The 132627-nt window shown below is 40.4% G+C and overlaps 6 protein-coding genes across 12 annotated transcripts; 3 read left to right on the forward strand and 3 right to left on the reverse strand.

The window, feature by feature from the left end:
- Window positions 1-8248: 8248 nt before the first annotated feature.
- On the reverse strand, window positions 8249-35135 carry LOC134227126 (exportin-5). The gene is made up of 7 exons (XM_062708410.1): window positions 34957-35135; window positions 34482-34722; window positions 31367-33831; window positions 31000-31203; window positions 30587-30944; window positions 9387-9555; window positions 8249-9317 (listed from the first exon to the last, which is right to left on the reverse strand). The coding sequence occupies exons 2-7, from the start codon at window positions 34598-34600 to the stop codon at window positions 8958-8960; spliced, it is 3675 nt and encodes a 1224-aa protein (XP_062564394.1). The 5' UTR covers window positions 34601-34722; window positions 34957-35135; the 3' UTR covers window positions 8249-8957.
- Window positions 35136-40064: 4929 nt separating this feature from the next.
- LOC134227131 (U6 small nuclear RNA (adenine-(43)-N(6))-methyltransferase) lies at window positions 40065-41721 on the forward strand. The gene is made up of 3 exons (XM_062708415.1): window positions 40065-40187; window positions 40260-40371; window positions 40447-41721. The coding sequence occupies exons 2-3, from the start codon at window positions 40267-40269 to the stop codon at window positions 41713-41715; spliced, it is 1374 nt and encodes a 457-aa protein (XP_062564399.1). The 5' UTR covers window positions 40065-40187; window positions 40260-40266; the 3' UTR covers window positions 41716-41721.
- LOC134227133 (nucleoporin Nup37) lies at window positions 41706-43007 on the reverse strand. The gene is made up of 2 exons (XM_062708422.1): window positions 42737-43007; window positions 41706-42593 (listed from the first exon to the last, which is right to left on the reverse strand). Exons 1-2 carry the CDS (start codon window positions 42884-42886, stop codon window positions 41778-41780), a joined length of 966 nt encoding a protein of 321 aa, XP_062564406.1. The 5' UTR covers window positions 42887-43007; the 3' UTR covers window positions 41706-41777.
- Window positions 43008-43128: 121 nt separating this feature from the next.
- On the forward strand, window positions 43129-85611 carry LOC134227132 (MAP kinase-activated protein kinase 2). Of its 6 annotated transcripts, none has more exons than XM_062708416.1 (8): window positions 43142-43301; window positions 51837-52277; window positions 64931-65070; window positions 77476-77540; window positions 78322-78604; window positions 84045-84255; window positions 84327-84470; window positions 84544-85611. In XM_062708416.1, the coding sequence occupies exons 2-8, from the start codon at window positions 52071-52073 to the stop codon at window positions 84625-84627; spliced, it is 1134 nt and encodes a 377-aa protein (XP_062564400.1). In that variant the 5' UTR covers window positions 43142-43301; window positions 51837-52070; the 3' UTR covers window positions 84628-85611. The 6 variants fall into 6 exon arrangements, with proteins under 6 accessions (XP_062564405.1, XP_062564400.1, XP_062564404.1 ...); XM_062708420.1 differs by having other exon boundaries at window positions 43143-43301; window positions 84327-84455; XM_062708418.1 differs by having other exon boundaries at window positions 43163-43301; window positions 51813-52277.
- A 20606-nt stretch (window positions 85612-106217) lies between these two features.
- On the forward strand, window positions 106218-107749 carry LOC134224174 (N(4)-(Beta-N-acetylglucosaminyl)-L-asparaginase-like). Its single transcript, XM_062703460.1, has 3 exons — window positions 106218-106572; window positions 106645-107027; window positions 107091-107749. Exons 1-3 carry the CDS (start codon window positions 106443-106445, stop codon window positions 107670-107672), a joined length of 1095 nt encoding a protein of 364 aa, XP_062559444.1. The 5' UTR covers window positions 106218-106442; the 3' UTR covers window positions 107673-107749.
- An 8551-nt stretch (window positions 107750-116300) lies between these two features.
- On the reverse strand, window positions 116301-124062 carry LOC134227134 (E3 ubiquitin-protein ligase RMND5A). Of its 2 annotated transcripts, XM_062708424.1 has the most exons (5): window positions 123736-124062; window positions 123287-123591; window positions 122354-123177; window positions 122140-122294; window positions 116301-117767 (listed from the first exon to the last, which is right to left on the reverse strand). In XM_062708424.1, exons 2-5 carry the CDS (start codon window positions 123420-123422, stop codon window positions 117686-117688), a joined length of 1197 nt encoding a protein of 398 aa, XP_062564408.1. In that variant the 5' UTR covers window positions 123423-123591; window positions 123736-124062; the 3' UTR covers window positions 116301-117685. The 2 variants fall into 2 exon arrangements, with proteins under 2 accessions (XP_062564408.1, XP_062564409.1); XM_062708425.1 differs by having other exon boundaries at window positions 116301-117749; window positions 123287-124062.
- Between the last annotated feature and the right edge of the window lie 8565 nt (window positions 124063-132627).

Genomic DNA, 132627 nt, shown 5'->3' on the forward strand with positions numbered 1-132627 from the left:
ACAACTTAGTTGTATGAGAAAGGCAAAAAAAACCTAAATAAAGATAAAAAAAACAAAAAAAAAAGAAAAACCCTAAAACTGAGGATATCCTACAGCAAATATACGCATGAATTGATGTTAAACGTTTTCCGTTCTTCTTGTTCGAACAAAATATCACAAGTCAGTATGAAAGCCGCTTGGTGCGGTTTGGCTGAACCCCGACCATTTAATCACTGTTTGTTTTTATCATTCAAGCAATACACGCGCAATTTGAATTTGCCAATAAAGCCTTATTCCATTAACCAGAATAAAGTGTAGTTGAACATGTTCGGCTTTGATTAGTTTTCTATTTTCTATATTTCTATTTCTATTTGGTGGTGGCTGGCCCAATTATTACTTCCGGTCTTTTACTATACTTAGTATAGTAATAGTCAAGCATTCGTTCTACATAATACTAATATGGGGGTAAGCGTGGTCAATTGTTATAGAATTTAAAAAGAAAACGAATGCTAAGACCAAGTGCCACTGGATGACTCCAAACGGGCCAGTATAATGTGGGGTAGTCAGGGTTTAACTAAATTAGCTAATAGTATAACTTATTTTGCCACGCACCAATTTCAGTATAATTTGTTTCTACGAATCAAATTCCTAGAAGTTAGGATTTCAGCATTACTTAGCGCAAGAGAGGGTTTAAACTCTGCGTTAAACTGCATTTTATTCGCCGATTCGGGGCGTTATCATGAGTGATCAGCACTCATGGAACACATTGTTTAACGCGAATGTCAGCCGGGTTCGATCAAAAGTGTAAGATTTAGTGTAATTAGTTTAATTATTTTTATTTTTTAGGCATCAAACGTTAGGAGCATGTTTTTCAGCGTCGCACAGCCCAGGAGAGGGTGTAAGCTCACAACGGTATAGTGTAGGCCGTCCTCGATTGGGGTCCTGTGGGTCGCATGTAGTGGCTGTGCTCGGGGCAGTTATGTGTTGAAAGCGGTTTCGGGGCAGTTAGGATTGAGTTTTAATATAAACAGATGTAGGATTGAACAAAGTTATAACCTTCAAGTCAAGGTTCATATTGTGGAGACTATTGACAGCCAAAGCGTTGAGGATAAGCTTTTAGTTAGGAACTGAATTAATTTATCCGATTTGGAATCCTAGATTGAATAGTAGGTATATATGGACAATAATAGAAACTATATACAGTTATCGTTTTATTAAGTATTGAGGATATGTTTTTGGTTAAGTTGAGTATCAGATGGGCATGTGTGATATCCATTAATAAGACAGAATTATTAGAACTGTATTTTTGTCTTTGTAGTAAGATTAATTACTTACTAATGTTTTGCGGGCCGGCGAGTGAAAGCGGCCCAATTCTTTTATCTACCTCTTTCCAGACGACCAGTGATGAAGAAAATCTTATAGTTCCGGTATCAGCAGTGGTATTCATATTCATAACAACCACCGTCAATACAGGAAGTCTGTGTTCACAACGTGATTACTTCAAGGACAATCCCAACATCTTCTGTGAATTGCAGATAAGTATTGCGTTTATATTTTAATTGCACTGAGCTCGTTCTAATCTGATCGATGAATGAATTTACTTGTCACAAATCAATATCTTTAGTAAATTTAAATATTCCCGTAGATTAGAAAAGCAAGTGCATATATTTCTATTTTATGGCAACATATCACAACGAAACGGACCCTTCGGAGCCTTAAGTAAGATCTCGGTCCGGTTGCATCTAAGGAGATCTTAGTGCAGTGCACACCGGACGTGTTGCCCAGTAGACGTATCGCTCAGCGGTATTTAAATACAACGCAGATAGGCTATGGTCAGAGGGTGCGTTGATATTACAAGATTACAAGATTCTATATTTCTATTTCTATTTTTTCTATATCCATATATATAAAACTCAATGTTTGTATGTATGTTCCAGCACAGGGAATCAATTTTTCTGAAATGCGCTTGCGAAACAAGCGACAAAAGGGAACCAACGACAAAGCTTTGTTTTTGTCGGAGATAATAATGACAAAGATCCGAAAAATTTTGTCAGCAACAAAAAAGAAGACAATCTTGTTGTTAAGTTTTCATCCCGTTATTTTGCATTTTTTGTAGAGCAAATTTCGATTCTATGCTATCATAGTTTCTGCTTTTATGGAAATATTCGAGAATCGAACAATGATTACAAAATTAGCATCGTATTCTCGGAAATATCAGAGCATGCAAGGCAAATGATTCTTGTCATATTGTGTTCGGGTTCTGATAAAGGTTTGTCGTTAAGGTGATTATACAATCAAGCCATGTGGTGAATTTTGAATTCACCACACGGTTTTCTACTCCTATTATCAAAAGTTCAAATCTAGCGTAATAATTCTCGTACAATGCTGAAATTAAAGTCGATTGTTTATCATAAGTTAGCAAACGATCTACGATTGTTTCATCCCCGTGAGCAATGTGGTTCTCTCAATTCGTGCTCTTGAAAAATCACTATAAAAAGCACGTGGTTTCCAAGATGGCCGATTTCTGGCTTTGTTGTATAACCACCTTAAGTGTGTTTGTCAGTAACAAACTCTGTTGACGACAAAGGGTATATTGTTAGGCGGTGCTCGAATATTGATTCCCTGTTCCAGCATAACTTCTGAACCCATTGACCGATTTCAACCAAATTTGGATCACACATTCTTCATCTTAAGGAGACGACGATAGGGGGGTTAGGGATGCTATTTGAAAAAAAGGGGGAGAGTGTGGGGGAGGGGTATCGCTAAGTTATTGATAAACTCAGTGTACCTTTTGAACCCCTTGGCCGATTTCTACCAAATTTGGAACACACATTCTTTATCTTTAGGAGATGACGATAGGGGGGTTAGGGATGTTTTTTTTTTGGAAAAAGGGGGAGGGTGTGGAGGGAGGGGTATTGCTAAGTTTTTGATCAACTCAGTATACCTTTTGAACCCCTTGACCGTTTTCTACCAAATTTGGAACCAGGGACAGAAAAAGTCAGTTCAACTACACTCAAACAGCTGACATCCAACACACAATCAAGTTGCTAGTCCTTCCCGAATTTGAATGTGCGAATGAATAGGACGGCATGTGCACGAACAGCAGCAAGCGTCGACCCTCGGTATCAGCGTTGTTTTGTGCGGTGTCAAAATGAATCTTCAGCTTGGCACATTGATATTCAATTTGAAATCTCAAAATATGAATATCATTTCATACTGCGGTGCATGGATTCAACAATTTGAAGTCAGATTCCTAAAATATATGCATTTGTTTAGTATATAATGTGAAATAATCATCTCTTGTCAGTGCAAATAAACTAAAATTCAAAATATTCATTGCAGCCCCGGTAGATATTCAGTTTTTACGTTCGATTATCAATCGGCTATTGAGGATCAGGCGGCAAATTTGTTATGGAAGTTTGACAGCATGCTGTGAGATGTTCGTTCCTGCATTGCCGAGCGTCTGATCAAAACAAACACGAATCAATGACGAAGCTGCCTACTGAGCATCGATGCAACTGATAGTAAAACGAAGATTTCCGTCCTTGTTTGGAACACACATTTTTTATCTTTAGGAGATGACGATAGGGGGGTTAGGGATGCTCTTTGGAAAAGATGGAGGGTGTGGGGGGAGGTGTATTGCTAAGTTATTGATGAACTCAGTGTACCTTTTCAACCCCTTGGCCGATTTCTACCAAATTTGGAACACACATTTTTTATCTTTAGGAGATGACGATAGGGGGGTTAGGGATGCTTTTTGGAAAAAGGGGGAGGGGTATCGCTAAGTTTTTGATCAAATCAGTGTACCTTTTGAACCCCTTGGCCGATTTCTACCAAATTTGGAACACACATTCTTTATCTTTAGGAGATGACGATAGGGGGGTTAGGGATGCTTTTTGGAAAAAGAGGGAGGGTGTGGGGGGAGGGGTATTGCTAAGCTATTGATCAACTCAGTGTACCTTTTGAACCCCTTGGCCGATTTCTACCAAATTTGGAACACACATTCTTTATCTTTAGGAGATGGCGATAGGGGGGTTAGGGATGCTTCATGGAAAAAGGGGGAGGGGTATCGCTAAGTTATTGATCAACTCAGTGTACCTTTTGAACCCCTTGGCCGATTTCTACCAAATTTGGAACACACATTTTTTTATCTTTAGGAGATGACGATAGGGGGGTTGGGGATGCTTTTTGGAAAAAGAGGGAGGGTGTGGGGGGAGGTGTATTGCTAAGTTATTGATCAACTCAGTGTACCTTTTGAACCCCTTGGCCGATTTCTACCAAATTTGGAATACACATTCTTTATCTTTAGGAGATGACGATAGGGGGGTTAGGGATGCTTTTTGGGAAAAAGGGGAGGGGTATTGCTAAGTTTTTGATCAAATCAGTGTACCTTTTGAACCCCTTGGCCGATTTATACCAAATTTGGAACACACATTCTTTATCTTTAGGAGATGACGATAGGGGGGTTGGGGATGCTTTTTGGAAAAAGAGGGAGGGTGTGGGGGGAGGGGTATTGCTAAGCTATTGATCAACTCAGTGTACCTTTTGAAACCCTTGGCCGATTTCTACCAAATTTGGAACACACATTCTTTATCTTTAGGAGATGACGATAGGGGGGTTAGGGATGCTTCATGGAAAAAGGGGGAGGGTGTGGGGGGAGGGGTGTCGCTAAGTTATTGATCAACTCAGTATACCTTTTGAACCCCTTGGCCGATTTCTACCAAATTTGGAACACACATTTTTTTATCTTTAGGAGATGACGATAGGGGGGTTGGGGATGCTTTTTGGAAAAAGAGGGAGGGTGTGGGGGAGGGGTATTGCTAAGTTATTGATCAACTCAGTGTACCTTTTGAACCCCTTGGCCGATTTATACCAAATTTGGAACACACATTCTTTATCTTTAGGAGATGACGATAGGGGGTTTAGAGATGCTCTTTGGAAAAGGGGGAAGGGGTGGGGGGATGGGTATTGCTAAGTTATTGATCAACTCAGTGTACCTTTTGAACCCCTTGGCCGATTTCTACCAAATTTGGAACACACATTCTTTATCTTTAGGAGATGACGATAGGGGGTTGGGAATGCTTTATGGAAAAAGGGGGAGGGTGTGGGGGGAGGGATGTCGCTAAGTTATTGGTCAACTCAATGTATCTTTTGAACCCCTTGGCCGATTTCTACCAAATTTGTATCAAATATTGTATGTCCTAAGGAACCAACTTTAGTGCATGAGGGTAGGTCATTTTAAAAGGGGATGGTGTGAGAAAGGGATATTGTTAAGTTATCGATCAATTCAGCATAACTTTTGAACCCATTTACCGATGTCCACCAAATTTGGAACCCATATTTTCTGTTTAAGGAAGACTATATCAGACTGGATAGGAGTGTCATAGCTGAATGAGAGAGAGTGTATATTTATTAAACGAACAGTTTACTATACCTTTTTACCGCATGGGTCAATTCAAACCAAATTTGTAAACACGTATTCTCTGCTCAAAACTATTATAGAGAGGCTGGGAGAAACTTTTGGAATGCGTGAGGTAATTGGGGTTGGATATTGTTTGGAAAACGACCTAATTTAAAATCCCTCCTATTTCGTACATTCGAGGTTCTTTCACATTGTACAGTGATCCAAAAACAAATTTCCCGAATTTCTCAAAAATAGCAAATCCTCGAACATAACACTTTCCCGGTAATAACATTTCCCCAAAAATGACTTCAACGAAAATGATATTTCCCAAAAATGATTCTTACCGATACACATATTCCAGAATATGGCATTTCCCTGAAAATGACATATCCCTGAATGAAGCAGGCCATTAACATAACACTATTTGGCTTAAGGTCATTCGACATGAAGGGCATTTGGAATAATTATGAACAGCATCAGAAAAATCTTTCGTAGAAAGCATGCATTTGCTGGGTATATAACAATGCTCGGGATAAAGCATCGGTGAATGTTTTTCCTTCTTTAGCAATTGGCGTTTGCCCGGAATAAGCCTATTCAAGCCAACGATCCCTTTTTCAAGATCAGTCAATGTTTCCAAAAGCCTTCTTATAATCAAATGATGAAGTATCAATAAGTTAACACAATTACTCTGTTGACCAATTGGTTTTATCTTTTTATGATTGTAAAAAAACTGAAAACCATACTGGCAATTCCGAGCAAGGCGGGGTACCGTGGAGGTACCATATTCTGCGCATTTAAGAAAATTTTGAAATAAAATTGTTGATATCGAGGAACCATAATGATTTATGAATACCTTTATGTAGTAGTTGTGTAACTATAAATAACGGAAGACTATGAATAATTAAAATATTGATTAAATTGACTAAGAACTTATATTATTAATCGATTTGTGGATTGCCATATGGTTCCTAATTCTGCGCACATATTTTGAAATATTCCATATTCTGCGCACAATGTTCCTAATTCTGCGCACAATAATAAACACTCAGTTTGAGCTTTTTTTGTTTCATGAAATGGTTTTGAACATTTATACAAATATTTCATTACTTTTGCACGTTTTTAGTAATATGTATGTTTCCTGAAGTCTATCTGACTACAACGTTTTATCGTTCTTGTACGCTAAGTATACGAAAAAACGTCTACTCCAAAACGAACTTTATTATAAGATCTGGCAAATTAGACCCAAACCCAGTTGACTCAGCTGTGATGAATTGAGATGATGCCTGTGTGTGCGTGTATGTGTGTATGATGTATGTGCACAAAGGTCTTATCATTTTTCAAGTCAATTATCCGATTGCTCGCCGTCGCCACAAGTTGCTTTTTCCGTTTTTCCGTTAGATAACTTTTTCAGATCGGTTATTGTGTTCATGCCAATAGTCAAGTCACTGTTTTGTTTTGTTTACTAAAGTTCGCCATTGATGAAAAGGCCATTTTTGATTCTGATCAAATGCGATATTTATATGGAATGGAAATAAATGTAATCCAACGCGAATAATAAGACCAGTCTTACATAAATGCTAATTTTGCCCAAAGTGCTATTTCCTCAAATGTTGAAATGCCAGTCCAACCTAGGAAATCTCCGAATGGGGAATTATGTCGATTTTTCAGGGAAAATTATACGTGCTAGTCACGTGATATACACATTAGATAAGATACCTCGAAGTTTAAAAAAATGCTCAGTGGAGATGTGGTGCGCAAGGCCAAGTAGCAGATATCCCTTGTCTCTTTCCGGATAATCTATCTTCGCATTTTTTGCTTTTCTTGTTTTATTCCAGCATTTTGAAATATATTTCTTTGTCAAAACAGTTGCTACGTTCAATTTGGGTTGACAAGCATGCTTATTGTACCTATGCATTCCGCGCGCACAATTAGGAACAGAAAGTAAATTTTGTGCCATATTCTGCGCAACATAAAATGCTTTCTATAAGATAGAGATTACACTCTGAAAGCCGATTTTCATCATATTAAAGCAACAAATGATCTGCTTTTGCACTTCGCTTTAAAAAAATGAGTCCAAATCTTTTTTTTTGCTCAAATTTGAGAAAAAATTGTTTATGTGCGTTTTAGCGCTGCTGCTAATGGAGGCCATTTTTTGACATTTTCGATTTTACCGATTTTGTTTTTCTTCATATTCCCGTTATCAACGCTAATTTATTGCTTTATTATCTGCCCATGACAACAATAAATTCCCAACTTTTTGATGACATGTAAGTAAATATAATAATAACAGTAAAGAAAATTTAAAAAATGTTTTAGTGTCAAAGTGCGCAGAATTAGGAGCCGCGCAGAATAAGGCACGCTCACGGTAATTGTGTATAATATTTATTCCTTTTTATGTGTAGTCCCATTCTCCCACGGGAGAGAGTACTTTAAAGTCATAATTGTATACTTTATAGTCAAATAAGCATACTTCAAATTTTTTTTTGTGTGTAAACTTTTTTAGCAGTGCAGAGAAAACAATGGATAACCAACCGTCTAAGACGAATTAAGTACTCTCCATTTAATTCCACCAATTATTTTCGATATCTTTGCAGATACGTATTTCGACCACAACTGTGTGGTCGACTCGACAAGTCGAGTCAAGTACGAGACACTGAAGACGACCACACAGTTGTGGTCGAAATACGTATCTGCAAAGATATCGAAAATAATTGGTGGAATTAAATAAAGAGTACTTAATTCGTCTTAGACGGTTGAATACATTCCTCTAAAAGAGCTTAATATATTTTTCTGAAAATGGATAACCGTTGATTTAGGCATCAACGGTCAAGTGATATCTTCTTACAAAACAAACAAAATTAAACATTTGATAATAATAAGTCGATTATTATTAAATTTTTAATCCGACAGTTCATGAATTTCTACATTTTGAAAATGATTTCCCGGTCTTCAGATGCGCCATTCATTTTATGTCTTGTTCCAGGGGTACCTTAACTGTATCCGGCTTTCAAAAAATCAGTGGTCTGACCTTCAATGCCCATCTCAAAAGTGATGCCCGCGCATTTATCTCAGTTTTCGCACTCACACTAGTACATGCACATTCAAGTCTAACCCATAGGACCATTCCACGCGTTTGCTGTACAACACATTAAAGGTAGTGTAATGCTTATTGATAATTTGATTCGCGATTAACGTACAGGAGGGCTAGGGAGCGCTTTTCCTGGTTCTTTCAACCAGCTAGCTAAGCTTAACAAATGGAACAAAAATCTAATAAATACTAACTAAACATTAAAATTTAGGAAAATGCTTGCCTAATGGAAACCATACAATGGGGCGCTTCATATGACTAATTATTAACAAAACAGGGCAACTGATTGATGGGAGGAAAGGACCCGCTCTCTACCCTTGCACGGGCAGTTGATTAAATGCAGGGATGAAGTGATGACTAACAATTACCTTTTAAGCATTAAAATGTAAACAACAGTGCTGTGCCTATTTGATAGGTTTTAGTGTAGTGTTTGAGGGTTAGTAATTAAAGGTTGCTCAGTGGGAAAGAAGTTCAGCTTCCGTCGCACTAACTTCGACTGGCGAAAAGATGTGCTAAGCCTGTGTCCTGTGCACCATCAGTTACGTTATTGTACGAGCTACGCCCAGTTGGTGCTACAATCGGCGGCAGGTTCAAAATTCGAACCTCTTTCTTGCCCTGCTGGCCTACGCTTCGTCCAGCAATATGCGAGGTGATTTTCTTGAACAGATCCTTTTTGGCTTTGTCGATCTTGTTACCCTTGGTGCTTGCCGACAGGGAGATTTTCTCGTCGAGCTTCTGGATATCGGCCGCACTGATGTTAGGAATCTGCTGCATAACTTCCAGGATGTTGGGAAACTTAGGCCGTAGGATTTCGTACGCTGTCACGCCAAGGGTGTTGAGAGCGGCCTGGCATTAGAGAAAGGCATTACTAATGAATAACATTGAGTGAACAGTTAGGGGAGAGCCAATAGTTACCTGATTTGCCTCGTGCTGGCCATGAAGTTGAAGTCCTTGCAGTACTGCAATTATGATGTTCGATGCCAACGTGTCGGTGATTAGTTGTTCCGAAGCGAGAAACCGAATAATAGGGCCGCTCAAATATACTGCCTTCAAGCTACAGTTGCTGTCGTTCCAAGTGATGATACTGCACGCAAAATAAATGGAAAAAGAAGCAGGTTTTTCACGATTATTGTCGATTCAATTTTACATTACAAAAGCTTGACAAGAACAGTTTTAATTAACAATGCATAATATTGGCTCGATTGGTTGCGTCCCCGCTTTCCGCATCTTGTTTTAAATCAACCGTACTTTTTTTTTTACATTTTTGCTTTTAGCGACTTTAAGTTATCGTCAATCACGTGACTCAATACGTTAGCATAAAGTCTGAAAGATGCCGAAAGACTTTGCTGAAGGAGGTACGTAGCTGGAACGTCTACAAAAAATGTTATAGCTCTTTCAAAGTTGATTGTTTAAACCACATGCAAGAAATCAGTGTTTCTGCCAGCACTACCGGATAGCATATATGGATGTTGAAGGGCATAACCCTTTTTCCTTCTTGTCAGGATTTGTAAAATGATTCCGAATAACTCGCATTAGCTCCAAAGATCAATAATTTTGAAAGAAAAACACTTTCAGTGGTCCATGTAGTTTGGCAGAATAAACGATTTTTTGACGTAAACTACGTCTAAGGGGAAGACCAAGGGGAGGGTCGCTGAGCACAATTCAAATAATGTTCGTTCAAATATTTGTGCCATGGTGTGCCACAACGTGCCACGTTTTGTGCTTGAAAAATTACTGGTAAAATGTTTGGCAGCACTGTTCTAGTATAAACAATAAACTTCTGTCAAACGAAACAAAATAGACGAAGATCAAATTTTCACCAGTTACCCGGAATGAAAGCGGTGAAAATATTAATTTCTTTCGAAAAACGCTTCAAAATTGTGTCTTGGATATTAGTTTACCTTGTCATGAACTGTAGTGTCGCAAAAGATTAAGCAAGCGCCTCGTCGCACCGTCTGAACGGACCCATTTTTTTACAAAACATCCCGGCTGCTGGTGCTGGTTGCATTCGGCAACGGCTGGCATAATCCTCACACTTTGTTTCTGTATTGTAACTCCACTTCCATCGCTAGTGAAACTCGGCAAATGGGCTAACTTCTCTGTTCATTCATTTTTAAATATGGTACATAGAAGTAAAACTTGACAAGAGATTCCAGAGAAAGGAGAAGATAAATAAGATGCAAATCGCTTTCCACTTGAGCATACGGTGGCTAGTGATTTTTGTTGTCTTTGCACTTGAACCATTCAACAACAAACCCCCAAAACGATCTTTCCTTCATGGTAGGCAAAGACTTTCTCGTTACCCCATCGAATCCTCAGACCCATGCAAACTTAAACCACCAACAAGTAGATCCTTATTCATAGTTTCTGTGTTTCGATATCTGGTTTTAATTTACGTAAGTTAGTCTAAATAAATTGACACTTGCATCCCTGTTTGCTTAAAAACAAACGATTCGCAATAAAATAACAAAGCTGTCCAGTCCAGAAACAAAAATATTTTATCAACGGTGTTTACTTTGCATGTTTGGGAAAAGCGGGAAAAGAATGACAACAGTTGGCAAGGTTGCCGATTTCTGACATTCTGCAAATGTCAATGTCTAAAGTGTGCCAAAGTGTGTCACAAACTGTGAATTGATTGTTCATTGTTAGCGAACAGTGTTCCAATGCATGGTAAAAAAGTGTGCTAGGCACATTGTGCCCAGCGTCCCACCCCTTGGGGAAGACTCAGATACAGGGTGTAAATCCGAAATTTCCAAATTCGAGACCGTCACGAAATTAGGATAGATTTCAAACGCTAATAGCGTCTTTATCTTTCGATGGATTTTCGACATTTGCTTATCAATCGATTCAGAAACTCTCCAGCAATTTGCCAATTCTATTGATACTATTGATTATCAATGTTAAACTATTGAAAATGTTGTTTCTTTGCAAACCGGGTGCAAAATTCAATTCCGTTTATAAATCCCCAACACGGACATCAGATTGCAGTAAGGTACGGGCCTTCTGATCCACTGCTTCGTTTTCCCTGTGTATAAAAAGCCCCGTGTTTCGCGTGCGCGCGTCATTTTCATTCTGGATGTCACGGCGAGCGGACCATGGCGTCCAGAAGCGGTCCCAGTGACAACGGCTGTCTCAGCGGTGTGGTGGTGCGGATGAATTTTTTTCGGTCGGTGGTGGTGGCGGTCGTGGAAGCAGCAGCACATCATTTTCATCCGTGTCCCATCTTCGGCGGATCTGGCAATCGACGGCGGTCGCGCAGCCCAGTGGCTGCTGATAAGGCACATAAGTGGCAATTGATCGGTTCTTTTCAGGGCCATCATTATATTTGGGAGGAAGGTTAAGTTGAAATAATTTTCCTAAAGTGCAACCGTTAGGAACTGGAAAATTCTTCGTTGAAATTTTCTAGCGTAATTCGGAGTTGTATGATTTTAGTGATTGAGAATGTTAATATTAGATGAACTTTCTTCTTAGAACAAAGCATAATTGTTTGGCATCGGTAGCGGAATCATAGCATTAGTGCCGGTCCGAGCATAGGCTGTCATCGGAAGATTGCTACAGCAATTTATTCACTAATGTGGCGTTTGCAACGATTTGGATGTTGTCGGCACAACATGAAATTGCGAGACTAATTTTGTATTTTTCCTGTTGATTGAAAAAGAAATCGGTTCCGAGATGAACTTTATTCAAAGCGCAACGCTAACGTCGGTAGTTGAATCCCAAGCAAGTATCGGAAGGAGACCATGCAAACAATTGATTCGCATTATGACTGAAAAAAATTGTATGGCGTCAGTATTGATATTTGCTACAGATTTTTTGACGTAAACTTCGTCTAAGGGGAAGACTCAGATACAGGGTTTAAAACGGAAATTTCCAAATTCGAGACTGTCACAAAAATTAGGATAGATTTCAAACGCTAGTAGCGTCTTTATCTTTCGATGGATTTTCGACATTTGCTTATCAATCGATTCGAAACCCTTCAGCAATTTGCCAATTCTATTGATACTATTGATTATCATTGAATGCTTATTTTTTTCTACAACAAAAGTAAATTTGAAAAGTATCACCGGCGCGTGTTTACTCCCAATCTACATGTTGCCACATTTACAGTTACATCAAACAACAGAAAACCGAAATACGCCGCTCCAAAGTTACGAGGTGACAATGCTAGAAAGAGACAAAAGATGGGAAAAATAACACGGTGTGTAGTGCCTCTCCGAGTTACCTTAAGGGAAGATCCTTTAATTACGTAACGTAAAAATTGGGCATTTTTAACCTCCCTCCTCCCTATGTCACACTTTTGGTATGAAGCATCTAAAATTATGTATGGGTCGTCACACTTCGCCCAACCAACCACCCCTCTAAGCGTTACGTAATTTGTGGACGCTCCCAAGATGTTAGTACTGTCAGTAGTACGTTAGTACTTCATATCAAATATCATATCATATCAAAGAATATTGTGGCCAAATTTCATAAAATTTGGTCAACAAAAACCCCCCTGACAATAATAGAACAAAACCTGCCAAAGCCGTCATTCCTCCTACATCATACAAGAAAATTTAAACTGAGCCCTGCTAATGTTAATGACGACGACCGCGCGACCCACACCATCGCCGGGATAAAATTTCCGGTAGGAGCTCCGCCGATGCCGAAGGTGGTACCACGCGCGCGCGGAAGAGCTGCTTTCTTGTAATCAATAAAGTTGAACCTGTAGCCACGCCCCTTTGGGGGGTGTGTGACGGTTACACAATATTTGCAGTCATACCGGATAACAAAGAGGCGGGACTAATGAGCCATCTTTATTGATTATAAGAAAACTGCTCTCCCGCGCGCGCGTGGCCCATTCCAGTTCGAGACAGCAGCACGTACGGACGTGTTCTTTGTTCGCGCATTTTGACGTTAACTACGTCTAAGGGGAAGCCTCGGATACAGGGTGCAAAATGAAAATTTCCAAATTGGGGACCGTCACGAAATCATGTAAGATATTAAAAGGTAATGGCGACTTTATCTTTCGACGGATTTTCGAGATTTTGTTATTAATAGATTCGGATACTTTCCACCAATTTGTTAATTGTATTAAAACTATTCATTATCAACGGCAAACTATTGAAAATGTTATTTCTTTCCAAACCGGGTGAAAAATCAAAAAATCAATCCCGTTCATAAATCCCCAACACGGACATCAGATTGCAGTAAGGTACGGGCCTTTTGATCCACTGCTTCGTTTTTCCTGTGTATAAAAGCCTCGTGTTTCGCGTGCGCGCGTCATTTTCATTCTGGATTTCATGGAAAGCGGACCAAGGCGTTCAGATGCGGTCCTAGCGACAACGGCTGTGGTGGTGCGGATGAAATTTTTCGCTCGATAGTGGTGGTGGTCGTGGCAACAGCAGTACATCTTTACATCCGTGTTACAAGCAGCATTTTTGGATCTGGCAATTAACGGCGTGCGTAGAGCCCAATCATCAGATGGCTGTCGCGCAGTCCAGTAGTTGTTGTTGGTGAGGCACATAATTGGGAATGAATCGGATCTTTTCAGAACCACCATTATGTTTGGGAGGAAGGTTAATTTGAAATAATTTGTCTATAGTGCAAACGCTAGGAACTAGAAAATTTTTCAGTGAAATATTCTAGCGTGATTCTGAGCTCAATTATATGATGTTTGTCTAGCACTAAATACTCTTCTTGCTGTGGATTTAATTTTGAACAATGATTCAGTGATTGATAAGTGATTGAGAAAGTTGATATAAGACGAAGTTTATTCATAGAACAAAGCATAATTGTTTGGTATCGGTAGCGGAATCATAGCATTACTGCCGGTCCGAGCGCGCGTCGGAAGAAGAAGCTGCAAATATGTATTCGCATGGAAGGAAATAAAACCTTAAACAAGTAGCAGGCTTCTTACTAGGATTATAATCTTGATGGGAAATATCACTTGACTGTTACTGCTATCCACGCGAATAATTATCGGCAGCGTCTTTTTATAACGCGCGCTTGTGATTCTGCTACCGATGGAAAACAATCTGCCATCACCAAGCAATTGAGTTTTACTTTGAACAAAATTCATCTCGCCTCAAGTTGTGACTTAAGAGCTACTTTCTCTGATGGTAGCCAATCGTTAGTACTCCAGACAAGAAAATTTAATCTGAGCGCGAACGACCGCATGGACCGCACCATCGATGAGAATAAAATTTCCGGTAGCAGCTCCGCCGAAGCCGATGGTGGGACTACGATCTGCTTTTCGCGACATCTCGAACGAAATGGCTCGCGCGCGCGGAAAAGCTGCTTTCTTGTAATCAATAAAGTTAAACCTGTAGTCACGCCCCTTTAGTAAGTGTGTGACGGGTACACAATATTTGCAGTCATACCGGACAACAAAGAGGCGGGACTAATGAGCCATCTTCATTGATTATAAGAAAACTGCTTTCTCCCGCGCGTGTGGCATTTCATTTGAAATATCGCGGAGAGCGGTCCCAGCATCGGTAGAGATGTCGCAAATTAATCGATTACTTCGATTAATTGATTACTTGTTGTGATAATCGATTAATTTTTAAATCGATTACTTCCCAACGATTAATCGGTTCAATAATCGACAAGAATCGAGAGTAATCGATTAGTTACTAATCGATTAATCGAGGTTTTATGACATCGCAAATTTTATTCCAAATACATATGGGATATTGGAAAAAATCGGTTCTTCTCAGGGCCTCCATTCTATACAAAGGAAGATTAAGGCGAGACGAATCTTTTTCAAAGTGCAAATTAACCGCTTGGAGACGCCATAAAGTTGCCTGTCGTCCGTAGCAGAATCACGAGCGCGCGTCGAAGAGAGATGCTATAAATATGTATTCGCATGGATGGCTTCAGTGGCAGTCAAGTTTAATTCTTTCAAGATTCTTATTTGGTTTTGTTATTCCAGCCTATGGCGTGGGTCGTGTGATCGTGATTCGAAATATGCATTATTGGGAAAATCGATTCTTCTCATGGACACCATTTTAAACATAGGAAGATTGAGGCGAGACGAATTTGTTCAAAGTACGACGTCGTAGCAGAATTACGTTGCCGTTCGTAGCAGAATAACGAGCGCGTATTGTAGAGCTGCTGCAAATATGTATTCTTGCACTGGCACTAGATTCTTCATTTCACTAAACTGTTTTACGTAGTTTACGTCGGGCGGTCGTGTCTTGTACACAACCCTTATGATTTTTTTCATATGGTTTGAGCAAACAATCTTCGCAGTGTTATAACTTTTTTCGTGGACGTACCAGCAACGTACAATCTTCAGCAAAGTTTTCGGCATCTTTTGGGTTATACTTTAACGCAATGTGCCACTTGGTTTACGATGAACTAGAAGTCAAAATGCAAAAATATACATTTTTCCCATATTAATTTACAAACAAACTTTGAACACGATGCGGAAAGCGAGAAAACAACCAATCGGTCCCAAATTCTGCACAGTTGTTCGAGAAACCATTGATTTGAAAAAAATGACCATGACGCCCCACTGTACCACAACACACACAGGGCCTAACGACCCCTCCCCAGGGCCACTGCGAGTTAGGGGGCCTGCCTAGGACGTGGTGGGCGAGCACGAGCACTGATAAACCTCTATAAAAAGCTGCATGAGTCCGTAAGTAGGCCCTATCAAAGCGACCGTGCGCCGCTCAAAGCACACAAGCTCAGCATTAGTGCCAACCGGCACATCAGGATTAATTCCAGTGAGATCCTGATTATGGTATACTGGTCACGGCAAACGACATTGGACATTCTCGGCTTATGGATAGGATTAGGTGTATATGGGCTGACAGTCGAGCTATTATGTTTCCTGAGTAAAAAAGGGTGACACCTTTTAGAAATGGCATGCAGAATAATGGTTCGACTGCCTCCGTCCCGGTGAACAACCTGGCAGGCCTCCGGTAACGTTTAAAACCTGTCACCTTTACCGGTTAGTAGGTTTGCGATTTACGCCGATGCGGCTCTGAACACGATGCTATAAGGCACCGGAGTCAACCCTTGCATGGACCTCACTGCTTACATAGCACAAGAGGCGACTATCTTCAACAGGTAGAGATAACTGCCCGAATAGGGGGCCCTTTTAACCCTTCCGTTACCAACCTCCCTTTTGAAAACGAGGAACAGAAGAAGAAAGAAAAAAACGTCGATCTCCTCGGGAGAGGGTCAACGGCAACGCCTTGATCATCGAAGCAAGCGATAGGACGACGTATGCAGCAATCCTAAGGAAAGTGAGAGAAAAACCGGAGCTCAAGGACTTGGGTGAGAAAGAAGTGAGGACTAGGCGTACCCAGAAGGGAAAATTGTTGTTCGAGTAGAAGAAAGATCCTACGATCAAAAGCTCGGCCTTTCGGGAGCTTGTTGGCAATTCCATGGACACTGCAAACGTAAGAGACGAGATTACGTCGGAAGACGAACTGAGGGAGGCAACAGTCTCGCAATGTATGCTGACGCAGATGACGATCCGGCTGAGGAAAGCGTACGGTGGTGCACTAGCAGCGATACGATTACCAGCAGTCGCTGCCAACAAAATAGTGGAGGTGGGCAAGGCGGAAGTCAGATGGTCGGTGTGCCCGTTGAGACTCACTCTGCGGGTCCCCAAAGGGATGGAGCGATGCTTCAAATGCATGGCGTTTGGACACAAGGCGCGAAACTGCAAAGGTCCGGACAGATCCAGTCTATGTAGAAAATGTGGCGAAGAAGGACACATTGCTAGGGACTGTACGAAGCAACCAAGATGCCTGCTCTGCAAACCGGAGGACGGAAACGACCATATGACGGGTGCCTTCATATGCTCTGCCTACAAGAAGGCGATGGCGGGATTAATGGCGATCATCCAGTTAAATCACAATCATTGCGACACCGCACTGCAACTGTTATGGCAGTCGACAACAGAAGCAATGTGCTACGTGGCAATTATTGCTGAGCCTTATCGAATCCTTTCAAATAACGGCAACTGGGTGGCGGATTCATTGGGGATTGCGGCTATCCAAGTGATGGGCGAATTCCCTATTCAAGATATGGTAGACAGTTCTAGCGAAGGTTTTGTTGTCGCCAAAATCAACGGAATCTTCGTGTGTAGCTGCTACGCACCCCTAAGGTGGACTTTAGAGCAGCATAACTGGATGCTGGATGCACTCACGGAGAAGGTGATCGGCCAAAAACCCGTAATCATCGGTGGCGACTTCAATTCTTGGGCAGCGGAATGGGGAAGCAGGGAGTCCATCATTGACGTGACGTTTTGTAGAACGTCGCTGGTGAGAAACATGAGCTGGAGAGTTTGTGAGGACTACACTCATAGCGATCACCAAGCGATTAGGTATAGTGTTGGAACTCGGCTATCGACGACTCGGAGAGGGATAAGGACTATCGGGCGAAGATGGAAGACGAAAGTGACAAGGAACCATTCATCGAACCACTTCGAGTTGACAGCGGCGCAACAAATCTGGAAGCAGATGAAATGACGGAAACGTTAGCGAGAGCTTGCGATGCGTCCATGCCAAGGAAACTGGAGCCGACGCCCAAATTACTGGTGGAACGTATCTCTTGCCAAACTTCGTGCTGCCTGTATCAGGGCCTGGAGACGTTTTCAGTGGGCAAAATCTGAAACGGTAAGAGAAGAGCGTAATATAGTTTTCCGGGAAGCTAGAGCGGCTTTCAAACGGGAGATCAAAGTTAGCAAATCCAACTGCTTCAAGCAGTTGTGCCAAGAAGCTGACGCTGATCCTTGGTACAATGCTTATCGTGTCGTAATAACGAAGATCAGGGGTCCAGTGACGCCAGCGGAGATATGTCCGGACAAGCTGAAGATCATCGTGGACGGTCTTTTCCTGCAGCATGATTCTACAATGTGGCCGCCTACACTGTACGAAGATGAAGACCGAGTCACCATTTCAGGTATGCAAGTCTCCAACGACGAGCTGTCATCAGTGGCGAAAGGTCTGAAGATGAAGAAAGCTCCGGGTCAGGATGGAATTCCAAACGTGGCTCTAAAAACTGGGATACTGGCGTTTCCAGATTTGTTCAGGATGGTGCTGCAGAAATGCCTAGTAGATGGCTACTTTCCGAATATGTGGAAGATTCAGAAACTGGTGTTACTGCCGACACCAGGAAAAACGTTGGGGAGTCCAGCTTCGTATAGGCCCATATGCCTGCTGGATACAAATGGGAAGCTTCTGGAAAGGATTATCCTTAATAGGCTGACGCAGTTCACGAAGGGCGAGATCGGCTTGTCGGAGAAGCAGTTTGGATTCCGAAAAGGCAGATCGACGGTGGATGCAATTAAGACGGTCGTTGATCGGTGTCAATCGGTTCTGCGCCGTAGTAACAATTGACATTAAAAAACGCATTCAACAGTGCCTGCCGGGAGGCCATCGCCATGGAATGCGGGTTCCTGACTATTTGTGTAGAATCCTTAAGAGCTACTTCGAAAACCGAATTCTGGTCTACGATACGAATTCAGGGCAGAAGTCGATTAGGGATACGGCGGGTGCTTCGCAAGGCTCCATGCTTGGCCCAATACTGTGGAACGTTATGTACAACGGAGTGCTAAAGCTGAAGTTGCCCAAAGGCGTGAAGATCTGCGGATTCGCGGATGATGTCGTTCTAACGATAACCCGAGAGTCGCTGGAAGAGGTAGAAATGCTGGTGGTGGAGACGACCGACGCAGATGAATGGAGACAAGCTGCAGCTTGCTCACCACAAAACAGAAGTGATGCTGGTCAGCAACTGCCGAATCATACAGCGAATGCAGATTATCGAGAGCACGACATACCGTCTGTGCGGGCTTTGAGACATCTAGGAGTGATGATCGACGACCGTTTAAATTTCAACACCCATGTCGACTATTCCTGCGAGAAGGCGGTTTGTTGTGTAGGGGTTATCACGCCTATCTAGAGTGAGTCCCTCCAAGACACATGGATTCTTTTTCGCAAATTTCATATCAATTTGTCAATTTCGAAACATGTGCTGTGCATATGCACAGCCAAAATATTTAACAAAAAAAATACTTCAGGTTGTTCTGCCGAGAAGCTGACATTGATCCTTTGGGCAATGCTCATCGATTCGTAACAGCGAAGATCATCGTGTACGGTCTCATTCCGCGCATGGTTCTACAACTTGGCCGCCTACACCGTGTGAAGATGAAGACAGACTAACCTTCACAGGTATGCACATCTCTAATGACGAGCTATCATCAGTGGCGAAAGGTTTGAAGATGGCTCTGAAAACCGCGATACTGGCGTCTCCGGATTTTTTTTTTCAGAATAGCGCTGCATAAATACCTACACTATGTGAACTCGAAGGAGAGGAGGAGATCGGCAGGCTGAAAAACAACAAAGCCACTGGAGTTGACCAACTACCAGGAGAGCTGTTGGTGAGGCACTGGCTAGAGCGCTGTGCCAAAGATGGCACCACTACCAGTGCAGAGGGTGACACTGTTTCTGCGACCCTTCACATACACGGGTGTAGAGTATTTCGGTCCGACTATAGTCACAGTCGGTCGGCGCAGCTAAAAGCGGTGACCAGGGCAGTTCATTTAGAGGTTGTTAGAAGTCTTTTTACGACATCCTGTCTAATGGCAATTCGAAGGTTTGAGTGTCGACGAGGGAGTTCACTAGTTTTTGTCGGAAAATGGCACTAACTTCGTTGGAGCGAGTAAGGAGTTGGAGAAGATTGAGGAAGAGTGCAGTGAAAATTTTACGAACGCGAGAACGAGGTGGAATTTCAATCCTCCCGCAGCCCCACACAGGGGGGAGTGTGGGAAAGATTGGTCCGGTCGGTGAACGAGTACGAGTTACAAGACGGTCGTTCACTGTCGAATGAGGTTCTGGAGCAGAGTGTAAAATAATCGAAATTTTTTGGTGAAGTAAATTTTTCTTCATTTGTCAGTTCATTTTCGACACATTCATAGTCGGCTCTGGACAGTCAATATTCAGTTGAATATTAGTCATTGAATATTTATGCACATTTTACAAATTGATAAATTATCTGAAATCTGAACATGTTTCAAATGAGTAAAGTGATTTATCACACAGGACTGAATCCGATTTTCATCCGAGAGGCACTTTCAACGGTAAATATCAACATAAACAATGCTAATTATCAGAAAAATATATATAGCTCTTTTAGTGGAATGTATTCAACCGTTGTAACAAGCCCCACGTTACAATCAACATGTAACAATTAACAAATTAAAATAATGCACGTTCCCTCCGGGTGCCTTGAGAGAGACGGCTTGGTGGTGCCCACTACGGGAAATGACGAGGTTTCATATGAGATTTTGGTCCATCAGTCAAATCCCGCAAATATACTTTTATTGCGTATTGCGCATTTTGTCTACAGCAAACAGTTTGCTGTATTCATAGCTGAGCCTTTGTACAGGATTCTTATCCTATTTGGGCACCCCGAATCAATTAATGCCATTTGGCATCAACGATTCGATGTCTGTGTCTGGAACAAACTTGGGACAAATCACAACTAAACATTTTATTACCTATTTTCAGGCTTCTCTTTGGAGTCCAGACACAGAACCAACAAAATAAAAAGACACAATATAGCACAAACGATATAGACTCGATCGAATATTTACAACTATTTGAACTTAATAAACCCAACCGTAACACAACCTTATCCAACAGCACAGAATTTTTCATGAATCGAAGAACCGATTCATGAAAAATTCTTAAGTCAGCTAGTGACGAAAAATCTGACTAGAGGACTAACAGACTGGAAACTTAACCTAAGCCACAAATCTCAAAAAACTAAATCTATTCTAAACCTCAATAACGGTAGCGAATCCTACCAAAAGTTGTCTGAACGCCAACGAGTCTTGGCAAATTGTCCTATAATCAGATTCTTTACTACACTAAACTAACTCTGTTGATCCTACATTTAAATGGATTGCAAATGATTCTCGCGAAAAATCAAATGAATCACACACGAACCAACCGAATCGAGCCTTGCTTCACTGTGGGCGACAGTGTAACAAATTTATGTTATACAAACATAAAGATACTCAAACAACATGAAACAAATAACAAATTAAAATAATGCACGTTCTCTCCTGGTGCCCTGAGAGAGACGGCTAGGTGGTGCCCACTACGGGAAATGACGAGGTTTCATATGAGATTTTGGTCCATCAGCCAAATCCCGCAAATATATTTTTATTGCGTATTGCGCATTTTGTCTACAGCAAACAGTTTGCTGTATTCATAGCTGAGCCTTTGTACAGGATTCTTATCCTATTTGGGCACCCCGAATCAATTAATGCCATTTGGCATCAACGATTCGATGTCTGTGTCTGGAACAAACTTGGGACAAATCACAACTAAACATTTTATTGCCTATTTTTAGGCTTCTCTTTGGAGTCCAGACACAGAACCAACAAAATAAAAAGACACAATATAGCACAAACGATATAGACTCGATCGAATATTTACAACTATTCGAACTTAATAAACCCAACCGTAACACAACCTTATCCAACAGCACAGAATTTTTCATGAATCGAAGAACCGATTCATGAAAAATTCTTAAGTCAGCTAGTGACGAAAAATCTGACTAGAGGACTAACAGACTGGAAACTTAACCTAAGCCACAAATCTCAAAAAACTAAATCTATTCTAAACCTCAATAACGGTAGCGAATCCTACCAAAAGTTGTCTGAACGCCAACGAGTCTTGGCAAATTGTCCTATAATCAGATTCTTTACTACACTAAACTAACTCTGTTGATCCTACATTTAAATGGATTGCAAATGATTCTCGCGAAAAATCAAATGAATCACACACGAACCAACCGAATCGAGCCTTGCTTCACTGTGGGCGACAGTGTAACAAATTTATGTTATACAAACATAAAGATACTCAAACAACGTAAAACAAATAACAAATTAAAATAATGCACGTTCTCTCCTGGTGCCCTGAGAGAGACGGCTATTTGGTGGTGCCCACTACGGGAAATGTCGAGGTTTCATATGAGATTTTGGTCCATCAGTCCTATCCCGCATGTATATTTTTATTGCGTATTGCGCTTTTTGTTTACAGCAATTAGTTTGCTGTATTCATAGCTGAGCCTTGGTACAGGATTCTTATCCTATTTGGGCACCTCGAATCAATTAATGCAATTAGGCATCAACGATTCGATGTCTGTGTCTGGAACAAACTTGGGAGAAATCACAACTAAACATTTTATTGCCTACTTTCAGGCTTTCATCTTGGGTCCAGACACTGAATCAACAAATAAAACATACACAAAATAGCACAAATGATACCGACTCGATCGAATATTTACAACTATTCGAACAACATAAAACTAACCGTAACACCGTCTAAGACGAATTAAGTACTTAACCTGAGATAGAAGACGGAAAATCTTTCTACGTTTGAGGGCCCTTCACCAAAGTTACGGGAGGGGCTGTTGCGTTTATCTTTGGTTTATAGCCTGTGTCGGGAATGAGATCCTGTCGGAAATACCATCCGTAACACTAACTGAAACAGATTTGACGACCGTAACGAATGATTTGTCTATCGGCTTTATCGGTCAGGCCACAAGGCCACTTGAAAATCACCTAATCAAGTAACGGAAAACCAAATCGACCACGTTCTAATCGACGGTAAATTCTTCTCCGACATCACGAACGTACGCACTTACCGCAGTGCAAATATTGAATCCGACCACTACCTCATTGCAGTATGTCTGCGCTCAAAACTCTCGACGGTGTACAACACGCGTCGGAGTCGTCCGCCGCGGCTATGCATTGGGCGGCTACAAGATGGTAGACTAGCCCAAGATTACTGGAAACTGGAAATGGCACTTCCAACGGAAGAGCAGCTAGGCGCAGCGTCTTTTGAAGATGGCTGGAGAGATATTCGATCCGCCATTGGAAGCACCGCAACCGCTGCACTAGGCACGGTGGCTCCGGATCAGAGAAACGACTGGTATGACGGCGAATGTGAGCAGTTAGTTGAGGAGAAGAATGCAGCAGAATGGGCGAGATTGCTGCAACACCGCACGAGGGCGACAGGCGCGGAACAGACAAAACTTGATTATCCGGCGCCAGCAGGAAGATCGAGACCGTGAAGAGACGGAGGAACTGTACCGCGCTAATAACGCACGAAAGTTCTATGAGAAGTTGAACCGTTCACGTAAGGGCCACGTGCCACAGCCCGATATGTGTAAGGACATAAACGGGAATCTTCTTACAAACAAGCGTGAGGTGATCCAAAGGTGGCGGCAGCACTACGAAGTGCACATGAAGGGCGATATGGCAGACAACGGTGGTGGTATGGAAATGAATCTAGGAGCACTCGCGCAGGACATGCGACTTCCGGTTCCGAATCTCCAGGAAATCCAGGAGGAGATCGACCGGCTGAAAAACAACAAAGCCCCTGGAGTTGATCAACTAGTAGGAGAGCTGTTTAAACACGGTGGTGAGGCACTGGCTAGAGCGTTGCACTGGGTGATTACCAAGGTTTGGGAGGACGAGGTTCTGCCGCAGGAGTGGATGGAAGGTGTCGTGTGTCCCATCTACAAAAAGGGCGATAAGCTGGATTGTAGCAACTACCGCGCAATCACTTAGCTGAACGCCGCCTACAAGGTACTCTCCCAAATTTTATGCCGCCGACTAACACCAATTGCAAGAGAGTTCGTGGGGCAGTACCAGGCGGGATTTATGGGTGAACGCTCTACTACAGACCAGCTGTTCGCCATACGTCAGGTATTGAAGAAATGCCGCGAATACAACGTGCCCACACATCATCTATTTATCGACTTCAAAGCCGCATATAATACAATCGATCGGGACCAGCTATGACAGCAAATGCACGAAAACGGATTTCCGGATAAGCTGATACGGTTGATCAAGGCGACGATCTTGGCGACGATGGATCATGTGATGTGCGTAGTTCGAGTTTCAGGGGCATTCTCGAGTCCCTTTGAAACGCGCAGGGGGTTACGGCAAGGTGGTGGTCTTTCGTGTCTGCTATTCAACATCGCTTTGGAGGAAGTAATACGAAGGGCAGAGATTTTCACGAAGTCCGTTCGGTCATTTGGTTTCGCCGACGACATTGATATTATGGCACTTAGCTTTGAGAGGATGGAAGAAGCGCACATCAGACTGAAAAGCGAAGCTAAACGGATTAGACTAGTCATCAACACGTTGGAGACGAAGTAGATGATAGGAAGAGGCTCAAGAAAGGACAACGTAAGCCGACCACCACGAGTTTGTATTTTTGGTGACGAAATCGAGGTGGTTGAAGAATTCGTGTACTTGGGCTCACTGGTGACCTCCGATAACGATACCAGCAGAGAAATTCGGAGACGCATCTTGGCAGGAAATCGTACGTACTTTGGACGCAAAACGCTCCGATCTACTAAACTGACTATCTACAAAACGCTTATTAGACCGGTAGTTCTATACGGACACGAGAACTGGACGATGGAGGACCAACGCGCACTGGGAGTTTCCGAAAGGAAAATGCTGCGTAGTATCTATGGCGGTCGGTATGTGGAGGAATGGACCATGAGTTGCGTGAGCTGTTGGAAGAACAATCCATCGTTCACACCGCGAAAATAGGAACACTGCGGTGGGCCGGGCACGTAGCTAGAATTTGGACCAGTAATCCGGTAAAAAATGTTCTCGACAACGATCCGACGGGATTCGAATGCGAGAGGAATCACATTAGCAGAGACCGCCGAAGCACTAGATTTGGTACCACTCAATGACGGTTCCATAACCTTCACTAGTGGCCATCGTGAATCTGCAGTCGACGTATCACTAGCAAGCTCTGGTATCGTAAATCGGCTGCTCTGGCGTGTCGGTGACGACCCACTCGGAAGCGACCATCATCCAATCACAATATCACTCCAGGAACAAATACCAGAAACCACACGTCGCCCACGATGGCTGTATGAGCAAGCAGATTGGGCATCTTTCCAGACTATTATAGATGAAAGTCTTAACACAACCGAACAAAGCAGTATTTCCGATTTCATACAGACTATTCGACAAGCAGCAACCACAACGATTCCGATCACCAGTCCAAAACCAGGGCGCAGGGCCCTGGTATGGTGGTCACCGGTAACCAAACAAGCAACTAAAGCTAGGAGAAAAGCCCTACGTGCAGCAAAGCGTCTACCTGCTGATCACCCTAACAAAAGAAATGCAGTCGATTTATACAAACTAAAACGAAACGAATGCCGACAAATTATACGGGATGCTAAAGATCGCAGCTGGGAGAATTTCCTAGATGGAATAAACAGCAATCAATCGACGACAGAGCTATGGGGAAGGGTTAATGCTCTCAGTGGGAAACGTAAAGCTCGCGGTATGGCAATCCACCTTGAAGGTGTACTCACCCACGACCCTGCCATCATAGCTGATGAGCTTGGTCTGTACTTCTCATCTCTCTCATCCTTCGATACATATAGCGATGTTTTCATCCATCGGAAAAATGCCACCATAGATGATTTGGACAAAATGCTCATCCCGACCGATACAACGTGCCTGCCAATTAACGAACCGTTTCGTTTAAATGAGCTAGAAATGGCGCTATCCAGGTGCAAAGGCAAATCTGCCGGACCAGACGAAATAGGCTACCCAACCCTGAAGCATCTCACTCCCAATGGAAAGGCGACTCTATTACGACTGTTAAACAAGGAATGGTCCGACAATTCCCTACCACAAAACTGGAACCACAGCCTTGTAATCCCTATCCCGAAACATGGACTGTCTTCAAGAACACCTAAAAGCTTTCGACCGATATCATTGACATGCTGCATCAGCAAAGTTATGGAGAGAATGGTAAATCGTCGGCTCATCCACTTTCTCGAATCTAATGGGTATCTCGACCACAGGCAGCACGCCTTTCGCTCCGGCCACGGAACGGGTACGTATTTTGCAACTCTTAGTCAAGTTCTTCATGATGCCAAATCCGAGGATCAACACATCGAGCTTGCTACATTGGACCTGGCGAAAGCTTACAATCGAGCTTGGACACCCGGTGTTATACAGCAGCTCAGGAAATGGGGTCTATCAGGACACATTCTCCACTTCCTACGAAACTTCCTCCGTAAAAGAACCTTCCAAGTTTGTGTTGGCAACCACCGCTCGAAATGTTTTGCTGAGGATACTGGGGTCCCACAGGGCTCTGTCATTGCCGTCACGATCTTTCTGGTGGCAATTAATGGAATCTTCGTTAACCTTCCGAAAGAAATATACATCTTCGTATATGCAGATGACATCATGCTCATAGCTGTGGGTTCAACTGAGAAAGCTTTGCGGCGCAAGCTCCAAGCCGCTGTGAACGCTGTTGCCAAATGGGCAAACGAAGAAGGTTTCGATATCGCCACCGATAAAAGTGCTATAATGCACATTTGCAGTTCATCTCATCGTCCCATGCGTTCAACGGTATGCGTCAATAGACAAACAATCCCTTTGAAAAAATCGATTCGAGTACTGGGTGTCTATCTGGATCGCCGTCTTACATTCCAAGATCATTTCAAGCAAGTAAAACAAAATTGTAAACCATGTTTGAATCTCTTACGCACCTTATCAAAACGTCATCAAATGAGCAACCGCGATGTACGGTTACGAGTATCCGAAGCAATCATCAATAGCAGATTACTCTACGGTATTGAACTAACCTGTCTATCAACTGACGCTTTGACAACAGCACTCGCACCCGTATATCATCAAGCAATTAGGATTATCTCCGGCCTGTTGCCTTCGACACCTTCTGATGCTACATGCGTAGAAAGTGGGAGGTTGCCCTTCAAGCTACTCATCGTTGATACCATCTGCAAACGAGCTACTAGCTTTATCGAGAAAACGGAACCATGTAGGGGTGGAGTTTTTCTCCTTGATGAGGCGAATCGACTCCTCGAAAATCATGCCAACAAGGTGCTCCCCCCGGTGGCTGAAATTCATTGGAATGGAACCAGAAGTTGGAATTCGCCAAAACTGAACTTCGACATGTCAATCAAAAACCAATTTCGAGCAGGAACGAAATCTCATGCGCTATCTAAGTGTGTTGTAGAACTACTTGGTACCAAGTTCCGCAATTTTACGCTTCGATACACAGATGGTTCCAAATCTGGCGACAAGGTAGGGATAGGAGTCACCGATGCAGTAACAAGTCATTTCTTCCGTCTCCCAGAGGCATGCTCAATTTTCTCGGCAGAAGTTGCTGCAATCCTCTTTGCTTGCACTACACCATCACCAAATCCGATTGTCGTACTGACAGACTCCGCCAGCGCCATTTCAGCGCTATCTTCCGACGTAGCACGCCACCCGTGGATTCAGGAGATCCAACTACAAGCACCTTCTGATACCGTCTTCCTTTGGATACCAGGGCACTGTGGGATTCGCGGCAATGAAGAAGCCGACCATCTAGCAGCTTTTGGTAGACGTTCAAATCTACTAACCAAGGATGTCCCCAGCCAGGATTTGAAAAAATGGATATCAGTCACTATTAGAAATTCATGGTCACTAAATTGGCATAATCAGCAATCCCATTTTCTACGGAAAATCAAAAATGATATCTCTCGCTGGGAAGACCCAAAGAAACACTCCGAGCAAAAAATCATCTCCAGGCTGAGAACTGGGCATACAAAAATTTCCCATAACATGGGGTCCACAGGACCTTTTCGCAAAATCTGTCCCACTTGCTGCACGCAAAATTCGGTTGAACATTTCATTATCAACTGTCCACAATATGAAGCGGCACGAGTCCTCCACGATATACCAAGTAGCATACGGACCGCACTCAACAACGATCCTGATAATATAGCCCGGCTGATAAATTTCCTGAAATATACTGGATTATACCAGAGCATCTAATCAAAGTTTTCACCATGTGCAGAAGTTTATAGGCAACGAGAGAAGACAACGCCCAACAAGGACCCACGTGAACTCACCTCGATCATCTCATGACCATTTCTATTGTTATTTGAATTTCATTATAGTTAATATTGTAAACTCTTACTTGCTAGTATTGCCCAGGGGGGATTAAAATGCCCTCTTCTTTCTCCACAGAGAAGAACCAGTCCAGGGCTGAAATTCTCTTGAATAAAGGAAAAAAAAAAATAGTTCGTGTAGATGGTCGAACAGCTCAAGCCGAGTTTCTTCTATTTGAGATGCGGTTTCCCATAATTCTGCCTGGGGACACTTGATAACATCACGAATGATCGAGCATTATCATCGGCAGTTGACAATCGGCAAAGATTAGAGTTGAGGTGTTGAAGGTAATGCGAAACTGCGTATGGTGTAAGGTGTACAAATGCCATCCAGCCGTGCCAAAGATGGCACCACTACCAGGGCAGAGGGTGACACCGTTCCTGGTGTGACACCGGGTGTGGAGTATTTCGGTCCGATTACAGTCACAGTCGGTCGGCGCAGCGAAAAGCGGTGGGTGGTTTTGTTCACTTGTTTGTTTCACGACCAAGGCAGTTCATTTAGAGGTTGTTAGAAGTCTTTCTACGACATCCTATCTAATGGCAATTCGAAGGTTTGTGTGTCGACGAGGGAGTCCACTAGAGTTTTCTCGGACAATGGCACTAACTTCGTTGGAGCGAGTAAGGAGTTGGAGAAGATTGAGGAAGAGTGCAGTGAAAATTTCACGAACGCGAGAACGAGGTGGACTTTCAATCCTCCCGCAGCCCCACACATGGGGGAGTGTGGGAAAGATTGGTCCGGTCGGTGAACGAGTACGAGTTACAAGACGGTCGTTCACTGTCGGATGAGGTTCTGGAGACCGTGTTGGCTGAAGCAGAAGGAATTATGAATTCAAGACCTTTGACATTCGAAGTGTCGAAGGAATACATGGACTCAGAGCATTAACTCCGAACCATTTTCTGCTTGGATATCCATCGTGCGAAAGAGACGGAAGGCTACCCCAAGGGAACGAAGCTGTAGCGTTGCGAAACCAATACGAGAGGTCTCAAGTGCTTGCTGATAAGCTGTGGAAACGCTGGGTGAAAGAGTATTTGCCAACGATAAACTTAAGAGCAAATGGAGAGAAGAGCAAAGTTTAGTACACGTAGGTTCTCTGGTGTATATGGCAGATAAGGCGAATAGAAGAAGCTGGGTCCGGGGAATAATGGAAGATCCGGGGAATGATGGTAGAGTCCGTCAAATTGTAGTTCGAGCCGGCGGAAAGTTGTACAGGCGAGCAGTAGCAAAAATTGCAGTGCCTGGATAGGAGACGGAACATCTTTCTACGTTAGGACCCTTCGCCAGAGTTACGGGAGGGGCTGTTGCGTTTATCTTTGGTTTATAGCCTGTGTCGGGAAAGGGATCCTGTCGGAAATACCATTCGTAACCCTATTCGTAACTGAAACAGATTTGACGACCGTGAATGTGTAATGAATGATTTATCGGCTTTATCGGTCAGTTCTACTCAAAGTATGAGGGAGTAGATACCTAATCGAAAGATAATTGAAAATCAACAGATTGAAAGTCGTTCGCTAGGGCGCGAACAAGTATGAAACGATAGAGTGTGAAAAGGAGCCATGACGTCCATCTATTGAACAGCACAACAATCGAAGCGTGAATCTTCTTGCCTAACGTCCTGGTTGTGGACGGCTTGATTAGTGGTATGGAAACCACCGCGCTTCACGCTTCGATTGTTGTGCTGTTCAATAGATGGTCTTCATGCCTCCCTTTCGTACTCCATCGCTTCAAACTAGTTCGCGCCCTAGCAAACGACTTTCAATATGTTGATTTTCAATTAGGGGGAAAGACGGCTTTGGCAGGTTTTATTCTATTATTGGCAGGGGGGTTTTTGTCGACCAAATTTTATGAAATTTGGCCACAATATTCTTTGATATGCAAAGAATGTTCAGGCCAAATTTGAGCCTTGTCAGTCATAAAAAACCCCCCTGCCAATAATAGAACAAAACCTGCCAAAGCCGTCATTCCCCCTACTTAACTTTCGATTATCTACTCCCTCATACTTTGAGTAGAACTGCTCTATAAAGCCGATAGACAAATCATTCATATTCGTAACTGTATGATAATTTATATAATGGACACGCTACCAAGCTGAACATAATATCAATCTTATTATCAATGCTTATGACTCCCTTCCCCATTTACCCACAACACTCACCTCAGAACGGTCATCACGATCGGCGTACACGTGTACTGATTGCGGAGCAGCTTTCCACCCAAATCGCTGATTACATCCGACGTCATGGCAGTTTGAGCCGCTCTTGTTAGTGCCTGCGGTGGGCCATCCATGCTCTGATCATCTTGATCCATGGATGCTTCACTGGTCGCGTTGGGTGTCATAGGATCAACCGTGCTGCCCACCAATGCCACCTTCAGCACATCGATGTATTCCCGGGTTAGCGTTCGGTTTAGCATGTCTTCAAGCACCTCTTGAGTGTCGTTGACATCCTCCCCCAGCTCGCCCGACTCGTACAGCGCTGTGATGTACTGCCAGCGAGCCGTCAGTCTTGAAAGCACTGCATAAGAAATTGTTGTTAATTTTGTCGATTCGGTAAAGAAGAATAAACTCACTGAATGGTGCGATATGGGCAAATATCGGCAGTAGGACCGTTTCATGGAAAACTGGAGCGCACGAATAGACAAACGGTTTGAAGAAAACCCGTATGATTGTTCGCAAACGAAAGTCCGGGACGTTTTCCAACGATGCAAAAATGCTACCAATAAGAGCTTCCGCAATGCCAGGCAGGGCGTAAAGATCTCGTCCAAGCGAAGGTCCTAAAAATATGCATGGTATAACAGTCAAACCCTTGTTATTGTTTTGGGAATAATTTTTGCAAAATAGATTTAGCCAATCATTTGATTTTCATTTAACTACCAACAGAGCAATTGGCAGATTTATGGATTACCTTTGCTGCAAAATCGGATTGTATTAACCTACCTGCCGATCCCATCATGTGATAGCAATGCTCGAATATCAACGAGAGAAATATCTGCATGCGGTCGAATGCCGTCGAGGGTTTCTTCGCCGTCGGATCTAGCGGATCCTGGTGGACCAAGGTGACACCGAGAAGTTGTTTCTTTTCATGCTCTTGCATTCCGTTGGCACCTTTGAAGTGAGGATTTATCGCAGCTAGCGCGTCCGGCTTCCATATTTCGTTGAGTACTCGCATCAAGGCGAGAATGTGTGGCAACAGAGGAACCACATGCGATGTGGCCGGGTTTCTACAAATAGGATTCCCGGATTCAGTCAGGGCAACTACAAAACCTCCACGAGAGCATCGATCCGGATCGTCCGGCCAAGAACAGCGTTTGATGATTCCCAAGATGAGATTGAGGGCGTAAACAATTTGACCACGGCTAACGTTGCACGGATCTTGTACACCGGAGTTTGGTTCAACGGGGAGCTTGTTCAATCCCACAAAGTCGATGAAGGTGTGGGCGTTTTTAACTACAGGAGCCATGTGCAACCAGAGATTAACTCCTTCACGTGTAATTTCCGTGACAAAGTTGCTTTGGCGTTCATAGTCACAAAAGTGGTTGGAGATTAAGAGTAGAGCTTCCAGGAGAGTGATTTGTTCTACGTTGCTGAGTAGTTCTGGCTGGCGGATGAGATTTTGAACGCTGGTGTTTATCTGATCGAAGATCGGAAGAAGTAGGAGAGGATATTTGTGGGCGATCTTGACCATGAGAGACGCCGCATGTCGACGGAGGTTCTTAACGGCAATAGATTGATTGATGCGCGTTGCTCCTGGCAGTTGAAATACTAGTGCCGCGAATATCTTGTCCAGAACTCTGGGGAGCAGTTGAACTCCAGACATGGCTACACAATTAGCGGCGGTGATCTGACACGAAGACATGCTAAGAAACACGAAAAGCGATGAAATGCAGGAAAGCAGAATTGAGAAGATTAACGGGTCAGATGATTCCACCTTCAAACATTCTTCTAACAATCGGAGTCCTGATGCAACTGAGGGTCGTTCAGTGACCATTAAGATACGGGAAAGAACACTATCCAACACGCCAACTAATGCATCCCATTCCATGTACACTGGATCGATGATGCTGCAGGTAGTGTTGACTTCGGTAAATGCCTTCTGTAGTCTTGCGTTGAGCCACTGCTCGCAGTAAGAGAATGTTACAAGTGGGGCCATTAACGTGCCTTGTCTGAATATTTCAAGGAAGTCTGTTCGGCATCGGGCAAAGAAAATCAGCCATTCCTCTTCGTCGTCATAGTCAAGGCTGATGAAGGTCTCGGGATTCATGGTGATCTCCGTCGGGCGAGATGAAGGGTAGCCAATTTTGATGACTTTCGGTCCGAATACTTCGATTAACTTAGGAATGTATTCCATCACCAGAGGTTCACGAGATATTTGTTCATGTTTCAGTAACCCTGCCCAAATCAGGGAGGCATAATGGGACAAAGTAAAACTTGAATGTCGGGAGAATATGAACACCGTCTCTAGGAATGTTGCTAGGCTTGGCCTTGAAATTTGACAGTCCTCTTTACCCCAGAAAATGCCCAGCTGAGTAGCCAGACCCATCAAAACCTGGGCAAGCTTTTTCAGAAAAAGATAATAGGATTCTGTTCCCATCCTCTCGGTTTGCAGCGCTGCTCTGTAGTAATGTCCAACGGGGACTTCGTCAAACAAAATCAGCAACGGCTTACGATCTTTGACCTGCCCTTTACGATTCACTACATGGAGTAAACAATCCGCTGCTGGTTGTTGGAATTCCTCGTCAATCAGTAGTACGCATAGAATTTGCAATAGTCTTCCATTGGCCGCCATGATATGCTGAATCGAAATCCACTCGACGAAACCGGTGAGCGTCAACAAAGCGACCTGAACCACGCGGCTATGTCCTAAGGCCTTGTGTTTGTCTCCAATGACGGTTGCGTTCCGGAACTCCCCTACGTGCAGTTCGATCAGCCTCAAGAAGAAATCAAATATTTCTGCCATATTCGATGTTAATGCTTGGTAGATGTCCTTACGACGCTGGTTACTTTCGATTGTCTGTAGGAGAGCTACATCTTCCACTAATCGCAGAAATACCAAAAGTACCAACTCCGTTTGAGCGGCTCCTTTCGAGCACGCTTCACTAAGTTCTGCCAACAACGTGGTCCACTGCTGGGGCCATTCACGCTTCACCATTTCCACGATGATCCTTGCAAGCCCATCCTTGATGTGGGAAACACTCTGATCTTGTGCTTCCGCCACACCATCACACAGAAGTCGCATCGCATTCTCTTTGATGAATATTTTCTCCTGTTGTGAAATGCTATTCCAGTTGAACTTAACCGTGTGCTCCATCAGTTGCAGACCGAAGTGGCGAACCGTAGCCGGATAGTTGCCTGTGACCAAGAATAATCCTGCCTGTGCGCATAGTGGTGATACCTCTTTGAATCTGTGATAAAGAAAGGATAATCATTAGGCTTGTTCACTGTTAGAAAAATGTATTCAAACTAGATTATAGTATGGTTTAAGAGATCGTATATGTAACGTTGCTTGCAATTCCCCAAAAGAAAGATTATCGTATCATACCATTGAGGGGCATTTCTTATCTCAGCGGTAAAATGCGCAGTTACAAATAAAATTACAAATAAGAATTATTAGATTTATTTTTTCTGGTTCTGACATCAAGATACACTTTTTCAAGTGATACAGATTGTAATCTGATTAAGGGCCGATTTCTTCACCTCCGCTTAACTCTTAAGCGGTGCTTACCCATACGCTTAAACCTGGTTTAAGCCCTAAGCGGAGGTGAAGAAATCGACCCTAAGGGCCAATTTCTTCACCTCCGCTTAGTGCTTAAACCAGGTTTAAACGTATGGGTAAGCACCGCTTAAGAGTTAAGCGGAGGTGAAGAAAACGGCCCTAAATCATGCATCAGTGAAACATACCCATGAGATATAAGTGCTGTCCAATGAGAGCTTGAAGTAGCTCGAAGTTTCTGCCTGTCCTGCTCGTACCTATTTGTTGACAAAAAAGAACAAGCAGGACGGAAACTACTTCGAGCTGCTCATTGGACAGCACTTTATTGTTTAAAGCACAAACCTTTCGCAAGCCACATATGCGTCCATTCGAGCCTGTTGGGATGCAGCCGGATCCATGGTAATTTTAACCGCTCGAGCTAACTCATTGGCCAACCCTACAACTTCACCAGCCGTCTCCATTTGATTTTAAAACTTCTGGATTACAATGAACTTCCGAAATCAGAATGATCCGTCCGATGATGCTTTTGATGCTCCGCGATCGAATCTGCTGGTCCTCGTGCCGAACGTCAAATGTACGTCAACTACAATAACAAAACAGGTTATCAAATCGGGATGCAATTATTATCAATCAACAATGCAGCAATCCAGATTCAATAATCTCACGGAACGGTGCAAGAAAACCAAACAGTGCAGAAGGCCGGGAGTTTCCGTCATATTTGCACGACTGATGCATTTATGTTTTTCCACATTGACGTTGCGTGTGAGAAAGCCGAGCGCGGACGTCTCATTTGCCGGACGGAATTGTCACATCTTACCTGACTTTCTGTGGTTTGCTAATGATGCTTCATTTCCACTAGGTTTCAGGAATTGTTTTGCTTATATTTTACGAAGGAATAGGTGCCGAAAAGTATCCTAATTTTCAAATTTAATTTTCTTTGTATAACCACAAAAAAATTCGATCAGTTCCTTTCGTTCGCAAACTCGCAGTAAAGCGAACAAACGCGAAAAATAAAACATCAAATAGGTACAGCGCCATCTCTTTCAAGTTCCGTGAAGCTTACGCTGCCGCATCGACCCTACACGCAATACTGGAATACTCATTAGGAGAATTTTTTAATCTTTTGAGAATATTGCGTCTATACGTCAAATTATGCGTACTTTTAGATATTGGCGGGGGAGTATAATTCTTTACGCTTTTCATGGATCGCAAATAGAATTTGAAAATGCGTAAAAAGAACTCCACACTCAACCAAGAAAACTAGAGATAATCATAAAAATATCTTATGTTTTTTTGCTATAAGAATTACTTATACACTTTATACGATTTTCTTATGAACTGTGAGTTATTAGACCGAGAATGAATTTCATAAGTTTGTCTTATGACAATTTTAAGTTGCTTTGTGAGCCCATGGAGATAATCATAAGGCAATCTTATGAACATCAATAATTCTTACATATGAGGGTCATAATATGTTCAAAACTATTTTTATATAAATCGTGCGTCACGAACTTCAAAGAGAAGGAAATACAAAACAGATTACCGCAAGTCATTGCCCTACATATTATTTTATTTATCTCTATTTAATATCTTCATGTTATTCCCTATATAATGTCAAATTTAATGTACCATACGCCAGATTCGATCAATTTATGTTCCGTCGGGATGGCAGCAACACACCAGTATAGGAAGGCTCGAGAGTCAGAGGCTGGAAATGTTGAATGGTGAATGCGGTGATTATGGCCTGTTACCTTGTGCCAACATGTTCTGTAACCTATTAATAATGATATTAGAAGTTAACAACAGGATATGATTCCTTAACAAGAGGAAATATTTACTTACGTTTCTGATCCTCCAAATTCAACCGACTTCCAAAAATTGTCGAACTGGAGAACATGACGATATTTTAAGTTGTGATCAGAACTATATAGTTCGAACTACAGATTTCTTCACAGACTGCCATGTTGGCCATCATTTCATAAGATTTGTCTTATGAGTTTTTCACATCAAGAATAGCGATGAAGATCATAAGACACCTCTAATGTTTTACTTTGAACTACTATGAACTTCATAAGATACTACAATGAGTTTTAACGAGTCAACTAATTTTCATAAGAGGTTCAATGAAAATGAAATTCGATTATTTTTTCACGCTTCATAAGATGAGGCTTATGATGTTCTTGAGATAGTTTAGTTGAGTGCATGACAAGTAAAGAAAATTATGGTGCTCGCAACTCCATAGTTGCAATCATTGTCAGTATGGGGAATACAATTAAGTATTGTCAGATTTCCTGGATATGATACACTGCGCGGCGTTTGTAATGTTCCCAAATGGGTACTTGCACAAAACTTCACGCGGCGAATGAGTGTCGAAAGGTACGGCCGCGCCAAACGATACACCGCAATGTTATTCACCCATAAAAATCAAGTAAACGGGGTGCAGAAAGCGCGGCGGTACCTTTCATGAAGGGTTCGCCGCGTGCAATTTTGAGAAAATCAGGCAATAAAGTGGACACGGACAGTTTGGTGTATCAAGCAGCAGGTATGTATAATCACAGATAACAGATATTGAGGCTGGCATCCGAAACGTGTGTAAACATCGGCAACCGTTAATTCAAATGTATTTTAAATTGGGACCGCGTTTAGCAATCGATTGGAGATGGCGAAAGGATCATTGTTATTGAAAACGCAGCCCGAATGCGGCTGTCAAATCCATTGGCTGCGTTCGACGGTTGTTAATCAGCTGCGTCAGTATGTACTGCCGCAATCAGTTGAGTAGATGGCACTAGTGGGCCAACGTATATCAATTCAAAAGTTTACACAGGATTTTCAATAAAATTTGTTCTAGCTTAAATATCTGTTATCTGTGGTATAATATTTTTAATGCTTCCGAACATATTAAATATTAGGAATCTCAGGTTTATTTACTATGTCTTCTTCTTCTTTTTGTGTGTGGAAACCGAGGAGACTCAACAAATCAAAGTAACATTTCATAACGTCGGAAGCAACATTTTTCACTCCAATAAAAACTTGTTCGAATTAGCTGATTTTAATGGTTATGAACTTCCTAACGTGCAACAAAACCGATTTCTCCTTGGATTTCTCATAATACGGGATCATTCACATGGATAATTACGGGTTCAATTCACTGTAGCAGATATAAGAAAAGTTGCGAACATAAATCGCCAAATAAATAATTATGGTTACGACCATTTGAAGTTGCATCGCAGTGTTTACTTTTTCGGTTCGCAGTGACTGGAATGACTGGATCGCGGTGACATTAGGACGAACGTAAATAAAGCGAGCTGTCTTCTCTCTCTCAGATGACTTCATCATTTTTTTGGCTTTTTTGGCATTTTTGCGGCTAATCAACAAAAATCATGTCTGTTTTGTTTGTTTTCCCTAAATTGGACTTCTATTTTCAAGAACAAAGCCGATTCACTTCGATTCTGATGAATAATCTGCATTTGAAACATGAGTAGCAACGTCTTGAGCAGACTACAAGAAATCAGTAGTAAACTCTTGTTTTATTCATACCGAATCAGTTGTTTTTAGTATGTTCGAAATGTGTAGTGTAGTAAAGTCTCTTTTATTCATACGAACATGTCCCACAAGTGACGTTTACTACTGAAAATGTAGTAAAAAGTAGTTTATTCATACGACCTAATGGCCAATATAATGGCCTCCCTAAGAGCAAGATTACCGGTGGTGAGTTTAAGTCGTTTGGCAGCGCAGTATCATTACTTGACACTTTACCGGTCGCTACTAAACGCGCTGCTATAGCAGTAGCGCGACTGACAGGTGACCAAATTTGGTAGCGCGATAAGAGCGCTGCTATTTGATGAACTGTCAACTGTCAAACGTCACCGGTACGGAATACAGCAACCAAATTGAGAGCGGAAAATAGTGACCGATACGGAAACGAGTGACGAAACTAAAATAGCAGACAGACGTTCAAGTTCGACTCACTAACTTGTGTAAAAAAACATGACCGTCGGATTGCCAAGTAGCAATAAGCGAAGAGATGGCGCCACATGTCAAAACGGCAAACGTTATTTGCTGTTTTGTTTTGATTTTTGATTTCGTCAAAATCTTTTAGTTTCTTGATCGGATCTGCTCGATGGGACTCTTAATAAAAATGTATGAATCACACACAAACGCGCTGTTGAAAAATAAATCGAAAAATGTTCAGCACGCCAGAGATGATAGGGGAAATGTTCCGATCTCCAGCTATTTCCATCTCATCGCTAAACAAAGAAATACGGCACCAAATTCGTCGCATCTTTTTGTCAACATGCGTGCTAACTGCTGAAAAAAATCACAAAAATAATAAACACACCAAATTTCTTACCATTGCTTTGTTTTTGATGGGATGGAAATAGGAGCTATGAGATGAAGTGGCGAACCGTTCCCCTATTTGTTACTCAGAATGAGTTATTTCATTTTTGATTTTTAGATTCTTTTCCTTGTCCTACTTGACTGGACTATTCGTTGGTTTTGCAACGAAAAAATCTACGATTTTCGGTCCAGGCACATGTTTTTGAATCACAACGGAAAAAAAACACGCATGGGAAAGGATCTAAAAGAACCAATGCGAATGTTCCGAAATAGCTTACACGCAGCTTCACAATTCCTTTACTATATCGTGGCATGAATTGCAAGTAAAGTAATTCGCTTTAGCTACATTGTAAAAGTCGATTGTATAGTCGTTCAGATAAAAATGATTTTTGCGGCCGTGTGGGAAGATCTTTGTTGAGTGTTTCTGTTTTGCTTCCATGCTTTGGTGGGTGGCAAATTCGGGTGATGTAGGAGGGTCAGACAGAGTATAGAAGGCGATATGACAAAACGTCAGTTTTCATGTAGCAATAAGTTGTATAGGCGGCGCTAGCGTGCTATGCAATTCCAACGTATTTAGATTTAAAAATTTACACAGGAAAATCGAATTCAAATGTATGAGCTTAAACGTCTGTCTGCGCTAAAATGAAAGCGCTGCGCGGGTGATTAAAATGCTCGCGACCGATAAGTATGCTCTTAGAGCACTCTTTATCAAGTGATAAAGCTCGTAGTATGAACAGGCTATTATACCGCATGTTCCCTTTACTCACCCCTGGCGTCCTATACTACCACAAGGGGTTTGACAATAGCCACCATGTCCATGGACGGTAGCTTATTACCGTCCGTTGTTATTGTACGAAAATAAACATTATGTGTTTTGTTTACTATTTGTTTTGGTTAAATCTGAAAATTGTTTTCGAAATAATTTGCAAGATTTCCATCTTTGACCATGGGAATTATGTTATTTGATGATAAAATATAATAAACTAACGAATTGGAGTGAATCGATAGGTGAAATCAAACGCTACACGAAATCATATTTCATAACTTGTTCTCCCGCTCCGAATCAAACAAAAGATATTATTATTGTTTATAATGTGATGAGCATCACAGTTGAAATGGTCCGGGGATGCAATTCGAACAACATTCAATAGTGAAATTGAAATAAAATAAATGGTGTGCAGAAAGATGTTTTAGGATTATATTTACATGCCCATAATAGCTGGTATTATTTTTGAATAATTTGAAAATATGTAGCCAACAATAGTTTGGATAAAATGTAGTTGCTTGTAAACGCACGATTCGGGAGAAGTACTTTTCAAAATGTATGCTGGACATATTCATGAAGATGTTCGCTACGCTGAAAAGCATGTCTTGCCACGGGGTTGCCTTTACTGCCACATCCAGGCTATTGACATCCTATTGTTTAGCCCATCGCCAGATCGTAGCCAGGATGTCCCGGGCTATATTTTTTTTCATACTGCGTTTCAATGATGACAGCGGGCTATGTCTATTGATGATGATGACACCGTGCTTGTCACCGGCTCGGCCACATCAGTCAAATTGATCGCAACTCCGACAATAGTTTTTTTTTGTTCTATTTTTTTGTTTTCATTTTTTGAATCCGCGCTTCCACGCTGCCGGGACAAAACAAAAATTAAAAGAACAGCACATCAAATTTATTGATAGTGATTGGAGATCAACAACCAAGACAAACAGCATGCCTGGCGAGATGGACCGTGAGCGGTCTTAGCCGTCACAAGTGACAAAACAAAGAAAAAAAAAAAACAGCATGTCTATGAATAAGTTCATGCATCCGCGGAATATCTATCGGCAAAAACCGGACTTCCAAATCCTCGTTAAACAATATCCGGAGTTGTCCTCAGTAGCGACCGTCGTAAGTATCTACCTACAAATTATAAACCCAAAATCTGCCGAAACGATGCGCTAACGTTTTTATTTTTCAAACCAGGAATTGAATGGCAAACTTAAACTTGATTATAAAGATAAGAAAGCCTTACAATTACTCACAAGTTGTTTGTTGAAGCGGGATTTCGGTTTGCAAGTGGACCTTCCTCCAGATAAACTAATTCCAGTATTGCCCCTTCGGCTGAACTACATCCTTTGGCTGGAGGATATGGAAAACGCATTGGGATGGAAAAGCCAAACGATTGTTAAGGGATTGGATATTGGCTGTGGTGCTTCATGCATCTATCCACTGTTGGGTGTTGTCCATTCCAAGCACCGTTGGAGAATGGTCGGACTGGAACTGATGGAAGACAGCGTACAATGGGCTGGTAGGAACGTGGAAAAAAATGGCCTAAAGGACAACATCGAAGTGGTTCAGCAGAAATCGAATGATGGAAGTATCCTAAAACACTTTATGAGTGGAAGGGAGAGTTTTGATTTCTGCATGTGTAATCCTCCGTTTTTCAACGATGATGCAGTATCACATGAAAATCGCACATCTAGAAGAAAGGAACCATCCAATGCGGCTACTGGCAGCGATAAAGAATTGCGAACAGAAGGAGGTGAGCTTTGCTTCTTAGAACAAATAATCGACGAAAGTTTGGAATTGAAAGAGCGAATCACGGTTTACACATCGATGATTGGACATAAGAAAAATTTTGAAGAGATTATCCGGGTTATGAAAAGACGGTCTATAAGCAACGTAACTACAACTCGGTTCTGCCAGGGGAATACCACGCGGTGGGCTGTGGCTTGGAGTTTTTCCAGCGCTGCAATATTGTCGAATGTACCTGATCGTTTCGAACAAGAAACTGCAAGTCGTAAAGTTATTGGTAAACCTCTTGAAGGACGATTTTTGGCACTGGATGATGTTGAAACCGTTATCGAAGCTGAAACTAAATTATTAGCTGTACTGGAATCACTCGAGGTTCAGATGAATCCACTGGAAGGGAACACGGATCGTATGTGGGAGCTAGTGGCACAGGAAAATACCTGGTCACATCAACGTCGGAGGCGAAGGGAAGCACAGAGGAAGCTAAGCCCTGGAAGTGAAAACAGGAACAATGTAGTGCGAGAGCTGGAAGGGACTCCCAGTAAGAGATTAAAAGCTGAACAACAGCAATGCGAGCCGGTACTGAAAGCTGTGCTGTGCTTAAAAACTAAAGAAGACGGGTACTACTTAGGCTTAAGCTATTTGAGTGGCATTGCTGGAAAAGATGCACTCAATCAAATTTTACAGTTTGTAAAAAATAACATTCGATCTTTGCGTTGATTTCAATGGTTGTTTTTTTTTATGTATTCCTATATTGTTTACATTGAAAGTATTTTAATAATTTATAAAGAAATCTTCCAGAAACATAATTTCCTATCCTGTCCAGCCACTACATAAGGCAGTTGGTAATGCCAACAGAGTCCTCCATAAAGTAACAGCTTGGATTCTATTTGCGGAACCTGTGACTTGGAATGAAACACTTTCAATGTTGTCCGTGGTCTTCCCACACTAGCCACAATTGTTTCAGAATGCGGTGCAAACTTTACAATGTGACCACAATCTTCATGGATCCTCTTGTTTTCAACCGGTCGGCTTGGTTTCTTCAGATCCCAGAATATCAACTCTCCACCAGCAATAGCGACTACAAATGCTGAGTTATTCAAACTCCAATCGGCATAGTTGAGTGGGTTTTTGTTACATTCCACCGATAGAATCGCCAATTTAGATTCCACATTGTACAAGTGGACGATACCACTCTTCTCGGCAATCAATACCTTCCCAGGTTCATCTGGATGCCACTTGGCCGAAACGACTGCCGAGCCGAAGAAAAACGTGGGTCCCTTCGCGTAGCCTTCCTTCATCTTCCACATGATGCACATGTGGTCATCGCCGCACGAGGCTAGATATTCACCATCCGGATCCCAGCTGATCTGGTTTATATAGCTGCGATGACCCTGCAGCATTTGCACCGTGTTGTTATCCTCCAGGTCGCTGTTGAATATGCGAAGATTGAAATCGGCTCCGGCCGTGCAGAGAATTACCACTTTCGGAAGCACGGCCAGTGATGTTTCTGGAGCAAAAGCTACCGCATGACAACGGCTCTCGTGGTGTATTTCCTTGTATTGATTCCATTCAAAACATTCAGATTCATTTTCCTCCTACAAATATAAAAAAGATGCAATGATTTAGCTTGAAAAGCGTGGAATAATTGATCTGAATACACTGCAGAAAACGAAATTAAACTTGTTCATTTTTTCAGTCTGAGGTGTTCAAATCACTTGCTCCAATAAACCAACATTACCGGAAAGCGAACGGCACCCAAAATAAGTTTGTCGGCCAGAGCGACGCAGAGAAGATTTTGAGACCATTCATAGCTGGACAGCTCGAACGCTACAATCTTATCCGGGAATGATATTGAATGCGTTGGAGGTGAACTGTTGGTTGGATCCATCTCTTCCGGTAAACACTTGGACTTCCAGCAAAAGTTAACGGCTTCGCGCGTTGAGAAACTTTTAACCAAAATCAGCTGCTCATGATGCGGGCCGCGATCAGCGACCGACGAGCGAAACGTCAAACTTTAAGCCTCATCGGCCAAACTAAGTTTTATTTTGTCGGAGTTTGTAACATCCCTAATTATTTTTCTCGATTCTTTTTTGCACTGATGACATTCGTCATTCCGCAGCCAGATTCATCATCATCACCCCGCAGTCAGAGTTTGGAGTTCTCGCGTCTTGCGTGTGTTCGCTGGTGCGTTGTTCGTGTGTCGTCCATCGTTTTTGAATAAATTTTCTGAAATTTTGTTTGACAAAACCTTGTAGTTTTTCGGATTTAAGGCCCTCTTTATGATCAAAATTTTATTCAGAAAGGTTTGTTGAAAAAGAAGTTATAAATTATTTGCAAATTTGTGATGTTTCGAAGGAAAAACAAGCCCATTTATCGAAGTGATATTTGCTACCTGTGAAGAGTGATATTTTTTCCCTAATGGGATGACGAAACACCATCGTCAGTGTAGTGTTTGCAGAAGATTCAAAATATCCGAAGAAAGGATAGGCTACGCGTGATATCTCAAGCAAGAACAACAAACGTTTGCCCGGTGTAAATCCTGTAAGAACGTGCTTCAGGTTAGCCTGTGCAGTGTGCAGACAAACAATCGAAATTTTGTTTTCCGGCGTTACGTCTATAGGGTGGTGACACCAGATAGGTATTTTTGTGCATCATTATGGAATATTGTCCAGTTGATCAAAATTCTAGTTTTTTCCATTGCTAGACATTCCAGAATTAACCAATCTCCGGGGAGAGGGGACCTATTTTTGTTTCAAAGCAAAAACAGCTGTATGTACGTTTGTTATACAATTTACAAATAGGCGAAGACAAATTCGCGTTTTGGTCGAGATTAGAGATCACAAAAAAGGATGGGTTTGCACCTGAGGATCTCAGCGGGATATTTCAAGGACATTGTTTTGATGACACCGCTGAGTAGAATAGTGGGCGATGTGGCGCATCAATCAACTGAAAGAGAATATATGCAGAAACTGAATTGTTTATATATTGTGATAGGCAAGAACAATGTTGGCCAAATCACTTTTTTTTATTGACTATTAAGGAGACTTTCAGTCCTAGTCTGGCTCGTCTTCGCACGCCAAATCACTTCTAGAACTGGATGGATTTGCCTTAAATTATTGATCTTTGCATTCCACAATTATTTCTTATATCTCTTCCAACGATGGTTCCAATAATTTAGTCTTTAATACAAAAGCTAAATTGCAAATTATTTAAGGCATATTTTTAATAAAAAAAAATTTATTTTATAAAATTATATTTTTCCATGTTCGTTGTTTAAATTCTGCTAAATATGGATTTAAAGCGATAATCAGAATAACTCAAACGTGGCGCAGAATTGCCAATCCGAAGATGGCGAGTTCAATTCTCGGTCCGGTGTAGGATGCTTTCGGGTTGTAAACTTTTTCGACACCCTGGGGTGTATCCATTGTACTTGCAGCAAGATTCGCCACACAAGATACATACTCATGCAATGGCGGGCATAGAAAAGCTTTCAATTAATAACTGAGGAAATACTTATTGTAATTGTAATTTGTATTACTAATAGAATAGTAAGTTGAAATGCAGTTGGAATGTAGAGCAATTGAAGAAGAAGAAGGGGAAGGCGGTGACACTTCCAACGGAAGAGAAGCTAGGCGCAGCTTCACTCGGAGATGGCTGGGAGATATTCACTGAGGTCGTTTTTTACGCGTATTCGAGTCGCTATTGGTAGCACCACAACCTAGACAAAATGTTCTCGGATCAGATAGACGACTGGTATTGCATTGGTATTGCGATATTGCAGCAAAATCACACGAGGGCGAATGAGTCACGGTATAAACATGTGCGAAACAGATAAAATTTGATTTCCCGAGAAAAAAAAGTGCCAGAGCAACCGTGTCAATAATACACGAAAGTTCTATGAGAAGTTGAACGTTTCATGTAAGGGCCAACACAACTATTATATCGTTGACTTAAAAGTTGCATTATGCTGCATATAATACAATCGATCGAGACCAGCTATCGGCGACGAAGGATCGGGTGATGTGCGTCGTTCGAGTTTTATGGTCGGTCATATTGGAGTTGCAACGCAGCTCCATAACGCAGAATCATCGAAGCAACCATTGCTCGAATGTCAGGAAATGTTTAATCAGCGTTAATAAAATTACTTCCTATCATACCACAGCTGAAGACAGACGTGTTTTCATTATACCGGTACGATGAACTTCCTTTGGGGTGCTCAGCATACGAATCAAGACCGGTGAAGTTTGAAGATATTTTTTACTGAATACACTAGATTCTTTTTTTACACGATTTACCTTTTCTCAATCTTCCTAAATGTTTAACGTATAATAATTATCATGTGATTTTTCTATGATTTATTTTGGATTTTTTGAAACATGTTGCAAAGATTTTGGTGGTAAATTGAAGTCACACGATTAAAAATTCGAACGAAAAAAATCGTGTAAAAACAGAATCCTATGTAATCATGTTGCAGGAAAATGGGGAAGTCGTTTGCGAAGCTCAACGGTACCAATTACGTTAACCGGAGTTTCCCTATGAAGCTGCTTCTAGTCAAGGGAGAATCTTGAACTGCCGTGAAATATAATAAGCAAGGAATGTAAAACAACAACATTGTCCTCTCTTGTAAATATTGGGACAAACTCAACTCGCAATAAGCGTTTGTCCCAAACTGCAACAGAATAGGACAATGATCGCCTGCCTCTTACTTACTTACTTACGGATCCTGTACACCTCCGGTGGTGCAAAGGGCCGACTTGAAAGATCTCCATCCTGAGCGTTGCCCGGCTATCGCTTTAACCTGTTGCCAGGTTAGATTTCGGTCGACTTCTTTTATTTCTTTATTGAGGCTTCGCCGCCATGAGCCTCTGGGTCTGTCTCTGCTGCGATGTCCCGCTGGGTTCCAGTCTAATGCTTGTTTACAGATTTCGTTTCCGCCCCTACGTAGAGTGTGGCCGACCCAGCCCCACTTCCGATCCCGAATTTCTGTTGCTATCGGCCTCTGGTGACAACGACGATGGAGCTCACTGTTTGAGATCCAGTTGTGAGGCCACCAGGCCCGAATTATATAACGCAGGCATCTGTTAATGAACACCTGCAGCCGTTGAGTGTTCTCCACTGATACACACCATGTTTCGCTAGCGTATAACAGCACAGATTTCACGTTAGAGTTGAAAATTCGTATTTTGGTGCGTTCACTTATCTGCCTGTTTTTCCAGATATTTCTTAAACTCGCAAAGGCAGCCCTTGCTTTCTTGATCCGTGCGCCTATGTCGATATTGGTACCGCCGTCCGACGCCATTTGGCTACCAAGATATTGGAAGCTTTCAACATTCTCCACTGGTTGCCCGGCTACTGTGAAACTGGAAGGAGTCACCGTGTTTACATCCAACGATTTGGTTTTGTTGACGTTGATGACTAAACCTGCCGAGGAGGAGCGCTCGGCAAGGTCGTTGAGTTTACTCTGCATGTCAGAGCGCCGTTGTGCGAGGAGTGCAACGCCATCCGCCAATTCGAAGTCGTTTAGGTGCTCCATGGTTATAGGCTGCCATAACAGCCCGCGGTTTGGTTCACGGTCAATCGCACCTACCAGAATCTCATCGATTACGATGAGGAATAGTAACGGTGATAGAATACATCCTTGCCTCACACCAGCTACGACCCGGATAGGGTCGGACAGGACCCCATTGTGCAGCACTCTACACGAAAAGGCCTCGTACTGTGCTTCGATGAGGCCGATGATTTTCTCAGGAACTCCCTTGCGTCTCAGGGCGCCCCACATATTCTCGTGATTGAGACGGTCGAAAGTTTTTTCGTAGTCAATGAATACCAAGTAAAGGGACTCTTGGAATTCGTTGACCTGCTCCAGAATGATGCGGAGCGTGACAATATGGTCCACACAGGATCTTCCGCCTCGCACAGGATCGCCTGCCTCGCATTTTGAAAAGTACCGTGCACGCACCCAACTTTGCGCAGCTCCTAACTTTGCGCATTTTGCGGTTATTTTTGTAATAGAATGCGTTTAAATTGAATTTCGAAATATAATTATAACTTGTCAGCACAATATACATGTTATCATAACAGTGCATGCATTTTTTCGCTGTAGTCGGTTTCCGATGATATTTTTGGTTAAATAAGTATCAGTTATCATAATTTAGAGATAAACTTAACCTTCTGTTGACATGATTTGTGTTTTACTTCTGAAATATACAAGTTATCGCAGTTTGAAAAGTTCACAACAAATACCCTCCATGTTTGTTGCAAATAAAATGGAACGCAACAATGTCTTTATCCTCTGCAGATGAGGACAAAGAGTTATCACTATTCTCTTTTGTCGCTTGTTTTTTGCATTTTTCAGCGACATATGCATTCCTTGATAATAAGTTAACCGGAAACCGCTGCCTGGAATACAAAGGGTGAATAAGTGCTGGCGACCATTGAATTGGCTGTGGAACACAATCAGTTAGTATACATTAGCAAAGCCAAATCTGCTGCCAAAGCTTTAGAAAGCTTTGGAAAATTCCACGTCAAGAAGATACTCACCACGAAGGTATCTGCGATGCGCAAGATTGTTCGATTACATTTGGACATGAATAGGAACATAAAAAACCCACATTTCAGTTCTTTTTTTCGAGAAGCTGAACGATCTGCAGCACAAAAACGTACTCGGTGACCAGTGACTGCAGTACCATGGTAGCCATTTTGCTGAGCAGCCTACCTGAGGAATACGAGACCCCTGTTATAGCTCTAGCTGGAGGCCAAGGCGGAGGAAGATCTGACGCTAAACTTGGTGAAAGGAAAGCTGATTGATGAGTGGCAGAAACGGGTGAATTTTGATAAAGATGGACGACGAATCGGAGACCGCAGGTGCTTATTTTGCAAGAAACCCGGTCATATGAAGATAAATTGCAAAAAAATTCAAGGCCTGGAAAGCAGTTAAAAAACAATCCAAGTTAACAAAGCAACAGAAAGTCAACAGTGTGGTGAAAAATAACGACGAGCTGGGGAACTGGACGTTCTGCACCGGAGCAACGTGTCACATCTCTAATCGACGGGAGTTTTTTGACCACCTGGATGAGACGGTTCTGGAAGCGGTTTGGGTTGCCAACGGCATAAAGACGCATTCAAAAGGCCGCAAAACTGGTCAAATGGTAGCGCTGGATGGTGCTGACAACCGCCGGGTGATTATACGATTCAGTATGTCCCTGAAAACCATTGGAGAGTGGAGACATTTCCTGTCGTTTGTTGGCGACAACAGCAAATATACGATCGTTTACATTCTGCGGAACAAATCCTAAGCACTGGAGATGTTGGAAGAGTACGTGAAGATGACGAAAACCCAGCGGACCTTAATCAATTCCAACGACACATGGGACCTAATTGACCTTCCCGAAAAAAGGCGTACTGTTGGGTGTAAATGGGTTTTCAAGATGAAATGGACCAGAACGGCGAAATAATCCGGTACAAGGCGCGGTTGGTAGCTCAAGGTTTTGCGTTCGCAAATTGGGCTGAAGACAAGGCTGAAGATCGCGAATAGCGGATTCGTGTTCAAGTACAACGGCGGAACAATGTATTGGGCGTAAGCAGACGTGTGTCTCACTCTCCACAGCTGAGGCAGAGTTTGTCGCGCTTTCGGAAGCTTCACAGGAAGCACTCTGGCTGCAGCGGTTACTGAAAGATCTAGGAGAAGTAGAGCCGACCATTACCACGCATGTAGGCAGTCAAAGGTGCCTCAAAATGCTGGATTCGGAGAAGTTCAGCAATCGGATCAAACATATTGTGACAAAAATCCATTTCGCCAATAAAATGAAGCAGACTGAAGCCATCAATTATCTGTATAGTCCGACCAAAGAGATGCTGGCCGACGTGCTGACTATAAACTACTCCCTCGAGTTCGTCTTGGGAAACTACGGATGCAGTGTGGACTAGAAGAGCAACGTTGAGGAGAAATATTGGAGGTTCAACGCAGCTCCTAATCGCAAATGCATCGAACCAACCATTGCTCGAATGCCAGTTAATGTTTAATTAGCCTTTATAAAATTATTTCCTATCAAACCACAGCTGAAGATAGATAGTTTTTATTATATCGGTGCAATTAACTTCCTTTGGGAAGCCAAAAGGTTACGAGTCCCTTTGAAACGCGTAGACGGTTACGGCAAGGCGATAAGTCTTTCATGTCAGCTTTGGAGGGGGACAATTGTTGACACAAATAATCGTGAAAAACGATGTCCGTTCAGTTATTTGGTTTCACCGACGGCATTGGTATTATAGCCAGGGTTCGTATTTATCATTTCGATGAGAATAAATCAAGCGATTTTGGGTCAAAAGTGAGTCTTCGTTTATAGTTAGTGGCGAAAAACATCTTTCACTCACACCACTTTGCTCTACAACGATCCGGAAAGATAAACGAAAATCACGCCTACTTGATGAAATTCTTTTTTCGTTGCATCATTACTCACTTTTCTCACTACTCACTTCTCGCAAGAATTTACGTGTGCAATTGTAATTTTTTTACCGGAACGGGATTCGAACCTAGAACATCAACAGAAATAACGGTGATGCAATTGGTGATGACACGAAAAGGATGATAGAAGTGAAAAAACGAGCAAATCAACTTTTCGGGGCACTGGGAAAAATGATTATCTCTCTTCAAACCTTTTGTTTCTACGTGAGTAAGCATTCTCTGCTCGTGAGAATAAGTGAGAATCACGATTCCTGATTGTGGCACGTAACTTTGAGAAGATGGAGGAAGCCTATATCAAACTGAAGAGCGAAGCTAACCAGTTTGGACTAGTCATCAACACGTCGAAGACGAAGTACATGATGGGAAGAGGTTCATGAGAAGCCACGAGCTTGTATCGGTGGTGATGGAATCGATGTGGTCAAAGAATTCGAGTGCTTGGACTTACTAATGACTGCCGAAAATGACACCAACAGACAAATCGGGGGCTACTTTGGACATTTTAAAACTAGAATTATAACGAAAATTACTATAAAATTGTCATTATCACCAATCGGGTGACTTGTTGATAGTTGGATGGCAAATTGGCAACTTTCTGTTTCAAATTTTGTATTTTTTCCGTTTAATTTTTTCAAAAAATCAAAGATCCAAAGTAGCCCCCGGAGTCAAAAGAAGCCCCGCACTACGGTACTTTGGACTCTGCAAGGCGAAAAGAGTTCCCCGTCGTACCAAGCTAATTAGACCGGTAGTCCTCTACGGACACGAGATCTGATGCTCGTGGAGGACCAACGTGCACTTGGTGTTTTCGAATGGAAAGTACTGCGTACTGCGAAAGTTGTATTAACTATTGTGGGGTGTAGATTGCGGACGGTACGTGGAGAAGGCGAATGAACCACGAGTTGCATCAGCTGTTTGGAAAATCATCAATCGTTCACACCGCGAAAATCGGACGACTATGATGGGCCGGGTACGTAGCCAGAATGTCGGATAGTAATCAGGTGACAATGGTTCTAGACAACGATTCGGCACAACGGCACCAGCAGGCGAGGTGCGCGGTGAGCAAGGTGGATCGATCAGGTGCAGAAGACGGTGAACTGACCACTCGTGTCATTCTCTGGGGGCGATTCAAATATGACGTCCACTACTTTTTGGGATTTCTAGACCCCCTCCCCCCCCCCTCTGTCACGCTTTTTTGTATATCTAGTACATGTACTGTAACAAAATCTTAGACCCGCTCCCCCCCTAAAACCTGTGACATCATTTTTGAACGACCCCCTGCTGGAAAAATCTACCTCGGCCAGAAATTCCACCCATGATCACTTGGCCCGTCTACATCGAATATATACCGCTAATAGAACTCGTATTTGGATTTCCTGGTTCTTGCCAGTCCTATCACAGCGTTTACTTACGCTCAATTATACGAACTTTTTAGCAAAGTTGTTTTAAAAACATCGCTTAAAAGTCCTCCTCACAGCAAATTTGACCTCTGACATCAGTTATTGGCAAACTACTAATAAATAATCGAAACCAAATCACTAAATGATTGAAAGCATTCTTGGTGCCATCTTTGGTGAAAAGCTCTTTTTTTTAGAAAACACGCTTGAAATTGTTTCCTCAATTTCATCAATCCTACTTGCATTTTTCATGCGCGTTATTTATACATTCAAAACTAAAAGCACTATCTACCATCGACATCGACTTAACTTGAATGTTTGGGATAACTATAACTGGAATTCCATGAGAACCTTTGAGAAAAAGCTGTTGGTTCTCATTCAATAAATAAAATGATATAGAGCATGTATATGTGGACCCCACTCTTAGTCTGCATTTTTTAACTTTAATAACTCATTGGTAATGCAAACAGTGACGAAGTTTTCCATAACCTGCTAATAACAATTATTACTTGCTGCCGCTGCACTAATACCTATCGCACGCACACCCGAATAGAACAGATAATAAGCCGAAAGATAGCAACGCGCTCACCTCAGCCGAACATTGACTGCTAGTCCCATTCGTGAATGTTTCATTCGTCAGTGAATGATGAGTGACAACAACACTATACCTACGTACATATAAATAGGTTTGCTTTATTGAACGAATCAGCCTAGGGTTGTGATGATTGAAAACATGATGCTTCGTCCAATGTAGTGTTAGACTGCAAAGCCCGGATAAACCATCTGGCCAAGATACGTGTACGTCTCAGTTGAAGTGAACGTGTTATGTAATTTTGTTCCTCGCCAATGGTTCCGATACCAACATGTGGCCTTGCATGAGTGTTTGCTGATAAAAACGATCGCGTCACGCGCGATTGTGCGTTGTGTCTTGTGCCATTTGATGTCAGTCACATTTTTAGAAGGGCTCCATGCTTTCTTTTCTATAGGCTGTGTCGTGTAAGCTCCAGAAAAGTCAACCTCGGGTGGTGAAGTGTTGAAAGCAAGAAAACAGAAAATCTAGTGTTTCGTATTTGTGAATGGAATAACCAGGTAACAAGAAAGCCGACAAAACGGATCAAAGCAAAAGCAGTCGTGTAAACAACGACAACAGAGCTAGCAGCAGTAACAGTGAAACAGTCTGCGGAGGTGGTGGCGGAGCTCGTAAACGAAAGTTATCCGCCATGTACAAAATGCCCGAAATTAAACCGATACCCATGCAACCTCTGCAGCAGCTACCCCAGGGTGGAGGAGGCTCCAATGGGCGCCAGCCAAAGTCTACTCCCATTACGGACGACTACGAGATTTCGAACACTGTACTGGGGTTGGGAATCAATGGAAAGGTTGTGCAGTGTACCGCGAAAAAGACGAGCAACAAATATGCCTTGAAGGTAAGTCAGCCAGTGTGCATTTGTATATTGTTCAATAGATTTGTTTTATTTTGCGAAAAGAAAGTTTTTACCTTGACGTCAACTGTGTGCTACATTCTGTTCCATCATTACTTGCTATGTCATCCGATGTGAATCATCTTCTCAAATAGGATAACTTGTTTAAAGCTTTAACATGTGAAGAACTAGCAATTGTTCAAATTTACAAATTGCTGAACCAATCTTTCTTTATCGTTATCTAAGGAGGAACTCGCAATTATAGGAACACTACCGCTAATCATGTTCATTCAGCAACTCCACAGTTATAAACTGCGAGGTTTCTAAGCCAAGTTACCATTTTCGCACTCGTATATTATGAGGCTAACACGATGATACTTTTAGGGAACATCCATTAATTACGTAACGCAAAAATTGGCCATTTTCAACCCCCCCTCCCCCCTATGTCACACTTTTTGTATGAATGATTTAAATTTTTTGTATGGATTGTCACACTTCGGTCAACCCCCCCTCCCCCCTCTGAGCGTTACGTAATTTGTGGATGCTCCCTTATGCCCAGGGAAGTTCCAAACCGTAAGATGACTAAACCGTCACCCTCAGCATGGTCTTGCTTTATGACCGCGAATATTACCGCTAGGCTAAGGAGGCCCCCCTTAAGTTACGATTTAAATAAATAAAATTGTAACCTACCAACAGAACTGAATATTGTCTGGTACGATCACTGCTTGTGCTACTTGGCGTGGGCATATTGCAATTTGTGTTTGTTTACAAAAACTAGTTAAACCGTTAAACCCATATCTCAAGCTACTTTAGTACATGAGTTTACGAGAATGGCAAGAACGCATTCCATCTGACCACAGTCTGTAGAATTATAAGGTGACAATTAAGTTAATTAAATTCCAATTAGTTTTTTTTTTCGTGTCGCCCAAACAACGGCATCGGCATGGGTTATGAAGCGTCGTCGATGGAACGTAAAAAAGCCTTGTGACGCAGGCTTCGTAATAACGTGGTACTTATAATATATAGGTATCCAATACCTGGCAAGGGAAGAAACGAAAACTAGACAAAAAGCAGGATATATGTAGATATGGAACTTTTACCTAGCGTTGGGTAAACACATATTTAGGTTAGAGGCCAATAAGTTCCTGTTGCGTGCTAACTTATCGCGTATGTATTGTACTTCCATTCATCGTTCCATTGGTACAAAAGACTCTTAATTGGGTTTTAAGTATTCCTAATTAATTATACGAGTAAAGCAAGCCGAACGGTAATCAGCAGGCTTAGTTTCGCGCGATATGTGTCGGAAATTTCTTTCATTGCGAAGGATTTTGCCTAAGCGCATTAACCTACCTACTGCGCCGGCACCGCTACTGTTGCTACTGTTGGATGTGCAATGTATTGCAATGGCTGTTCAAGGTTGGCTTCCTATGGATATGGAAGTAGGCGATTCCTCGATGGGGTTATTAGAACTGTCGCCTTTGGCTGATTACGGTGGCGTTTACATTAATGGCAGCAGACTTTTAGGGTGAACCGAATAATGAAATGAGAATTTAAAGATGAATAACTTTGGATATGTATGACACCAGTGTGAATAGGTTCGGCTACAAATAAGATTATAAAACTTGCTTAACATATGATTAAGGCTTATAAACCAAAACCATGATTTTTGATTTTCTAGCATAAACGATTGCTTTGTAAATGATTCTTCATCCTAGGCAAAACTCCGTACTTGATATTTCTTAAGAAACAAATTTATTACTATTTTGAGTGAATGTCTCATGTCACTCTCATGAACCATTTGCACCATAGTGGTTTTAAAGTCCTTTGTTTGGCCCCCTTAACACCATGCTTGTTTGCATATTGTTTATTTAGGAAAACTAGCTTCAAGTTATTATAAAATGTATATTTTCACTAGGTTTCCGGCTAACAAATCTTAACATATCCGATGATGTTACTAGCTTTGAGCAAACGGGTTAAGAACCAGACGTGTTGCCGGTTATGCGAGTAAACGGCGCGATTTTTTGTCTCAGCTGAAATTTTCTAGATTTCGAATGGTTTTTCAATTAATCTTAATCTGCTGTTATAATATAACCATTTACGTATAGCATTGACATGGTTTTTGGCAATGAAATGAGTTTCTACTTCAATAAATGAATTAAATTAGTCATAGAAAACTTGAACCTCATTTTTCTCGGTTCAGCTTTGTTGGTTTCGGCCTTAATCATACACGAAAAATAAGTTATAAGAACCAAAATATAAAAAAATTCAATCTTCTAATGTTGAAAGGAAACGTTCAAACTTTTTGCATGAGCATGAGCATGATGACCGTGCATTTCGTAGTTGCTACTCCGTGATCGACCAGAACAATCGCAATTGCACAGGGAATCAATGGATGGAATCATGGGATTTGCACTCCAACCTCAATGTGCACAGTCCGAGAGCTCTAGTATTTTGGAAGGTCGACAACGGCGCTGGCCACGTCCTCACGGTCATCGGGGATGGGAAGGAATTGATGATGCAGACACTCGCCCACTGCAAGCCGAGAACACCTCTGCACTCGCCACGAGTTCCTGCGGAATTTTATTGGAATTTGGGGGTTAGGTTTTATGGCAGAGGTTCGTCTTGGTTAACGGGTTGCCAATGTGATAAGTAATGAAGGGGTGGTGAAGTATTGTAAATTGAATGCCGAAACGAACTTTTTGCCTTTCTCGTATACTAAGTATACGTAAAGGCTATAATTTCACTCCAAAACCAAACTTTTGATAGAAGGCTCGGAGACCCATAGTGTTATATACCAATCGACTCAGCTCGACGAATTGAGGTGATGTCTGTTTGTGTGTATGTATGTATGTGTGTGTATGTGTGTATGTGTACAAATTTTGTAGACACACTTTTTGGAACTTAGCATTACCCGATTTACTCGCAACAAGTTGCATTCGACGGGGAATGCGGTCCCATTGTTTGCTATTGAAAATTGGCCTGATCGGACATTGCATTTCGGAATTATTGAAAAATCATTGTTTTTTCCCAAGGGTCCCCCCTTGGAAAAAAAATTTTAAAATCGAAAGAATTTTTTTTTTTCAAGAATGGTGGGAATGCATAGTAATTAATGCAAAAACATGCAAAATGATAGAAAATATGCGATCTATCCCCCTAAAGTGCTTTTTTTACCTTTCCCATGTGATTTTTTCAGTACATTTTACGATGCACGAGAAAGGCATCATCGCCGCTAGGTGGATTAATCTGGGTTTTTTATTAAATGTAATTTTCTATGAATAATTTTCCAAACATTTATGGATCATTTGTCATACGTTCATGGGAAAATAGCAGGAATGATATTGTTTTTCTTGATCATGTTTAAAGGTACATACTTATTTTACAATTATTTGATATATTTTTTTTTAGCTTAGTTATGCTTAGTTATGGATCTTAAAATTATTCTTTATGGATAAGCCTGAGCTATTTTTTGGATTTGAGGTAGCGTTTTATGGAACATTCTGATGTTATTTATGGATCGTTTTTGTGCATTTAACGGTACAAAGTAAGGGCTGCCATAAACAAATTTGAAAAATAAGATCTATTTAGTGTTATATTAGACTTTTCTAATATGTTTGTCAACCCATTTGAACGAGCGAGAAAGGCATCATCACCGCTAGGTGGATTAATCAGGGTTTTTTTCACTCATTTCGAATTCTAACAGTTACCTGCTAGAACTAATCAAGTTGTAGTTATAGGGGATAGAGGATAGAAACGGTATGAAAGCCCATTTCTAATTCTAGCGGTTGCTAGAACATGAGAAATATATGAAAAGATACAAAGTAGAAGAATGGAACGGGCCTGGGATTGAACCCACGACCTCCTGCGTATGAGGCAGAAGCGGTAGTCATATGACCACCAAGCCCGTTATGAATGGGAACGTTCAAACTTTTTAATAAGAAATTCAAGATTTAATTTTAATGGATGGAAAACTGAAAAAAATTAAACACAATTCTAGAAATTAAAAAAAAGTGTAAAAAATGTAAAATTGATTAAATTACGAATCTAATTGTGTCATTCCTCACATAACTTTGCGATAATTTGCAAAGACTCATCAGTGGTATTCTTGACTCAAAAAGGTATTCTTTGAAATAGTGTGGATAAGATCACACCGAATGCTGAACATTGAAAATATTTCGTCTATACTATAAAGTATTATACGATTTAACTGCTTTCTGTGAACATTATGCTCCAAGAAGGAAAAAATCACACTAGACTTTTTCCATTGGCTTTGTCAGAAACTTACGAAAGTTTTACAACCAAGATAAAAAAATTACGGAAGTTTTGCAACTAAGAAAGGAATCAAACCATTATTGTAATTACATGGTCACGAAGCGCACAATTTCAGTGTGCCTGTTGATTAAAGCATTTCCCATAACACTCTTACTTTGATTTTTTTTTCATGATAAATAAAAACCGGGAAAATTTGACTAAATTTATCGGGAAAAGCGAGAAAAACCGGGAATTTGAAAATCGCATTTCAGTGGTCACCCTGTGTTAATAATTCCAGGCAGGCATGAAAAAAATATACATACCTGGGAAAACTTGGAATTATCAGGGAATTAGGCCGATAATGTTTTTTATGTCAACCCTCCCTCCCTTTCAACATTTGAACATTCTGCATCACTGTTATTATCTTGGTTTGAAATATATCATTTCTAGACCTTAACTTTACCCGTAACACGGTAGATCTCGTTGACGTAGTGTGTTACGGTGTAAGATCTACCAAACAGAGCCCTAGTTTTATCCATTTTTCAATAACTTGTGGTAAATAAGGATTCATCGTATTTAGTCCCCGCTACCAACAGCAGTCTCAGAAATAAAACATAATTATAATTACTCGAATTTCGACGTTTGAGCTTGTATGCAGCGTAAGCAACTGTTCAAGCATTAGTTAAAAACCTGTGCCCATTGTACTAGGCTGAACTGACTGCTAGACAAATCGAGTTAGGGGTTTAAATACGTACTAACTCTTCATGGACTGGTGAACAATGGTAGTGAGAGGAACACACGGAAGTTTTTATTATTGAACAAACTCTCTAACTTGAAAAGATCTTGTAGACAGAGCTAAATCCCGGCTGTTCAGCGTTTTACTGTTAATATTCTAGAAGCAAGATAACGATGTGGCTAGGGCGAACTTTATTCGATTGGAGTGTTTTATGGAGTCCGAAGTACATACGATTTCCTGCCTCCTGCCATGATGCGTCTCCGAATTTCTCTGCTGGTATCATCACCATCGTCGTCACGGAGGTCAACAGTGAGCCCAAGTACACGAATTCTTCATCCACCTCGATTTCGTCCGATTACAGCGTGAAACTCTAGTATCACTTAATAAACTAAATGATAATAAGTGTTATTATCATTTAGTATTTTAAATGATACTAGCGTTTCACGCTGTAAATATTATATTAGACATAGAGCAATGTACCCTTAGACAAAGTGGTAGATGGGAAATAGCGCTAGAAGACCGCCATACAACACTTTTCGGAATTTCGCCTCTGGAATGAGTTATTGGCTGAATACTAAATGATAATAAAATCACCGACACCGATGTCGGTGATAAAATGATAAGTTTCAATCTCTGCATGCATTAGGTGGTCTATTAGTGTCTCACATGCTCACATTTGCTATCTAGCTCACACTGTAGACATTTTTGAAATCCCTTTAAATGTTAACGTTTTTGCGTTTCTGAGAAGTTTTTTTTGGTACATGCTGAGTACAGACTAAGGCCGAAGTGGCCTGTGCGGTATATAAGAGTCTTCTCCATTCGGCTCGGTCCATGGCTACACGTCGCCAACCACGCAGTCTACGGAGGGTCCGCAAGTCATCTTCCACCTGATCGATCCACCTTGCCCGCTGCGCACCTCGCCTTCTTGTGCCCGTCGGATCGTTGTCGAGAACCATTTTCACCGGGTTAGTGTTTGACATTCTGGCTACGTGCCCGGCCCATCGCAGTCGTCCGGTTTTCGCGGTGTGAACGATGGATGGTTCTCCCAACAGCTGATGCAATTCGTGGTTCATTCGCCTCCTCCACGTACCGTCCGCCATCTGCACCCCACCATAGATGGTACGCAGCACTTTCCTTTCGAAAACTCCCAGTGCGCGTTGGTCCTCCACGAGCATCGTCCAGGTCTCGTGTCCGTAGAGGACTACCGGTCTAATAAGCGTTTTGTAGATTGTCAGTTTGGTACGGCGGCGAACTCTATTCGATCGGAGCGTCTTGCGGAGTCCAAAGTACGTACGATTTCCAGCCACTATGCGTCTCCGAATTTCTCTGCTGGTGTCATTTTCGGCAGTCACCAGTGAGCCCAAGTACACAAATTCTTCTACCACCTCGATTTCGTAACCACCGATGCAAACTCGCGGTGGGTGGCTCACATTGTCTTCTCTTGAACCTCTTCCTATCATGTACTTCGTCTTCGACGTGTTGATGACTAGTCCGATCTGCTTAGCTTCCCTCTTCAGTCTGATGTAGGCTTCCTCCATCTTCTCAAAGTTACGTGCCATAATATCTATGTCGTCGGCGAAACCAAATAGCTGGACGGACTTATTGAAATTGTACCACTCGTGTTAATCCCTGCTTTTCGTAGTACCCATTCCAAAGCGATGTTGAATAGCAAACACGAAAGACCATCACCTTGCCGTAACCCTCTGCGGGTTTCGAAGGGACTCGAGAATGCCCCTGAAACTCTAACTACGCACATCACCCGATCCATCGTCGCTTTGATCAACCGTGTCAGTTTATCCGGAAAACCGTGTTCGTGCATTAGCTGCCATAGCTGGTCCCGATCGATTGTATCATATGCGGCTTTGAAGTCGATGAATAGATGATGTGTGGGCACGTTGTATTCGCGGCATTTCAGCAGTACTTGGCGAATGGCGAACACCTGGTCCGTGGTGGAGCGTTCGCCCATAAAACCCGCCTGGTACTGCCCCACGAACTCCCTTGCAGTTGGTGCTAGTCGACGGCATAAAATTTAGGAGAGTACCTTGTAGGCGGCGTTCAGCAATGTGATTGCGCGGTAGTTGCTACAATCCAGCTTATCGCCCTTTTTGTAGATGGGACACACGACACCTTCCATCCACTCCTGCGGCAAAACTTCCTCCTCCCAAATCTTGATAATGACCCAGTGCAGCGCTCTGTCTAGTGCCTCACCACCGTGTTTAAATAGCTCTCCTGGTAGTTGGTCAACCCCAGGGGCTTTGTTGTTCTTCAGCCGGTCCATCTCCTCCTGGATTTCCTGGAGATCCGGAGCCGGTAGAATTATGTCCTGCGCGAGGTCCATCACCATACCGCCATATTCGTCTGCCACATCGCCATTCAGGTGTTCTTCGTAGTGCTGCCGCCACCTTTGGATCACCTCACGCTCGTTCGTAAGAAGGTTCCCGTTTATGTCCTTACACATATCAGGCTGTGGCACGTGGCCCTTACGTGAACGGTTTAACTTCTCATAGAACTTTCGTGTGTTATTAGCGCGGTACAGTTGCTCCGTTTCTTCACGGTCTCGATCTTCCTGCTGGCGCTTTTTCCTCCGGAAGATCGAGTTTTGTCTGTTCCGCGCCTGTTTATATCGTGCCTCGTTCGCCCTCGTGCGGTGTTGCAGCAATCTCGCCCATGCTGCATTCTTTACCTTGACATACTCTACCAAAATAAAATTTTATCATCAAATCGAGTAACAATAAAGAAGAACCAAATTATTCCTCCTACATCATAATCTCCACATTAAAATGTACACGATTCTCAAAAACGGCCCTGACCCATCTTACCCCGTGACCCATCTTGCCCCGCCTAACCCTACAATGGATACACTACGGCCAGGGAGTCGAGAATGTTTCCAACTCGAAAACATTCTAGACCGGACCGAGATTCGAACTCGCCATCTCCGGATTGGAATCCTACGCTTGTTACTCAATAAATCATCCACTAGATTGGGTAGTTTGTCTGGCCAACTAATTTAGCAATCAGAACGTTTTTAAAACACGTTTACCTAATCATTGCAACAGGTATCCACCTTCAAATGCATTACTACCTTAGACTGTGTTATCTGCTTGTCACTGTCACTTGAATAAAATGCAGTTTTTGTAATACTTGCCAACTATTTATTTATTAACACCGTCTTCGATACAACAATCGTACAGACTGAACTTAATTATTAATTCTACTTATTCTATTTTTAAAAACATTTTTGGAGATGTTGAAGTCAAATTCGTTACAAATTACATTAAAAGCACGGATACAGGAGTCTAGTGGGTTGTTGTAACCATAGTTTGTTCGGTGATATGGAACAGCTAGTAGGGAAGAATTGTTCAGAGTATGGAGGAAGGTTGTCTGGGTCATTCCAAGGCAGGATCCTTAACGCAAAGCGGACAAACTTATCCTGTACGCGCTCGATGGTTATCATGTGTGCTACATAGTACGGTGACCGAACCGGTGAAGCATACTCTGCGATGCTTCGCACCAACGAACAATACAACGTCTTCAGGTCATAAATATCGGTGAATTCGAAAGCGTGCCGTCGAATAAATCCAAGCACAGAGAATGCTTTGGAAGCCGTGATCGCCACATGCTCGGTAAACCGTAGTTTGGCATCAATGGTCACTCCAAGATCACTTAATGATGCTACACGTTCAAGTGGTTCAGTTTCAACGTAGTATTGGTGATTAATCTGGCTGTTAGAGCGAGAGAAAGATATAACCTTGCATTTCTTGCTATTGATGCGCATACCGTTATCGCTGCACCAAATTAACATGGAGTTGACGTCATTTTGCATGATCGCACAATCAGCCGGAGAACGTACGATGCGATCAATTTTGAGGTCATCGGCGAATGATAGTTTTGACGAAGAAAGAAGCACACAGCGATCATTCACATAGATGTTGAAGATCAGTGGTTCAAGAACACTCCCTTGAGGTGCCCCAGACGTAATGTCGAAGAATCGAGATCGTGTTGAGTTAACAACAACGTATGCACTACGACTAGATAAGTATGAATTTATCCACTCCGTTATCCATCTCGGGAAGCCAATATTCTCCAATTTCTCGATGACAAGATTGTGCGGTACGGCATTAAAAGCTTTAGCGAAATCCACATATAGCGCATCGATTTAACTTCTCTTCTCCATCTCACATTATCACGTGAAACGTAACACATCAGGTTCGTCGTTGTTGATCGATTCTTCATGAACCCATGTTGAGAATCAGATATAATAGGCGATGCAACAGTGTATAGCACATTATGTATCAGCTTCTCAAGTATTTTGCTTTAGGCAGCACATGATGGGAACACCACGTTAGTTAGACACTTGGTTTAAATTACCGGATTTGTGAATTGGAACTACGGAAGCTGTTTTCCATGCCAGCGGAAAGGTTTTTTCACTTAACGACCTATTGAACAACATAGCAATGGGCTTTGCTAGTTCCATGGAGCAGTTTTTGAGGAATGATGGTGATATATTGTCCGTCCCAGGTCCCTTAGTGGTGTCAAGCTCATCGATGACTCTCGGTACCTCATCGGAAGCAAACTGAATAATATGCAAGTCAATGCTGTGCGCGCAGATTGACTGAAGTAATTGTAACGAGGTGTGGGTGTCACTTTGCTAAACACACTCGAAGAACGTAGTGAAAAAAATAGCAGCTTCTTCATTGGCTCTAGCTCGAGTTTCGTTGTAGCTTACGTTGTACGGGAGACGACCAGATGATTTTCGCTTTTTTACGAAATCCCAAAATCTTGAAGGATTTTCCTTCACATTAGCTTGGATACTAGATAGGTAATCCTCATACGTTGATAGAAGAGTTGCTTTTTACGTTGATTCAGAATCACGGAGAATATTGCTGTCTCTTTCGGATTTCGAGAGAAAGAATTGGCACCGAGCCTTCCTAAGCCTGTTGCGAAGACATCGTAACGCAGAGGTCCGCCATGGTTGGTTGTATGTCGAATTAGTTTTTCGTCTTTTACGTGGCACGAGGTCGTTGCAAATTGCAAACAGTTTGTCGTAAAATGCTGATAAGGCGTCATCAATTGATCCAAAGTCCTGAAGAGAATCCCATTCAACACTGGCGAATGCTGTTCTCAGCTCAGTGTAATCACACGTGTTGAAATCGTATCCTGCGCTGCCGTCATTGACATTTCGCACGAAAAAACTGCAGACGCTTGCATCAAAAAGCAATACGATTGGCTTGTGGTGTGTATCAATGGGCAGCAATGATGAGGGTGGTTCGACTAAATCTAGGTACTCTGGTAAACTTACAAACGCAAGATCAAGCAGCCTTCCATTCATGCTCAACACATTGTTAATTTGAAGTAGGGTCGTAGGCCGTTGGCAAACATGGTCTCGATGAGATATTGCTCGTTGTCAGAGGCGATGTTGTACGGAATGTAACCATTCACCTCGTCATCAAACTTCCACCGCAAATTCAGGAAAATCGCCCAAAGATAAAACCAGATCGTCTTCGGATGTGCCATTAGATGCTACATTGTGTTGGCATGAGTGGAATATAACTCAGAGTGAGAGTTGGGAGGAAGATAAATAGCGATAATATATACTATAACAAGACTGCGTTGCTAAAATATTTATTTTTGATTGAAATATCATATATCATTATATGATGTATTTTTTTGTATTTTTTTTGTATTTTTTTTATTTTCAATTTTTGTCCATCTTGTCCTACTTTATTCTTCTAGAATATATTCTTTTCACATAGTCCCAATGATTACCTTAAACATTGCCGAAGACATCAAAACAATCGGACCAGTCATTTCCAAGCTATATATTTTTGAAAAAGTTCAAGGTGTTCAAAATGGCAAACCAATGATGCAAATTATGTTTTTTGAGCATAAATAATGTTTAGGTAAATTTTTAGGTAAATCAAAAAATACAAAATTGAAATCGTGAAAAAAATCATGATTTCACAGAGAACAATTATTGTTCTGCTTCTATCTGTTCCTCAATTATGATCAATTGTTTCTTTGAAACAAATCAGAATAATAAGCATATTTTCATATTAAATTATTTGTTATAATTATATTTTCAATATTAAAGTGAATTTGTTTCAAATGCCATGCATTTTATTTCATAATTTAAGAAATTTATTGATAAGTTGATACGTAACTCACAGATTAATCCACCTAGCGGTGACGATGCCTTTCTCGATTCAATCGTTTGATTTCGCCTCATAAATAATTGCCTACATTACGGCTCTTGCAAACGCTGTATGGCGAATCAACCAACCAAGCTTATGTGGTTCAACACACCATTTTCTTCATAACTTTTGAACGCATTGACCGATCGTGATTAAATTCAATAGGGTTTCAAGTATAATGCAACTTGTTGCGAGAAAATCGGCTGAGAATTACTATATGAAAAAGTGGCTAATGTTTATCGGTTTTCATGTACACACACATACACACGAACTGACTATGTTGTACGAGAAAGGCAAAAACGATTTTGTCACATTTCCTATTTCCAAAATTCTCCTAGGGAGTGATAAAATCGGGATTTTACTGTATTTTTTCTGTGTTTCGTAGTCGAAACGATTCTTACTGTTATACTATGTTCGCACCACGGGACTGACACTTGTATACCTCCACCACAGTTAATTTCGTAGCCAACATTGGAAATTCCGCACTGACAGCCATAAGGGTAATCACGGGAAGAAAAGAGATAAGAGCGGTCCAGACTGACAGTTCCATAAACGAAAAGCAGATAAAAAGAGACTACATCTATACTACGAAAACACAATCTTTCTCTGCATCTTTCTTAAGTACTGACTGGTGTCCAAGTAACTATCCTTACTCTTCCTCAGTATTTGTGGCCAGAACAAGCCTCGATTTAAGAGACAGTGATTTGTCCCAAATCTAACGTAAAAACGATATGAACACAAAGCCGCAAAGCACTGAGGCCAAACAAATCATTTTTTTTTTAATGAATTGACTAATGTCATTCAAACCCCTGTGCTTTTAACTTTCTCAATTCATACACAATCGCCACTTTATTCATTAACATACCACCGCCATTCCACGAACTTGTGCGTCTAATGTGTGTCTCTCACCATAGATCTACATCTACCTAACCTATAGTATACTTTGTATTTGTAGAACTATAACAATTATAACATAGATCTAGACAGATATAATTTCTAGTGGTTCAATCAGCAAAACCTACATGCGTGTTTCTATTTGCGCACCATTCTATTTGTTTACGATATGTTTATTCTAGGATTTTTATTTACTGTTCATTGAGAAAAACGATCGACCAGGCATAAAATCTCGAACGAGATAGCTGTCTGCTGGAGTAGACACACCGCATGAATTGTTCTCGCTAATTATCAGTGTTTTCGCTGATTGCCTCATCATGCAAGCAAACAAGTGGCGTATTCTCCGATTGAATAGGTGTTGAAGTAAACGATTATAGAATTCTCATTCACATTTTACAAGCTGAACAAATCTCTATAATGCATTGGTATACAAGGGCTTCTAATCTCAAAACTAACCCTATTGATGATAAATTAAACGCAGTGTTTATTCCACCTGCCGGCATCATATTGTATCATAATTATTAGAACTGGATGGCGAATCTATTGACGAACCCTAAGTGCGTTTGTTTGTTTATGTTTTCGTGTTTCAGGTGCTGCACGACAATGCCAAGGCTAGACGCGAGGTGGAGCTTCACTGGCGGGCAAGCGGCTGCCGCAACATTGTAAATATCATCGACGTGTACGAGAATAGCTACAGCGGTAATCGGTGCCTACTGGTTGTCATGGAATGGTAATTTACCCTTTAGCTTACCTTCAATATATACCTATGAATAGATAACACTTTATTCGCGGATTTTGTTTATAATTTGTCAAACATATTTATAAACAGGCGATTTTCAAAGTATATACCAATATATGAAAATCTTCAAATTATTTTAACCAACTCTAAGTTAATAACTAGGCACTTTTTTGCAAACCAGAAAAATGTTCCTCATTTTTAAATACCACCCCATGAAAAATCAACATGCATCTTTTATTTCTTTGGGACAACAGGAGTTCTTCTAGCGCGTGGTTATCAACCTGGGGTACATGTACTTATAATAAAATTGATAAAATTTTTCTTTGAAAGAAGGGGCCATCTATGTGAAAAGGATCATTTTTTTTGTTTTTTTGTATTTCTTTATAGACATGTTTTTTTTATTTGTTTATTGCTCTTTATTGATTATTTTGTGGACAATTTTATTTTTTGTAATTGTTTATTGCTAATATCTATTTATTTATGGAAATTTTCTACTTTTTTTCGTGGAACATTTTGATTTTTTCATATTTTTTTTTATAATTGCAATTTTTACTTTTGAAAGTGCTAATTAATTTTGTTTTGTGGAAAATTCTCAATTACTTATGGAAATTTTGCATTACAGTAATATCCCGGTTTTATCACCCCCCTGGTGAATTTTGGGGTGATAAAACAGGGTATGTGACAAAATTGGAAAAAAAATATTTCCAATTTTTCAATTCATTGCACAAATATGAATCATTTTATGCCTTGGAAAGGCCAAATGCGTGAACAATACCCGTTATTTCTTGTCGAAATTGCTTACAGAATATTTCCCAGGTACTCTAAAGTCGTTCGTAATAAACTACAGGCGGTGAAAGTTATTTCATGAAAATCAATGTTGTTTGAGGTATTATTTACGAAAATAAAAAGAATGACAAATTTTTTTGGGGTGACAAAATCGGGTCGAAAACGTGACAAAATCGGGACGTGATAAAATCGGGTCGAAAACGTGATAAAATCGGGGGTAGACAAAATCGGGGAGTGACAAAATCGGGTCAACACTGTATTTGTAAAAAAATATATTTATTGGCAATTTCCTCACTTTTTTTGGAAAACTTCTAATTCTTTATGGAAATTTTATTTTGCTGGCTCGCTAGTCTAGCTTCTGGCGGTACTGTTAAGCAACCCCAAATGAGGTACCTGATATAAGAAGGTAGTTATTCGACAATGTCCCATTGTATATAGCCAAATACTATTTTTCATGCCTCAGCGGGTTTGCTTGCAATGTTTGAAAACTCGATGTGCATATGCATAGTATGTGAAAGTTTTAATTCGAAAAATGTGTTGGTGGTACAAGTTTGATAAAATTATTACCATGGCTTGTTATGATTCGGATCTATTGAGTGCAATTTCTGAAAACCCTTATCATGGTGCGCTCATAGTTCGAGGTCTTGGATGCTGGGTATAAATCCAAAGGAGAATGAAACAATCTCACTTATCATGTCTGTATTCACTCTCGATATTTAGCATACCGTGAGAGACGTTTATCGGAAGCAGTTTGTCTGTGAGTTAGTCTCTGATTTGACGTTTGTGGAGGTCAACTGCACCCGTGATGCCGTGAATCCCCTTCTTCAGTACCTTCTTATTTATCACATTCATTCACAAAAAAGTCCCTCACGGATGCTACAATATCGTATATGCATACAGAGATGATTGGCGCTTTGATGTTGCATGAAGAAGAAGAAGAAGCAGAAAGATGATAGTCGAAAAAATCTCCACGGGAATGTATACGAAGAAGTTTTTAAAACTCTTCTCAAAAATTCTAAAAGCAATACAGGCATACCTCGATAGTACATACACCTGCGTTATTTTAGTCTACGAGAAGATCCATAAAGTACGTCACACAACATTAGGAGATTTTCAAACCCCCCTCCCCCCTTCGTCACACTATTTGTGTGACGAAGTCGTCACTGGAGTTTCGGGTGAAAGAGCTACTTATTTCTCCGAGTGAGGAGACGTTTTTCGCGGATGCACGCCGGCTTTGTGATTCCTCGAAACCAGTCTTCACGAAAACATGAACCGCGTTCAAACAAGTGCAGTTTTCCCGTGTGCAAGTTCGCACTCAAACATGCGTACTAGATTCAAACCGAGTTCATCATAAACCGAACCAAAATCGCACCCGGTTTGAACACCAGTGTGCGCCCAAGTTCAAACACACGTGCTGTTCATCTGTTCATATTGGTCAAGTGGTTTCTCTTCTTGAGTAGTGGTGATGGCCTAGTGGTAACTCGTTTGGCGTTCACTCAGGGCACTAGTGTTTGAACCCTTGTCTTTGGATTTTTTCTTAAAAATGGCACATGAATAGTTTCAGTTTTATAAATGGCACTTTTCAGCCCTTGTCGGGTGGTGGAATAGCTGAATAAGATACTTAACCGCCTACCCACAGTTTGCGCTTGGTCCGAAATCTCAATATCACAACAATTTTTTTATTCAACATTTTGCATAAAATCTTCAGATATTATTCTTAATGTTCATAAGACAACCGGCAGCCTCCAGTGTTATGATTATTTAAAGTATCCTTGCGTTCATGTTCTAAACGAGGTAAACTACACAAGTCTCTATTTGTCTGTCTAAAATGTAGCCCCTAATTATGTTATATCCGTTACATATGTAAAACATGCATTTTGTTTTATTGAATACGATGGGATTTGCATATAGTGAATAAAATATAGATGTTGAATCCAAAAAGTTCAAAGGGCGTAGAACCACTGCGTCCATTGAGTTGAACTTTTGTGGTATACCCCTGATTACTCTTAACTATGTATTCGCATCTTGTAGATTGATCACCATATGTCAAATAAACAACCTAAGACGCTTCCTTTCCCAGTCCGATATAATTGAGTTAATAAAACCAACTACCTTTCCAGGATTTGCAGTCCAAATATCTCCTGGTTGCATAAAGCCACTATTTAGAAATTTAGATCTACCCTTGTACAATGCATCACAACTGCAAAGCAGATGTTCCGAGGTTTCACGTTCCATGTTACAGAAACGACAGATATCATTCTGAATCTGGCCAATATTTTTTAAGTGATATCTGCTCGGGCAGTGTCCGGTTATTAGGCCAGTGAAGGTGCAAAGAGCTCTCTTGCTGAGCTGGGCCACTTGAGTATCTCACAACATTTTCAATATGGGCCAGTGATGAATATGAGTGGAGACTGGATGAAACCTGTGGAGAACTATGACATTCCTTATTACATACATGAGCCATCACGTATGGACTGGGAAGTCGGAGGTCTCACTGTTCAGGACGGTTCCATAAAATTCTACACAGATGGCTCAAAAATAGGAACAAAAACGGGAGCAGGAATCTTCGGCCCTAGGATATCAATCTCAGTGGCAATGGGAAACTATCCAACGGTGTTCCAAGCGGAGATTTTTGCTATAATGAAATGTGCTAATATCTGTGTAGAGAAGAAATATAGATATGCAAATATTTGTATCTTCACAGATAGTCAAGCGGCACTCAAAGCATTGAGTAGCTTTAAATGTACATCAAAACTTGTCTGGGACTGCATTCTTTCATTGCGAAAAGTGTGCCAAGAAAATTCCGTAAATCTGTACTGGGTTCCAGGACACTGTGGCATTGAAGGTAGTGAAAAGCAGACGAGCTTGCAAAACGAAGTTCAAACACACAGTTTATTGGCCCAGAACCTTTCTGCGGTATATCATACTGTACTATAAAAATGGAATTGAAATCCTGGGAAGCACGAAGGTTGATGACCAATTGGTTGGATGCCGAAAAGTGTGGTCAATCAAAGAGATTTATAATTCCCAATGTTAAAGTAACCGAAAAGCTCTTGGGCCTTGGGCCTTGCGGCACGCTGTCCAATTCTGCTGTCTGGTTGGTGACCAGACGGAAGTAGGCTCAGATGAACTCCCTGACTAACGCCGATCTGGCTCTGAACACGAAAGTGTCAACCCACGCATGGCCTCCTGCTTGCTTGCAAGCATAGACAACCATGAGATCATAGAGGCGACTACTTCAGTAGGATTCGATGGCAGCTGCAAGGGGACCCATGAGCTATGTCTACTCCAGTTTCAAGAGGTAGGGGCGCCGTAGGCGCAACAGGAGACCCCTTCGCAAGTAGGGGTTCAGCGAGGTCTCCTCTCACTAGGGAGGAGAACGGTGTTGAGGCAGTAGCTGGTTTGCACGGGACCAGCACTACCCCAGCGGGAGGGGTTGACAGCCAGAGCGATGCTCAGGTAGTCAACACACCAGGCGAGCCTCTAACCGGTATCCGGTTAGTCGCCAGGCAGCTCGATGAGATCATCGAGTTCACGAGCGGTCGAAATAATATCAGCAAGGATCTGAAACAGAAACTTCTGGTACTTCGACAGTCGGTTCAAGCGGTAAAACGCGAACACGGCACGCTCACTAGGAGGGAGGTTGGAAGCGAGAAGGGGGCAGGACCCTTCTCCTTCCTTGGAGGGGAGGGCCCGACGCAAGAGGTGATTGGTACCACCCCGAGTGTCGGCGAGGGAGGGACTGCGGCGCGCTCCAAACGCGCCCGGCAGCAGTCAGAGGGTCGGTCCGGTAACGTTAAGCGGCGCCTTACTGTTACGGACAGCGGTACGGTCGAATCCGATAGGGCGCCCGATCGTCGAGAGAGGGCACCAATCAGGCGAAACCACGAGGAAGGGCAACGGTGCGGCCCAGGCTACTAAACCCAAGGGTGATGGTAGCCAACCTGCGACGACTGCTCAGCGGACCGAAAATCCCTGGCAGCTCGTTAGCAGATCTAAGAGGAGGGAGAGGTCCTCACCCGCAAGGAAACTTAGGGACAGAGGCGAAGCCTTGTTGGTCAAGACCGACAAAGAGAGGTACGCCGACGTTCTTAAGACCATGCGAGGTGCCGAAAAACTTTCGACACTGGGTGAGGACGTGCGAAGCGTCAGACGCACCAAGGCAGGCGAACTGATCTTGGTGCTGAAGCGTGGAGCAAAGGCGAGCGGTACCGCCTATAAGAGGTTGGCCCAGGAGGTCCTGGGTGAGGGAGTGGAAGTGAGGTCTCTGGGCACCGAGGTGACCCTCCGGTGTAAACAGCTGGATGAAGTCACCGAGGCAGAGGACCTCATTTCGTCTTTAAAGGTACAGTGCGATATAGAAGTCGAGCGGTCTTCTATTCGTCTTAGAGGTGGACCTTTTGGCACGCAGGTAGCTTGGTTCAAGTTACCGGTAGCGGACGCCAAAAAGGTCCTGGCGGTCGGGAAACTGAAGGTTGGATGGTCAATATGCCCAGTAAGCATATTCCAGCCACCTTCAATCGAAAAGTGTTTTAGGTACTTCTAATCTGATCACAAGTCATGGGAGTGGAAGTAACCTGTGTCGTCGTTGTGGAGAGGAGGGACATTTTGCGCAGGCCTGCGATAAAGCACCAAGGTGCCTTATCTGCGCTAGTAGGAAGCAAGCTCGTAACCATGTTATGAGTGGACCTACTTGTCCCTTCGGTGGTGGCAATAAGAAATCGCCGTGCGGGTAGCACAGCTGAATCTTAACCATTGTGCTACTGCCCAGCAGCTGCTGTGGCAGTCGGTCTCTGAGTCAGAGACCGACGTCGCTATTCTTGCAGATCCGTACCGTGTCCCTGTCAATAACGGAAACTGGGTCGCGGACGACTCCAAGATGGCGGCGATCTGCACAACGGGCCGGTTCTTGGTCCAAGAGGTCGTACACACACCTGTCGAAGGTGTTGCCATAGCTAAGATCAACGGGGTGTTCTACTGTAGCTGCTATGCCCCACCACGGTGGCCAATAGAGCAATTCATCCGGGTCGGAAGCCGGTTGTCATAGCGGGGGACTTCAATGCTTGGGCGGTGGAGTGGGGAAGCCGCTGCACCAATCAGAGAGGTCAAGCTTTGCTAGAGGCTCTAGCAAAGTTGGAGGTCGTGTTAGTCAATGACGGCTCAACCAGCACGTTCCGTAGGAACGGGTGGAGTCGTTCATTGACGTTACGTTCTGTGGCCCCATCCTGGCCGTGGGACTGAACTGGAGGGTCGACGAAGGCTACACCCACAGCGACCACCTAGCCATCCGCTACGTGATCAGCTGTGGTGTGCAGCAGTCGAGGTTGAGAAATCCCCGTCAGGTCCGTGGGTGGAAGGCCCAAAGCTTCGACAGCGAAGTATTCACCGCGGCGCTGGGACTGGAGGGTAACACCGACAGTCTTACAGGGGACGCACTGACAGCTGTCCTGTCACGTGCATGCGATGCCAGTATGCAGAGGAGGGCACCACCGAGGAACGGTAGACCTCCAGCATACTGGTGGAGTGCAGCAATCGCAGACCTTCGGTCAACCTGCCTTAGGGCTAGGCGAAGGATGCAGAGAGCTCGCTCTGAGCAGTTGAGGGATGAACGCCGCTTGACGTTCAAAGCTGCGAAGTTGGCCCTTAACAAGGCCATCAGTAGCAGTAAGAGGAAGTGTTTTGACAACCTATGCCTGAACGCCAATGCTAATCCCTGGGGCGATGCCTACAGGATAGTAATGGCGAAGACCAGAGGGGGCTGGCGCCTCCCGAACGGTCGCCGGCAAGGTTGAATCGCCTTATCGAGGTTCTCTTCCCGTCCCATGCCACAAGCCCTTGGCCACAACCAGCACCGCAGAACGCGAGTGCTGGAAGTGGCTGAAGTGGCAGCGGTGACGAACGAAGAGTTGCTTGCGGTGGCCCGAACCCTTGACACGAACAAAGCTCCGGGGCCCGACGGAGTTCCAAACCTCGCTCTGAAGGCAACGATCATGGCTAACCCGGACATGTTCAGGACAGCCATGCAGAGATGCCTGGACGAGCGCAGTTTCCGATAGGTGGAAGAGACAGAAGCTGGTGCTGTTGCCGAAGCCCGAAACCACCAGGTGACCCATCGGCGTACAGACCAATCTGCCTACTGGACACCACAGGGAAGTTGCTTGAGAGGATTATCCTCAACAGGCTTACCCCGTACACCGAAGGTACGAACGGCCTGTCAAGCAATCAGTTTGGGTTTCGTAAGGGTAGGTCCACGGTGGATGCTATCAACTCGGTTGTGAAAACTGCGGAAGTAGCGATACAACGCAAGCGGAGGGGAACTCGATTCTGTGCGATAGTGACGCTCGACGTCAAGAACGCATTCAACAGCGCAAGCTGGGATGCCATCGCGCTCTCGTTACTCCGGTTGGGCATTCCGGTGGGCCTGTACAACATTTTGGAAAGCTATTTCCAGAATCGCGTACTCTTATACGAGACCGATGAAGGGAGGGTAGTGCTTCTATCACCGCAGGAGTCCCTCAGGGATCTATCCTGGGCCTGGTGCTATGGAACACTATGTACGATAGTGTTTTAAGACTGAAGTTCCCCAGGTGTTAAGATCGTTGGCTTCGCCGACGACATAACGCTGGAGGTTTACGGAGAGTCGATTGAGGAAGTGGAACTTACGGCGGCCCACGCGATCGCTGTAGTGGAGGAATGGATGAGCTCAAGGCAGCTGGGGCTAGCTCATCACAAAACAGAGTTGGTTGTTGTTAACAACCGTAAGTCGGTACAGGAGGCAGTGGTTCGCGTGGGCGATTGTGAGATCATTTCCAAGCGGGAGGTGAAGCTCCTCGGGGTGCTGATCGACGATAGACTGAACTTCGGCAGTCACGTAGATTACGCCTGCAGGAGAGCTTCGACAGCTATTGCGGCATTATCCAGGATGATGTCCAATAGCTCGGGAGTGCGCTCCAGCAGACGCAGGTTATTAGCTGGGGTTGCAGTATCTATCCTCAGATACGGCGGTCCAGCTTGGGCCTCGGCGCTTAGCGTCGAACGTAACCTGCAGAAGCTGGAGAGTGTACACAGGCTAGCGTGTCTCAGAGTGATAAGTGCCTACCGCACGGTATCACGGGATGCCGCTTGTGTGATTGCGTGTTTGTTACCCATCGGACTAGTCATACGGGAAGACGAGGAGAGTTTCGACATGCGCGGAACCAGAGGAGCCCGTAAAGCCATTAGAGTCACTTCGACTATCAAGTGGCAACGGGACTGGGATAACTCTTCTAAGGGTAGGTGGACCCATCGGCTGATACCTAGCGTATCAAGATGGGTTAATAGGAGGCATGGGGAAGTTCACTTCCATCTGACACAGTTCCTGTCAGGCCATGGCTGCTTTAGGTGGTACCTACATAGGTTTGGGCATACGGACTCTCCCGTCTGCCCGGACTGCCAGGGTCGACGAAACTGCCGAGCACGTACTATTCGTATGTCCTCGTTTCGTCGATGTTAGAAGCGGAATGCTAGAGGTGTGCGGAGGGACACTACTCCGGATAATCTTATCCAGAGGATGTGTCAAGAGGTTGATAAGTGGAACGCGGTCTCGGCCGCTACCACTCAGATTGCCAGCATCTTGCAGCGCAATTGGCGCGCCGAGCAGCAGTCGGATAGCGCCGACTAGTGGGTAGCTAGTCTCGAGGGTGAGGTACCAGCGGGTAGTTGGTTAAGTAGTAGCGGAACTAGTGGGTAGCTAGTTATGAGGTAGAGGAACTAGTGGGTAGCTAGTTGTGATTTGAAGCTAGTGGGTAGCTAGTATGTGGGCGTGCGTAGTAGCACGGACCCCTCCCAGAAGTAATGCCTAAAAAGCTGTTCCGGGGAGACTCAGGGTCTGTGAACAGGGTGGTTTTAGCGGGTCGGCAATAGCTAAACCCCGTTCGCCGGTAGCCCACCGGTGTCTGGATGCAGATTCCCACCCTACTGGAGAAAAAAAAAAAAAAAAAAAACACAGACATTAGCAAATTTCATTATAGTAAAAATCTCCGCTTAGAACACCGTTGGATGATGATTGATATCCCAGGGCCGAAGATTCCTGCTCCCGTTTTTGTTCCTATTTTTGAGCCATCTGTGTAGAATTTTATGGAACCGAACAGTGGGACCTCCGACTTCCCAGTCCATACGTGATGGCTCACGTATGTTATAAGGAATGTCATAGTTCTCCACAGGTTTCATCCAGTCTCCACTCATATTCATCACTGGCCCATATTGAAAATGTTGTGAGATACTCAAGTGGCCCACTAAATCGCCTGACTTGAATAACTTCAATCGTTTAAGTTTTTGCATATTCTTTTCCGCTTCTAACTGCACGAATTCATACAACACATACAGCTCCAGGTTAGAAATGAGCCCACAACTCCATAAACATAAAAGTCCTATAAACTACATAGCTCTCATAAAAGATAAAATTCTCAGTTATTACAATCTAAAAACACTGGAATTAAAGCCCCGTTGATCATAAGGTCGAAACCCCTCTCTTCCTGGAATAAAGAAATCTCTTTGCAATCCTGAACTTCGCTTCAGATTCTCGGTGTTTTCATCAAGTACCACCGCGAAGTAAATAGAATGAATTATCCCCTTATAAACGTGTCAGAAAAATTTTATCAAAATATTTTAGAAATATGAACTACATAATCAGTTTTCTGGTGGTTGCAGAATCCCGAAATCCTAAGAAGAGTTGCTGCTTTCAGAACCTTGAAAATGGAACAAAAAGCTCCGCTCAGAGCAGATTCGAACTTAAGACGTCGTGAATGAAAGGCCTGAATTAAGACCTCACCTCTATAAACGCTTCGTTATGCAAGGGCAAAAAATGTGCAAAACATGTTTCAATTTTTCAATCATACCTTCATTGAAGTTTGGATTCTCTTGTTCGAGATATGAATAACAAGGCTGGGAAACGTGAAGAATCAACAATAGTTTCCCTAGCAACCCGTTCATTTACCCAAGCGAAGCATTCTCGTGTTCAAGCGCACATGTTTGAACCCAAGTTTGAACTCGATGTTTGAACATTGTACATTGCGCCTGGGTGTATCGGAGTTCAGGCTCGTGTTCAGTCAGATTACTATGTGCAAGTTTGAACATAGTAAGCAATGTTTGATTGGGTGCACAAACTTACGTGAACATCTCACACATGTTGAACCTTGAAGACTGCTCGAAACTACTTGTTTCTCCTGTTAGGGAGAGATCTTTTCGATCCAAGGAACCGGGTTGTGACGAACTCGCTCTGGACTGTCACGGATTTTCTGGGTGCAGGAGCTACTTCTTTCTCAGGTTAGGGAGATGTCCTTCGCAAATGCACACCGCGAGATTATTTTTCCAAGGAACTACTTGTTACTCCTGTTACAGAGCAACTTGTTTCGATCCAAGGAACCAAACCAAAAAGTCCTTTTTGATACTACTTGTTTCTCCTTTACGGAGAGACGTTTTCGAGTCAAGCAGGGAAGTTGAAGACCGGAGTTTCGAATTCTAATTAAAGAATCAGGAGTAAAACATCGAACTTAACTTTATTGAGACATTCACGGGGGTAAGGATCTTACTTCTACATGATATACTAGTGATTTACAATTTAGAAATATTTGGGTCACATTTTTGCTCTCTTTTGGGCATTAGTGATTAATCTACAAACATATTTTCTATTTCACTCATTATAACTATTTCTCAATGTGTGGTGATCTTCCACGTTGCGCCTAATGTAACTCTTGAATGTGTGGTGATCTACCACTTGTATAATAGTATTGAGCTTATTAACTAACGCCCATCCAGATCTGGTTATTATCCTTGATCGATTCTATTTCGCTTCCTCTTGCGGCCAGATCGGGAAGGGCTTACAATTTAAGGCGCGGCTTATCTTCTACGATTGCATAACATTAGTTTCTAGGATTGGGAAACATTTGTATCGTTCCTACTAAAGGACTGCATTCTGGCAGGACGAAAGAGAAAGGAAAAGTGTTTATTGCCACATGCGCCTACGCGTGGGCGTGTTTATTGCCTAATCTGTGTGCGATATTCGTTCCTAGCTGTCCTTATGTAAATTAGTTATGCCTTTTTTCCGCTCTACTTATCACTTAGATTTTCTTAATATGACATCAACATCGGTATGGCTTAGACCAACGTGTTGCAGTGCTGGGTGCAACAGCGTGATTGCTTTTATGACAGACTAATTTTGTTCGCGCAGCGACAATTTGTATTGAACCTCTAAAAATTTTGTATGAGTCGTCACGCTGCTCGGATGGCCCCTACGTTATATTGAAGCGTACGTACTATCGAAGCAAAAAAAAATCATTTTTTTTTTGCCTTTTTTGTATATTTAGGAGTAGAAGAATGCTTATAAAACCTCCTGGAAGTCAAAATTTTGATAGAATGCTTTGTACTCATTTGTAAGCATATTTGTATTTGATATAGTACACAACAAAATATTGTATATAAATGCTCCGGAACATCCATAAATTATGCGACATTTTTGGAGCAACATTTATATGTTACTACAAAACTCAACGATTAGGGATGGTTGATAGATCACTAAATTTTATGTAACGTATTTTATGGATTTTTCCTATAGATATTATGAGGATTAAAGCTTCAAGGTTGTCCTGAACTGTCACTGTCGTTGCGACTCTATTGGCTAACAGTCGCATCGCGTTGGTTTGGAGAAACCCTTTTTTATGAATCGTAGTTACATGAATACATAACACTAAGATAGGTATAAAAATAACAAGGAAACTGAATCCGAAGGAATTTTTCTAAGGTATTTTAATTTTCTCGTCTTTAGTATAGTTTTTGCCTTTCTCGTACACCAAGGCTATATGTCCGAAAAGGCTATATGTCCACTCATAACATTTTGATAGGAGGCAAAGATTTCATATACCTATTCATAAAAATACTTTTTCTGAAAATGTGTAAATCGATCTTCAGGAAACTAAAGAATATTATTTGATTCTGAAATTATTTCATAACTTTATTTGTAATTTGTTTGGAAATTCCAAATTTTTTTTTGCTCTGCAAATTCCTTATGAACTTCATTTGAAAAAACTTCCTATTCTAGAATTTCTTACTTTAAAAACTCTTCTAGGATTCCCTCCCTTACTTAAGGAAATTCTCCAGGATATCCTTTGGGAACTCCTTCGGATACTCCTCCAAAAATTTCTTACGAAATTCTTCCTGAAATAGAAGCTTCCCGGAGTTATTCTTGGAGGAATTTTCTGCAGAATATCTTCAGAAATTTCTGTGGGAATTTCGAAACGAACTCCCGGAAAAATCTTGAAGAAATTTTAAAGGGATTTGTGGAGGAATTTCTGGAGGAGTTCTTGAAATAATTTCCGGGGAAATTCTTGTCGGAATTTTTGGGAGAATCCAGGGTTATTATTCAGAGCCATGTTGGACGATTCTTCCCAGTTATCGTCTCATCATTTCGTAGCTCACTAGTGATGAAAGATTGTCTGTTGAAACTAATCTATTTTCAAATGATTTGCGTATATCGAAATAGCCGACTGTCGAGCAACAAAAAAATCTCTACAATATATTTAAATCAAAAAATAAATCTCACAAAGAAAATACTCTGCTTTTGTTTACATTCTACAGTATGGAAGGAGGTGAACTTTTTCAACGAATTCAGGATCGGCAAGATGGACCATTCACTGAAAGAGGTAAGTAAATTTATATGCTCCTGTAAACCTCTGCACAAGATACATCATATTTCAAACTCAAATTTATTTATTCTTCTAATGATTTAAAAACAAAAAACCTACACAATATTTCCTGACATATGTTCATTAATGACAAAATATTTACTTGACAATTTACTGGCTCATTCTACTGTATTTCGTGTTCTTTTATATTCATGCATGCAAATGCTTTTCCTAGGCACGTATCATTGGTTCAGAAATGTTAAGCGTTGCAATTAAACGTGAATCCATTCCACTATATTAAATCAGCCTTAATTTTCCTGTTTGATGAGCACAGAACTGTTTTTCGGAAAACTCGATGTTTCGTAATGGTTTTAGATTACCTTTGCAACAAATTACCTCCAAACAATGGAAACATATAAAAAAATTCATACTTGTTGCCGAAATTATTTGAAATTAAGCAGAAATCATATATTTGCATGTACGAACATGCTGATAAAGTAATTTATTTGTATGTAGGTAGTTTAAATTCCAATGTTCTTTAATACATTCCAAACGAATATATGCCTTATGTTTATTTCTCATCGATATTTCCTTCCTTTCTTCTTTTTCTTATCTTCCCTCCTACGACTTATGTGTGGTTCCCTTCGATAAATACCGATGTGCGCCATATATTCCCATTCCCAATATTATCGTGTTCTCGTCCAACTATTCCTCCCACGTTTTACCTGTTGCCACCCGACCTCTCTGATTTCCTATCGACGTTCGACGTCTGCAAACACGCGCCACACCACCTGTGCAGAGGCTGCCCAAATCATGCATGAAATCTGTGTCGCTGTCAAGTACTTGCACGATTCCAATATCGCACACCGGGACCTAAAGCCGGAGAACCTGCTCTACACATCGCCCCACTCGAACGCGTTACTGAAATTGACCGATTTTGGCTTCTCGAAGGAAACGTTCGTCAAGGACACCCTGCAAACGCCCTGTTACACGCCGTACTACGTGGCACCGGAAGTGCTCGGACCGGAGAAGTACGACAAAAGCTGTGATATCTGGTCGCTGGGAGTGATCATGTACATTCTGTAAGTATTGAATGGAAAAAAATCGGGGGAGATTTGTGAATGCGCTCACGACATTTAGCGTTGAGTTGCAACATCTTGAGTCCAATTTAGCTTAATCATATGATGCCTATATCCGTGCCTCAGCAGTTTTAAAATGCCCGGTTACAATGCAGAACACGATTAAGACATGTTTCAATTAGTCTACTGATATTGTCAGACTATTTTTTGCTGCTGTATGAGAGTCTCGTGCCAGCTGTTGGTACTAATTGAGTGAATTTAATTTCACTTACTTATAAGATTGTCATTTTGATAAGAACATTATTTTGAGTTTTTAGTGGAATGTTTTTACTTGTCATCAGACGAGTTCGTACAATTCCATTTAGGTCCAGTAAGGTCTTATCCTAGGGTCTTATGAGATTATCTTACAATGATAACAACATTGTCATTGATAAAACAAAATCATTGTTGTCCGAAAAGTTCTCATCAACGATTTTTTTCAAGATCAGACTGTCATTGACGTTGTGATGCCTGCTGCTGTAAACTATCAAATAATCAAATGAATGGAAAAAAGGTCGACTCTCTCCACTCTCTCTAAGCCTGGATACGAGTGCACAAACGGGAGCAACAATTGTTATAATCTTACAATATTGACTGAGCTGGCGCTTAATGACTCTATTAGGAGGACGCAAGATATCATCTCAAGTTGTGGTTCCTAAAATCGACCATGACTGCCTTTCATTAAACTGTCGAAGTAATTATGCTAATGTGCGATAGAAGAACCGCATAGAAGTGCTTTTGTTTGGCTTTCAATTTAGTTGAATAACATTCCAGCTAGGCATCCCTAACCAAATTTCATGAATCATAAATCATAATAGAACGGTAAATATGAAACTTTCGGATGATGAAATTGAGGCTTCATGTTTCATAGCAAAATGTTCATATTGGTTATATTTTCAGTGCGGTACACAAAGTAGGCTACACTAAACGCATCACACGGTATGTGCATTTTGAAAAGCTATCTTACAGATTCTATTTGATAGATTCTCAATCTATGAATTAATTTTCGGGACTATAAATTTCATTCAATCATACTTTAGCCCTTTAAGCACCGGTTCATGAAGTCTCACAATATTTCAATATGGAATTGATTTCTGATGAAAACGGGAACCGTCTATTTTCAAGAACAACCCAACTTTACATCAACTGTTTTAACGTTTGGCTTGCCTAGTCTCGAATAATGAAGACGGCTGGTTTGCCATGACCAACGTTAAAACAAAAAATTCTTCGAAATACCGCGGGAAATTCTCTGAAATTTTCAGGAGAAATTCTCCGGAATTTCAAAGGAAAATTCTTTTGAATTTCCGTAGAAAGTTGATTAAAATGTAGATTTCAATAAAAAAAATCTTTTATTTTCAACGGAAAATTGCTCGGATTTTTCAAAGAATTTCTTTGAATTTATAAGAGAAATTCTTCTGCAATGTTTTTAACTACAATTCGATAGTTGCAACAGTTTTGCAGTTATTGGACCGCTGGATTTCAAAACGATGTCAAAGTCGATGATAGCTGCTGTTCCGATGAAATCCCTGTTCACGGCAACACTGGCGGCAGTATCTCTGAAACCGACTCTGTCGTAAAATAAGTAAAAGGACGAGAGAAAGGAATGCACCAAAACAACTGAGGTGACAGTAGACATGAATAAGTGCCTTGCATAGTGACTCGACAGTTTGTATTTCGATGGTAAAACTACAGTAATTTGTCTATTTCAATATGAATTTATAAGTATAAAATTATTACAGAATTAAGCCTACAATATCGCGGTTAGACCTGTGCCAAAATTATATCTAGTGGTTCAACTACAATAGTAGCAAGTGCGTGTAACGATGATCTTAAAAAACAGTACTTAATATCTAGATACTAATGCTAATGAAATTTCCAGAACGATAAGATACCCTCTGAGGAATAAAATCGATTACTCTCCTCTTCCGAAGAAAGTACACCAAATTTGTAAGTTAATCCTAAGTTAATCCTAATGAATTCAGTACAAATAAACTTATTCTTCTAGCTAAAAGCATTACACACAAATCTTGGTGTTTGCTATTTGGAGTTGGTTACATAACCCAACAGCTGCATTGCGCCGCACAATCAGGTGCACTTCTATTGAATGCATTGTAGTTATCGAACGGCATTCGCTAACTGAAACGTAAACATGTTGTATTTATCTAACGACTAGTGTATTGTCCATAAAAAATTCCTGGGGAAATTCCATTGGCTGAAAGCAAAATATGGCCGAACTCGTAATTTGGCCGAAAAAGTCGTTCTGCCTTTAACAGGTCGTTTGGTCAAAAAGGTTTTCACAAAACAAAGAATTTTCTGAAGAAATCCAAAGAAAATCCTTAAAATTTTCGAGCAATTTTTCGTTGAAAACAAAAGTCCGGGACACAATTTGCATTATATATTTTGAAAGCGTATCAAATCGTCAATGAGATTTTCTTCCTATCAACCTGCAACATCCAGTATGATGCAAATCGTTCGATTTCACAGAAGCAAAATCCCCAAAATCATTGATTTTTTAAACATTTTTGAAATAAGAAATAATTTACAATCTAGACCTTGTGGCTGTACGGCGCCTGACGTCTGAGCATATTTTGTAGTTATATGATGTGTATTATGAGTTGAGAGATCGATTTCCGCTTTAGTTGTGGAAAGTCTTCGAAAAACGAAACACTCTTCATTGATCTACTGAATGTTGTCCGTTGTCCTTTGTTTTATGTAAGTTTCCAACGACGGTCGTTGGTTGAAGGTGAATTTTTCTAGTTTTTTTTAGATCTTTGCAGATTCAAGAATACTCCAGATTTTACACATTTTCTGATGTCCCATTTATTTTTCTACACTGCAAAAATTCCACACATTTTTATTGGCAAAAATCCATTAATTTAATTCATGATTCTAATTAGTGCACACATAACCACTCTATATATAATCAAATAAAATGTATGTGTGGTATCTAATATGGAGTTATTGAATTTATGTGTGGGTACAAATAGTATATGTTTGGGTCGCCAAATTGCAAAAATTTATGTGTGCGACAAATATATTCAATATAAAGAATTTTCTCAGTGTACACTGACAAAAATCCAATCATATTCATTATGTGTGGCACACATAAATTTTGACTATAGCATTTCCCACATAACGGCTATGTGTATTCGCATAGCATATATGTGGAAACACACATAACCTTTATTAACTAAAAGTTATCTTTTATGTGTATTCTCCTATAACGGGTGGTTATTAACGCACACATAAAATTTATTTGTAAATTTCTTTAGATTTTTGCCATTAAAAATGTGTGGATTTTTATTAGTGTAGATTCTGGAACTAGCCTAACTTCTCAGAATATTATTAGACACTTTTGATTTTTTACCTAGATCATAAAAATCCCTGTCGAATATTCCCATATTCCTCCTTTTAGTTCATTAAAACGACTAAGATTCCGGAGATTTCTGCGTTATCCAAAGGCTGACAAATCAAATCAACTTCTATTGATTTCTTAAAAAGGCTGGGGATTTTGCAAAGTTAAGATAGCATGGTCATCTGGTCCACGGATTTTGTTCCAGTCTATTTTTTAGTGGCGGGTTTCAACACAAAAAATCAATTATCCCGCTGGCCTCGTTTAAAATTACAGAAATTATTTTAATCCTCAAGACATTCAAAACCTTATTCTCCAAGCTCAGTAAGCCCTCTAGATGACTTAAGTTCTTCCTTTTTCTTCTGAATAGTTGCGTCTTTTACAAATTTTCTAAACATTCCATTACCTTATGATTCCATAGATTTCCCAAACTGTATTGATTTATCATGGAATGCGGGACGTTTTCCGGGACACCTGGCGATGCGGGACAGGTAGGCGGAATCCGGGACTGTCCCGCACAATCCGGGACGTCTGGTCACTTTAGTTTAATACCATATCAACATTGTGTCCTATTGTTGTTTTTGTTAATTTATTGTTTAGATTCGTCTGCCTTATAAAGGGATAAGTCCTGCGGTGGACAAAAATAACTCCACTCGATTCCCAGGAAAATTCAAGATCAGACTAGTGCTAGTAATGTTTAATCAGGTTTAATCTATTCCTTCCGCGAAATATGAGAACGTGGGGTAAAATCAGCAAGATCTCAATTTCCAATATCGTACAGTAGACAGAGCTCACATAACACGAATTTAGCCAAATGTTATGTTTTGTCGATTATTTGTAACTCCGATAAAAATTAATGATGAATAAGGGACAAGCTTCGCACAGTCAGTGAACTTAATCACCTTTGCACGATACCCCAGAAAGTTCTACGATTTGTGTTAAAGTTTTAACGCAATCCGCCCGTATCGAACCAAGATATTGAATTTATTTGCGCTATGATTTTTCACGTTGTGCAATGTTTAACCACGGCTTTTGAATTCAACGCGTGTTGTGCACTATCGAACGTTTTGAGCACAGGCATATTGCAACGAAGTAGGGTGGGATTCAATATTCGCACTGCGGCAGTGGTGGAAATCTGTGGACCTTACTCACAAAACGAGAAGTAGGAAATTCAAAATACTCGCAAAATACATTTATTTTGCCTTTTTCTTGCCTACCTACGAGCTTATGTTCGAGCAAGAACACAATTGTTTATTGTTATTGCGTTTATGTCAAGTCAAATTCATCCATTGTATTCGAAGAAACCACAAATACTCACGACCGTGATTTCTACTCCCCCCCGTATACGGTTGTTTGCAATGTCGGAGAAGAATTAACCGTCGATTAGAATGTGGTTGATTTGATTTTCAAATTTCTTGGTTAGGTGATCCCCATATGGCTTTGTGGATACTCTTGTGGGGAAAAGAAGTGCTTCGGACTACCATTCCGTGGTAGACTGCAAACGTATGTCTACTCCAGCTTTTCATACGCTTCTGCCTCGACGTTGGTGCACGTTGACGATGCTGTTGTTGGAGAAACGGTCTTTGATCCACAGGTTGTACATCATTGCGTTAATTGGCTGTCATCCAATAACGCATTGGCGCAAATTGCCAAGCACTATGAAGCCGGTTCCCAGGTCGTTGGTGATGCCACAGCTTTGGTAGAAAGCCTGTGAAAACTAGCGACTTGCAGTTTCATGTTATAAACTTCTAATCATACACCTTTATTCGTCGCGTCGCCTAGATCGTTGCTGTCGTATTATCTCTTATTTCGTTCGTATTGGTTTATTGGTGTTACAGGTGAATTATTGCGCAATTATGGAAAAACACTTTGATTTTTTTAAATAAAAAAAAATAGTATGGTGATCCTTGCAATTGAAAAATAGTTTCAGCTCATTTTTTTCCAAATGAGCTCAAATTTTCGTAAAGCCCAAATTTTATGTTATGAATTTTTGCAACTATGCTTCTTCAAGAATTCAAGAAGTGTATTATAATATCACTCTTGCAACCATAGGTTGTGTGGTTTCCCACCATTCTACAGCAACCACGGATTGGCTATTTCACCGGGTATGAAGACACGAATCCGCACCGGCCAGTACGACTTCCCAAACCCGGAGTGGCAGAACGTGAGCAAGGCGGCGAAGGATCTCATCAAGGGCATGCTCAGCGTTGAACCAGAGAAGCGGCTTACTATCGATCAGGTCATGCGCAATCCATGGGTTCGAGTATGTATTTTAAAAACATAGCTAGGCTTGAGTATAGATTGTCTAATTTTTGTCTGTGCTTATCCATAAAGCTGTACACGGAGGTGCCCCAGACGCCGCTGCATACGGGTCGAGTACTAAAAGAAGGCGAAGAAACCTGGCCTGAAGTGCAGGAGGAGATGACTCGATCCCTAGCTAATATGCGCGTGGATTATGACCAGGTAGTTGATCTACAGGTTGCATTGCATACTTTACTATATTTTATGAAAAATCCCAATACTTACGTTGACTATATTTTATTTTTTCAAGATGCACATAAAAAATCTGGATAGCTCGAATAATGCCCTGCTGAACAAACGGAGAAAACGGGGCGAAGACAAGGTGAAGAACTAGGCAAAGCGCGCACCTGTTGAACTTTTATGACCACGAAACATGGAGAAATAACTGCTGTTGCTTATTGCGCCCGAAATGCCTGCGAACGTTGAGTTCTTCCAAGCTCGCGCGGTACCGACTTTCTTACTATTGTGTGCGGTTTGGAGAAGAGGATCTTGCACTGTTGGTTATTCGTGCATCGGGTTTTACTAGATGACGTGTGAATCCTTTTAGTTATGTACATATTGTAAGGAACTATGAACGGTGATCGTGGCATAGTTTGTAAGGTAAAAGTTGGAAAGTGCATATAGCTATTTATTATCATTAGACGATTGTTTGCGTAGCAAACAATATGTAACCCCTAATCACAATACATGCTAGCTGGATAACAATAGCGAGAGAGTTAGAGTATAAGTACGTGTGGTTAGCTGAGTTAAAAACGTAAGCTGTTATAAGGTGAAAAATTTGAACATTTTAACTATTATAGATATACATTTGATAAAAGATTCATATGAGGAAGGGAATGTTGTTTGGGCCAATGAACTCTAAACATCGATAGGAGAGGCCAAATTTTCTGAAACCGTAAATAACATGTACCGTAAAGCTTTTATTTACAGCTATTTTCAACTATTCTAAGTAAAAAGATAATAGCTTTTATCTATGCATCATAATGTTTCAATCAGCTTGAACGTAGTTTTCGTTAGTTTTAAAGAAAAAATGTTTTTTTTTTCAATTTTAACTCGATTAAAGACGTAACAACAGTAACGTAATAAGTTTAGGTAATATGTGAAGTAACGCATTTGTCGCGTAACGATTTTTTTTTTAATTCAATGAATGTGTAATCCAGACATCACCATGTTAAAGTACTAAGACAATTAACTTTCCAACAATCAAAATATACATGTTTTCCAGTTTAACTAGTTTTATTGATTTTGAATGATTCCAGGGTTTCTAGATTTATGAACAATAAGTCCAAATACATATTCGAGCGACAGTTGATAAGTATTTTTGTTTATGCCAGCAAATTCGAATTGGATTCATTCGAAAATTTCAACCGTCCGTTTTGACAGGGATAGGGTGGATAACCTGATCATCAAATAATAATAAAAAAAAAGTAATTAGAATAGCTTGTGCCTTGTTTATTAAATTCCACATGGACTCCGAACTTAACACCTTTACTGACACAGAAGATGCTCCCTATGACATTATGCGATACATCTCCATCTTCATTGAACTCGCTCGCGGGTGATTCTTTTCTATTCTGCCCTAATGATTCTTCTTCTTCTTGATTCGGAGGTCACAAGCTTCACTTGCCAGGAGTAAGAGTCAGTTGCCAAGACTATATGCCCTGTGGCTTGTCTTCGGTCGTTTGGCCACAGCTGAGGGTTCTTATAAATCACGAAATCCACGATTTTTTTATATTTGCGTACGCTGTTTGTTTTAAATATTTCGATCAAGTTGTTGTATTGTTGTAATGCGTATTTTACGCGTACGTTTCTGTATTTTTCACAGTGCAGAATTAAGTGTTCTGTTGTTTCAATCTAATTGCATTCGTCGCAGGTTGGGTTGTCTATTAATTTCATTTTGTGTCTCCAGCTTCCCCTTCAGCAGCATTCACCAGCTGGATTTTGACACACATGAGATTTCTGTACATCCTGCCTTTTTGTTTGTTTTTACCCCGAGCACACTAAACTTTTCCTACCTTCCACCTCAGTGTTGTTATAAACATTCCACACCTAATTTATCTTATGATCAACATGAATACATCAATCCTAATACTTTGCTCGTACCCATTAGACCTATTCATGTTTTCAAAAAGTATCAAGAGTTCAACCGGTCAGCCCAGAATCACAATTATTATGCTAAAATAAGCCTCCTGTCAAATTTTCAGCTAATTCGGATAAAATTTCGAGGTGGCTCAATTCGATTTAGTGTTTTTGGGCTAAATTCAATGTGAAAAAAAAAATCTAACGAGAGATATAAACACCAAAAATCATAAGAAAATTATTTTGAGCTTTTTAGTGGAATGTTTTCACTTGTCATAAGACGAGTGTATACAATCCCATTGAGGTCGAAATACGTATCTGTCAAGATACAATTAAGTGGTGGAATTCAATGGGATTGTATAAGCTCGTCTTATGACAAGTGAAAACCAAAAATCATCCAAACAACATCTAAACGGAAGCTTATGGTGTGCTCAACAAGTCTTGTGTACATTGCGATTCTTTTCGTTCACGTTTTCACCATGTTAAAGTGATTTTTGTTTTTGCTTTTAGGTAAATAAAAACACTGTTTCCCCTAAAAGTCGTTGTTCTACAAAATTATTGAATTTATTACACATGATTCATTATTATTTGTACAACACCCAATAGTGCTGCTGAGAACACGGAATACCTCGGAATACCTTTCCTTGTCCCCCAACAACAATTCCTCTTTTTTCCCCTGGACATTTTGAGTAATATAACTATATAACTACCAATATGCGATTTCCCGTTAAATGCTTAAACATTAGAAGCTGAACATTTGTCATTAATTTGCACGTTAAGATTTCTTCAAACAAACTATTTGAACAAAACTTAAATCAAATCATATGATATTTGATGCTTACAACAAACGACTTTCAAATTTGGTTCATTGCACCATAATAATAATTATGTGATATGTCTGTATGTTTTTAGCATTAAGTGCATTGAAGTAACAAGTGAAATCAGTTGAAATTTCGATACTTTTTCAAAACATGAAGAGATCTAGTACCCATGTTTAAATTTTTCCAGATCTTATTTGCTTATCAATGCTTGGACGCTGTGCATCATAGGTAATCCCCAGTCTCGACCTCTATCACTCAGCTGAATTTTCATCAAATTATCCTACTTGCTGCACATCATTCTAACCTTGTACTGCATATTATCATTTCGGCGTTTTGGTGGAAGCTAATGCTACGACAATACTTTTGGAACAGAAAAATGTTCAGATGTCTAGAAATCATGGAAATAAAGTATCAAAAATTAAAAAGATAAATTAAGAAAAAATAAAATTAAAACGAGTGAACGATAAATAGCCACAAAAAATAATAGAACCAGTAGCGTCCCGAAGAGAAAATATATCACAAGTAGAAACACGCAAATAGCAAACAAACAAACAATGAAAGTTTCGGAGATTCAAGAAGGATGGCTTCCTGTTAGACAGTGACTATAAAATTAAATAATTCGGATGAAATTTGCCTTAGGTTTGCCTTATGAGTCACCGAGTGTAATTTGTTATGTTGTTATGTTTGGAAAGAAAGCTATTTCTGATTGTTTAAAGCATCTACCGTGAAGTACCCTAATTTCGCGCACTTAAGATCTGGCAAAGTTAAAACGTTCATTGAGAAACATTTAGTGGCCATTTGGGAATATTTGCTACTGCATCACGTAGTAGAAGGATTCTAGGTTCTCAAAAAATGTTACTTGCAAATTTTGCTGCTATTTAAAAAAAATGCGGTGTGAATCTGAGACCGTTGTATGCTCCTTATTTCGCGCATGAAAATAGGATAGTTCCTAAATTCGCGCAAGAGTGTTCCTAACTTCGTTTATGTTTTGAATTGGATATCGTTATTGGTTTGATGAAATATAATCAATTGACCAATAGAAGCATGCATCCATTGTTCAAAATATGCAGATAACGGTATCAGACAGCCGTCAGTGACCCATTCTTTAGTCGAAAGGGGCATACCTATATTTCGACTCTGGAGCTTTGCTTAGATTTTACTTCATGAATTTTAGTTGACACAAGTCATAATTCCTAATAACTATATCGTTTTCTTCTGAAATATAAACATATTTTAGGAAAAAAAGGCATTGTATGAGCAGTGTTTAGCTGGTGTATTAAAAAAGTTTTAATTTTCGAGACGTCATAAAAGAAAGACTTAAATTCCGCTATCGGACATAGGACATCTTCAATATTATATACATTATCGAAAAGGTGCTGTAGTTTTATCCTCGACTTAAGCTTAGCATCATTTTACGCATCGGATTTGATAGCTTTGCAGGCACTAATCTATAAGATTTTTCAAGTCAACATTAGTCGATGACGGTGATTATCCACCTGAAAATTAGATGAAAAGCGCGTATGGGAATGACCTCTTTGGGTTCTGTTCAGTGTAAAAGTGTCCTGTGCATTATATTGCTTTTGTTTCATTAGAATGTTGCAAATGAAACTATGCAACATCAATAAACGAAATTAGGCACCCTATTCACACTCATATGCCTAATTTCCCGCACAAAGCGAAAGTCGAAAACACAAAATACATAAAATTTCACACTTTTCAATAGTAATGACGAATAAACATATCCAACAGAGCATAATGGATACAAATATTTCCAAAAAGTTGCCAGTTTTGTACAGTAAAATCATTTGTTTACTAAGCACAAGCAAATATGGCGGTCGATGGGAGAACCAAATTGAAATAATTTTATTTGGTGTACCGTCAACTGGGGGGAAGATGATCATTTTTTAGACAAAACATGCAATAACAATGTGTGTTTACATTTTAAATTGAAACAAATATTTTCTAAACATGTACTGCTATACGTTGCAATAATCAACAACTTTAGTTTTCTGAAATGCGTTCGAATTTATTAAAATAAATTAAATTATCACACATTTTTTGAGTAATCTGGTTTGGGGTGAAGTTGATCAAGACAGCTCCACTAAAATCATTATGATCTAGTAGTCAAAATGCACTAGGTTATTTGTATGAATGTTGAATTTACTACGTAAAGAAGTCTACGAAGTCAATATTTGAAACGAAAATAGCGTCATTTATGACTATCTCTCTTTTTCTTCCACAAAATACATTTTCTTGATTATAATCGAAAAACTCGGATTTCTACCTAGCGTTAACATTACTTGAACGGAGAATATTGTTGATGATCGTTTAATAAAAAAATTTGGAACTTTTGACTGACACATCAATGATCATCCTCCCCCCATTTGACGGTACTAAACCAAGTTTGTTTTTCAAATTCTTTCGTGAAAAACATTCAACAACAGTGATATTTTGTAATCCTCAAGATTTTTCAATTTTGACTGGCACCTAAAAATTGAAAAAAATAAATGATTTTATAATGCGCGAAGATAGGGCGCGCGCGAAATTAGGGCACATCACGGTAATTTTTGTCTTCTATGCTACCCTGGTTAGGCACAGCAGCGTCATACCACCTATGGAGGTCTGAGGCTATATTTCGTGCATACTGCTCACATGTTCGTAGCTTCCCACGAAGTTGCCGTCTCTATCCGGCACTCTGTAGAATCTTACTTACGTTTTTCTTTTTTCAAGTTATTCGTACTAAGTGACCACCCCATGAAGTCTGCAGTATTTGATACGATTATGGCAAGGACAATAGAAATAGTTCCTTGTTGAGTATTGTGAAAATGTCTGGAAATCTGCCGGTCGAATAATGTTTATAATCCTTATCGTGAGTTGAGCATTTGTGTCAAATTGCAACACATTCGGTTCGATTTTAAGTTTTATGTTAAAATTTAATCGATTTTTTTTAAATGATTAACAATCAAGAGTCTAATGATGCACATTACGCCTATCCACCGGAAATTTTTTTATGGTAAAAAGAGCCATTCGTAGCTTAGCTTTAAGGTCACTCCTGACGGAATCCAAGTTTCAAAGTGCTCGCGTTTTCGGGGGCACACCACTCGATACGGAGGCGGTGTACAACTGTCATTTTTGCTGATTTAGCTTTGCTGCGTCGCAGCACGCATGAAAAAATAAAAATGACAGTTGTGCGTTGCTTCCGTATCGAGTGCTGTGCCCCCGAAAACGCGAGCACTTTGAAACCTGGATTCTGTCATGAGTGACCTTAAGATAGATGCGCGGCTAGAAAGACGACATTGATTAAGTAATTGTTTCCTTTGCTTTGCAGGACAAATTTTGAAGCTCCCAATTTGGTTTCTATGAGAAAATTATCAAGCTCTTTCAGTGTAATGTCTTTACCTGTCATAGACGAGTTTAAATTTTTTCCACCACGTTGTAATCTTTGAAGAAAATTTCGACCTCAACTGTAAGGCCGTCTTTGATGTCCCGTATTTGACTCGACTGATTGGTTTCTATTGTAACCTGTTGTCTATTGTTTCGATTGTTATAAATTGTGGTAATTGATGATTCATCGTAGGGAAGGACGGGGCAAGATGAGCCCCCTTAATTTTATCGTTATGATGCTTTTTTCACTCTGAATAAACTCAAACACTCTTCTTCTTCTTATTGACATTACATCCCCTACTGGGACATTGCCGCCTCGCAGCTTGGTGTTCAATTAGCACTTCCACACTTGATGGGAGGATTCTAAGTCAAGGTACCAGGTATGAATTCGTATATCATGAGGCCAACTGAGGATACTTTTATGCCCGGGGAAAGACAATTTCTAGACAATTTCCAATCCGAAAATTACCTAAACCGGCACCGGGAATCGAACCCAGCCACACTGAGCATGGTATTGTTGGTTTTATAATATTAAAATATAGAAAGAAATGCTTGCTGAGGAGGTATTAAGGATCATCCTTAGAGTGCTCATCTTGCCCCATCCTGTTTAGTTCTTGCCGCCAATAGCAGTCTCTGTAGTAGGGTAGGACGGGGAAAGATGAGCACCCTAAGAATGATAATGAATACCTTCTTAGCAAGCATACTTTACTATATTACAATACAACAGTTCTTTTCTGTTGCATCTCATCTAACATATAGACTAGAACGCAAATTTTTTTTTTAACTCTTTATTAAAGTGTTTTTTTAATTTTAAAATTAAGTTTAACGCAAATTTTAAAAAGAACGGTAATCCCGATAAATGTGACTAAACTAAGACTCTGTTTTTGACTGGTTCAAATACACTAAGGGGCAAGATGAGCATCCATACGGGGCAAGAAGAGCACCCTTCTAAAAATTATTTTTTCTAACTGAAATGTATTAGAGCACTAATATTCACAAAAAATAATAGCTTCTAATGGGCATAACCATATTAGAACAATAAAACAGTTTTTGGGATCGATGTGTTATAATTTTCCTTGATACCATCCAAATCACATTGAATAACGAAAATTAGTTTAAAATTTCAGTTAATTTGATAATGTACGTTACTCAACAGATTCAGTGCATAGTAAATCGTAATTGCAAGTTGTACAAAAAAAATGTATCTTCTGTATTATTTGATTGTTCTATCTTTTGAGGTGCTCATCTTGCCCCATATGAGATAAATTATTCAAATCTTTTTAAGCATGGTCAAACATTTTACTGTGAATATTTTAAATGGCTCTAAAATATTCTTTGAAGACATATAATATGTGTAGTTGGTCAAGATTTTCATTAAAAAATGTTCATGTTTTTAAAAACTTTATTTTCTAATGCTGATTTCTTATAAGAAAATTCAAGTTTTCACCTACTGTTCATGCAAAAATACATGCAGTGTCCAAATCGTGCTGATAATGCGGAGTCTTCAGTGTGGTTTCTTCGGATGGTTGATACCAAAAACAACTATCTGGTATAACTAATAAGTAAGAACTAACTTTATTTTCCCAAGTAGCGTCTTATATATACAATAAAATAACAAAAATATTCGACCCAAGATGAATCACCACCGTCTTATCATCTTTCTCTGGCGTCGCTTCGGGCCGTATTTGGTTATTAAACATCATTACATAGATTAGATATGGGTCATGGGTTCGAGTCCCATCGAATGGAAAGTGGTTACCTCCAATACATTTTCCAAATCAATATCTTCCACATAACGTACATATTCACATATGCGTTTTCACAACATTGTAAATTTGTTCACTTTTGATTTTGAAATTAGTTGAAGCTAAAATCTTTCCTTTTATAAAGATGGTGCTTGCAATTTACAATTGGAAAGTGCTTTATGTAGACTATGATTAGAGTCGGAAATGTTCCATCTGGAGATGTAATGTTAATGAAAAAAAAAGAAGATGCCGTATTTGCCTTGACTTACAAAACCTACTTCCGATAAACTTGGATGTTCAAAATTCTAAAAAAATATAATGATTTTAATCATATTAAAATTTAACAATCTACGAAGTTTTTTTATGTCCTCCTTTTTCGCTACGATTCGGGGGAATTGTCCTCCTTAGGAAAAATTTGATATGGTCACCCTAATCATGGGTCTCAGAACCTTCTATAAAAGTTGAGATTTGAGAGTGAAATGATAGCCTCTCGGTACGACTTTGTTGAAAAAAAAAATATATTCGCTCCAAGATATTTTTCTTCTGTTTTACATACATATTACGCAGTAAGATCTACCGAAATGCACCCAGCACCCTTTTTTAAGCTAGAGCCATTTAAGTTGTGGTAATTAAGTATTTATCGTATTTAGTCCTCGCCATCAATATCATTCTCTGCAGTATAACAAAACTAACTTTACCCTGCAGATGGTTGAAAGACTAGAATTCCCTCCGTTTGAGACCAGACTATATGTAGCGGAAACCGTTTTTCAAACAACAGTTTCAAAAACTTCTGTCGTGGATTGAACTGATTGCTGAAAAATCGAATTAGGAATTTGAATATGTACACTGACCCAACATATATGGGTCACTTTGTAACAATAATTAGTCACTCAAATTTGCATTTTGATTAAATGGAAATGACTCATATTAGTGTGTGACCCATGATTGTGGGGTCAGTGTACCTAACTAACTCTTCATAAACTTCATGAAAAATGGAACGGGGCGAAAAATCTTGTTGCTGAACAAATTTATTGGCTAGAAATGGTTTTGTAGATAGAGCTTTATTACGGGTTTGGTGCTTTACTGGTGATATTGTAGAAGCAAGACAACACGCAGAAAAATAGATTGTAAAATCAACAAAATATGGGGTCAAATTTGACAATCTTGTTTGCCATCTCAGGGCTTACAAACATTTTTGTTGAATTCAAACCGAAATATTTGTTGATTTCACAATCGGGTTTGTCATGGCTGTCAAAAGAGATTTTTGTCATTTCAATAATCATTTTGGTTGTATCAACAATCATGTTAGTAAAATCAACCATCGGTATTGTTGAAGATAACGTTTTATTGGTTTTGTTCAATTGTTTTTCATTTTTCAAAATAAAAACAAACTGTTTCATAGACTTAATCAATTTATTTAAAAAGAACTGTATAGCAAATGATGCAAGAACATAAACATTAAAGAGAAATAACGTATCTACATTGAATTGCATCACACTGACCGCTAATTAAGGAAACTATTCTTGCTGACTAGGCACCGCTTTTTATTACCGATCCATGTCGAAGACAATGTTTCCTCCTTGCTGGAAAAAAGTATGGAGACAGTTTTTATTATTAATTATTATACGTAAATATTACTTACCTCAAATGTTTACCTCAAGATGATACATGATACATTTATCTTTATCTATATACATAAAAATGAATTTCTGTCTGTCTGACCCTTATGGACTCGGAAACTACTGAACCGATTGGCGTGAAAATTTGTATGCAGGGGTTTTTGGGGCCGGGGAAGGTTCTTAGGATGGTTCGAGACCCCTCCCACCTTTGGAAAAGGGGGCTCCCATACAAATGAAACACCAATTTCTTCATAACTCGAGAACTAATCATAGAATAAATCAATTTTTGGCGAAACGAAGTTCGTTGGGTCTGCTAGTATTCAATAAGTGTCTAAAATATATTTTTCCTCTCTAGTGAAAATAATACTTCAATACAATGTCACACTCTAAATTTTACAAACACGTTTAAAAAAACATGGTGACATTCAACAAAACATTAAAAGCAAAATTTTTCATAACGACGTATGTAACAAAAGTAAACAAAACGAGATTTTTAATACAACGTGACAATCACACGCGGCTTTATATAATACGCATCGATTTTACTGATTTCAGATCTTAAAATTCTTTAATTCAATCTTTTTACGAATCGACGTATGTCAAAAATCAATTTTTGAAGTCTCACTGTTACATACGTCGCTTTATCATATGGGAACTAAGAGCGACCTATGTACCAAAAAAAGCAAAACAAAACAAAACTGCAGTTGCGTCAATCGTGCACTATGGAAAACCGACCAATGTACACCGACGTGCGTGCAGCATACCGGTGTATGTATAATTTTATCGTTTTTCACAGTGAATTTGAATGAACTGAGATTTGATGTGAAGCAAGCTTATTACGTGTCATGTAATGACGCATGCCAGCGGAAAAAAGTATTGAAAAAAGATTTAGTTTTAAAACAGTTTTAGAAAAAGTTTTGCCAACTTTCTGCAAAGGATTTCTCGAATCCTCATAATTGTTACATACGTCGTTTTGAAAAATTATGCTTGATTTTGATGAATTTACTAACAACATGGATGATCCAACAAAATATGATGTTTGATATAACAAACCATATTTGTTGATTAACTAAACCTGCTGGGTTGAAATCAACAAACAGTTTTGTAAGATCAACTAAACGAGCTTTCTATGCGTGCGGGCTCTGTTTTCTCAAGAAAGGATTATTTTCTTGTTGATAAGGGACACGCCTTCAATGAGATTGCTCTCTGTGAAGGGTCAAAATAGCGGGACCTTGTCATGATGCTCTCGAGACAACAAAACAAGAACTTTATCGCAACCGTTACTGCATTGCTTCTCAATAGTTATGAAAAATTTGACATGGCCCCCACAAATCTTATGTACCAAAACCAACCTTTTTTTTTGTACATTTTGGGGCCTCCACAAACTCCTAGCACCTGGGCCCCCATCCGGCAAAATTCGGCCCTCCGCATACACTAAGGATACGGGGAATGCTACAAAGGATCCAATAACTGATCGCAGTGGCACACCCCATCAGGAATAAAATTAAATTTTATATGAGAGAATCAATGACATAACAATCACCCTAACAGTATGTGCTAATGGGTTATTCAGATCACGGGATCATATTATGATTTTTCATATCAAGATAAATAGTTCGTTAAAATTCATTTAAATACAGTAAAAAACACCCTATTTTAAAAATTGGGTTTCGAGTTAAAATAAAGCTTTCCACACTTAAAATTATTTGATAATTCAGTTGTTGAGAACTTTTTTCCTGTCTATTATTTTAATTATTTTGCATGAGCTTATTTGAGAGTACCTATGGCTTTGGTTATTTATTGAAGCAGTTAAAAACTGCTAAATTGGGATAATTACATTTCTACAAACTGTAAACCTACGCCGGAACAATAAGTCCAAGGAATAAATAGTTCCATTCAACAGTAACGAAAAAAGGTAGACATAGCTCTAAAGGTTGTATGCCATCGTGAAACATTGAGAACACAAATATAAGCTTGTTCTTCTCAAGAATATTTTATTTGAGGAGGTTTGATAGGCAAAGTGACGTTTTGGTGAAATTTGTATCTACTCTTTTTAAGTCAAGTCAATGACGACTTTTGTAGCGTCCACATAAGAAATTAGTATGAAACGAAAGTATATTTCATATGTTTGCAGTTGATATTTATACCTAGTAGAAGCATAAGTTCTAGAACACCAGTGGCGTTATAGTCACTTTGCGTATTTCTCCGAAATGAGCCACAATAAGCCAAAATTGACTGTTCATTAATCGGCATGTTGTAGTAAATATTTTACCCACATCAGTTTGAAACTTTTGGAACCAGTACTTCTCTGCTAGGCAAAGTAGATGTTGTTCACGCAAACAAAGGCGACATTAATAGTCTTATTCTTTGCGTTAACTGTCTACCTGCACCTAAAATTTTGCTGGGTTTCCCACACATGGAATTGATATGCGATAATACTTAAGTTGATTTAGAAGTGAATGAAACTTTAAGACATTTGGAGATGCTATTTATTTATCGCAAAAAAAAGCTTGAAGAAATAAACTAATATTTGGGGTATCTCTATGGGTCTTGTGGTAGCCGCGTATTGCTCTGCCTTAAAGTGGTTAAATATACTATAGCAGATCATGGAAATTGAAACATAACTACATATTAGCTCAATTTAAAAAAAATGAAAACTCCATCCAATTTTGACACATACATCAGGACATTTAGAGATAAACGAGGTATTTAACACTAACCACAAAATATTGGGACATGAAATTAAGATTAGAGTTATAAAATTGTCTAAAAATCAATTAAGTTTGTAAATTAACAGTTTCTAAAAGCCAATGCTCACAAAATTATATATGGGGGAACATCTTTTTTGGGTAGTAACAATCTTATTCCATTTCACATAATTTAAATAACATAATGAAACAAACGTGCATAACTTATGTTTCAATAATTTTCTCGAACAAACAAAGCGTTATTTATATTATATGTAATCTGTATTACTGGTGAATCACGTATTTATAAAGACAAAATATCCCAACATCATGTAGGTATACCAAATCAATCAAATATACGTACAGGAATATTTGTAACATGATGATTTTCATCAGATATTTCAATTTACGTATCAAATAAATGTACAGATTCAAAGGCTAATCATTTGTCCGAAAGTTAAATTGAATCTTTGAATGAATTCTGAACAAAAACAACGCTCTGTGATTTACATTCGATTTTTTATTTAGAAGGCTTTCAATCATTAGGGCCGCTGGTTTGCCACCGTTTGCATGAAGGTAGTTCAAACTGAATTTTTCAGTTCGCAGAAGTTACTAACGAAAAATTACGAGAAAAACAAAAAAGAATTCTATGACGAGTTATTTTGCCAAAGTAAAATGAATGTTTGAGTCAAACGGAATACGGATACAAAACAATACTTTTTAATTTCGTAATTATACTTATGATGGATTGTAACACGGCCCAAAAATGTCTACTTCTACAAAGTGGAGAATATGTGAGTATGAACAGAGTAGCAGAATAACTATAACATCATATAAAATGGCTAGATACCTGAGCAAACTGAAATAGACGATCCCATTCTTACTATGAATCATTTCATTTCCACTTTCCAATGATTACAAATATATATTGTTGATACTTAAAAAGTTGTGTTTGAATTCTGCAATTGTTTCTTTATAAACGTGATGACATCCTGTTCAAATAGTCCGAAACAAATAAATAATTTACCTTTCTCATACACTAAATATAAGGGCCGGTTTCTCCACTCCTCTTAGTCCCTGGACCAGTTTCAATGTATACAAAAATTGTGATACACACGTTTTGGAACTTAGTATTGTCCGATTTGTTCGCAAGGGGTTACATTCGACGAGGAATGCTGCGACAGAACTGCTGAGCATTTTTTTTGCTATTGAAAATCGGCTCCGAAGCGAAATTAGAGGGTTTGGTGTCAGGCCCTGCAGCCAGCCTTAAAAAACTCACGCAACGAACAATCAACAAGAGAGTACGGACCGGAACCATCGGCAAAGGCCATTGCAATGAAAAAGGACTAGCGATTGGAAACTCGGTTCGTGGAACTCCAAATCTCTCAACGCATACTCGCCGATGTGCTCAAGCCCCGTGGATTCGGCATCGTAGCGCTGCAGGAGGTTTGTTGGAAGGTATCAATGGTGCGAACGAACGACTAATTGATTTCGCGTATGGCCATTTGCAGCACCTACTTTCAACACAGCCTTCCGTATCGGTACACCTGGAAATCATCACTGCAGACAGAATCACAAATCGATCACGTTCTGATTGATGGACGGGTTTTCTTCGACATTATCGACGTCAGGACAAACCGTGGCACTAACATCGCTAACTCTGACTACTAACTGATGATGGTTAAACTCCGCCCAAAACTATCCGTCATCAACAATGTTCAGTACCGACGACCGCCGCGGTACGACCTAGAGCGACTGAAGCAACCTGATATCGCCACTGCATTCGTGTAGCATCTCGAGGCAGCATTGCCGGAAGAGGGTGAGCTCGATGGGGCCCCTCTTGAGGACCGCTGGAATACAATCAAAGCAGCTATTAACGACGCAGCGGAGAAAAACGTCGGGTATGTGGGACGAAGTCGGCGGAACGATTGGTTTGACAAAGAGTGCAGAGAAGGAAGCAGTGCGGGCGGTCGCGCTGCAGCAAGGTACCCAGCAGAACGTGGAACGTTATAGACGGAAGCGGAGACAGCAGACCCGCCTTTTTCAGAAGAAGAAACGCCGCCTGGAAAAAGCTGAGTGCGAGGAGATGGAGCAGCTGTGCCGTTCTCAAGAAACACGCAAATTCTATCAGAAGCTCAACGCTTCTCGCAAAGGCTTCATGCCGCGAGCCGAAATGTGCAGGAATAAGGATAGGAGCATCTTGACGGACGAACGTGTGGTGATCGAAAGTTGGAAGCAGCACTACGAGGAACATTTGAATAGCGCTGAGAGTACAGGCAGTAAAAGTCAAGGCAGCGGCGGAGATGACTACGTCAGTTCAGCGGACGATGGAAGCCAACCAGCCCCCACCTTGAGGGAAGTTAAGGATGCCATCCAACAGCTAGAGACTAATAAAGCAGCTGGTAAGGATGGTATCGGAGCTGAGTTCATCAAGATGGGCCCGGAAAAGCTGGCCACTTGCCTGCACAAACTTATAGTCAGAATCTGTGAAACAGCTACCGGAGGAGTGGAAGGAAGAGGTTATATGCCCCATCTACAAGAAAGGTGACAAGCTGGAGTGTGAGAACTTTCGAGCGATCATCATCCCTCATGCCGCCAACAAAGTGATATCACAGATCATCTTCCGACGTCTGTCACCATTAGTGAATGAGTTCGTGGGAAGTTATCAAAGCTTCGTTGACGGCCGCTCGACAACAGACCAGATCTTTACTGTACGGCAAATTATTAAAAAATGCCGTGAATACCAGGCCTAACGCTTCATCTGTTTATTGATTTCAAGGCGGCATACGACAGTATAGACCGCGTAGAGTTATGGAAAATTATGGACTATAACAGTTTCCATGGGAAGCTTACCAGACTGATCAAAGCAACGGTGGATAGTGTGCAAAACTGTGTGAAGATTTCGGGCGAACACTCTAGTTCGAATCGCGCCGGGGACTAAGACAAGGTGATGGACTTTCGTGCCTGATGTTCAACGTTGCGCTAGAAGGTGTCATGCGGAGAGTCGGGTGTAACAGCCGGGGTACGATTTTCAACAGATCCAGTCAATTTATTTGTTTCGCGGATGATATTGACATTGTCGGCAGAACATTTGCAAAGGTGGCAGAACTGTACATCCGCCTGAAACGTGAAGCAACAAAAGTTGGACTAGTGGTGAATGCATCGAAGACAAAGTACATGCTAGAGGGCGGAACCGAGCGCGACAGGGCCCGCCTGGGAAGCAGTGTTACGATAGACGGAGATACCTTCGAGGTGATCGCGGAATTCGTCTACCTTGGATCCTTGCTAACGGCTGATAACAATGTTAGTAATGAAATCCGAAGGCGCATCATCTGTCGGAAGTCGGGCCTACTACGGGCTTCAGAAGAAACTGCGGTCAAAAAAGATTCACCACCGCACAAAATGTGTCATGTACAAGACGCTGATAAGACCGGTAGTCCTCTACGTACATGAAACATGAACAAAGCTCGAGGAGGACTTGCAAGCACTCGGAGTATTCGAGAAACGGGCCTCTTAGGACCATCTTTGGCGGTGTGCAAGAAAACGGAGTGTGGCGGCGAAGAATGAACCACGAGCTCGCCCAGCTCTACGGCGAACCCAGGTAGCTAAAGCCGGAAGGGTACGATGTTGCAAGAATGCCGGACAGCTGCAAAGATGGTGTTCACTTCCGATCCGGCAGGTATACAAGAAGGAGTGGAGCGCAGCGAGCAAGGTGGGTAGACCAGGTGCAAAAGGACTTGGCGAGCGTGAAGCTCTTTCGAGGATGGAGAGATGCGGCCTCGCACCGTGTATTGTGGCGTCAAACTGTTGATTCAGTGTTATCTGTTCAGATGCAAACTAAATAAATGAATACTAATGGTACAAGCAGCTAATCGTTGCAATAGAAGATTGCAACGATTTTTGTCTACCAACATTTTACACCTTTTTGCCTTTCTCGTACAACAAAGTTGTACCGAAAGTCTATCATTTGACTCCGAAAACGAACTTTTTATAGAAGCCTAGTAGACCCATAGTGTTATATACCAATCGACTCGACGAACTAAGCACATGTTTGTCTGTCCGTGTGTAATACACACTGTGTATGTGTGTGCACAAAAGCTAAGTAAAACATTAGACAACTTTTCATATAGTAATCCTTAACCAATTTGCTCGCAACAAGTTGCATTCGTAAGGTGAGAGTGATCGAAGTAAGTCGTGTTAAATGGAGTTGATTTTTTTCGCGTCAAAAAAAAAATGCTGAAGTTTCCGATTGTAAGTTTTCGTGATGTTTGTTTGTCCGGCGGAGCCGCCCTCCTTTGAATGCGTTGCGATTCCTGGTTCAATTGTTGCGGAAAGGAGCAAGAGGAATAGGACGTCGCAGAATGAAGAATGTTCGTAATGAATTATGAAATGATCGACCGCTGCAATTTGTTTCAAGGACGATTAAAGGCGTAATGCCCACCAGGAAGGATAATGATCCTTATCAAACTATTTTATTAATGGAATATTGATGCGCGGACGGAATTGGTAAGCACGTTCCAATTATTTCCTTATCCTTGATGTCTGATACATATTTGAAATATATATTTCGCTGCTAGCCAATTATTTTGACCAAACACTCCGGTAAAACTAAAAATACTGTTAGTTCGGTAGAGATGATCTATTCCTCAGGTATCGGTACTGTAATAACACTATCATCGGTAATAACAATTTTCGAAATTCAGTAGTTTGAATATGCAATTCGTTCGGTGATATAGAATCTTCGCGGTTTTGTACGGAATTCTAGTAAACTCTTTCGAATTTTCGGAGCCAATTCGGAAATTTCTTGCAGACTGTCTCTAATTCTTTACGAAGAAAATGATTAACTTTTTTTTCAACTGTTAGGATCCCCGAATAATTTATGCCGATCATGAAATAAAAGAAAAATCATATGGAATATACATATTAAAACAAACTTTTTGAGAGTTGTTATGTGTTGTGATAGAAACATCATGAGTTAAAACTTACAGATATTTATCAATAAAAATGTTTGAATATCTAGTAGCTTGCACATTCTGTATTAACATTATTTGCTAAAAAATATAATTTCAACGATCGCCTATTTTGCATTTCCCTGTTGTGGTGTTTTCGTTAGGTTTATTCTAGTGAAATCACTAAAAATGGTTAGAAATACATGAACATGTGTTTGATTTTGAATTTAAGCACATATAAACACATGTGCTGACACATTGCAAAAAAAAAATGAATTGAAAACAATTTTGCTATTCATCTGCTAGTTTATTTTATATGTTAACAATCATTGAATGTATCAAATACAATGTATATTATTACCCGAGTAATCGATTATTTCACATTTAGAATATACTAACTGTACGGTACTTGTGACAAATCATCACAAATTAACATTACCGAATGACCTGTAAAAGTTTCTATTACTGAATACGGAACGTTGTTCTGTTCAAAGTTTGTTAATATACTGTAAAATATTTCAAGTGTGTATATTATTATATGCTCCATACATTACCCAAAACTAAATACGCACAGGGCATCGTTTGCTGCTATTGCCGCGGATATTGTGGGAGTCCCAGGTATCCGGTTCAAGCTTTAGTTGGCAGCGGTGGCTCTTCTCGACCTTCTATTCCCTGAGTAGTTAGTGTGAACAAGGGCGTCCTTGTGATATTTTGCTGCACCTGTTGTGAACATCTAGTACATCCCAATCCCCTGCACTTTCTGAAGACACCTTTCTTGCTTCAGAAGTGAATCCTTTTTATAGTACTAGCCTTCATAACAAAAAGGGCACCATTACGGAGCATGAGATTTGATCAAATTGTTCGCATTAATACTTGACCAACACCCCCAGCTGGGTGAGGGGTAGAGGATGACACACACACACAACAAGTTGCATTCGTAAGGTGATAAAGCCTTGTAGATCACTATTGAATTTTGTTATGATCGGCTGTTGCGTTCAAAAGTTTTTAAGAAAATAATTCATTGAACCATATAAGGTTGGTATATTTGCTTGGTTTTTTTCTGTTCCCAACTATGTGTATCAGAATTGAACAACAGTCAGATGCGTTTGAATCACAAACATGTGCTTCGTATTATTTTTTAGTACAGCTCTGAATCTATACTACATACTATGAAACACGAATAATATTTGAACCCAGTTATTTCAGTAAAGCTAATAACCTGTTATAATCATAATGAGCTACGAAAGTCGTGAGCAATCAATTGATTTTTGTAAGAATGCGCTATTAAAGTATCATAGACAAGCAATCACTTCTCACTACTGATGTTACATTCCCAACAAACATTTACTAGTTGAACTAACATCAGAGTGATGATTTAATTAAGCGCTGTGTTGAATTATGTCTGTACTATTTCTTATCACAACTTCTGTTCAAGCTTTGTTCACACAATTTTGGCGAAGTTATACGACTACAACATCCCATTTTGAAAAACAACTTTAATTACTGATTCGTTAAATCTTTAATAAGCATTTTACTAAGCCTCAATTCAGCTACATGTGAATTCTTCGAAAATAATAACGCATAGAGTGTATCATCAGTAAGATCTCCAATGAACGTATTTTGAAGCAATTGCTATTTTCATATAATCATTTTAAAATTTTCCTAAATCGGGTCTCGAACTGCTGTCATTTGATCATCCGCCGGTAACGTTGTCATCCGCGCCATCCTTGATTGGTTAGATATGGCTCACTCAATGCATAACATAAATAATCTTATAGCTGAATATGAATCATAATTGGACTCTTATTCAATAAGTCGATCTGTCAAACTACAGTTTGTTAATAACTGTTCAAGTTTTTATTTCAACCATTGTTCAGCCAGTCATAACCATCGCACACTAGGAAAAATACATAAAAATAATGTCGATAAGCGATAAAATAAAATCCGTCCCCAATGCTATTTATGAATTTATGAAAATAAAATCAATGTATATTCGGACTTCCTCAGAATCTCTTGATAATCGGTTGCGATATGATTGTCAAATGCTAAGATTATTCCAATTTCGCCGCAATAAAGATCCACATCCGTGCGATAATATTGGGATTCCACACATGAAAGATTCAATAATTTTCCGATGTTATTCAACGGCGTTATGTCCGGCTTTTAGTAAATTTAGTTCCGCATGAATGCATGATTTTTTTATTGCTCCAGCAGTTTTGTTCGTTATAATCTCCGACAGTTCAATAAATCACGAAAATGAAAAGCATGTCTTGAAAATAAATCATTATTTTTCTGTAAATCAAATTTCCCAGATCTAGAATCCAGATTTTCTCTCAAACTGAAAAAGCATCACTTGGCATAAGACGAGTTTGTACAATCCCATTGAATTCCACCACTTAAGTGGTGGAATTCAATGGGATTGTACAAACTCGTCTTATGACAAGTGAAGACATTCCACTAAAAAGCTCAAAATAATTTGTTGAAAAAGCATGTTTTTTTCCACTGTGCGATAGATCAGATAAATGTGAAATCCAATGGTTAAGAAGGACAAAGGTTAAGAAGGATGTCTAATGCCTGCTTATTAATTTACTATTCAAACTCAATTCGACCACCCTTTCAGAGCATCACATCATAGTCGAACAGAGAACTTTAAAAATCATTAGTTCAGTACGTTGTTAAACTTCCCCAATGTGCTGAAATGTGATAAAACGAAAACGTATGTTCAACTTCAAATAAAGGTAGTAAACAAATAAAAAGGCCAAGTCGAATATTAGTTAGATTAAATGCTAAAATGAAATCTGTCTAGCAAATTATTCAGCATCCATTTTATTCAGCTACAAAGATCACAAATAAACAATAATTCAACCTAGATGCTTATTTGTAGCTTGTCGTTGTTTGTTGGGTTATCAGTTAATTTACAGTAAAGTTTACAGAGCATGCGTGTAGTAAGCATTGCATACATACACATATTTACAGTACCGGACGAAAATCTTTCCACACCACCGCTTATCATACTAAATTATTACTGTTACAAATATTTGAAAAAAAATATGTCCTACTGCTTGTGGAAAGCGAAAGGTCAAGGGAGGAGGGAGGGTAATAAAAAATAAATGTTTAAAAATAAAAGAAAACTCGGATTCGAACATTTTAAAAGGGCGATACTGCTTTTGTAAACAAGTGTTTCTGACGCCTTTTGTGGGCTCATTTGATCCCACCAACGCAATCTAACACCACTGATGGAAGCAGCGAATTCTCTTCTTTCATTAAATGACGCAGGATTTCGTTGATGGGCATGAATTAGCCCACCAGCGACGGAAGAAGCTTTTGTTTATAAAAGTGGTTTCGCTCTTTTAAAATGTTGGTGCTGATATAATGTTTTGAATCTCATATGTTAATTCATTTTTTAGCAAAAAATCCAAGGGAAGGAGAATTTTTTTAAATATTTTTAGCATGAGGTCACCATTAGATTAGGATTAGAACCACATATGTAGATAGTACTTTGAGATCCTAGTAGTGGTTTTTGTGATAGTTTGAATAGTTTTGATTTCTTTTGGGATTTTGGTTCGTGTATATTCAGTTATTTATTAGAGTTAAATTTGCCTTTCGTATACCTACGCTTCTTGAGGCTGGTGTGTTTCAGCATTATCAACCCACCCCGGAGAGAGCCTCAAGCCGGGGCTTTAGATCAGCATCAGCAGCCTTTCCAATACGAGAGTGGCGCTTAAGCTGTTGTATGCTAAGAGCTTGCAACATTCGTTTCGAATATAAAGTTTTTAGCTGTGTGATAGCATTACAGTCGCACGTACGGCTTATTTAAACTTACGGTTACCTGAGATGTTAGTAGACCGAAATGTTCGTAAATTCCTTAGTTTTTTTTTAAATAATATTCACAGAAAGACGATGGAAATAACTACAACAACATAACAACATTGTAGATGCGCAGTAATTGATGGCGGAGGGGTTCCAACACCTTATTAGCTTGTTATTTTCAGAGTTTTTTTAACCTTCCGGGACTCGCACCGGTGTAAAAAGTACAACACCTTCGAAAAAAGCTGACAAGACGGGCGCGGTTGCATGGGCGATCTAGGACCATGCGAGTCCCGGAAGGTTAAACATATGGGATTATCATACCATCCCTTTTCTGATCGCATATTGAAAAAATCTCCGAATTCACGTTCTTCGATTTTGAGCCACCGTATTCCCTGGATTGCTGCCACGCTCACGCCGATCTTCTACAGCTCATGAGCCAAGCTCCTAACACGTGCGGGTTTGTTTAAAGTTCTCACGTAGAGTCCTTCGCTGGTACTTATACGATGATCATCCGCGCCTAACATGAGGAAAAGACGCTGTTTTGCAAGTAAGAGACAAAGGATCGCGAAGTGGGGTTCGAGTCCCAATCACGGGGCGGCAATGTCCCAGTGGGAGATGTAAAGCTAGTAACGATAAAAATTAAATAGAGATGTATACGAATTTTGTCCGATACTGTAAGAACAAACAGTGAGAGCAAGGCTACCATAGGGAAAATAAGGGCATTGTTTGCATCCGAAACATTTCTGCTAATTCTGAGAGCCCACACATCTCTGTCGCTGGAATATAATACATATTCAATCATGCTTCAATACAAATAAGAGAAACATCAACGTTTACTTCTGATGGCCATAATGCCCCAATCTCTTCTACTCAGTAAACAAATTGTGATTCAATTGGAAGATTGTCTTCGGAAAGATCTTCTATTTATTAGAGCAATACAATACTGATAGCACAGGTATCAGTTGGTCTCAGCAGATATTTCGAGCACGTCAATTAGTGTCTAGATTATACTCATGCTTCGGGTATAATTTGCTGAGTAGTCTTCTCGTAAAAGTATGGAGCTAGTGGACAAAGTAGTGAAAACGATCATAATATATGCGTTGATTGCTCTCCAAGTTGAACACAGCAATCAAGCTCTTCCGTTGGTGATCAATACTTGGAACTTTTCGAATGCCACTCTGAGGGGTAGGTAATAGCTGCAATTTAATAAAAAAATAATCACTATATCACCATCTACCAATCCATCTTCCGAACTAGCGTATCAATCGCTCATAGCGGGAGAGTTCAGTGCAGTCGATGCCCTTGTCGAAGGATGCAGTGTGTGTGAACGTGAGCAATGCGATGGAACGGTTGGCTACGGCGGGAGCCCAGACGAAAACGGCGAATCCACGCTGGACGCCTTGATCATGGATGGAACTACTATGAACGTTGGGGCCGTTGCCGCGCTCCGAGAGATCAAACATGCCATTTCTGTTGCTAGGCATGTACTTGAGAATACCAAGCATACCCTATTGGTTGGTAGTCAGGCGACTGATTTTGCAGTGATGATGGGATACCAGCGAGAAACCTTGCAAACCGAGCATTCCAAAGAGCTGTGGGAACAGTGGAAAACCAATAACTGTCAACCGAACTTTTGGACGGTAGTATTTATGAATAATCCAAAATAAATGGAGTTTTTAATTTATTTATGATCGGAATTTCAGAACGTCATTCCTTCTCCCTCAATGTCGTGTGGTCCATACGAGCCGATTTCCAGAAATTCTATCAATACGAATTGGCTGCCTCTATTTGACAACAATGTGCAGATGTCAGAATCCGTTGAACCTGAATTCGGACGTTATAATCACGATACTATTGGTATGATTGTTATCAATTCGGAAGGTAACGTGGTGGCTGGAACATCAACCAATGGAGCTCGTAACAAAATCCCCGGAAGAGTAGGTGACTCACCAATCGCTGGTTCAGGAGCGTATGCTGATTCAACAGTAGGTGCAGCGGCAGCCACTGGCGATGGAGACATTATGATGCGATTTATGCCTTCATTGCTGGCGGTGGAAGGTTTGCGGCAAGGTTTAAGTCCAATGCTGGCCGGGGAAGCGGCTTTGGCTCGTATAGCCAAATACTATCCTGATTTTATTGGTGGCATTGTGGTTGCCACCAAAGATGGAGAATATGGTGCAGCTTGCCATGGATTAACACAGTTTCCGTATTCAGTGGCCGAGGGCGTGGAACCTGATACACAGGTTACTATTAAAACGGTTAATTGCCGGAAGAAGAGAAACTAATGAGTTTATTAAGTTCGCTTCAAATGGGTAAGGATAAAATATATTCAAAGGTTGTCAATAAACACTATTCTTCTCTATTTGTTGGCATTACATTGGGACACTTTCACCTCGCTGTTTTTGTATTAAGCACTTCCATATTAAGTAGATTATATGGCTCAAACCTTGGCCTAATATGCTGCGGTTACATATATCGTTATAAATCTTCATATAGTTTCAATTCAACCAAAATTATTCCCTCAGTCAGCTTGCTTACTTTTGGTTTTTACACCAAACAGCAAACAACGACGATGAATGTCCACAATATCTCATTTAAACCAGCGAAAGTCTTGAGCGAAATTGACGAAAAGTTGACCCATTGTTCCCCAGCAAGGCTCTCAGGTGGATGTTTTTTCAGCCCATTTGGGACGAATGATTGTTGATTTTGAATTTGAACATACGAAAGATAAAGATGGGTTGCTGTTTATATTACAAGCAATTTCGCTTGCGTTGAACAAACCCAAACAAATGAAGAAAATACGAACAACTCATTGAGCGTGGATTCTAATTGGTTGCATGTAAAATACTAGCACACTGACTGTGAGATTGCGTTCTAGACTCCCCCAAAAGCACGCTTACCAGAGACATGCTAACGAAAATCCTATTATATGATTCGATTATTTTCCAAATATTTAGCATATTTGCAAGTGAACAAGTTTAGAAAAATAAGCTTAGTGTAGTCAAGATAATTTCGAACCCGAAAATTTCGTAGACCGGACCAGGAATCGAACCCAGCCACAGCATGATATTCCTTTGTAGCCGCGCATCTTACCGCACGGCTAAGGAGGGCACCAATATTAGATCTAAATTATGGTGAACCAAGTGGTGAACTATAATAGTAGTCGAGTGCGCGCTTTGTTGTTCGGTCGTGCGACGGTGATGGTATCGTGACGATTTGCACGTTCAATTATTTATTTATTCAGACTAAGGCCGAAGTGGCCTGTGCGGTATATAAGAGTCTTCTCCATTCGGCTCGGTCCATGGCTACACGTCGCCAACCACGCAGTCTACGGAGGGTCCGCAAGTCATCTTCCACCTGATCGATCCACCTTGCCCGCTGCGCACCTCGCTTTCTTGTGCCCGTCGGATCGTTGTCGAGAATCATTTTCACCGGGTTACTGTCCGACATTCTGGCTACGTGCCCGGCCCACCGCAGTCGTCCGATTTTCGCGGTGTGAACGATGGATGGTTCTCCCAACAGCTGATGCAACTCGTGGTTCATTCGCCTCCTCCACGTACCGTCCGCCATCTGCACCCCACTTTAGATGGTACGCAGCACTTTCCTTTCGAAAACTCCAAGTGCGCGTTGGTCCTCCACGAGGTCTCGTGTCCGTAGAGGACTACCGGTCTAATGAGCGTTTTGTAGATTGTCAGTTTGGTACGGCGGCGAACTCTATTCGATCGGAGCGACTTGCGGAGTCCAAAGTACGTACGATTTCCAGCCACTATGCGTCTCCGAATTTCTCTGCTGGTGTCATTTTCGGCAGTCACCAGTGAGCCCAAGTACACAAATTCTTCTACCACCTCGATTTCGTCACCACCGATGCAAACTCGCGGTGGGTGGCTCACATTGTCTTCTCTTGAACCTCTTCCTATCATGTACTTCGTCTTCGACGTGTTGGTGACTAGTCCGATCCGCTTAGCTTCCCTCTTCAGTCTGATGTAGGCTTCCTCCATCTTCTCAAAGTTACGTGCCATAATATCTATGTCGTCGGCGAAGCCAAATAGCACGTTCAATAGGAATGACAAATACGATGGATTATAATCGTTGACGTTGTTCAAATTCCCTGCGCCTAGACCGCGTCCAACATGGACGGAGATTGGACATCAACTTGACGGACATGGAAGCGGCCTACAGAACGGCACATGAACGTTCGGTGTGTATTTTCTTAATCGGGCTGCGGGTCATCGGAAGGATTCTTGCCCAAAACCAGGGTGTCCATTCAAAATCGATTTTCAGATTCCCGGTTTTTCCCGGTTGGAGGAACTGATACTAAAATATATTAGCGGATCTAAACAAGAAATCAGCTAATTTTTATATTTGTTTTATTAGAAGGAGGACTAGAAAGCTCTTAGACCCGTTCAATATATGAATCAATCCCAGATTTCGAATCGAAAGAATTAGAATCCACAATAATTTCTTGTGGATTCTAATTCTAGAACAGAGAATTTCCAAATATGAGCTTGCCTGGGCTGCAAAACTCTTTAATAAAGACAATCAATCAATTAATTCAAGAAATTCCTGATAAAACTGAAAAAAAAAACAGAATTTCTTCTTCTTTTCCTCTCAATTCCCAGAGACAGGATTAATCTCAAATAATCTTCTAAAAATAACTCTAGGATCCTTAGGAATTGTTTCAGAGTTTTATTGATGATGTTCTTTGACTGTCTAAGACCCAAATTTTCGTTTTCACTGCTCAAAAACACTTTCTTAGATCGATCTTACCTAATGCGTTAAAATTATGAATTTTTTGATTTTTGTTTTCAAGATTGTTTTTTTGTCTTGCAGATTTTACACCACATTTAAAGTTTGAAATTATATTGCAATATTAGAATTTCAAAGTTATGGAACTTATTCATTATTTTCTATGTAAAAATTAGAGAAATATTTTGGATTAAAAAAAACTCAAATTATTAAAAATTAAATAAAATTTTCTCAATTACCAAAAATTCTTTCAGAACTCCAGATTTATTATGAATAAAATTAATCAAAAGTAGTTCGAAAACTGTTCAAGTTCACCCACAGTCTTTTCATGAATACTTCCTTCTTATTCCTCGGTTTTCATGAAAAAATAATTTGAAAATATTTATCATAATTTGGAAGTTTTTAACAAGATTACAAGATTCAGCCAAGAATGTTATCGATCATTTAGTAATTTGCGTTCGATCATTTAGTAGTTTGTCAATAACTCATTCCAGAAGCTGAATATCAAAATTTGTTGTATGGTGGACTTCTAGTGCGAAGGTTTTTCTACAACTTTGCCAAATGGTTCGTTGTTTGAATTCCACTAGTAACGGAGTTATAGCGCTAGTTTCAGTAACTTAGACTAAATGATAACAAAATTCCAATCATTTAGTTTAAGCTACTGCAACTAGCGCTATAACTCCGTTACTAGTGAAATTCAAACAACGAACCATTTGGCAAAGTTATAGAAGCACTAGAAGTCCACCATACAATACATTTTGATATTCTTCTTCTGGACTAAGTTATTGACAAACTACTAAATGATCGAACGCAAATTACTAAATGATCGATAACATCCTTGGATTCAGCAATAAGAAGATGTGGATCGGAGTGTGCCATGATTGGAGACGGAGGTGTGTTTTTTGATCCGTCATTTTATTTCCAGTTTTTATTTTCGGTTTGCTAGTGAACTTGATACGAAGAGGACACCCATTTGTGGCTACCAAAAATTTCCGAGAAGTGGAGGAGTCAAGTGATCATATCGTTTATGAAAAAAGAACATAGGAATGGCGATAGAATCAAGACTCTTTTAAGGCTGTCAGCGCTTGATCACCGACGACGAATTCATGGGACTTTCAAGGAGATGGAAATCCGGTAGCTCTTTCTAATTACACTCATATCATGCTCTATCTGGTGAGGGGCGCATGTCGCTGTAGGGGGTTCTTTTCGTCGACCTTCAATTTTTGTGAACTTTATTTAAAGAGGGAAGTCGGCAGGAAGAGCTCTATTTTATGCAGCATGCGCTTTATTTTTGGATAGAGCTTGATATATTATTTCAGCGGTACTTGTTGGGCAAATAAAAGTTAATTATGTAATGATATTTTTGAGATTTCATTACATAAGTATTTGCTTTCATAAACCACATTGCTCATGCTTTATGTTCCAGGAAATTTATTCAATTTTTACTTAGAAATTTCCTTTATCGATCCAATCAATTGTGTGGACCTGGTGTGGACCATCTTTTAATATACAGGGTGGCCACTGAAAACCGATTTTTAAATTCCCGTTTTTTTTCCGTTTTTCCAGATAAAATTTCCCGGTTTTAATAGGGTACGAGTTTTTGAGCTTTAATTATTTGGACCAAACCGGAGGTCAGTCTTATAACGAAGCAACTGAAAAATTGTAACGAACTTTTTTAATAGATACATTAAATTACCAACAACTTATATGAATATTCTGATCTTCTTCTATGCGTTCCTCATAACACAATATTCAGGATGTCACTCGAAGATGAAATCAAGACAAAATTTTCAAAACGACTTATCTGCTTTGGTAAACAAAGATTCAAAAGACAATTTGACGAATCTGATAGCTCTCCCATGCAAACCAACACCATCAACAGGTAGCGGAACCCTTCTCCTTCCCTTTTGATGTTATTGGTTTGCGTGGGAGAGCTATCAGATTCGTCAAATCGTCGTTTGAATCTTTGTTTACAAAAGCAGATAAGTCGTTTTGAAAATTTTGTTTTGAAATCAAAGTGTTCTAGTAACAACACAAACTGGATCTGGAAAAGATCTACTTAATTTATGTACATTACAAACACCACGCGATCAAAACATGCGACTGAGTAATAAACATTTAGAGTGAATCTTTCCTTATTTCAACTTAATTGAAAATTTTGGAAAACTTTGCAAGTAACTTGAAGAAAAATGATTTTTCCCGGTACATGTGTTGAATTCCCGGTTTTCCCGCTTTTTTTTCCCGGTGACTTCAATTTCCCGTCTTTTTCCCGCTTTTCCCGTTTTTCCCGGTTCGGTGGCCACCCTGATATACTACAATTTCATTGTAGACTTATGTTAATCGGTGTTTTGAATAAAATTTTGAATTTCGAGTGCTCGCACCATTGTTGTAGGGGAGATTCGGCGGGTTTTGTTCGGTTGTGGTCAGGGGGTTTTCTATAACTAATTATGCTCAAACTTGGCCTAAACATACTTTGCATTTCAAAGAATATAATAAATTTCATAAAATTTAATCAACAAAAACCCCCCGACAATAATAGAGCGGGGCAACATTAGCGAAAAAAGCACGCTTGTCGTTCACAACACATACATATGAGTCCCGGAAAGGGAAAGTGAATGCTGATCGATATTGGTTGATCGATTTGCTACTTACTACAAATACTTGATAAATTTACACACATATATTTGCATACGATATACCTTCACAATCCTACTTATGTTGGTCGTACACTCCGTGTTGTCCGGAGCAAAACCGAATGTAATGTAATATACCAGTCCGCCAATCGCCAGTCTCCCTGAACACAGGCCGGCCGTACGCACATCTTCCTCGATTGCACACAGCCAGCGAGTGCGGGGTCTTTCCCGGAGCCGATGTCCTCTTCCAGTTTCTCTGCTAAACAATTTTGATGCTCTCTCTTCTGACATACGCACTACATGTCCAGCCCACTGTATTGTGCCGTATTTTAACCGCCTGCCGACGTCTGCATTTAGTATACGTGCTACTCGTGATTCATGCATTATTTGCCAAACAGTTAGATTTCGGTGAAATTTCACAAAAACCAGAGATAAATTTTAAGTGTGTACGTTGTTTAACTCTTGCATAAGTTAAAAAAAACTCTAAAAATGAATCGTTACTATCAAGATATTAAAGCTGTTTTGCTTAGCCTTTAGCCTTAGGCTTTTTCCCCTTCTTCATCTATAAGTTATAGTAAATGCAAGTGTGTTGAAGATAAATTGTGTTTTGACGGGGATAATCGAGATTCGGGGAACGATTCCAGGTACGGCAAATATGGAATTGTTGTAAGTAAAATTGTTATATTTTTATCGTCTTATGGATTTTCGATTATTTTTTCATCGCTTTTGTTTCTTTTCTTTCTCGTTCCAGAGGGCGAGTAATGGCGCTTGAACCTAGGCTTATATATACACTGATAGACATATAAGTCTTCGTCATGTTTTCATAGTAATCTGCATGAATTCATACGACTACTTTTGCCCATTAGTGTATAAGCCAGGGCACTAGACTAAAAACTGTGTCCCATCCCAGGACGTCGAGGTCCCAAGGAGTGACGATTAATCATCTTAGCTAAGTCACTCCCAAAAATTCAATCAAGCATCACATAATAATGTAAACGGAACGGTTGGTACGAGATGTCCCCGTTATATAGCTTACATGTGAAATCAAGTTGGGAATTAATTTTCACAGTTATATTAAACAACGCTGCACAGTAGGCCTGGCCGCTGTTATGTTTGAACTACATTTACGATGTGCTTCAAACGTAAATAATGACAAGAAAAGTGATAGACGTAGTCGAGTCTATCACTTTCCAGGATTCTTTCACGAACTGGCTGTGTATATGTAGACTAGACTAGACTAGATTACAAGATTCAGCAATAAGTTAGAAACTCTTGAGAATGCCTTGTTCTTTGAGATCCTCGAGTAATTTCCTCATTATTTTCTAGCAACTGGTTCAGGCCCAGGATGATTATTTAGTTGCTCAGACTAAGGCCGGATTAGCCTGGGCAGTACATAAAAGTCTTCTCCATTCGGCTCAGTTCATGGTTGCACGTCGCCAACCACAAAGTCTACGGAGGGTCCGCCAATCGTCCTCCACCTGATCGCGATACACCAGGCGCAGAATGAAGATCTTTCAATTTATGGTGTGATTCACTTGTGTATAAGTAGTGGATTGGACATTCAAAAATTAACGACAAATAGCTCAAAGGGAATAAAATAGATGTTAGAGCAATATAATCCACCTAATCAAATCATAAAACATCGACATGATTTACAAATAATACTTAGCTTAGAAAACGATCAAAACTTAAATTTAGGTTATTTTGCAAAAAAAAGTTCCTATTTTAATGAATCCACAGACACAATGAGATGCCCGTCAAAAATATGTTTGACCTTACAGGACAGGAGGACTATTCGTACTTCCTTTTTATCACAATTATTTTAAGATTAATTAAAAAAATGCAATGCGGAAATTGATTAAAGAGAATAGAGTTCGATATAACTAACATAGTGGTGAGTCGTGATAAGTTAGTAACAACTTCAGAAACTCTGACATACTCACGATGCTTAAAAATCGTATACTTTTCATCCCATAGTTTCCCAAAGACTTACACAGGCCTTGAGGTCTCGACCCACCAGAGATGTCCTAAACAGTTGGCAAAAAATCTGCTCATTTATTTTTCACAATTTTGAACAATCAAATAAAATTTATTCAGTAAGTGCAACTAATAGATGGATATTTGAGTTTTCGAAATGTCACTTCAATCTGTCAAAATGGTGCACGCCAAATACACGCGGGCGTACGCACAGCAAATACACCGGCGTGTATTACCCGCGTGGCTCCGGCGTGTATTATTTTGACAGATCGAAGTGTCATTTAGAAAACCCAAATATCCATCTATTAGGTGCACTCACTGAATGACTTTGATTTGATTTTTAAAAATTGTGAAAAATAAATGAGCAGATTTTTTTGCCAACTGTGTAGTAGAGTGGCCCAGCCTAGTATGGGGAGAAAAAAAAGTCGTCGGATTCTACGGGACACCCCCCAGGATTTTGCCTTTGGGTAAGAAAATCATTTTCTGAAAATTTCTGCCTAATAGGTTATTGCATAAGCTGGCGCAATTGATTTGAAGTTAATATGGGGGTTTCAGCCGAAATATATGGGAAAATACACCTCTGTTACTATTTCGTACAGGAAATTGGATGGAAGAGCCCGATTGAGCCCAGATTTGCAGGAAATGAAGTTAACATGCCCATGAACAATTCGACATAAAATTCTACTATTACTAAATAAACTTTTAATCAGTTTTTGGCTGATTTATTTGGAGTTGGGTTGAGCACTTTTTAATTCATTAATTGCCATGAAAACATACGCAAATCAAAGGTGCCTGCGATGCGTAATTTCGCACGCACTGAAACATAAGTAACTGCACGCGCGCCACAACATATATCGCAGCTACCTTCGATTACATGCGCTTGTTTTCAAGGCAATTAATGAATTTAAAAGTGCTCAAACTCATCTCCAAATAAATCAGCTAAAAACTAATTTAAAATTTATTTAATCATAGTAGAATTTAATGTGGAATTGTTCATTGGCATGTTAACTTCATTTCCTGCAAATCTGGGCTCAATCGGGCTCTTCCATCCAATTTCCTGTACGAAATAGTAACAGAGGTGTATTTTCCCATATATTTCGGCTGAAACCCCCATATTAATTTCAAGTCAATTGCGCAACCTTATGCAATAACCTATTACGCAGAAATTTTCAGAAAATGATTTTCTTACCCAAAGGCAAAATCCTGGGGGGTGTCACTTTGGGAAACTAAGTTTTATACAATTTGTATTACCGAAAGGTAAAAACAAATTTAGTGGCTCACGCTATTGCCAGACACATTATTTTCAAATGATAGTTATTTAAAGAAGCAGTAGTAAACATCTCCCTACAAATCGACGTTCCTACGCTAACATTACCTCCCGTGACCCTATCAAGTTTTCATTACTCTTGGTATGCTTTTGACTTCTTAGTTCTATATTGGAATTAGAGAGCACGCCATGATTCCTGACAACAACGAGCGTTTACGAAGTATCATTACTTTGTATATGCTATGCTAATGGGTTTTCTTTTTGTTCCATTAAATATGATTTACAGCCGATTGTTTTTTTTTGCATATTCTAATTTTAATAATCAGATGAATTTTATATACATGTTCTGTTTCCTGCTGAAGACAATATATTTTCAATATGATTCAGAATCATTCTCCATCCTTTTTTACACAAATGTTCTGCCCAATCTGTATAATTTGTGTATTGTGTAAAAATGTGTATGATATAATATGCGTTAGTTACTTTATCGCTCTCTTTTCAGGGTTCACAATTTAACACATTTCGAACAAATAAAACCATCATTTATTTCAATTAATCAAGTTTCAATGTTATTACTTCGAAGTTTTTCTTATTTTGTTTAATTTTCTGTTACCTACACCCACTCTTATCACACAAACTATTATTCTTCCAATGTGCTGCCTTTTTATGCATAATTGTCCCGTGTTATGTTATGTATGGAACTAATCCAAACTCAAGTCAATTTGTCCCACTTACAAATGAAGCTGTTGCAAAAATAAAACCAAAGACGTTATCTACATAAGATGAGATCCATATAATGTTCTGGGAAAGTGTTGCCTACGCTCATTAGATTCCCAAAATACTTATATGATATTTCTTTCAGGTCAATTCGATTCTGAAATTATGGGACAAATTTACTCGAGATTGAAGTTTCCATCAAAATGCAACGTAGAACAATTATGCGTAGAAGAGTATACACAGAAGATAATATCAACATTACACAAGGTCAATAATCAATTTTAGATTTAGGTTTTCTATATTCATTGCAAAAACGCAAACAATAAAATAATTTTATTTGAAAAACTATCATGCTACGATAAATCATATAACCTCAGCAAAGAATTTACTATGTTAGTATTGATGAATAATGATAAAAAAATAAAAGAAATTTTGAAGTTTCAAGTGATTTTATAAAGTTTGGCTCAGATAACTCAATAAATTTATTACGAGTAGTGCTCTCATTCCGAATTAAATCTTTTTTTTAATGAATTATTCAGATTATTTTCATATCAATTAGCTTCAGCTGTTTTTTATATAGTAGAGTAAATGTATACATGATTTTTGTTTTTGAAGTGTAAAACTTCTCGTCGCATCAGTATGAAAGTGCACGAAACCTTCTGTAGAATAGGTATGCTATTGAAAATAGGATTGCTTGGTATATGCCGTTTTGCGGTACATTTTACCAAAAAGAGTTGTAACATAATATCTCAGATAGATCTCAGAAGACGGTGTTTTTACTTATTTTTCTTGACTATTGCGTTATGATGAATCCTATTCAATAGTGGAGTTTATAACGAATAAAAAACTGGTTCTATACATATATAATATTTCTAGACAGGTTGATTCAGCGGCGTGTCCATCAGTTCGACTCGTTAGTAGCACATGACTGTCTATTCAGATCCTTCTATCGAATCGGTTAGAAGTAGATCAGCTTCGCTTCCGACGGGCACTGCTCCATCGGGCAGTAGGGACACTTCAATCTGAAAGTATTGTTCATTCTGAACATGATTAGCAGATTGAGCAGAGATTGGGTCATCGAGATGGTTTGTAGTATCATAATGATTGTTGGTTGTCGGTTGGTGAGAACATTTTTGTACACAGCGCGCGTATTTTTTGAGGAAGCAAACGGAGATGATCATTGTCATGGTGGCATGCAGGAGAAACCAGAGAACGTGAAAAAAGAAAGAGAAACAGGAGTGAAGAAACAGATGTCTAAATTAGATGGTTGAGTTATGCTTTCTGTTACTGAAAAATAATATAGCATATTAGTTGAGTTAGTTTTAGCGTTAGAAACCCAAACCCCGCCCATAATAGGCATTCAAACCTGAAAACCATCATAAATTATAACATAATTTCGATCTAAGATTTTAGTAAACAATTCAAAACATTTCAATTTTGTATAATTATCACACTGCGATCATACGCATATTTGTCCCATGTTTGCTGGGATTCCTATATGGGACAGTTATGCGTATATCTTCAGCACATATGTTTTACGATAAGTACTCATTTATTGTTTGACCGTTAGATATTTCGTAATTCATGGTTATTTTTTAAAAATTAGTTATGTTTCTAATGCCATTATTTAATTCCAAGCACAACACATAGATGACTCTTTTAAAAGTACGCATTTTCCCGGAATAAGGCAAAAGAGTGTATGACCCCTTCTTTAAAAATACGTATTTGCCTGTAATAAGGCAAAATAGTAGATGACTCCTTCTTCTAAGTATGCATTTGCCTGGAAGAAGGCAGACGACCGGATGACACATTGTTTTAATGTACGCATTTGCCCAAAATAAAGCAAAAGTGTTGTATGCCCGTCACCAAATGAAGTATAGCCATGATTACTAGCAGAAAATGGATATGTCACATTTAGTCAGTTTTATTCTGACTACTGAAGAGAACAGTCATAATATATTACAGTCAAACCTCCATGAGTCGATATTGAAGGGACCAACGACTCATGGAAATATCGAGATGTGGAATATAAAATCATTGGAAAGCTGTTTGATGGTCTTCGACCATCACAGTAGCCCAAAAAATATTTTTTTATATGGCAAAATTTGCTTCCATGAGTCGATATCGAGTCATAGAACATCGACTCATGGAGGTTTGACTGTAGTTCTTATTCCAAACTGTTCTACAAGAACATAACATATTATGGCGACGAGGAAAAGTCCTATTCTTGTCAAGTCATCTCATCAGCTTCTAAATCTTTCGAACAAGATGATTATTCAGCGTACGCTGCATCGGCAGAAGGCAGAAGACTAGATGACCCGTTCCTTAAAACACGTATTCCCCCAAAAAAGTTGAAGCGTATATAATTTGTTTTCTGCGCATACGATCGGAATTAGACGAAAAAAAAAATAAGCTGGTGATTCCATCTTTTATGGCACACAATTTCTCATTATAACGCGAAAGAACCAAAAGAACGCCGCATTTGCTATGAATTACTAATTCCTAATAAGTAGATCATTCCTCCATTTGAAAAATGCATTTTCCCGTAAAATGGCAAGAGTAACAATCAAATTTGTCAGAAATAAAGCAAATTAGTAAATGATATCTTCATTAAAATCACAAGTTTACCCGGAATTAGGCAACAGTAAATTACTCCTTTAAAACACGCACATGCCCAGCATAAGGCAATAATACAGATTACTCTTATAAAGCACGCGTCTGCATTTGAAGCATTACTTTCTGAAGGGACGATGGGCTTGGCGGCAATGGAAACGGTTTAGCGGGTCGGGGATGCTCCCTCGTTTGCTATTGGAGGTAGCCCCTAACCCCGCATTTAATGGACAACCCAGGATGTTGAGCAGACTTCCCCTCCATTGCTTAGGAAGAAAAAAAAGCACGCGTCTGCCTGAAGTTTCAATAATTCTTTAAATTTTTACGCAAATGGCGTAAAAACGTTATGCCAAATGGCTCTACATAAAATCATTATGACTATTTTTTTTTATTATGCCAAATGGTTTTTATGTCAAAAGATCCCTAGCTTTTCAACTCGTTATGCCAAATGGCATTATGCCAAACACTACTGTGTGAACACCAGAGGGGGGGTATTCTGAACTCCCTACACTCTAAAAAATCATCACGTCATATTCACGTGAAAAATCACGTAACTGATCTGTCTTGAACAAATGACGATTGTTACGTGACGTTAGTAATGCTCACCTTAAATTCACGTAACTTTTACTAAAAATCTTGGTGAACATGACTGTATATCCACGTAAACATTTTAAGTAAGATTGTGTTAGTGTGATTGCAGCTTCGGCATTTGCGGAAGACCTGAATAGTAAACAATCTTCATGTCAGATTTACCTGAAAACTAATATGGTTCTCATCCACCATACTTTTCACGTAAGAGTGACTTGGCATTCACGTAAGAATGAATGACACATAACCTAAACATAATTTGGCTTTGCGGAGGTAAGTCATATTTCAGATGCATCTAGGGGGAGATTTTCCGTGCCTGCATCTTCTCTCCTCGGAAAAAATGTCAACGAAGGTCGGATGAAACTTATTAGATTCGTTGAGAAATGGCGTGAAAGAAGAGGAAGCTGCATGGACATCTAGAATTACAGTTTTCCGATAGCGTTAGTATAAAATTACTTTTCGTTTAACTAACAGCAATAATAGGAGCAATTTTTGAACAAGAAAGTGGTTGTAAATTCTCAGCGATACTCATTGACATCAGTTCTCAAGAAATCTGATAACTATATTCGACATTCGCCGGTATATTTGATTTTTTCTTCAACAGTGTTTCTGCGGTTACTCCGAAGTGCACCAAATGACGGCGTTCCTTTCCAATGATCAAAACATCATTTTGCATCAATAAATCAACAGGGCGAAAAGGTCTCACATTTATGGACAGTCGCTGATCAGTTTTGCATTTATTACAATATCACTATATTGCCAATACATTTCAAAACATGTAGTGGTTATCTGCTGCCATGTAGCTTTCACTAAAAGTTCACGTAACTAGTACGTACAAATCACGTCAGTTTCACCTGAGCAAACACGTAACTACTTTCAAGCTTCACGTCATTAGTACTGGAAGATCCAGTAAGGTTCACCTGATAAATCACGTAACTCAAGGAAACTAAATTTCTAAATTTCGTTCAGGTTACATGTCATTCAGGTCACTCTTACGTGAAAAGTATGGTGGATGAGAACCACATTTGTTTTCAGGTAAACGTGACGTGAAGATTTTTCAGAGTGTAGGCATGCATTGGCGGATATTAGGGTGGCTCAAAAAACACTTTTTCAAATTTTTTGATGGGCCGCCCTCTTATTCGGTTCTATTTAATGCCCTGATGTTTTGGACAAAATTTCAGCCAAATCGGTCAACGTTTGGGCTGTGCTAAACTCGTTGGAAGTTTATATGGAAAAATGTATGCAGAAACATCCAAAAACTGTGATTTGTAGTTGGACGGTACAATTTACGATCAAGAGCCATGATACTCATTCAGTTCTTGTAAAATAAAATACAGAATGTTATGCTGAAAACCGCGAGAAGATTAGAGTTTATTACGCAAAGATATTAGCATTTTACTGGAGTGTTGTAGGGGTGAATTTATTTCTTTTCAAAGGTAAAAGAAACGAAATTTGCTCAAACCCCACTGCAGAGAAATGCTAATAACTTAGCCGGGCAAACTCAAATCTTCTTGCGGTTTTCTGCATAACATTCTGTATTGAATTCTCCCAGATCTGAATGAGTATCATAGTTCTTCATCGTAAGTTGTGTAGTCCAGCTGCAATTTACTGTTTTTGGATGTTTCTGCATACATTTTTCCATATAAACTTCCAACGAGTTTAGCACTGCCCAAACGTTGACCGATTTGGCTGAAATTATTTTGTCCAGAGCATCAGGGCATCAAATAGAACCGAGTAAGAGGGCGGCCCATCAAAAAAATTGAACAAAGTTTTTCCCATACTAATTTGAGCCACCCTAGCGGGTATAGAAATGTTTTAATTAATGACTGAGAAAATGCTAATAGAATACCTTGGAAAGCAGGCCAAGTTCCAGTTCGAATGTAGAGCCATAGAAGAGGAAGACCATTGAAGAAAACAAAACACGCTTGTCGTAGTCATAATACGGACTTAATCGAGTGCGTGACCCAGAACCATGAAAGTATCGTGAAGTTAATGGTTAGTATTAAAGCTAATCATTAATGGATGCAGTTGAATAATCTTTGAAGTCGAATATAGAATGGCAATGATATTGTTTTAAAATTGGGTTAAAATGGTTAAAACCACAGCCTTCTGCATTGTTAACAAAAATTGCAGGAGAAAAAAAAATGATCTCAATGATAACCAATAGTAATTGTCATCACACATATACTCTACAGTAATAAAACAGATACTTACATTGGACCGTTGCTGAGTTTACTCAGAGCGTCGCGCGAAATTACGTGACCGCAAATCAACTTCATTGGTGGATTATCATCGGAACTTTGCTGCCTCAAAATCGGACAAGCAAAAATCGAGTGGAATCGATTTTCGGGATCGAGATCAATTTCAATCTGAAAGACAAAATTTAATTATCTTTATGTCCAGAATCAAATGAACACACAACATCTACCGGCAGTTCGTCACGACCGCTCCAAATGCCTGTCACCTGGCGCGACATCATAACTTGCTTGAGATTAAGCAACGCCGGTAGGGCAGTGCATCCAGCGTTCACAATCACGGACAGTGGCGAGTCTTTGTTGATACCGAGCAATGTGCAGGCATCCTTGAGGAACACATCGGCCGCTTCGATCCACATTTCCGGTGCGGTCAGATACTTGTACGGGGAGTTTTGAATACCATTAGGAAGGTAGATCAACGCTCCCATCAGTATTTGAATTTCTTTTTCGAAGCGCTCGACAAACTTTGCTAAATTGTCTCGAGCATAGCTGATCGCTTCGTCCTGAGCGCAGATACCTCCGTTTAAAATCTGCATGTAAGCTAATCGGTGTAACTTAAATTCTAGGGAGCTATTACGAACGCTCAGTTTGCTCGAGTAACGTGCGGTCCACTCCAGGGCCGGTCCTAGGTCATGATTGTGAATCGCCTCCCATATGCGGTGTAGCTCGGCGTAAGGCTCCGGGGTGATTTCCTCGGCCGGGAGAACAGATTCTTTGATAAGGGCATGAGCTACATCGTCCATACCTTGACGGTAGAAATGCTGAGCCATGATCTTGTTCAGCAAGGTCAGGTTTCGTTCCGTTTGGAGAACATCGTTACGGGAAGTGGCAGTGAAATCACCTACGAAGTTACGATCGATAGCTTTTCCCACCTTGCTGACCGTGCCATGCAGATCACGGTGTTCCGTTGTCAAACGTTGAAGTTTGTCTTTTGTTTTGGAAATCGCATCACGCAGAACATCTACCTGTCCCGGTGTAAGCTGTTCATCTGCTGGAACTGAATAAAAATATAGGTGTTTTGTGTTCGTTAACAATAATACATATTACAAATTACTGTTATTATTATGAACTACCTTACTCACGATCAAAAATGATAGTGCCCTTACCTTCCTCTATAGAAGAACGTAGCTTCTCAATTAGGAAAATAACGTCCCCAATTATGCGCTGTGAGTGATCATTAATGGCGGAAAATTTGGTAATAACTTTGTCAACTTCCTTCTCAACGGCAGCGCAGGAATCCATATCTGTGTCTGGCGAATCTTCAATCAGCTGCTTTGTGAAAGTTGCAATCACCACCCGCACACGAAAGCAATGAGATCAAAGAGCAGTAGCCGAATCGAATGGCGCTTTTGTTTTGGTTTCACACGACCGACGTAACTTTTGCAAGCAGATTTTTCTTCTTGTCTTTCTTCTGTTGCTCAACGACAATGATGATACCAATCAACACCAGACGATGATGATGATGGAATGAAAGAAAATCCAAATAAAAAACAGCCAAGCAACAAAAGGATGCACTTTCACTTGAAATTATTTGATCACCCAGTAGCAGACTTACAGTTTTCCTTACGTTTTTAACACTACGGGAATCCTTTTTTCGATTGTCAGGCGCAACAAAGCACTTAATAAATTGTCAAAGCATCACATCCATCTTTAGACATTCGTCCACTCTGACTGGGCAGCAGGGTAATTTTCACTGCCCAAATGCCAAGGTTTCCACTATAATCGCAGCTTCCAACACCGTGTCACAAATCTCACGTATATAATATTGGGAAATTCACAGTTTTTTACTCGTTGATATACTTAAAAACCATAAAAAATGGCAAGAGCAGCCTGGAAAATACCTTTTCACATCCGCGACGACGAAGACGAAAATAACGATCATTGATGATGGTGATTTTGCACCAATCAGAGATAATTTGTAAACTACTGCACGTACCTCAATGCGTTGAACGGAACTGTCACGGTTGTTCCCATGTGGTAAAATGAACGTAGGGTTTAAAATGTTTAAAATCCTCAAAATCAGGCTTTTTGGAATCATTCCACTAGAAAATCGAAGTTTTTATAAAAGGCTCGGAGACCCATAATATGATGTTAAAATAAGAGGGTGAAACGCCTGTCATCGCGGTTCAATGGCACTCTATCCAACATCGTGTTTGGTACTTCTGTTTTTGATAACCAGTTTCTGTATTCAGCGCTCATTTTGGGTGATTGGTTCATATATTCTTGGGATACCGAATTGATAGAAGAGTCAAAATGCGTCTAGCTTCAACTGAGGTTTATTGTAATATATCTGTTTGTGAAAAATAACAAGTTCTAGTAACTAGGGACAGGGTGTAGCTAGGGTATCTTGATTGTTCAAATGTTAACTTGATTACACCCCCGCTCAATCGGATAATCCTAGTTCTGTTCTCAGGGTCTTGAATCTGTTGAACTCCAGCGCCTTTGTAAAAATATCCGCAACTTGGTCTTGAGTCCTAATTGGTTCAATCTTCAAAGTCCCTGAGGCCACATGATCGCGCACAAAGTGATGCTTAATGTCTATGTGTTTTGTGCGCTTCGTCTCCAGATTTTTCGCCATACAAATGCAACTTCTGTTATCTTCATAAATTGTAATGGGTCTGGACGATTGTTGAAGATCTTCAAGTATTCCTTGCAGCCATAAGGATTCTGCAACTGCTGCACTAAGTGCAACGTACTCCGCCTCGCTAGACGAAGTGGCGACAGTGGTCTGCTTTTACTGCACCAGGCTACCGTACACCCAAACACTTGAAAAATATATCCGCTGATGGATTTCCTATCTTCAGTGTCGGAAGCCCAGTCTGCATCTACAAATCCTATTAATGCACGACTTTTTGGATTCCGCTTGAACTGCAACATCAATTTCTTTGTGCCTTGCAAGTAGCGAACGATTCGCTTTAGAGCTTGCCAATGCTCGGTAGACGGCTGTTGTTGGAACCTGCCCAGGTAACCAACGGGATAGCATATATCCGGTCGAACACTAAGCATAACGTACATTAGTGAACCGAGTAATTCCCGGTACGGTTGGTTGATATTTTCTCCTTCACGTTTTAGCACCAGGCCTTTCTCCATCGGGGTTCGCGCTGGATTACATTCGGACATTCCGAAACGGGTTATCAGCTTATCAATGCTTGCATCTTGAGATAACTGCAGCTGTCCATCTTCGTGGACATTCCTAGGAAGTGTCGTAGCTCTCCACAGTCGGACATCTCAAACATTGAGGCTAAAGCCCCAAACGCAATACAACGGAACGGCGACGGAAACGGAAAATTTGACAGTTAGCCCATATATTTTCTGTCAAATTTGCCGTTTCCGTCGCCGTTCCGTTGTATTGCGTTTGGGGCTTAAGTCCTTCTTCAATTTAATAATCGCCGCCAGATTGCGGCCTGCCACCATCAGATCGTCTACGTACATGATAAGTACAAGTTCGTCTCCATCTTTTAGCTTTGTGTATAAGCAGTAGACGTGTTTTGACCTTTTGAAACCCATGTTCAGAATTGCCTCGTTAAACCGGTCGTTCCAACACCTTGGCGACTGTTTCAACCCATACAGGGATTTCAGCAATCGGCAGACTTGACCAGGTTGCGCTGACACCATTGACGAATACATAGACCGAAATGTCCGGTACAAAGCCATCAGAAAATCAGGCACCATGTCTTCTTCTTCATTTTAAAGAAAATACCCCTCGTGGGTGACGGATTACATTATATAAATATTTTACGAGCGCTGACTTACCCCTCTCGACGTTTTGACAGTTTGTCTGTTTGTTTTTCTCCCTCGCCTTGCGTCGTCGTTTCGGTTTCGGTTCCGCCGCGAGTTCATCCCCGTTTTACTACCCGCATTAAGAAAGTTGCACCCGGTTTACGACCGTTCTTTGGGCCAATTTCTAAACAGAACTGCAACTTTTCCTCATTGATGATGACTGTGGAATTCTGGCCATGTTGTTCCCCGTTTTGAATCTTTGCCACGCACACGAGTATCACGTTTGGAAACAATTGAATTTCCCTATCATTCCTGAGATGTTGCGACAACGCGAGATAATCACAATTAAAGATGTTTACCGCCGCGGATGATCCGATCGGAAGAATCTACCCACTTGTATTGGCGTGCGAATGTTATTTTGGTAAGCCTGCATAATTTTTGGAGGATTTTTTATAATCAATAATTATTCATATTTTTTTCAGATCGAATAGCTCAAAGCAAAAAGTCTCGCCCAAAATGATCTACAACTCGTATTTATTTGGTACTAAATGAATAATTGTCGGTGAAAGCCAAAGGTCAAAACCAGCCAGTTGAAGATAGGGTCAAAACCAGCCGCATGCATCTATTCTGTGTGTTCCAGCACGTCCAGCTCTACCGTCCTATTTGGAAGACACTCAAGCACAGGATTACCACCAGCCGCACACTTCCAGCTCCGGTTCAGCGAGTACTAGGTCCCGATTCTGTACTTCCAGGGTGCTCCATGATCGATCGCACAACATTAGTATTTCTATCGCATGTTTTTTTTTAAATAAAGATTATAACAAAAACCGAAATTATACTATACCATAAATACTTTCATTCTGTTTTTTTTTAATTGTTATAAAAAATAAAAACAATCTAACATAACCTTGAAACCATCTTCAATTCCAAAGTAATCTGAACAGTCATAAAGCTTACTTATACTACAGAACGATTTTTTCAAAGTTGTACTATCTCCGTATTGTTGGATTGAAAACGTGTGTGGGGTCAACCAGGCGAACAGCCATTTAGAATGACTTTTAAACTATTTATTATAAATTTATTTCTGAGTGTACCAATGAACTAACCAATCAATTAATTAATCGAGCAACTAACCAATCAACCAACCCACCAATCAAGCAACCAACCATTCAACCAACTAACAAATCAATCAAGCATGCTATTAAACAACTAACCAAGCAAGCTATTAAACAACCAATCAAGCAATCAACAAAAAAACTAATTTAACTTACCAGCCGACCAACCAATCAAGCAACCAAATAACCAATCCAGCGTCCAACCATTCAAGCAAGCTACCAGTTAACCAACCAATCATTCATTCAAGCAACCAACAAAACTAATCAACTAACCAGCCGACCAACCAATCAAGCAACCAAATAATCAACCATTCAAGCAAGCTACCAATCAACCAAGCAATCAATCAACCAACCAATCAACCAAATAACCAATCAATTAAGCAACCAACTAACAATCAGCCAATCAATCAACAATAAAGCAACCATCAACCAACTAACCCAGCAATCAACCATTCAAGCAAGCTACCAATCAACCAACCAACTAATCAACCAAATACCCAACCAATTAAGCAACCAACCATTCTACAAACTAACAAATCAAGCAGCAACCCATCAACCAAATAACTAATCAATCAAACGACCGTCCATTCAAGCATGCTACCAATCAAGCAACCAACCAACTAATCAATCAATCAAGCAACCAGCCAATTAGCCATCCAAGCAACCAACAAAACAACTAATCAACTAACCAGCCGACCAACTAATCAAGTAACCAATCAATCAACCAGTCAAGCAACCTATCAATCAAATAACCAACCAATCAACCAAATAACCAACAATTCAAAAACACCTTAATAAAGATTAAAAAAAAAAAAAGCAAGCTACCAATCCTAGCAAGCAATCAAGCGCAACGAACCAACTAATCAACTCATCAAGCAACCAATCAACAATCAACCAACCAACTAATCAACCAACCAATCAAGCAAGCTACCAATCAACCAATCAAGCAACCAGCCAATAAACAAGTTGATTGATTGGTTAGTTATTTGGATGATGGGTTGGTTGGTTGCTAACTTGATTTACTTTTACAAGGAAAATATATTGGTAAATTTCACCCATATTTGGGTGATTTTTACTAATTTTATCGGGAGAATCTTTACAATCCAAATTAAGATAATTTTACATTTATTTTGTTTTGAAAAAAGGGGCTTTTATTGGACATATTTTATTTGTTTTTATTACAACAATATAATAATGTATGATTTACATTTCAGTTATAGTTTAATGTCATTGGTTAGACTGGGATCATCATTAATTCGCCCATTGGCGCTATTCCTTAACTATCTTATATGCCATATATGGTCATAAATACCAATTTATATTCTCACTACATTGCATAGAAAACATATTGAATCTACAATCGTTAACGTTAGATCTTAAAGATCTCAGACTTCTTAAGCACCAAAAAATCGACGGCCCGGTGGCACTCAACAATTAGTTCATATAGCTGCCAACAAGGTTACTGTTTTGCTTTCCAACGTCACTTGTCAGTTCCTGCTTCCGACACAAATGCCGCCAAGGCCTTGCGGCTATAACAAAATTGGTCCATAGAAAAGATATTTTGGTTACCAGATAAAGATTGCCGCTTCGGTTCCCTTTATTCTGCTGTCCGTAGCATGTTGGGTACCAAGCTATAAAAACGTATGGATTTTTCTTCTTTGACATTTAGCCAGCAAAAGATTTTCCGGACAGCGACGACAGTGACAATCTTTATCTGGTAACTAAAGTATCTTTTGTTCATAGTGAATCGGCCCTGGAATCGGCTACACTCTTGAGGCCACGAATATCAACGAACCATCAATAGACGCCTTAACGATGGCAACTTTGACTTCGGTGCGGAATTTTATTCTTCAGGTAGCAACATCATCAAGCGATCCGTTTCCGCCCGGTGCTGTTGATCATTCAATCCAACGCAAATATAATTACGGCTCCATACCAGGATCACTTCCGTTCACTTGATGACTCGAAAGTAATTCGCATCGGATGGAGATTTGAACGGAAAATCCAACTGCAATACAAATAAAAAATACAGCCATGCTTTAAAATAAATCCAGAGTCTTGCGCGTATAACTTCCGGAAAAAAATACTCACCGATCAATCCGAATGAATCCCGGAGTTGAGTGAAATCCCGGAGCACTATATTTTTTGGTTCTATAGTCCTAGTTCTGAAATATACGGATCTGGACTCCTTGATGGAATTCTTGTTGATGATCATAGGAAGAATCAAACTATGTATAGGAAAACAAAGAAATATAAATTCGAGCGTAGGTAAATATATAATCTATTTTGAATAGCCCATTTATTTTCTTTAGAACTACTTACGTATCATAATGCACTTGATTGAAATTTAGACAACAAATTATTAATAAATCTGTCTCTGGGCGTAAATAAAAATACTTGTTTTGATTATGCACTTAGATGCGATCTACACTGTACCACCAAAGTACTCTCTAATGGGTGAAAAAGTACCCATTATGAAGTTAAATACACTAATAAAAATCCACACATTTTTATTGGCAAAAATCTAAAGAAATTTACAAATAAATTTTATGTGTGCGTAAATTACCACCCACTATAGGAAAATCCACATAAAGGTTATTAGTTAATAAGGGTTATGTGTGATTCCACATATATGCTATGCGAATTCACATAGCCGTTATGTGGGAAATGCTATAGTCAAAATTTATGTGTGCCACACATAATGGATATGATTGAATTTTGTCAGTGTAGTTCAACTCATTAAAAGAGTAAACAGGTGCCAAATCTGGAGAACCTGTGCGATGCTCATTCGTTTATAGTCATCCGGCTTCCGGTGATTCAACATCCGGAGGATGAATTTTTCAAGGTAATTTTGATACTCTCAGTTAATGCTTTTCTAATCTAACTGATTATTTTCCATATACTATAGCAATCGAATGACGACAGGAATAGCCTTCGCACTGACCACCACTTTCTGGAATATCTATGGGAATATTCTGGGATCTATATGCAATATGGTACGCGATCCGGGCATAAGGCAAAACAAAATGAAAACAAATAAGCTAGTGTGGGACTCGGAGCTCGGTAACCATATCTTCACTACTGTTAAAATTTGCTTAAATAAAGAATTATTCAATGCACCCTATGTAAATGAGTCGCTTGTTTTAATATTACATAATACTTAATTGAAAATATAAATAACTTTTAAATAAAAGAGTAAAAAATACCCATTTTTGGCAGCTTGGCGTTTTGAATAATGAGTAAAATTTACTCTTGGATGTGACGTATAGGTCTTTTACTCATTAATGAGTAAACGCTGTTTACTCTTTTAATGAGTTGAACTATTTAACTTCATAATGGGTATTTTTTTACCCATTAAAGAGTACTTTGGTGGCACAGTGTACACTGTAAACTCGGCAATACCCATTAAAGAGTTGAAAAGACCCATTTTTTCATGAGATATGGAGCTGTCAAAATAATGAGTACTTTGAAATTTTTGATAATGTGTACTTTTACCTCATTTGGGAATTAAAAGATTTTACCCATTAATGGGTGAAAATCTACTTGAGTATTTTTGTGAAAAACAATCGAGAGGAAAAGCGGAGAAGCTGAGCGAGCTGTACGAGATTTCGTGTGGATTAAATGTAAGTTTTATTTTTGCTCAATTCAGTTTTTTACGTTATTTAAGGGAATTAAATCATTTGGTATTGCAGCTAACGGCGATGGTCACCGGGGAACAAAAACAAATCATCACCGGACAGGATGGGATTCCGCCTCCGGATTCCAAATGTTGGGGTCACACAGGATTGGTTCCGCGATGAATAATAAAGTCCGTATCTATACCGCACACCCGTAAACCGTTGGATCCGGTGATGAAACAGAAGCCTGTTTGGTATAATTTTTGGAACCGCCTTAGTGATCATATACAGTTGGGAAAGATGAGTGAGATCCCAATCCATCAGTGCAAAAACAATACATGTGTGTACACATGTTATAGTTCATGTATATTATAATGCCGTTTATACTTTTAATAAACATTACGATCTATTCCCCAAAAATAATTGCTTTTACTATTCGACTGATGGAATATTTAACTCGTATTTAATTCTTGTAGCTGTTCCTAAAAACAATAAGGGGTAAATTTTACACATTTTCCAGGAAAGCTGTTGTTCAATAGTGGGTAAAAATCACTCGTCAATCTGACGTACGAACGGTTTACTCATTAATGAGTAAACGACGTTTACTGTTTTAATGAGTTGAACTATTTAACTTCATAATGGGTACTTTTTTACCCATTAAAGAGTACTTTGGTGGCACAGTGTACACAAAAATGGAAATGACAACTGTTGTCAAACTGACGTGATTTGAATTGAGGGGCTTCTCAATGGTCGAGTGATTGTAATAATTGTAATCCGTCACTCCCCAGGGGTATATAGTGGTGCCCGAAAAAATGGCCACCACTCCGTCTATGTATTCGTCAATGCTGACACGCCATCCGGGACTTCCATGTAGATGGTTTCCTTCAAGCGACCGTGCAGAAATGCTGTGCACACATCCATTTGATGAAAATTGTTGTGAACGCCCCTAGTCTGGTAGTACGCTCTCTACTAAACGCGCCGATATTGCTTGACAGGTAGATCGTATGAGGAGAACGAATGATGGTGATGATAGAGGGTGAAGAGGTTGATAGCGAAGTGAATTGAACAACACCACCAGACCACGCTGTGCATTGTGTCTTTAATGTGAATTTCTACCTTAATTATATATTCTAATTTACCTTTGAGTTTACTAGTACTTAGTTGAAGGCTTGAATTATTATTATTTCTAGTAAGTAGCATACCACAACTTATCAACAGCTGCGCATTTCGATTAATTGAATTCCCTTGAATGATAGGTTAAACGAAAACTGCTAGCCATTGCTTCATATTGCATAGTGCATATGTGCCTCATATTGCAGATTTTCAATATCCCACAGGTAGCTTAGAATCATGTTGATCATTTATCGTTAGATTAATTCCAACAGTCATTCATTCAGGGTCGTAATACATACGTGGCAGATCTTTACGTCAATCAATCTGAGTAAGCTACTAGAAGAATCATTAAACGTAAGTGCGAGACAAAAGTGAATTCAGAAAAGTTCCTAATCAAATATTGCCTATCGTTTTAGGAAATTTTAACGCATCTGAAATACAATCGTTTAAAAACTCGGAAATAGAATTCTTCATTCGTTGCATGCGCAACAATTTAAAATTTCGTTTACCCGGATCAAACGATACACATTATGTCACAGTCACAACACGGGCATGAAGATAACAGTTCGGATCAAAGCTGTCTTATTTGTGGATTACCAGACAGCAGCCAAATGGTCAGCTGTGATGACTGCCAAAGGTGGTTTCACTTCGGCTGTGTTGGCGTGACCGAGGCCATTGCCGATTTTGATTGGAGCTGCCGGAGATGCCATGATGCCAGAATCTCCGCTCCATTATCGACCACATCCACCGCTCCGCCAACAAGTCAGATCCTCACCACAAATGCGGGAATGCGATCAACAGAAGTGCAGTTTAGTCCAAGCGCATTCGGAGAAGCAGCGGCCTCTCTTTCCGTTTCGATGCCTACAGCTCTTCCACCATCTT

This window comes from Armigeres subalbatus, chromosome 3, assembly GCF_024139115.2.
Source record: "Armigeres subalbatus isolate Guangzhou_Male chromosome 3, GZ_Asu_2, whole genome shotgun sequence".
Taxonomy (NCBI): domain Eukaryota; kingdom Metazoa; phylum Arthropoda; class Insecta; order Diptera; family Culicidae; genus Armigeres; species Armigeres subalbatus.

Excerpts from the sequence above, each read along its gene's own strand:
- LOC134227126 (XM_062708410.1), bottom strand. The coding sequence starts at position 34,600 with ATGGAGACGGCTGGTGAAGTTGTAGGGTTGGCCAATGAGTTAGCTCGA. Across the intron at positions 31,204-31,366 it reads TCACATGATGGGATCGGCAG|GACCTTCGCTTGGACGAGAT; the intron begins GTAGGTTAATAC and ends GCATATTTTTAG. Across the intron at positions 9,318-9,386 it reads GCCAGCACGAGGCAAATCAG|GCCGCTCTCAACACCCTTGG; the intron begins GTAACTATTGGC and ends CTCTAATGCCAG.
- LOC134227131 (XM_062708415.1), top strand. The coding sequence starts at position 40,267 with ATGTCTATGAATAAGTTCATGCATCCGCGGAATATCTATCGGCAAAAA. Across the intron at positions 40,372-40,446 it reads TGTCCTCAGTAGCGACCGTC|GAATTGAATGGCAAACTTAA; the intron begins GTAAGTATCTAC and ends TTTTCAAACCAG.
- LOC134227133 (XM_062708422.1), bottom strand. The coding sequence starts at position 42,886 with ATGGATCCAACCAACAGTTCACCTCCAACGCATTCAATATCATTCCCG. Across the intron at positions 42,594-42,736 it reads TGGGTGCCGTTCGCTTTCCG|GAGGAAAATGAATCTGAATG; the intron begins GTAATGTTGGTT and ends TTATATTTGTAG.
- LOC134227132 (XM_062708416.1), top strand. The coding sequence starts at position 52,071 with ATGTACAAAATGCCCGAAATTAAACCGATACCCATGCAACCTCTGCAG. Across the intron at positions 52,278-64,930 it reads GCAACAAATATGCCTTGAAG|GTGCTGCACGACAATGCCAA; the intron begins GTAAGTCAGCCA and ends TTCGTGTTTCAG. Across the intron at positions 65,071-77,475 it reads CTACTGGTTGTCATGGAATG|TATGGAAGGAGGTGAACTTT; the intron begins GTAATTTACCCT and ends TACATTCTACAG.
- LOC134224174 (XM_062703460.1), top strand. The coding sequence starts at position 106,443 with ATGGAGCTAGTGGACAAAGTAGTGAAAACGATCATAATATATGCGTTG. Across the intron at positions 106,573-106,644 it reads TTCGAATGCCACTCTGAGGG|CGTATCAATCGCTCATAGCG; the intron begins GTAGGTAATAGC and ends CTTCCGAACTAG. Across the intron at positions 107,028-107,090 it reads GTCAACCGAACTTTTGGACG|AACGTCATTCCTTCTCCCTC; the intron begins GTAGTATTTATG and ends TCGGAATTTCAG.
- LOC134227134 (XM_062708424.1), bottom strand. The coding sequence starts at position 123,422 with ATGGATTCCTGCGCTGCCGTTGAGAAGGAAGTTGACAAAGTTATTACC. Across the intron at positions 123,178-123,286 it reads ACGTTCTTCTATAGAGGAAG|TTCCAGCAGATGAACAGCTT; the intron begins GTAAGGGCACTA and ends ATTTTTATTCAG. Across the intron at positions 122,295-122,353 it reads GCGGTCGTGACGAACTGCCG|ATTGAAATTGATCTCGATCC; the intron begins GTAGATGTTGTG and ends TTTGTCTTTCAG.